This window comes from Neltuma alba, unplaced genomic scaffold, assembly GCF_004799145.2.
Source record: "Neltuma alba isolate B1F8T4 unplaced genomic scaffold, ASM479914v2 tig00010659_pilon, whole genome shotgun sequence".
NCBI lineage: Eukaryota > Viridiplantae > Streptophyta > Magnoliopsida > Fabales > Fabaceae > Neltuma > Neltuma alba.
In genome coordinates this window covers 46,383-164,144 of record NW_021635504.1, presented here as the reverse complement: position 1 = coordinate 164,144, position 117,762 = coordinate 46,383, and the positions used below count along the sequence as shown (strand labels likewise).

General features: G+C 34.5%; 13 protein-coding genes and 1 pseudogene across 16 annotated transcripts; 10 read left to right on the top strand and 4 right to left on the bottom strand.

Moving 5' to 3' along the window:
- The first annotated feature begins 2,525 nt into the window (after positions 1-2,525).
- On the top strand, positions 2,526-5,531 carry LOC114757968 (probable 1-deoxy-D-xylulose-5-phosphate synthase 2, chloroplastic). The gene is made up of 9 exons (XM_028946950.1): positions 2,526-2,756; positions 2,845-3,006; positions 3,107-3,271; positions 3,349-3,499; positions 3,590-3,861; positions 3,957-4,538; positions 4,624-4,905; positions 4,989-5,273; positions 5,382-5,531. Exons 1-9 carry the CDS (start codon positions 2,526-2,528, stop codon positions 5,529-5,531), a joined length of 2,280 nt encoding a protein of 759 aa, XP_028802783.1.
- A 523-nt stretch (positions 5,532-6,054) lies between these two features.
- LOC114757981 (UDP-glycosyltransferase 91A1-like) lies at positions 6,055-7,643 on the bottom strand. Its single transcript, XM_028946965.1, has one exon. It carries the CDS (start codon positions 7,593-7,595, stop codon positions 6,189-6,191), a length of 1,407 nt encoding a protein of 468 aa, XP_028802798.1. The 5' UTR covers positions 7,596-7,643; the 3' UTR covers positions 6,055-6,188.
- A 12,546-nt stretch (positions 7,644-20,189) lies between these two features.
- Positions 20,190-21,618, top strand: LOC114757967 (7-deoxyloganetic acid glucosyltransferase-like; annotated as a pseudogene).
- Positions 21,619-26,222: 4,604 nt separating this feature from the next.
- LOC114757966 (7-deoxyloganetic acid glucosyltransferase) lies at positions 26,223-27,804 on the top strand. The gene is made up of 2 exons (XM_028946949.1): positions 26,223-26,742; positions 26,879-27,804. The coding sequence occupies exons 1-2, from the start codon at positions 26,223-26,225 to the stop codon at positions 27,802-27,804; spliced, it is 1,446 nt and encodes a 481-aa protein (XP_028802782.1).
- Positions 27,805-34,084: 6,280 nt separating this feature from the next.
- Positions 34,085-35,931, top strand: LOC114757971 (7-deoxyloganetic acid glucosyltransferase-like). The gene is made up of 2 exons (XM_028946952.1): positions 34,085-34,791; positions 34,958-35,931. The coding sequence occupies exons 1-2, from the start codon at positions 34,209-34,211 to the stop codon at positions 35,893-35,895; spliced, it is 1,521 nt and encodes a 506-aa protein (XP_028802785.1). The 5' UTR covers positions 34,085-34,208; the 3' UTR covers positions 35,896-35,931.
- Positions 35,932-44,015: 8,084 nt separating this feature from the next.
- Positions 44,016-45,005, bottom strand: LOC114757965 (uncharacterized). Its single transcript, XM_028946948.1, has 2 exons — positions 44,649-45,005; positions 44,016-44,519 (listed from the first exon to the last, which is right to left on the bottom strand). Exons 1-2 carry the CDS (start codon positions 45,003-45,005, stop codon positions 44,016-44,018), a joined length of 861 nt encoding a protein of 286 aa, XP_028802781.1.
- Positions 45,006-54,205: 9,200 nt separating this feature from the next.
- LOC114757962 (7-deoxyloganetic acid glucosyltransferase-like) lies at positions 54,206-56,115 on the top strand. The gene is made up of 2 exons (XM_028946945.1): positions 54,206-54,950; positions 55,037-56,115. Exons 1-2 carry the CDS (start codon positions 54,437-54,439, stop codon positions 55,993-55,995), a joined length of 1,473 nt encoding a protein of 490 aa, XP_028802778.1. The 5' UTR covers positions 54,206-54,436; the 3' UTR covers positions 55,996-56,115.
- Positions 56,116-62,709: 6,594 nt separating this feature from the next.
- Positions 62,710-64,447, top strand: LOC114757982 (7-deoxyloganetic acid glucosyltransferase-like). Its single transcript, XM_028946966.1, has 2 exons — positions 62,710-63,213; positions 63,351-64,447. The coding sequence occupies exons 1-2, from the start codon at positions 62,781-62,783 to the stop codon at positions 64,304-64,306; spliced, it is 1,389 nt and encodes a 462-aa protein (XP_028802799.1). The 5' UTR covers positions 62,710-62,780; the 3' UTR covers positions 64,307-64,447.
- A 3,744-nt stretch (positions 64,448-68,191) lies between these two features.
- LOC114757980 (receptor-like cytosolic serine/threonine-protein kinase RBK1) lies at positions 68,192-72,489 on the top strand. Of its 3 annotated transcripts, none has more exons than XM_028946963.1 (8): positions 68,193-68,410; positions 68,712-69,165; positions 70,795-71,052; positions 71,154-71,305; positions 71,399-71,478; positions 71,562-71,700; positions 71,788-71,937; positions 72,020-72,489. In XM_028946963.1, the coding sequence occupies exons 2-8, from the start codon at positions 68,748-68,750 to the stop codon at positions 72,176-72,178; spliced, it is 1,356 nt and encodes a 451-aa protein (XP_028802796.1). In that variant the 5' UTR covers positions 68,193-68,410; positions 68,712-68,747; the 3' UTR covers positions 72,179-72,489. The 3 variants fall into 3 exon arrangements, with proteins under 3 accessions (XP_028802797.1, XP_028802796.1, XP_028802795.1); XM_028946962.1 differs by having other exon boundaries at positions 68,621-69,165; XM_028946964.1 differs by lacking the exon at positions 70,795-71,052 and having other exon boundaries at positions 68,192-68,410; positions 68,621-69,165.
- An 874-nt stretch (positions 72,490-73,363) lies between these two features.
- On the top strand, positions 73,364-74,758 carry LOC114757979 (uncharacterized). Its single transcript, XM_028946961.1, has one exon. It carries the CDS (start codon positions 73,903-73,905, stop codon positions 74,542-74,544), a length of 642 nt encoding a protein of 213 aa, XP_028802794.1. The 5' UTR covers positions 73,364-73,902; the 3' UTR covers positions 74,545-74,758.
- A 938-nt stretch (positions 74,759-75,696) lies between these two features.
- Positions 75,697-79,668, bottom strand: LOC114757978 (AP2-like ethylene-responsive transcription factor AIL6). Its single transcript, XM_028946960.1, has 9 exons — positions 79,489-79,668; positions 78,876-79,377; positions 78,688-78,770; positions 77,115-77,123; positions 76,902-76,990; positions 76,642-76,715; positions 76,495-76,545; positions 76,312-76,388; positions 75,697-76,219 (listed from the first exon to the last, which is right to left on the bottom strand). The coding sequence occupies exons 1-9, from the start codon at positions 79,628-79,630 to the stop codon at positions 75,762-75,764; spliced, it is 1,485 nt and encodes a 494-aa protein (XP_028802793.1). The 5' UTR covers positions 79,631-79,668; the 3' UTR covers positions 75,697-75,761.
- Positions 79,669-96,103: 16,435 nt separating this feature from the next.
- Positions 96,104-100,648, top strand: LOC114757961 (putative U-box domain-containing protein 50). The gene is given in 9 exon segments (XM_028946944.1): positions 96,104-96,467; positions 96,569-96,681; positions 96,797-96,921; positions 97,024-97,240; positions 97,242-97,472; positions 97,923-98,063; positions 98,905-99,447; positions 99,526-100,209; positions 100,306-100,648. Coding segments are annotated over 9 exon segments (2,421 nt in total). The 5' UTR covers positions 96,104-96,298; the 3' UTR covers positions 100,504-100,648.
- Positions 100,649-103,446: 2,798 nt separating this feature from the next.
- Positions 103,447-108,651, top strand: LOC114757975 (protein ecdysoneless homolog). Of its 2 annotated transcripts, none has more exons than XM_028946957.1 (5): positions 103,447-104,724; positions 105,354-105,692; positions 106,133-106,257; positions 107,358-107,515; positions 107,836-108,651. In XM_028946957.1, the coding sequence occupies exons 1-5, from the start codon at positions 103,565-103,567 to the stop codon at positions 108,013-108,015; spliced, it is 1,962 nt and encodes a 653-aa protein (XP_028802790.1). In that variant the 5' UTR covers positions 103,447-103,564; the 3' UTR covers positions 108,016-108,651. The 2 variants fall into 2 exon arrangements, with proteins under 2 accessions (XP_028802790.1, XP_028802789.1); XM_028946956.1 differs by having other exon boundaries at positions 103,448-104,724; positions 107,833-108,651.
- A 4,354-nt stretch (positions 108,652-113,005) lies between these two features.
- On the bottom strand, positions 113,006-117,225 carry LOC114757964 (protein NETWORKED 2D-like). The gene is made up of 2 exons (XM_028946947.1): positions 117,132-117,225; positions 113,006-116,523 (listed from the first exon to the last, which is right to left on the bottom strand). The coding sequence occupies exons 1-2, from the start codon at positions 117,223-117,225 to the stop codon at positions 113,006-113,008; spliced, it is 3,612 nt and encodes a 1,203-aa protein (XP_028802780.1).
- Between the last annotated feature and the right edge of the window lie 537 nt (positions 117,226-117,762).

The window sequence follows — 117,762 nt, the reverse complement described above, 5'->3', positions numbered from 1 at the left end:
TTTAAGTGATAGGGCAATATTATAAAAATACAAAATTTCAAAATTTCATTTCGATAGAATGAATGATTTGGAATTAATTTTGGAATTATTGAAATTTTAATCGATTTCTCATTTCTAAGTTTCTAGGATTTTTTTTTGAATTTTTGTAATAAAATACAATACTTAACTATTTAAAGTAAATCACATCATTGACAAGAAATGAATCTTATGATATCTTTTTAAAATTCAGTCTAATATATGGGAACTTCCCACTAGATGACCTCATCAAAAAATCTTTTGACAATATCCCCCTTGTAGTTTCATTAGCATGACGCTATTAATTACTGAAGATTTTGTTGGCCCAGTTTCAGAATTTACTTTAATACATGCCACAGAGTTTTTAAAATGGGTCGTTGAACATAAGAATAGGCATTCTGATTATTCTCTTATTCATACTACAAATAAGATCCTATAATTAAGACAAGAAGTAGTATAAGATGTTGGTTAAAAAAATTATGATCCAAAATATAATACATTGTTAAGATAACTAATGTGATTTTTTTTACTTTCGGTCTCTTATTAAATATAAGAAAGAGAGAAGAGAGACAAGAGATAATAAAAGTGTAGCGTTAAAAATAGTTTTATCATTTTTTAGAAGTAAAATAGAAAATTTTTATTATTTTATGATGAATTTAATGACTAAATTTTTATTTTTTGGTATGTAAAAAAAGTTAGTTAGTTTCTTATATTATGGACTGGATGAAGCATAATAATGGCAGCATTGTCATGAAGCATAATTTAAAAAGATTCTTAAATTCTGATTTTTATATTTTTTTTAAAAAAACTACCTTCGACTCTATTTATAAAAAGAAATTATAATTATATTTTAACCCGCAAAAAGTATAACAAGGGTGGTTTGGTTAAAGTTTTTGAATTTTTCGGGAAGTCAACATCTTGGGAATGCTATATTTGCTGGGAAGTACAATTATTCTATTTATTCTATTTTTATTTTTCTAATTATATTTATTCAATTTTTCTGTTTGGCATCACCTCTTCATAATATTAAGTGGATAGTTATAATTTTGCATGCATGCACCTGCATTGAACTCTTTTATTGTATACTTTGAATCTATTTTTGTAACAAATACTTTTATGAGAAATTAGGATAATAAATATGAATTATGAAATGGCATTAAATAGTTCTTTTTATATTTTATTATAAAGAGTAAGTGCACCTCAGTTAATGTGATTAATCTCCATCAAGAGTTACGATGAACCCAAAAAAACAAAAAAAACAAAAGCAACACAGTAACAAATTAATGCCAATATTCACATTTAAGATGTTAAATTTATAACAACTAATTAAGACAATTAATGTAGCTTGTTTCTCATATTAAGTGCAATGCTTGAGTAAGTAATAAAAAAAAAATTAATGACCTGTCATAAATATCTAACAATGCATGTTCTAATTATGATATCTAAAGCATTAAATATACAGAGCGGTTAATTGAATATGCCTCAGTTTCTGAGGTACAGCGAACCTAGTAGTAGTTATTACAGTTAGAAACAGAGCAACCTAAATAAGTAAGAAAGAAGATTAGTGGTTTCTTTTGTTTTTTTCTTTTTTGCTAGGAAAAAGAAGAGTAGTAAAATAATATCAGAAAATTTTATTATTAATCCATAATATTATTAAATTCATTGCAAAATTTTATCTCCAAAATTATATATTCCTTTTTCTTAATTTGCTTTTTGATATCATCATTTAAAAATTCTCCTTGCTTATTAATATTTGTAATTCTTACTAATAACATTGTAAACTTGATTAATATGTTAATTATAATTTCAAGTTCAATTGGAGCTGTCTTTAAAATTTTATATTTAATGAGAAATATCTTGTTTCTTATTAATGTTCAAAGTTTTGTTATTCATTACTAACGTTACATGCTAAAGTATCATATAATTATAATCTCAATCCGAATTGAAGTTCTATATTTAAAAATTATCACATGTTTGATGTCAAGCAAACATCATTTCTTAATAATATTTTTTATTTTTATCATAATTAAAAAAATTTATTAGATGAATTTCAATTCATGATAAAAATGTATAGATATATTTGTATTAGTTTAGTTTATTTCCATCAATTAAAAATTTTCAAAATCTTCTCATTTTCTTTCATTTATAAAAACAAAACGCAAAAAGAAAACATTAACCCTCTGCTCTTTGTATTTAATTTAGAAAACATTAACTCTCCATTCTTTGTACTCCTTCTGTCTTTAAGACAAGGCTTATTTGACTAATTTGATTAGATTAAAAAAGTTAGGTAAGTTAGTTAATTATAAAAAATATAACATGTGTTATCTTCCTTAATATCCTCCCTCTCTCTTTTACTTGATCATGGTTGAAAGAGTATCTATATGAGTAATTTAGAAAAAATTGATAAATATAAGAAATAGGTTTTGTATTTAAAATCAAAATTAACTCAATAATTAGTTACTATATTAATTACTGAAGGAGCATTTAATTTGGGGCATGTACAAGGAGTTATGGACTTGCCATCTTCTGAGGTCCCTCTCGCGTTTAAATACAGAGGAACCGCGGATTCTGCGTCCAATGAAACAGTACAGAATTCTCTGTGCATAGCCCCATTGCAAGCTCTGCCCCTTCCCTCTCCCCCAACCACCATGGCTTTTTGCGGCTCCTTCGTCAACTCAAGCCAGTCGATCCCTCTGAGCCGTAAAAGTCCTCCGGCTCCAATTCATGGTGGCAGAAAGCAGGTTAGCTGGCTAACTGGGCATCACTATTATTGATGAAGCTTCTTCATTTAACAGTGGCTGTTATTATTATTAACTGCAAACGTGCCAGTTCTTTGTGAGGTCTTCTGCGAATAGCTCTGACGAGGAAGACAGGACGATTATAAAGAAAGAGGATGATGGGTGGAAGATTCATTTCTCACAGCAGAAACCGGCAACGCCATTGCTGGACACTATCAACTACCCTGTTCATATGAAGAATCTGTCCACAGAGGTAAACCATTTGCCTAAATCACTGAATACTGATAATCTCTCATCTATTATCTATAACCGGACAAGACTTGATTTTTTTTTTTCCCACATATATATGACAGGATCTGAAGCAACTCGCAGCTGAGTTGAGGGCAGATATCGTACACTCTGTTTCAGAAACTGGAGGGCATCTTAGCGCAAGCCTAGGTGTAGTAGAGCTCGCAGTGGCCCTGCATCATGTTTTTAACACCCCTGATGATAAAATCATATGGGACGTTGGGCACCAGGTTTCTCCATTTCTTCTTCCCTCTTGGTTATATTGTTCTGGTGTTCGTTTCTAAGAGAAGCAGTGAATTATTTGCAGGCGTACCCACACAAAATCCTCACAGGTCGGAGGAACAAGATGAATACCTTAAGGAAAACTTCTGGGTTGGCTGGATTCCCCAAGAGGGACGAAAGTGCTCATGACGCTTTCGGGGCAGGACATAGTTCGACAAGCATATCTGCTGGTCTTGGTGAGACATTCTTAAATCTTATCATAACAAACTGTTTTCGCACAGTAAGAGAAATTCTCAATGATCTGTTTTTGGCTATATATATGGCAGGGATGGCTGTTGGGAGGGATCTTAAGGGAAGGAAGAATAACGTCATTTCAGTGATTGGGGATGGGGCTATGACTGCTGGACAAGCTTATGAAGCCCTGAACAATGCTGGGTTCCTCGATATCAACTTCATCATCATTCTTAATGACAACAAGCAAGTCTCTTTACCAACTGCCACCCTTGACGGCCCTGCAAAACCAGTTGGAGCACTCAGTGGTGCTTTAAGCAAGATCCAAGCCAGCAAGAAATTCCGCAAACTCAGAGAAGCTGCAAAAGTAAGTCCTAGGATGTCAAATGTAAGCCAACTTTGCACCGTTACGTTAAAATTTCGATAGTGTGCGAGATTTGACAGTGACTTCGTCTGGCACAGAGCATCACAAAGAAAATAGGAGGGCAAACACATGAAGTTGCAGCGAAAGTGGATGAGTGTGCAAGAGGGATGGTCAACGCTAATGGGTCAACTTTTTTTGAGGAGCTAGGGGTGTACTATGTCGGGCCCTTGAACGGCCATAAACTGGATGATCTGGTCGACGTTTTGCAGAAAGTGAAAGCCACGCCGACACCAGGTCCTGTTCTGGTACATGTTATCACAGAGAAAGGGAAGGGATATGCCCCAGCAGAAGCAGCGGCTGATAAAATGCATGGTGTTGTTAAGTTTGATCCGAAAACAGGCGAACAGTTCAAACCAAAATCTCCTACACTTTCCTTTACCCAGTACTTCGCTGAATCTTTGATCAAAGAAGCCGACGAAGATGACAAGATAGTGGCTATTCACGCGGCAATGGGTGGTGGAACTGGTTTAAATTATTTTCAGAAAAAATACCCAGATCGCTGCTTTGATGTTGGCATTGCTGAACAACACGCAGTCACATTCGCTGCTGGGTTAGCCACTGAGGGTCTCAAACCATTCTGTGCCATTTATTCAACATTCCTTCAACGAGGATACGATCAGGTGAGCCAAAAACTATCGAACTTCTTCAGTTCAGTGGTCATATAGTAATCTCACAGAGCCATGGCTGATCATTATTACTGTGTAGGTGGTCCATGATGTGGATCTTCAGAAACTACCTGTCCGGTTTGCTATGGACCGAGCCGGATTGGTTGGTGCAGATGGACCGACTCATTGTGGAGCTTTTGATATCACTTACATGGCTTGCCTTCCCAATATGGTGGTAATGGCTCCTTCTGATGAAGCTGAACTGATGCACATGGTTGCAACTGCGGCGGCCATTGATGACCGGCCAAGCTGTTTTAGATTTCCAAGAGGAAATGGTGTTGGAGCTGTTTTGCCTCCCAATAACAAAGGAACCCCACTTGAGGTTAAGCACATTTGTAACTCACAGATCATTATAAGCGATCAAATTATAACCTTTTGTTTGTTTTTTCCTTTGGGGTTACGCAGATCGGGAAGGGAAGAATACTGATAGAAGGAACCAGAGTTGCAATTCTTGGATACGGTGCAATGGTCCAGCAATGTCTGCAAGCTGCAAAACTGCTGGAAACACAAGGTGTATCTGTCACAGTTGTTGATGCGAGGTTTTGCAAGCCTCTTGATACTGATCTGATTAAGCAATTAGTGAAGGAGCATGAAATTCTGCTCACAGTGGAAGAGGGTTCTATAGGAGGCTTTGGGTCTCATGTTTCCCGATACCTGAGCTTGGCCGGCTTTCTAGATGGACCCCTCAAGGTAAATTATAGTATATAGTTCTTCCCGGTATTACTTTGACTTCCTTAATTATGTCACCAAGATTTCTGTCTGGTTTAATATTTCTGTTTTTAAACTTTGGTTGTATAGTGGAGAGCTATGGTGCTTCCTGACAGATATATCGATCATGGATCGCCCCAAGACCAGATTGAGGAAGCTGGTCTTTCATCGAAACACATTGCTGCAACTGTCTTGTCTCTTCTGCAGGGGCCTAAAGAAGCTCCCCTAGTGTTCAAGTAAAAGGCACAAATAACGTATCAATGGCTGATCAAGGAAGTTTAAGTGGGTCCGCCATTGATGCACCTAAAATAAATAACAGAGCAATGACGGAGTGTTTTGCCTCTTATTTTTGTTTTTTTTTTTTTAATGCAAGTGTTTTGCCTCTTTTGTGCATCATTTGAACCGATGCAATTATTAGTTTCATGAAAAATAATAATAAAGTTGCCCTGTTTGGTTAGCATAAACAACAATGTTTAACGAATTTGGTTATCATTAATAGCATTCGATTTGTGATTTGATCTGCTTCTATTAATATCGCAACGTAATATATTCATCCAATAAACAATTTTACGTACATATATTGATAATTACGGATAATATCCATATATACTTATCAGTTATCTAATAAAAACTAGTACTTGTAAGACCGAAAGAATATAAATTAGGTACGTAACGTCTTAAAAAATGAGCTAAATCCTTGTACATGTTAGATTATAAATTGATTGACTCCATAGCTATAAATAAACTGCCAGAAGAATTTGTAAATTAAGATGATATGAAAAGCAATCACAATCTTGATTAATTTAATTTTCAACATTATTGAATCCATGAAGCAAATTATCATGCACAGTACAGTAAAACTCTCCAGCATTATTCTCTAACAAGAAGCGGTCTCCCTCATCGGTTCCTGTGATCTTTGAGATAATCTAATAAAGTATGTAGGTACTGATCCTGCCTTTCTTTGTTTACAAACAAGTCCTTCATCTCTTTTATTTTTTCTCGATAGGCCCTTCCCTTGGGCTCCAGTATCACAAGCCTCAACGAGTTAGCCAACGATTCACTGGTGAACGAGCCGTCGCGCTCGTCCCTTGGAATCGAATATGCCATTTTCTTCTCCTCCAGAAGCCTCGCATTTAACCCTTGATCTGCTAAGAACGTTAAAAGCACAAGCGGTTTCTCCTCCTGAACAGCCTCCACAACCGACGTCCAACCCGAATGAGTCAAGAACCCCCCCACCGAATCATGACTCAAGATCTTCAGCTGTGGAGCCCAACCGGTGCAAACCAGCCCGCGATCTTTCGTTCGCTCTTCGAACCCTTCTGGTAACGTCAAAACCTCCGGGTCAGTGAGTCCCCTCCGGATTCTCAGAACCCAGAAAAATGGCAGCTCCGACTTCTCTAGCCCAAGTGCTATCTCATTCACCTCTTCTTGACTCGGTTTCGCCTCACTCCCGAATGCCACGTACACCACCGTGCCTTTTTGTTTTGCGTCCAACCAGCCTTTGATCCGCCGCCACATTTCGTTGTCGTCGTCGGCCTCGCTTTTCTGGTTGGTGTTGGGAAGTTGACCGACAGGGAAAATCGGTTTCCGGTGGATTTCTTCAAGTAGTTGAAGCCACTCGGGTTCAAATTCCGAACAGCTCCGAATGACCACGATATCGCAGTTTGCAACACTTGCACCGAACCGATACATATCTGAAACGCCGGAGTCGTTGTCGGTGATACCATCTGAGATTTTCATGATCTCAAAGTAACGCCATGCCACGGTGGAAGGAAATGGAACCCAGGAGGGCTTGACGATGTAGTCTTCGGGCTTCGTCCGGATCAAGTCTTGACCCATCAAAGCCGGAGCTGGTCCGAGGAAACCAAGGCACGCTGCATTAAATATACTGAAGTACGCGCTTTTGATGCCGATCTTGGAAGCGATGGATCCAACCCAGTAAGGAACGAAATCGTAGAATATCCAATCGGGTGTGGATGATTCAAGGAAGCGAGTCAACGGTTGTTGCAAAGCGTCGCAGGCTAATTTAAGGTATTGAACTACGTTGTAGGGGACATCAGTGGTGGCTTCTGCGTCTTCTGGGAGATTGTCGACTGGAGGAAGTGGAAGTTCGAGAAAATTGATATTAGCGGACAAATCTGGGGACAGTTTGGGAAGACGAAGGATGTTTCTTGGGGTGGATATGAAGGTGACGAAGTGACCCTTTTGAGCTATGAGCTTAGCAAGGTCAAGGTTGGGGGTGAGGTGGCCGAAGGCCAGCCATGGGAACAGTACTATGTGAAGCTTCTCGTGATGGCTGGACATGGCGAAGAGAACAGTTAGAAATAGTGAAGATGCTATTTAGGTCGACGGCGCCGGTTAAATGGCTACCCTCAGCCTCAATATATTATAGGGAGAATGACATTGAGGTCCCACAGAAGCCAAAATACAGCAAAAAGGTCCCCTGAAATGTCATAATTTTTCTGAAGTCCCAAAGGGACTTAGATGCAATTTTCAGAATCTGTAAATTACTCTCTTGCCCTGCCCTAAGCCATCAGAAACGAAGAAGCAGAATTTCATTTGGGTGAGAGTTCCCACGCAATATGCTTGAGAAAGAAGACATTGGGAAAGAGGGAAGGAGCCATTGACGATGAAATATCCTCTCTATTGCCATTAGTGAACTCCAAAGAGCTTCCATGTGAATCTCCACAAACTTTCAGGTGTGAAACTTTCTTTCCTCTTCTCTCCTACCTTTCTTGACAGATTGTGCTTTTGTTTGGAAATGGGAAATCAAAAAATCGTTTTTGTGTTTTTGGGTTGCTTGTGGGTGGTTTTGGAAATGGGATTCAGAAGTTAATCAATAGAAAAGCTGTGTTTTCGGTTGGTGTGTGTTGTGATTTAAGTTGGGTGTGTAGAATGATAATGGGTGCTCTGTTTTTGGGTTGTTTTTGGGTGGTTTTCCTCTGTTCTGACGTTAGTTTAGTGGCAAAGGAAGAAAAAGATGAAGGTTAGTGAGGGTAGAAACCCTTAGCACGAAATGAGATTGTGTTGTCAATCACGCTGCGATAGTTGTCAAAGCGTGCCGCGACAGTTGTCAATATAGCTCCTTAAGTTGTCAATGACAGTTGCGTGCTTCTTGATGCAGATTTAAGTTATTGATGGCGAGTACGTCTGGAAAACATCCAAAATAAGAAGGTTTATCATTGTGGAAGATGCAAAGAGCCTGGACACACTGCCAAGACATGCAAGAACCCAAATCCCACTTGAGAACATAATGAAATCAGCTATTTTTTGTATATGAATGTGAAGGGAATATTTTGTAAATGGGTGTGAAGGGAATTTTTTATAAATGGATATACACCAATAGTTAGTTTCTCGTAATTACATGCAACCCCTGTGTTTTTTTAGGATGGGTTGTGAAATAGGTGTAGTTTCATGTATATGAAGGTGTAAATGAAAGTTAACTATGAATTGGCATGTTAGATTCTGCTGTCATTTTAGTTGTCATTACTTGCACCCTGTATTGTCATTAGACCTGTTATGACTTGTCAATAGAGCACTGTCACTTGTCAATTAATTTGCTGATGTAAGTTGTCAACAATATGAATTCAAGTTACATAACTTGTTTTAGTAACATATGATATTTTCAATCACTCTGTCATATTATATTTTTGGTTATTTGTCATATATAATCATTATTAATGAAGTGTCAATGGTGGCACACTGACTTGTCGTTGGTGGCAATGTGACTTGTCAATGGTGGCATTGTGACTTGCCAATGGTGGCACACTGACTTGTCGTTGGTGGCACCATGACTTGTCAATGGTGGCACACGGACTTGTCATTGGTGGCAATGTGACTTGTCAATGGTGGCACTGTGACTTGCTAATGGTGGCACACTGACTTGTCGTTTGTGGCACTATGACTTGTCAATGGTGGCACACGGACTTGTCATTGGTGGCAAGATGACTTGTCAATCGTCACACCGTGACTTATCAATGGTGGCACTGTGACTTGCCAATGGAGCACTGTGACTTGTCACTGGTAGCACTGTAACTTGCCAATAGAGCAGAGTGACTTGTTAATTGAACATAACTCTGAGTAACACCTTCTGATTAATTATATTTTAATATAAATATTACTTAACATTATAAATAAATAACACCTTCAGTTGTAAAAATTTTGAATATCAATTGTTAATATCCACATATTCATTTGTTATGAAATTGTTATATCACTTGTCATTAACTCATGTTATATTACTTATTAATATTACATAAATTTGTCGATATCAATAAAGATATAAAACAACAAAAATAAAAATGTGAGTTGTCCCCAAGAAATTGGTATCATAACATCTGATAACAAAGATAATAATATTATAAACATAATTTGATCAGTTTGTTACAAAAGGACCTATTGACCATTAAGCTATTGCGACTCATGGCTCACACCCTTAGCTGATTTCATTATGTTCTTAGGTGGGATTTGGGTTCTTGCATGTCTTGGCAGTGTGTCCAGGCTCTTTGCATATTCCACAATGATAAACCTTCTTATTTTAGATGTTTTCCAGACGTAGTCGCCATCAGTAACTTAAACCTGCATCAACCAGCACGCAACTGTCATTGACAACTTAAGGAGCTACATTGACAAGTGTAGCGACACACATTGACAACAATCGCGGCCTGATTGACAACACAATCCCATTTCGTGCTAAGGGTTTTTACCCTCACTAACCTTCATCTTTTTCTTCCTTTGCCACTAAACTAACATCAGAACAGAGGAAAACCACCCAAAAATAGAACACCCATTATCATTCTACACACCCAACTTAAATCACAACACACACCAACCAAAAACACAGCTTTTCCATTCATTAACTTCTGAATCCTAAACCAAAAACAAAAGCTTTGAAATACCATCAGTAACTTAAACCTGCATCAACCAGCACACAACTGTCATTGACAACTTAAGGGGCTACATTGACAAGTGTAGCGGCACATATTGACAACAATCGCGGCATGATTGACAACATAATCCCATTTCGTGCTAAGGGTTTCTACCCTCACTAACCTTCATCTTTTTCTTCCTTTGCCACTAAACTAACGTCAGAACAGAGGAAAACCACCCAAAAACAACCCAAAAACATAGCACCCATTATCATTCTACACACCCAACTTAAATCACAACACACACCAACCGAAAACACAGCTTTTCTATTGATTAACTTCTGAATCCCCTTTCCAAAACCACCCACAAGCAACCCAAAAACACAAAAATGATTTTTTGATTTCCCATTTCCAAACAAAAGCACAATCTGTCAAGAAAGGTAGGAGAGAAGAAGAAAGAAAGTTTCACACCTGAAAGTTTGTAGAGATTCACATGGAAGCTCTTTGGAGTTCACTAATGGCAATAGAGAGGATATTTCATCATCAATGGCTCCTTCCCTCTTTCCCAATGTCTTCTTTCTCAAGCATATTGCGTGGGAACTCTCACCCAAATGAAATTCTGCTTCTTCGTTTCTGATGGCTTAGGGCAGGGCAAGAGAGTAATTTACAGATTCTGAAAATTGCATCTAAGTCCCTTTGGGACTTCAGAAAAATTATGACATTTCAGGGGACCTTTTTGCTGTATTTTGGCTTCTGTGGGACCTCAATGTCATTCTCCCTATATTATATATGGACATGAAATAGAATAATCAATCACTTTTGGCAGCAAGTAATCTGGGATCCAAGTAGTGGACCACTTATAGGGACTGAATTGCGTGTGTTTTATTATTAAGAATGGGCCTTGATTTATTTACTGGACCCCCGGTGTTGTGAGATAATTTTTTTATTCTATTATAATTCATATTATTAATTTTTAAATATAATTATATTATTTTGTCCTTCATTTATTATTTTCTTATAACATATATTAAACAAAAATAAATTTAAAAAATTATTAAATTTTAAAGTATAATTAATAAGATTTAAGGAGACTTTTCTTGCTTCCAACATATTAAAAGTGGCAAGTATGTGTGTGTATATATAACTTATTTTAAACTATTTTACCAAAGTTAATAAGAGATAGTTAAATTATTGGCATTATTTAAAAAATTAATTCATTCTTATTAGATGCATCATCTTTAAAAATATATTTTCTTTAATACGAAACTTTTTATTCTACTCATTTAAATCGGTAAAAAGAGTAAAATTGAAAGGTCAAACATACTGAAAAGGTGATATATGGACATGAAACCAAAACAATCATCTTTTGTCACTTGCCAAACCTTTGGGTCTAGTGGCGCCAATTCCTTTTTGAGAAGAAAGTGACATGATCAAATTTGTGGTGGGTATCTTTATTGGAAAAAAATGAAGATAATCTGTTGTGAATAAATAATGTTGGATAAAAAGATTCTCGTGCGTTATATTATCGAGAATGGGCATCCATTTCTTTGCACTCCTGGTGTGTGTGTGTAATTCTTTTTATTTGCTGTGTATAGATATCCTCATATCTAAAGGTGTTCACGATAGAATGGAATCGGGACATTCATAAGATTTTTTTAAACTTTTTAATAACAAAATCGTATTGCCATTTTGAATTTAATTTTTTTTACCATAAGTAATTAACTAAAGTCCTATTCACTTCAAAATATAGTTTTAAGTATCCAAATAACATGTAATTGAGTAATAGCTGTGAATATTTGATTTAACTAGTAAAATAATTATGCTATTTTTTAGTTTTAACAAATAGAGATGGATTACTTGACCTTCTTTTTTTTCATATTTCAAATTTTTTTTAAAGTAAATGTTACATGTTGAGGCCATTATCCTTAATTCTAATTAAGTCTAAATATATATTGACAAAAATATATTATCATATTGTATTGATTCGAGTTTGTTTAAATTACATTTTTAAAAGCATTTTTTTAAAACATCAAGGTAGAAAACTTACTTAAGCATGTGACTTTTATTTACTTTTTTAAACTTAATATTTATTTATTTTTGGTATTGTTATAATGGATAAACAAAAATAATTTATAACGAAAATTAATATATATATATATAGAGAGAGACATGAATATATGTCCTCCATCCCGTCTCATCTCCTATGTTACCGGACGAGACAATATAAACAGCCCTTCATATTGATTTTAATTTAAGGTATAACATCTTTGGTAAAAAAAAAAAAGTTAAGAGTACTTTTCTTTTCAATTATTTTTTCATCATAACTTACCCACTTATTATAGTTTTTATAAAAGGTTTTAACTCACAATTTTATGATTAAGATTTATGTGGGGCGTTTACTATGATGGAGTGACGTGACAAATGTTCTGTCATAGGCAGCTTTCTTATCCTATTTATTGAAAACTGCGGGAGATAAAATAAAAAGAAAGGCCAAAAAATAAAATAAAACGATAATATAAAATAAAATAAATTGGTTAAAACATCGGCACCTAATTCCACCAATTGTCCTGATTCCTTTCGTTTCATTGGGTTTCTGACCTCATGGTTGGCATCCTGCACAAAAGAAAGCCTGCGGAAAGATATTTTTATTTTATTATGAGATGATTTGATTGGTATTTCCACAGCGTGCATCACAGGCAAAGCATTGTATAGATTATCATTAAATTATTATTATAGATTCCACAACGTGGCATTATGGGGTTTTATTGATTGGCACTTCCACAGCGTGCATCATCTGGGGTCTTTTATTTTATTTTCATAAGATTTTACTTTTTATTATACAAAAATTTCACTTAAAATAAATTAATCTAAATAAGTACGGATACATAACGGATTAAATTCTTCCTCTTGTGAATGCTTTTTGTTGATGAGCATGACTTGCAGTTATAGATTGCGTTCTCGTGATGGGTTTGTGGCCTGTGGTCTTCCTATACGTCCGCTCGATTAAGGATTTCCTTTCAAGCATCATGGGATAATAATGACAATTAGGTCTCCTCTCATAAGGACTTGTTTGCATTTAAGTTTCTTGGATTGTCAAAGAAATACTGTCTAAATCTTAAGGAACTTCAATGAAATTTAAAGTCAAAGTACAATAACAAAATTGCCCTTCCCCTCTTCTTCTACACCATTCCCCTCCCTCCACCGTGGTTCTTTTTGAAGCCTCTAGTCTATAGATGAATCCTGGGCTCGGATCATGACATCTTTGTGTCATTTGTGCCAATGAATGTTGTGGGGATGATTATAGTGTGTATTGGTTTTCGTTTGGTTGGATTTGAAAGCATATTGAGATTATCTGGGCTTCTCTCTGTGTTGTTGGGAATTTATGGGGTTTTAGAATGTTTCAAGAGCAGTTCTAAATTTCTCTTGGGTGAGCTGAGTCTCGAGGTTTACAGCTGCTCAATTTATACTTATCACAACCCTTACCATTTCGGGGCAGAACGGACAGGTCTGAAAGAGAATTAGGACTGGGAGGGAATAGTTTGGAATTGAGACAGGACGGGATGCGGAATTGGGTTATCCTCTCTTGAGATATTTAAGTTTTTTTAATTACTTAATATGCTTTATTATTTAATTTATAGATATTAAATTATTTATATATATGTGTTTAATAAAAAAAATTGAGGCCCAATTTTCTATTGTGCATTGCGTTATTAGTCGCCTAGCCTCAATATTTACTTTTCAGAAACATTTTTCTGTAAAACGAGACAAAATTCTCCATATATTTATTTCGTACACCGTAAAGACATTTTTAAAATCATAGTTTAGTTTTTATCTTGCTCTTGGCTTTTGGCCTGTTCTTCCTGATCTCATATCCGGAAATATATTGCAAAAGCCTCACTCATCTCATGCTTGCATCGAAGTTCCCTCGCAAGATGGGATTGAAATAATTGCTTCTCTCTCTTTCTTCTTTGAAGCAACGAGGTGGCTATTAGTTTTTTTTTTTTTTTCATTTGTCCTTTTCTTTTGGGCTCTATACACACTGTGCATCAATGAAGGTTTCTTTTTCTTCTACATGTAATATTTTCCTTGTAATTCTTTCTAAGTTATTGGTATAAATGGCTAATGGATCTGGATTTCTTTACCCCTCTAGTTATAATTGATTTGGGGTTCAGCTTGCTATAGGCATGAGTCGATTTGGGGTTTTTCTATTTTCGGCTAATCCCCAAGGAGGCTTTTTTTTTTTTTTTCCTTGTAAGCATTGGCTTCGGCTCTCTCTCTCTCTGTTTTTTTCACGGGACATCTTTGGCAGCAAGATTTGAATTCGCGAGAAGACTGTTTTTATGGAGAACTTCTCATGAGAAACTGCCAAGCAATGTCTGGAGAAGCAAATGGACTCAAGTTTCCCCTTTGTGCGCGCATTGCAATGCTGAGGATGAGGATATTCTGCACATTCTACGTGATTGTAGCTGTGCAAAATCCCACTGGATCAGTTTGGTAAGCCCGAAACATTACTCCAATTTTTTTACAGCTTCTATGCGTGAATGGATTAGTATTAATCTAAGGGGTAACATGACCGATGATAATGAATTGGAATGGGATCTGTTATGGGGAGTCTCTATATGGAAATTCTGGAAGTGGAGAAATGATTCTATGTTTGATGAAAATTTTGTTAAGCCTGCTAATCCTTCAACTGCTATTGAGCATAGTTGGCAAAACTATATCACGGGCTCTGGTAACTTGACAATCTTAAACCAATCGAAATATGCCAAGGAGAAAATTTGGTCCCCGCCTCAACTTGATTGGGTTAAAGTAAATGTGGGTGGAGCAGTGGCAAGAAAGTCGGCTGATGCAGGATGCGGAGGTTTGATTAGGAATCATAATGGAAACTAGATTGTGGGCTTCTCGTGTCAAATTGGGAAGTGCAGTGTGTTGGAAGCTGAGACTTGGGATTTTGGATTTAAAAATGTTGTGCTTGTATGATATGCTGTTAAAGAAGGAAACAAGGGACACGGCAACAATCATGATTATGCAGATACATGATATGCTGAATCAACAATGGAAAGTGGAGCTGAGCTATATACAAAGAAGTGGGAATCAACCTGCGGATTTTCTTGCAAAAAAGGGAATTTCTAAGTCTTCTGTTTATGATGTGTGCCCAGACGTTTTAAGGGCTCATGTGGAGAAAGAGTCTCTAGGATTAGATCCCCACCTGAGTTAGTTTTTGTTTTTAGTTCGGACTCAGCCCTCTTTTGTACAAAAAAAAAAAAGATTTAAATTCATGATATTTTGAGTTATGAGCCGACTTCTTACTAACATCGTAGTTTTTTTTTTTTTAAATACCAAACATGGCTTTAAGAGTATATAAGGATTTATCCATCTTAAAGGAAAATTTTTAGATATTCCTAAAATGCCGCTGTACTCATTGCATAAATAGCTCTGAATCATAAATATAATGTAAACCCACATATGTCTAATAAATTTTTTCTTCTATAAAAAGGAAATCAAATTATATATAAGAAATAAAATCCTCTATCACTATATATACACACACACGCACAGACCCTCTATTCAATGAGCATATATAATTTGAAATCATTATATTATTTAAGGCGAGTGTCAAAAGTAGCTAACTTTTTCTAGTGATATCCATTATTTGTACGCAACAAATCTGAAACACGAAGCATGTCCGATCAGCATTAATCTTCTTGGTTTTATTAAATCCATCCCATATATATCTAGCCTAGATTCTTTCCCAGGCCGACAACATGTCTATAAATATACGCTCATTATACAAACTTCTGTTGTACTTCACCTACAACATATAATAGCCTCTTCTTCTTCTTTTTACACTAAAAACAAAATGACATTCATAACAAAAAGTAGAAATAACAGTAATATTAAAAGAAGATAAATTATGGATGAGGGTGAGGGTTTTTTTGTCAAGTGACGTTGAAGAGAGGGACCACTAGAAGGAGTTGAAGAAATCTCTTTTTCTTTCATCCTTCATTTCCCCTTATTTCCTTCGTCACCTTTCCAATTCTCATCCCCACATTGAAATATTACGATTCTCCAATAAGACTAAAACAATCAACATATACTCTATATAAGAAAAATACTTCAATATTGTCTATTCTCAAATGAAAGAAACAAGCCCCGACCATATACGACTTTATATGACTGTGTATTAATGTTCTTTGAGGGGAAGAAGACATGGATCACATATTTTTTCAAAAAAAAAAACCACAGGAATGAAAAACTTGGCACGGTTTCGGATCTACCGAGTTCCTTTCGGGGAAATCATAGTGGTTATAATATCCTAAATTAATTTTTAGGATTTATGTTTAAAAATAGTAAAAAAATATAAATAATAATATTTTATTATTATAATAAATTAATAATATGTTAATATATATTAAAAAAAAAAGGGGATAACTTTCCACCGAATTCGGCGAAAAGTTGAGCCCTTCACTGAGAAAGAAGACTTTGGGGGGAAGAAAGAAAACTTAATGGAGGAGAAGTTAATATAAAGAGAAAAAATTTGTGAAGGGTGGTTAGAAAAATAAATAATAAAAAAGAGAGGGGACGCAGAAGATGAGGCTATGCAGAGAGAAAGAGAGAGAATAAGAGAAAGAGAGAACAAGAGAGGAGCAGAGAAGTTTTGGCATTTTGAAGAGTAATACAAGTTTTGAAAATAATTTAGGTACATGAAATTACTTATTTTCATCAAACTTTCTTCATAAATATTTCATATATATTTTGCGCTTCCTAATACTAGTATTACTATAGTGTTTAAAGAAAATTTTGAGATCTATATGTAAGATAAGTTTTGAGTTTTGGTAATAGATGACTATAAAAATTTAGAGGTAAATGAGTTGTTAATTTGAATCAGTTTAGTTTTATCCATTTATTGGTTTTTAGTACTTAAATTAATTTTTCTAGTTGGAAAATCTATTATACATGATTTATATTATATTTTTACCGATTAAATTTAAGTTAAATAATTTATTTAGGTTGTTTGACATATTATTGAGATTTTAATTAGTTTAGTTTTATTTATTGGATAACTAGAGGTTTTAAAATAATTATTTTAGCTAAAAAGTTGATTATTTATGGAAATATATATATAGATATATGAGAATTATATCATTAAAATTTTGATTAGATTATTTATTTATAAATATTTAAGGTTTTTTATGGTTCAGTTTTGAGGTTTAAATTTCAAATGAGATTTTAGAATTTAGAACATAATAGTTCCATATTGAAAAATTTTGAAAAATCCTTTTTATTAAGGTAAATAATTTGGAGGTCGTAAATAAATAATTTCACTTGTTAGAAAATTTTGAGTTATTTTTAAAATACTCAATTTTGAGTTATGAGAGTTATGAGAATTTAAAATAAAAATTAAATTAAATTAAAAATTTAACTAACATATATAAGCTTAATTAATTAATTAATTAGCTTATATTAATTTGTGGTTATATTAATTGTGCAGATTAATTATTAGTTGAACAAAAGATTGACCTTGTGGTAATCCTTTTTATTGTTTTGGCGAGAGGTAACCACTTTTCACTTGTTATATGTACTAATATGTTGTTTGTGAATATTTTATTATTTTAAAATAATAATGTGTTATTTGAAATTTGAGTAGATATATTATACCTTTTGAGTTTATGAAATTGTCTTGTGGGATTTTTAGAATTGTGATTGAGAGTTTGGAAAAGATATGTGATTTATATCTTATGATTACACTGAGAAAAGATTAAGACATTTTTGTTATATTGTGAATGATTGATTGTTATTTAATTGAATTTTGGATTGAGTCATATCCTACCACGTGGTCAGGCCGCCATTGGTGTATATTGGTTGGCTTCCTTCGTCCCCCATAGTGAGGAATGACTTTTTGTGGCTTCTTATTCGTCTCCCAGAATGAGGGATAGGCCTACGTGTCTGATTAATCCCCCATAGTGAGGGATAGACTTATGTGACTGTGTGTTAGCCCCCATAATGAGGATTTGGATGATTGAAATTATATTTCTATGGATATATCTATGTTTTTTGAGAATTAATAACTATTCTGCTTGACACCTCATGAGCACGTACGTATTCGTATGTATGATAAGTTAGAAAGTTAGTTACTGAGGCGTTTGTCTCACCCCGTGGTTTTTACTGTCTTCAAGTGATAGTTCCAGTGGTAGCCGATCAGGGAAGGCTTTGGGGGCATAATGTGCTGTTATAGCTTGTATAACCTTATGCTTTGTTCTATGTGCTGATTTGTTATATATTCCTACATATGGCTCATCTATTCTAATGTTGTAAACTAATACTTTTAATTACTACCAGCTGATATGGGAGGACTATTGGAAGGCCAAAGGTCTTTAAGACTTTACGTATACCTTTTTTTAAAAGTATTGACTTTTAACTAATAGGTTTATAACTTGTATTAAAACGATTGTCAGTTGTATGTGTAAAAGTATAAGTTGGGTGTGGATGATGATTTGATGGTTATTCTTGGACTTTGGAAGTCTAAGGCTCAAGTTAACGGTCGATGTTACACATAATATAAGTTTATTTCTTTAACTATGATAGCGATTTTAAAGTTTAATATTTCTTCTTTTATATTATGGTTAATCTATCAAATAAATTGTTTAATTTAATCTAAATGAGTTTCGAAAGAACGGTTGTCATGTTATCCAGAAAGACACAATTTAAAGGGTGTTTGAATAGAATCAAATCATGGTTTGTTTTAAAAAGCACTTTCACTTAACTCAAACACCTTTTTGGTGGAGATAAAAATGATGATTGAGCTGATGGTGAAGAGTTTGACCGTTTTGTTGACCATTTGAAGCACAATCTTCCATGGATAATTAAGTGCAACACAGTATAATGGATTTAATATAATATTACTTCTAATCTTTAATATAAGAATTAGTTTACTAATTTGAATATATTGAAAAAATTTGTTAATTAGTTAGTTATTTATAATAAATAAGTGTTATCTTTCCTAAAACATTCTTACTAATTTCATATGTATTTAATATAACTACCACTTGGTAGAACATTTAACATGTATAACTACCTTAAAAAAATAAATAAATATATGAAACAAGAATATTGAAATTTTATATTTAAGATCAAATTAAATATCAAACTAACTATTACATTGAGTAATGAAGATAGTATCAATAAGATGGGGGGAATCATATTTTGACATCTAATCAGAATAAAAAAAAAAAGGTCCAAGATATCTCATCAAACCCACAACAACAAAAATGTAAACGACACCATACCAGTATCCCTCCACAAGCAATGAATAATACTAGAGTTTTTAAAAAATGTTTTTAAATTGAATAAATATTATTTATGGCATAAAGCAAGTGCACGGGGAAGGAAACGATACAAAGACAGAATCGTGCGTGTCAAAAGAAAACGACGTTGAATGAATGGGCAGAACAAATGTATATAAATGAAGTGAGGTTACAGGTGGGCCATGTGTTTGTACGAACGGGAAGCGAGTACCCAGGCTAGAAAAAGATATTATATGTATATTACCTTCGCCAAACAAAAGCAAAAAAAAGATGATACTGCGTAGGCTTGTGGACTCAGCCCTCCATGAAAGCAAACATTTTGATGCACATCAAGGATATTACTGCCGGCAAGTGGTAATTAATATCCTCTCGTGGGACCAAGTGAAGAAGTAACCACGAGGCGTGGTTGTCCATGAATGCGACATTGAACACTAGTGATAGGATCCCTTGTGTTTCATTATCCTTTGCCTTTTAACAATTCACCAAATATTTCAATCCCACAAGAACTTAGGGAGTGTTTGGATAGAAACCAAACCATGGTTTCAGAAGTGCTTTTACGGATTACGAAGTAAATATGTGGAGGAGGTTACCTCGTTTGACAGAAAAGGGCTTCTGAAACCATGGTTTTGGAGCATCCAAACAGGCCCTTAGTTCATCATCATCATCATCATCATCATCACCACCAGCATATAATCTGAGAAAAGAGACGAAGACAAGATGCAAAGATGGGACCAAAAGATCACAGGCATGGTTCTGAGATTCACGTGCTGATATTTCCGTACCAGCTCAAGGAAATGTCAACCCCATGCTCCAATTGGCAGAGCTTCTGGCAATTTCCGGCGATATCACGTCACCTTTCTCAAACACCCACCATATTCACCGCCGCCTCCTCCATTTCGCCAACGAAGTCGAAGCTCGCTACCCCGCTCTTCACTTTGAGACCTTTCCCGACGGCGTTCCTGATGACCACCCGCGATTCGGCGGCGACATGGATGAATTCTTCAACCGCGTTAAGTTTTACGGAGCACTCAAGCTGAGAGAGCTGTGCTCGGAGCAACCTGGAAAACCTAGGATCACTTGCATAATTGGGGATGGCATGTTCGGAGACATCACCTCCGACATCGGAGACGAGCTCGGCATACCCATAATTCATTTCCGCACCTCCAGTGCTTGCAGCTTCTGGTCTTATTTCTCTGTTCCCAGGCTCCTTCAGAGTAACGAACTTCCCATTAGAGGTGAAGAAGACATGGATCGTATGATAACAAAAATTCCAGGTATGGAAAACTTGATTCGATGTCGGGATCTCCAAGTTTCTTCCGAGGAAATCGTAATGCTCATATTCCTTTAGAGACACTGGTGTTCCAGACCCGCCAAACGCTCCGGGCTAAAGCTCTGATTTTGAAACACATTTGAAGACTTAGAAGGCCCCGTCCTCTCCCAGATACGCCTCCACTTCCCCAAACTCTACAACCTCGGTCCTCTCCACCCACCTGAACTTTAGAAAAGCCTCCAAAATGGTGTCCTCCGAGGAACCATGTTCAACCTCCACAGCAGTCTATGGGAAGTGGATAGAAGCTGCATGACGTGGCTCGACGCTCAGCCACCTAAATCGGTGATATATGTGAGATTCGGAAGCATAACACAATCTCAAGAGATATGCTCATGGAGATATGGTACGGTTTGGTGAACAGAAAGAAGCGGTTCTTGTGGGTGATCCGACCCGACATGGTGACAGAACAAGCCGGAGAGGATCTGCCATTGGACCTTCTGGAAGGGACGAAGGAGAGAGGATATACAGTGGGTTGGGCCCCGCAACAGGAAGTTCTCGCACACAAGGCGGTTGGTGGGTTCATGACACACAGTGGATGGAACTCGACTTTGGAGAGTGTGGTGGCCGGAGTCCCGATGATATGCTGGCCGTTACTTCGGCGACCAACAGATAAACAGCAGGTATGTGAGTGAGGTATGGAAGATAGGGTTAGACATGAAGGACACGTGTGATAGGAAGATTGTGGAGAAAATGGTGAATGATCTCATGGTTGAGAGGAGGGAGGAGTTGAGAAATCGACGGAAGCTATGGCCGCGGCGGCCAAGGCGAGCGTGCGTGAGGGTGGGTCCTCTTGCTCTGATTTTGACGGCTTTATTGAGCATTGAAGTCGATTTGCTCGTCGCTAGGGGAAAAATGAGTTGTATTTGGTCAGGTCAAAATTACTCAAAACATAAAGCTGTCTTTTTTTTATTTGGGCCAAATTCAGACGGATTGGGTCTGTAATACCATTGGACATGCAAGTTCTATTTTTAGTCTGTGTTGAAAGTGGTATTCTCCATTTGTTCCAAAAACATTTTTGGCGTTCTCTGCCTTAAATCAAATTAAGGGTCATGGCCCCTTGTGAAGAAGAATGAAAGAGGATATCTCACAAGTAGAGATGAAAATGGCATTCTCTTGCTGCTCCGCAAACATTCTGCTGAAAATTTTTTAAGGGTCATGACCCCAGTTCATTGAAAAAAAACACATCAAATTTAAAAAATAAAAAAAGGAGAGGAATGGTTTGATGATTTCTTAGATAGAAGGTTTATTGTGACGGTACATGTAGCATGAGTAAGTTGGCTCTTTATGAATAAGGGAAAACCATATTGGAGGTACCTATACTTTTTTTCAATTTCAATTTGATACTATGTGTTTTTTGTTCTTAACTAAATCTTTATTTTCCCTCTATTAACATCATTAATCCTTATGTAGAGACTAAAAATATCAATAGAACAAAGTTATAAGAGTAATGTTGCTAAAAAGATAAAATTAAATGTTTAATTAAAGAGAAAAAAACACATAGGTACCAAATTAAAAATTGAGAGAGAAAGTATAAGTACCTTCAATATAGTTTTCCCTATGAATAATAAATGGGGTTTCATCATCTCTTCTTCTCATTACTGTTCTACAATATCCCTTTCAGTTTGTTCACATGTACTCAGCCGTCTGTACTCCGTACTCCCTCTCCGTGTTCAATTACAATGCAGAATTTTGAAACAGTACTCTGTTTCTATTATAAGATAAATTATGAAATACGAGGAGAATTTAATAATATTTTTTCCAAATGTGCTTCTATATTAAATGTATAAAATAATTTGTTATAAATGGGTATGAAGTAAGGATAGTATACAAAGAAAATAAAATAATTTTAAAACGTTAATTGTTTGATTAAGTTAGTTTAATTAGTATGCGTGAGAAGTTAGAACCCGCGGAAAAAAGAAAGTTGTGGCCAATGAGGGCAAAAAGTGAAGATGGTTATTTACTCGTAAGCGTGATGAACATCGGCATAGGAGAAGGCAGTCAAACTTATAAAGTAAATTAACTTGAGAGAGATGTGTCACAATAAGTAGTAATGGGCATGGGTGAACCTGGAGTATAAGTATTTGAGGGATGTACATTTATGTGTACTGATAACGTATGAGAGATATATGTTACATCACATGAAGATGTAATATAAACTACTATTATCAGTCCTAATTATAAAACCTCGTTTGTAGTCTACAAAGGGGGTCTTATAATTAGTAAATTAGTACTACTTCTGATCCTTAATATAAAAGTTAGATGATTAATTTGAGTAGATTAAAAAAACTAATTAAGTTAGCTATTTGTAATAAATAGATGACTTTTTCTAAAATATCCTTTCTAATCAAGTATATTAGTTAAAATTACTATTATTACAAGGACTATCTTTAAAAAAAATTAAAATGAGACATAAAGTAGATTGGGATATTATATTTATAATCAAAATAAAATTCAAATAAACTTTTATATTGAGAACGAAAGCAGTATTTAATTTAGAGCACCAAGAATGAAGCAATAAGATATGTGATAATCAATTAATCACGGCAGCCTTGTCAAATCCGAGTGGAAGATGCTGTTGGATGAGTCCAAATATTTAATGAGGATATTTACTAAACCAAACATAATGTAAAATAAATTAATATTTAATCTTCTACTTCTATTGTGAAATCTCGTGTTACTCGAATCAGGCAAAACGGGTCTGGCAAGTTGGGCTTATGTGAATTATTATACCGTGGGCTGTCCAGCTCCTACCCGCTCTCCTAGACAATCCTCAGTCCGCCCCATCGTCTCTGGCTATAACCCTTCTTTCGTCTGGCATCATCTCTGGTCTTTCTCCCACCAAGCAATTCTTTCGGGAACTACGGCCACGGCCATCTTCTTCTAGCATCGTCTGTGGTCTTTCCCCCACAAAGCAATTCTTTCGGGAACCACGACCATCTCTGTGATGCATGGATCTTTCAGCATCGTCCCTGGTCCTCCCCCCAACCAAGCGCTCCTCTCCTGCATTGTGAAATATTTAATATGCGACTCTTATTTTCTCCCTGCTCGAAATCTTCAAGCTGCACCCTATCCACAAATATGGATATTTTAGAGTCATACCTGGTCCTCTCCATGCTCGTAGATCTAATTGTGTCACGACTGATGCTATTGAGCTTTCCGATCTTCCAGGAGGAGCTCCATATCTATTGCTGCGACTGTTACATATATCATAACTCAACTTTCAGACAATAAGAAACCTCTAAAAGGTTTGTTATTCTATTTAGAGTGGAAGTTTAGTTCTGAAGGCATTTAGCACAAAGCATTGATGGATTCCATTGTTTATGAAAATTATCTGTTGAATTTCATATGCAGTTACAGAAAGATTTTAAATTTTGGATCAAATTAGTTTTATATTTAGATAGTAAATGGTTTTCATCTTTATCTTTATTTGGGCATTTTGAGCTTATCGCCATGTAGTTTCTATAAATGTATTTGATTTGGTAGCAGATATATCAGTTGCCAATGGAGTTGCAGAAGGAACCATCAGGAACTCCTGCAAGGATCTTTATCCATGTGTTTTGAAAATAATACCAGCTTGGTATGCTAAAGAGGAGGATTTCAAGAATCTTTGCAGCCCTTGAATTGTAGAGCAACACAGTAGCGGCCTAATTTAGATGCCAACGCAGCGTTGTTTTTCTTGGATGTATTGAACTGTTTTACATAAAATGAAAGTGCAATTTTATTTTTTAATCTAATAATTAATATATTGCTATGGCTCTCCAGTTTCCTCCGTTGTGTGTTTTGTCTAGCCGTTAAATTGCGATGAATGCTTACGGCTAATTATTTCCTCCTTAGATGTATAAGATAGACGTCCACAATAATGTCATCCGATTTACTTGCTCAATTATTATTTCATTTACTGAACAGTTATAAGACATTCATTTCATCATATTTTAATTTAAATACCACAACCTCTACTTGACAATGCACTATTGTTAACCTCATTCAGTATTAGGCACGTTCTCCCCTCACTTCAAGTTCTCTCATAACCTTTTAGCTGTTATTTTATATTTGCATCAGCATTAGGTACATTCTCCCCTCACTTCAAGTTCTCTCATAACCTTTTAGTTGTTATTTTATATTTGTATTTACATTCGAACTATTGATTTGAGAATTGATGATTTGAAGTTGAATGAATGATTTCATTTTATATCAAGTTGCTATGCACATTTCCTCACTTGAAGTTCTATCATAACCTTTTATTTATTATTGTGAATTTTGAATTGATAGGAATACACTTCTTCTGCCAGCCTCTTCCCACATGTATCTATTTAGATTTGATTGTTACATATTATAATTCTGGTTGTTGAAATTTGCTTGTCATCCAAAATGTTTAATCTTATTCATTATTAATAAGAATGTGAAAGCAATTTGAATTGAATTTTGACTGGTTGATTTTTACAGATTACGATTCTGGTTGTTGAATTACACTTTTTAAAAAGTTTAATATAATTTTTTATCGTTTAAAAGTAGTGATGTCTATTGAAATAAAAATCTATTAAAAGTACATGAAAATTTTAAATTAAATTTAGGCCATCCAAAATCTTTTTGGATGTACGAATTCCGTATATGAACTAAGGAATGCTACGTTTAATACTTAAAAGCTACAGTTTCGGCTAATGTCAAGAACAGAGTAACCGGAATTCAAATGTCAGGGTATGCCCAGTCCAAACTCCAATGTTATCAAACCAAATCAATTCTCCTTGATTTACTTCATGGTTTGAACTGTAATGATTGCAAATCCGTATTGTTGAAATTGTCCGGAAAATGGGAAGATCTAATCCTGAAACATTTTGGCCTGCCCCCATATTGAATAAGTTATCTTCAATTTCTGTGAGTCATGATGTTCTAGTAGGCTTTGATGGAGGAATTTCTGGAAGCATTAAATAATGTATTGTGGCTGCATATTATGAATTTACAATCAAAACCTTTGATATCAATACATTTATTGTGCCCGCCTCCTCCTGCATGTATCTATCTAGATTTCATTTTTATAGATTATGATTCTGGTTGCCGGGGTTTGGTTGTGGCCGTCATGAATCTCGAAGAAATGAAAACTGAGCTAACTTCTGGCCACTTGGCTCTACACACACACACACACAGATTCAATCGCCTATAATAGTATAATGGAAGGAAAAGGAAATCAAGACAAACTGCAACGCGGATATAATTGACTCGTCTGCGCCGATGAGAGGGGACCAATAAGCAAAGAGCCAAAGACGATCGATGCATTTACACGCGTCCTATTTTAAATTCTCAAACAGTATTTCAATGTTTCCGGTGAACTTATCATTTTCATATATATATATATATATAGAGAGAGAGAGAGAGAGACATCTCAAAACCATTGTTATAGTCACCGAAAAGAAACTGAAAGATAAAGGAGAAGATGATGAGTGTGGAAGATAAGCTTGAATCTGCTGAAACCCGTCCTCCTCATGTGTTGATATTTCCAGCACCAGGGCAAGGACATGTCAACACCATCCTCTCACTGGCGGAGCTTCTGGCACTTTCCGACTTCCAAGTCACCTTTCTCATCACCCCCCACATACACAACCGCCTCCGCCGTTTCGCCGGCGACATCGAGGCTCGTCATCCCAATCTCACCTTCGAAACCTTTGGCCACGGCGTTCTCCAAAACCCAGCACTGTTCGGGCACAACCTGAAGGAATTAGCGGAGCAAACTAAGTCTCAGGGAAAGCTCAAGTTGAGGGAGTTATGCTCGGAACATTCTGGAAAACCCAAGGTCGGTTGCATTATAGTGGATGCCTTACTCGGACAGGTCGACTCCGAGCTCGGAGACGAGCTCGGAATACCCATAATTCATTTCCGTACGGCCAGTGCCTGCAGTTTTTGGGCATATTTTAATGTTCCTAAGCTCCTTCAGTGCAACGAACTTCCAATTAAAGGTACATGCACTCTTCATTTTAAGACATAATTATATTAGATTGAGGAATAAACGTGAAGAAGATAAAGAATGCTTCGAAGTGTTCTTTGAATGGATGTGCAAGAACTTGAATTTATGTTATTGTAATTTGTGTTTAGGGGAAGAAGACATGGATCGCGAAATAACAAGAATCCCAGGTATGGAAAACTTGGTTCGATGTCGGGATCTGCCGGCTCTCTGTCGAGGAGAACGTAAGGGTACTCTTTCTTTGGACACTTTGGTATATCTGGCACTTCATTCGCAGCAAGCAAAAGCTGTGCTTATGAACACATTTGAGGACTTAGAAGGCCCTGTCCTCTCCCAATTACGCCGTCACTTCCCCAGTCTCTACACCCTTGGCCCTCTCCACGTACTCCTCAACTCCAAGAAAGCCTCAAAAACGGCTGCGGCGGCGGCGTCGGGCAGGGAGGAGGAAAAAGACAGAACATGCATGAGGTGGCTCGACGCTCAGCCTCCAAAGTCGGTGATCTACGTGAGCTTTGGTAGCGTGGCTGTCTACACAAGGGCTCAACTCATGGAGATATGGCACGGTTTGATGAACAGCAAGAAGCCGTTCTTGTGGGTGATCCGACACGACTTGGTGGCTGAACCAGACGGAGATCAGGGTCTGCCGGCAGAGCTACAGGAAGGGGCGAACGAGAGAGCGTGTATAGTGGAGTGGGCCCCGCAACAGGAGGTGCTGGAACACGCGGCGGTCGGTGGGTTCATGACACACAGCGGATGGAACTCCACGTTGGAGAGCATGGTGGCCGGAGTTCCGATGATATGTTGGCCTCTTTTTGGTGATCAGCCGACGAATAGCAGATATGTGAGCGAGGTGTGGAAAATAGGGTTAGATATGAAGGACACGTGTGATAGGAAGATTGTGGAGAAGATGGTGAATGATCTGATGGTAGAAAGAAGACAAGAGTTTGAGAAGTCAGCAGAGGCTTTGGCGGCATTGGCCAGGAAGAGTGCCGGTGAAGGAGGCCCATCTTACTCTAATTTCCATCGTTTTATTGAGTATTTGAAGTCCATTTGTTAGGCGAAAATATATTGAAAAAAATGATATAAAAATGCTTATTAAATTTTTAAAAAATAAATAAGTCATGGTGGGTACTCTTGTAATAATTTTGACTACTCTTATAATATCTCGGCATGTCAAAATCACCTATTTTTCATTTTAAAATTCTATTTTTTTGTTATTTTTCCTAATAAAGTTTGTTTTTAATAATAATTTAAGTATTAAATATTCAACTAAAATAAAATAATACTACTTTTAGTCCTAAATATAAGAACTAGTTAACTAATTTAAGGAGATTAAAAAAATAAGATTAGTTATTTGTAATAAATTTGTATTGTCTTTCCTAAAATATCTTTACTAATAGAGTATATTGACTAGAACTATCATTATTAGAAGGATTATCTTAAAAAAATATATAAATATGAGAGACAAAGTGAATTAAAATTTTATATTTAAAATTAAAATAAAAATCAAATAAAACTAAAGGCAGGAGGTAATATAAATTTAATTGATGTCATGATATATAAACTCCAATTTTTGGTTGGCAAAAAAATAAAGTCAAATTTTTGAAGTCACCTCGCTCGGCTCTTTCTGGAACAGCGGGCCGCCAAGGATATATAAATGCATATGATTGACAATTCACCTTGGATCTACATGGAGACTGGTGCGCATTAACATCAATGTGAAAGCAACAGTAGCCAACCCTCCGGCCCTATCTGCCTCTTTCTGGGTCAAACTAGCGTAATAACACTAACTCTCAATTCTAGAAGTTGGGGCGAATTTGGAAAACTCAAAGGGCAGTTGAGAAAAAAAATGACGTGAATTGGAAAAAAAAAATTGTCACACATATTCATCTCGTATGTCTCAAAACTATTTTGAAAAAGCTAATCCAATAAAGAATAGCTTCAATAGACAAAAGTCTATGGGCTTATTTGTTTTCCTATTTGGAAAACAATTTTTTATTTTTAAAATAAAAAATTTGTTTACATGTTAATTTTTCATCAAGCATTTTGTCAAAAAATAGAAATAAATTTTTTTAAAAAAATTCTAAAATATATATTTAATCTTTTAATTTTAAAAAGTATGATTTTGGTCTTTTAACTCTAAAATTATTAACAAAAAAAACTGATGATATTGAAACCTTGAATGTTGAAACATTTTTAAACACCAATTTAATTTTCAAAACAATCATGATAATTACAAAAAGATTATTATTTAAAACTAATAATTTTAGTGTCAAATGATTAAAAATATGCCTCATAGACCAAATTAAAACTTTATATAAAATTAAAAAACTAAATGTATAATTTAGTATTAGAAAAATTCAAAACAACTTTTATATGTTTTATTGGGTTATTTTCCCCCCTTTGTCCCTCATGTTTTTTTACATCAGTTTTTAGTCCCCGCGTCTCTCTTCGTTGTAGTTGCAGTCTCCATTATAAATAATTTAGAAAACAATTGTCTTAAACAAGTTTTTATATTTTTATTCAAATGCAATTTTTTAGAACAATTATGTAAACATATTTTTTCTTATAAAAAATTATTTTAAAAATAATTTTATAACTTGAAAATGTAAAAACAAAAAATAGAAACAAGGACCTATATCACTTAATTATGCACATATTTAAACTTATCTTCGAATCAGGAAAAAATATAAAAAGCTCTTCAAAATTAAGAGCTCAATAATATTCACATACATGGTGTAATCATTACTGTATATATATAAAAGGAAGAGAAAACATGGATGATGGATCGTATAATAAAGAGAAAAATCACTATTCTTCAAGTCCAGTTCTCTAAAGGAATGTAAAGAATTGTAAAATAAAATTATTGATTTTTGTTAAATATTTACAGTGTTCCTGGAATCCTTTTTTTTTTTTTTTTGGGGAAAATGGCACTAAGGTCCCAAGAAAGAATAAATACTGCAAAAAGGTTCCACAAAAAACACAAATAGACTATAGGTCCCAATGGAACTTCATTGCAAAAGAATCAAAAGCCACAATTACCTTTCTGTCCTTAATGATTTAGAAACAAAAAAATGAAAGGAATGACCATTTTTGTGCGTCGTCCTCCAAATACTTTATGAGAAATAAAAAATTTCGGACCAGACAAATGGAGTTTGCATATCATCTTTCCCATCACCATCATTAAAGTCAAAATAACTTCCCTTTTTATCTTCTTGACAGATTTTTGTGTTTGCAACATTCATCTCCTCTTCATCCTGTTGTGTTGATAATTTTAAGTTAGGGTATTTCAGTATCAATCGATAGAATAATGAATAGATATTCTGTTTATGGGTACATTTTGGGTGGCATGTTTTGTTTGTTTGTGATTAAGTTGGAATGAGTGAAAATGATGATGGTTGTTGCCGGTGGAACACCTTTGATACAGAATGAAAAAATGTGTTATCAATGCAGGTCGCGATAATTATCAATATAGTTGTTTAAATTGTTAATGACAACTGTATTGTATAGGTTTATATTAAAAATGGTAAATAAGTATGAAAAGCATCTATTTTTTTTCTTTCATGTGAGGAGAAGTTTGTAAATGATGTAGATGATATATGATATGTTGGGGACTGTGTAAAAACAATAACTATAAAGAAAGGCACAAATTGTGAAGAGTTGAAAACAATAATATCATCATTTGTTGCAAAAGAAAGTAACTCATTTGACATTTTTATTATTTATGTCACTTGTTATTGTAAATGATATGCTTTATATCATAATATTTAAATGTTACAACAAAATATTAGTTAATGAGCATTTGTTGAGTATTGTAGATGCTATTATTGACAATTATGGTGGATGTCTTGGTCAATAATGGTTTGCTTGTTGACAGCACATTTTATATAAAGAAAATTGATAAACAAAATAACATTATTATTTGGTTTTGCATTCATCTATGACCTATTTTCATGTTTAGTTTTTTAAACAAAAAACCAGAATAATTATCAAAATCACATATATTAATAGATAAATTAACAAGTCATAATACTGCTATTAACAACTTAGAGAGTGGATATTAACGATATACATTGAGAATATTGATAACTGTTAATTTCAAACGTGTAATTGTTTTATATTTTACTCAAAATAAAAATACTATATTATATTATAACCATAATGTATTAAATTTATATTACTCGAGTGAAATTTTTTCAAAACTTAAACAAATTCATATTAGCATATAAATTAATAAGTGACAGTATTACTATTAATAGGTTACATTCATACCATTAACAAGTAAGTGTACACACATTAAGAACTGAGATAGAGAATATTAACAATTAAAGATGTTGTTAATTTTAAATGTGCAGTTTAGTTATATAGCAAAATATTATATGATATTATATCAAATTATAATTAAGATGTATTACTAAAACTTATGTTACTTGAATGACATTTTTTGTAAGACTTAAAACATATTCATATGAGCTTATATATTAGTAGGTGATAGTGCCACCATTGAAAACTCACAATGTCACCATTAACAAGTGAGTGTATAATTAACAAAAAGTGATTTCATAATTTTATCTAAGTGATAATTGACTTTTTAGTGTCACATTATAACTCAAATATATACCTGCAAATGAATTGATGATATTATCTCACATTATATCATATCATGCGACTTAAAATCAATTTTTTTTAAATTTATATCAGTAGATAAATTGGCAAGTGATAGTGCCATCAGCAATAAGTGACAAAGGTGTATTGATAATGATATGTGTAGATAATGACAACCGTTTACACATCAAAATGTAACATATCGATTTATAACTAACTTTCATTTATAACTTCATGTAAATGTAATTATACTAATTTCACAACACATCAAAGAAAAAAAAAATACAGGTTGCATGTGCCAATAGCGTACTAACTATTGGTTTGTATTGTCACATTTACAAAAATTCCTATCACATCCAATTACCCCAAAAAAAAAAGTTTCTATAACATGTTTTTAGCCAGTGTTTAGGTTCTTTCATGTCTTGACACTATGTCTAATCTCATTATATCTTCCATTGCATCATCTATTGTTGGTTCTGTATTGTCATTATTTCTCTTCTCTCCTACACACGTATGACAACTTTTTCATTGAGCTTTATTAAATGTTATCCACCATCATCATCTGCAATATCTACAAATATAAACATACATAACTGTTCGAGAATTTCAAAACAAATAAGTTACGTTTTTTTTTTGGCAACAAATGATGATATCATTGTATTTAACTCTTCATAATTTGTGCCTTCCTTTACACTTATAGTTCTTACACTATCTCCAATACATCACATATAATATGCATCATTTACAACTTCCTCCTGCATGAAAGAAACAAAATGTGTGTTTTTCGAACTTATTTACCATCTTTAATATAAAACTGTACAATACAGTTGTTATTAACTGGTCAAGTAGTTATATTGATAGTTATTGTGGTCTGTATTGACAACATATTTTCTCATTCCGTATTACAAGCGTTCTACCTACAACAATCATTATCATTTTCACTCATCCTCACTTAATCACAGACAAACATAGCATGCCACTTATAATATGCCCATAAATAGAGTACCTATTCATTACTCCACCCACCCATACTGAAACCCTAGCTTAAAATTATCAACACAATAGGATGAAGAGGGAGATGAATGTTGTAAACACAAAAATCCGTCAAGAAGATGAAGAGGGAAGCTATTTCGACTTTAATGATGGTAATAAGGAAGATGATTGACAAACTCCATTTCTCTGGCTTGAAATTGTTTTGTTTCTCATGAAGCATTTGGAGGAAGAGACGCAAAAATGGTCATCCCTTTCATTTTTTTCGCTCCTAAATCATTAAGGACAGAAAGGTCATTGTAGCTTTTGATTCTTTGAAATCCCATTAGGACTTATAATCTACTTGTGATTTATGTGGGACCTTTTGGAAGTATTTATTCTTTCTTGGGACTTTAATGTCGTGTTCCTGTTTTTGGGCTGAAACATTGTTCCTCTGATACTTAATTTGTCTATATACATCCGAGATTTTTGGGTATCCCAAAACCGTGGTTTCAGAAGCACTTTTCCGCAAAACGAGATAATCTCCTCCACATATTTACTTCGTAATCCGTAAAAGCACTTCTGAAACCATAGTTTGGTTTCTATCCAAACACACCCTTTAGAAAGATCAATAAGAATTCAATGATTCTTAACAAATATTTGGCAAGAGTAATTAATTAGACAAACACTCCAAGTATTGGAGGAAATAAGAAATTTACCTTTTCTTTATTCAAATTTTTAATAGTTATATCAGTTGGTATAATAACCACCGTTAAAATCATAGTTTTTTTATACTAGTTTCCTAACTGGCGTAAAAAGTGCAAATTTTAACACCGTGCATTTTTACATTGGTTGTCTTTTCTAATGACAAATGTCCATTTTAACCCGCGTAGAGGACTTGTTTTTTTTTTATAAAAAATAATGACTGCTTTTATCTGTGGTCATTACATCACTTGCAATTTCAAATTATATTGCATGACTTTGAAACTGGACTTATTTTCAATTCATGGCAAGTGAGAAGTTTATTAATCTTTCTCACTATATAGCATGCACGGAGTATTTAAAAAATTTATTTTTATTCATAATTCATGTAATAAATACTCATATCACGCACGCGAAACTCTTCTTTTCAGCTTTTCCCCTTCCCTACTTTTCCCTTCTTTTTTTTATTATTATTGGATCAAAACTTTATTTTAAAGGTTCAGATTTAATATTTTATAAGATTCTTATTATGATTTTATATAAAAAAATATATAAATCAATTTAAACTAATTAAGATTTGATAGCAACAGTTTTAACTATTCATTCAGGACAAATAAAATATGCATTTTCTTTTGGTCAAAAAAATAAAATATGTATTTTTATGTGGGCCTACCCAAATTAAATTTGGGAGAATTACAATGAGATTCTAAGAAAAAAATTATAAAATAAGTCTAAGAAATTGTTATTTTTTATTATAAAACTTGTCAAACTGTTTAGGTTGTTATTAGAATATTTTAATAATAATTATTTTTTTTAGACCTCATTGTATGAGGTAATTCTGTCATTGAATTTTAACAATTTAAATTTATTTATGTATTTTAATTAATGTAAAATATTAAATTTAAATTGTTAAATTAAATGAAAAGGGGAGGAAACTAAAAAGGGTGGGAAAAGGAAAAGAAGAGGTTTCTCTCATATAGAGACACACATTACAGTTGTAAATCACGAAGAAGAAGAAGAAAACTGATGGTGCACCGCCCAGTAGGGACCAAACAAGCAGGCACCACAAACGAACAGGCACATGACTTACACGTTATCGACTTGTTTCGACCACATTTTGTACTAAGAAAACTCTTTCAGATTTCCAATTATTAATAATGAAGAAAAAATTTTACTTTTCTATATATGGACACATCTCAAAAGCTGTGTTCATCGATCAGCATAGCGACGGAAGAGAGACGAAGGAGAAAGAAAGTGAAGATGAGAGGAAAAGATAAGCATGAATCTGAAACCCCCCATGTGCTCATATTTCCATTACCAGCGCAAGGACATGTCAATTCCATGCTCCTCCTGGCGGAGCTTCTCGCCATTTCCGACGTCCACGTCACCTTTCTCAACACCCACCACATTCACCACCGTCTACTCCAGTTCGCCGGCAACATCGAAGCTCGACATCCTACTCTTGGCTTCAAGACCTTCGCCGACGGCGTTGCCCAGGACCACCCGCGATTCGGAGGCGACATGAACGAATTCTTCAACCACGTTAAGTTTCAGGGCAGCCTCAAGTTGAGGGAGTTGTGCTCCGACCATTCTGGAAAGCCAAGGATCACTTGCATTATAGCTGATGGCATGTTCGGAGACATATCCTCCGACATCGGAGACGAGCTCGGCATACCCATAATTCATTTCCGTACGGCGAGTGCATGCAGTTTCTGGTCATTTTTTTCTGTCCCTGTGCTCCTTCAAAGCAACGAACTTCCAATTAGAGGTATACATTATAGGCTTACATTTGTGAAATAAATTGAGAAACAAACTGAAAAAGAAACAGAAGAGCGCTTCAAACCGTTGTTAGAATAATAAGGCAGTTTATTGAGAAGATATACAAATGAATAAATTTGAGTAAATATGCATCTTATTGTGATTTATCTGTGAAGGGGAGGAAGACATGGATCGTGTAATAACAAAAATCCCAGGTATGGAAAACTTGATTCGGTGTCGGGATCTTCCAAGTCTTTGTCGAGGAACCCATGATGGCAAATTTTCTCTGGACACCGTGGTATTCCAGACCCATCAATCACTTCGAGCTCAAGCTCTGATTTCTAACACATTTGAAGACTTGGAAGGTTCGGTCCTCTCCCAAATACGGAATCGCTTCCCCAAACTCTACGCCCTCGGTCCTCTCCACGCACACCTCAGTTACAGAAAAGCCTCCAAAACGCCGTCGGAGGAGGAACCGCCTCCTTCCTTCACAAACAGTCTCTACGATGTAGACAGAACATGCATTAGGTGGCTCGACGCTCAGCCCCCAAAGTCGGTGATATACGTGAGCTTTGGCAGCGTGGCTATCATCACGAGGGATCAATTGATGGAGATATGGTACGGTTTGGTGAACAGCAAGAAGCGGTTCTTGTGGGTATTCCGACCCAACTTGGTGGCGGAACAAGAAGCGAAAGATCTGCCGTTGGAGCTTGTGGAAGGGACAAAGCAGAGAGGGTGTACAGTGGGCTGGGCCCCACAACAGGAGGTGCTTGGACATGCGGCGGTCGGCGGGTTCATGACACACAGTGGGTGGAACTCGACGTTGGAGGGGGTGGTGGCCGGCGTTCCGATGCTTTGCTGGCCGAACTTCGGCGACCAACAGATAAACAGCAGATATGTGAGTGAGGTGTGGAAGATGGGGTTAGATATGAAGGACTTGTGTGATAGGAAAGTTGTAGAGAAGATGGTAAACGATCTGATGGAGGAGAGGAGGGAGGAGTTTGAGAAATCGACGCAGGCTATGGCAACCTTAGCCAAAAAGAGCGTGCGTGAAGGTGGTTCCTCGTGCTCCGATTTGGATAGTTTGATTGAGTATTTAAGGTCAATTTGTTAAGGAAAATGGCCATCGTTTTTCTGACGTTGAGGTAAATGAGAAGTCCTGTAAGCTCGGCTTTGTGAGTGAAATATTAGTTTAGACCTCAGTTACTCGGCTCAATTTCTATGCAAAAGGAATCGCGGTCAATAATCTGGGCATCATTTAGCCCAATGCACATGATATTAGTGGGCTCAGTGTCTTTCCCTATCCTGCTTTGTGGTTTGTTGATAAGTCAGATGTGCTTCAAGCCTTTTAATGGAATAACAAAATGAAAAATGCAGTTTTTTACTCCAAGTATTCTCTAATTAGAAACAATTCTGTTTGAGACACTATCAGGTATTAAATATGAGCATCTCTTTCAATAGAAATTCAAACCTTAAGTCACTGCCTTGTTAGGAATTAACTCTTTCTATTAGACCCAATTGCTGTTAGTGTATTTTTATTAATATTTAGCATTTGCACATAATATTTAATTATTTTTAGACATATTTTGGTCTTAGCAAGAATCTGAAACTCATCTTGCCTAAATTTTTATTTAGAAAATCCTTAAAAATAAATAGAGTCTTGTAGTCTGCTTATTATATCAAGTGTACCTCCCTCTTTACCATATTACTCAATTATGCGAGAGAAATGAGTGATTATTATTCTGATGACTCATTGCTCTAGTGGATTATGTGCAGCAAAATGTTATTTTTGTTATATTTATTTATGTTGCCCTTCGAATTTGTACTTGGCACTAATGAAATATAATATTTATGAGTAAATTAAAATTGCCTACCACATCATATGGAAGCTGTCACGATGACGAGATGAAATGGAGTGTACGGATTACAGAAGAGAATGATAAGAAGACCATAGGAGAGGCGTGGTTCCTCCCCGGCTTTGAACCATGCGCTAGGATGTGGGGCAGGATGTCTCCCCTTCTTTTTTTCTTCGCTTTCGTCCACTTCTCATTTCAATTATAAAATTAGATTTTAACAGTTCATATTTTATATTTATAAAATTATAAATAAAATGTTAAAATTTTAAAAATAAATAAATAAAATTAAATAAAACTACTAAATTTTAATCAGTATAATTCAAAATAATAGTAAAAAATGCTTTATAAAATTATTTTCAAAAACATGAAATCTAGACCGCTAAACTTTCAATCTTGATGGTTAAGATGAAAAGTGGATGGAAATGGAGAGAGAGAGAAGTGAAAAGATCTTTTGCCTCTTGGATGTCAGAAAAATAAAAACAAGACCTGGTGCTGGGAAAAGACAAAAAGAGGATTTGCATATTTGTTTTGCTATTTCTGTGACTAAAAATTTCTCTTCTTTTCTTTTCATCCCCAGGGGAAAAGATTATTCAACAAAAATAGTTACTTATTTTTCATACCAAAATATAATTAAATATATAAATCTGAATCCATAATATTTCATTTATTCAAGGTTTATTTTCTTTCTTTTTGATTTATTATGATTCATAGGTCTTTTCAAAGTTGTTGTTAAACTTTTACCAGATTTTAAATTCCAATTTCAAATAACATTAAAAAATTCTTAAAGATTCTCATAACATGCGATTAAGTAGTAATACTATATAGTGATATAAATATTAATAGAACATCTCAATCCCATCCTACATAATGGTATTGTGCTAGAGGAGGAAAAGTTACGAGGGAAAAAATGTCACGAACCAAAATATTCAACAATAACACACCCGAGATCAGGTGCAAGAAGAATCTCCAAATAAAGACTGTTCGCAACCGCTGGAAAATATATGGAAAAATTAGGTGCCAAAACCCTTATTTCAATGAGGTTGCTTATAAGGGTGATATTGCTTTTATTAGTACTCAAGGTATAAATTGACAACCTCCAAGTTGGAAGTATTAACAGAAATAAGGAGATATGCATTCCAAATGGTACCCATCACAACCTGGCTAGGTTAATTAAACTAAATGTTGATGGCTCTGTGAACTAGATAGTGCTGCTGCATATGGTCGGTGGCCTTGTTAAGGATGGCCAAGGCAATTTGGCTAAAAGGATTGAGTAATAGATATCTTGGAATTTGGATACCATCCTAACATATTATTGCAGCTGCCAAAGTCTTACCCCTATCCTTGAAGGAGTTAATCTTTGTTCAGAGGTTAAATACCATAAAGTTAACATCTATATACTATCTCAACTCCGGTCCTTCATATAAGAGTTAGATAAGTAATTTGAAAATATTAAAAAAATTAGTTAAGTTGGTTGATTATAACAAATGTATCTTGACCTTCCTAAACTATCCTATTTAATTATGTGTATGAGAATTATTTCTTAGTAAGAACTCGTTACAATTAATAGAAATATTTTAAATAAAATATTATAGATTTGAAAGATATAATTGATTGAGATATTATATTTATTACTAAATTCAACTTTTAACTGACTTTTATATTAAAGACTGAAAATATTATTATGATTTGATTCGGGCTCTTGGGCTTTAGAAATGAATACCGCTAATGCGATCTCATTTCGGCCCTGTCGAAAAGATTGCTCCGTTTGAAAATTACCAAAGAAAAGGGCAATGGTATTGTAAATTGAATTCCCACATTATTTATCTATGAAAAGTAACATTCCATCCATCACTCTATGAGGAAGGAAATAATAGTATTTCTGATAGGAATGGAATAATAGAAAACCAAACATACTCAAGCAAAGATTCACATTCTTATATTCTCATCCAATATAGACGATTTCAGTATTTCACTAATCGTATTAGTACAAAATACTCAAGCAAAGATGAATTTTTGCTTTTATTTATTGGGTGACGTAGAAATTATAAATTGCTGCAAAGGAAGCAATACCAAAGCCTCATGTTAGTCAACCCAACTAAACCTTGGTTTGGTTCTGGTGTTGGAGTGGCACCAATTAGTTAGATTGGGTCAATTAGTTCCGTGAAATGGAGACATCACACAGTTCTCAAATGACAGATGAAACATGACAAGTGGCATGAGCCAATAAATATGGTCACAAATAACATTGGCCTCCCCTTCTGAAATAAAATGTATGTTTGCGTGTGTGTGTGTGTATAATTAATAGCAAGTTTTACGTACAGTTTACACAAATTAAAAAACAAGTCTTATTTTCCAAATTTTAATTCGAATGAAACTCTCTAATTAAAAATGTCACAAATTATTTCTCTGTAATCAAAGATGGATTGTTCTTAGATAACAGTCTATCCTCATCATTAAACTATCTCATCTGTGCTCTAACCCCACCCCAAAAAAAAAAAACAGAAATCATTTCAGTCCTCATCAAATTGGCGCATACCATGAAAATAATAGAAAAATGCATGAAAGGAGTATTACCCGTTCACAAGAACATGCAAATGTAAGGCCGCCGAATCCAAATCTCTTGAACTAATTGAATTGGTAGAGATATTGTTTCGACGTTTATTATTGTTATCATATTCAAATAGCTGGTATCAGCATAGGGCTAGCTTAGGATAAAAAATTTTTAAAAAATGGTGGCACAGTCCAAATCCAAAATATTCCCGTTTAATATGAAGCATGGGCGGTAATACAGGCTAACTCGCGTATTAGGATTAGGGGTGTGCATGAGACTCAAATACCTAGTGAGCCCGCCCGAGCTTGAGGAAAAATTACCTAGCCTAGCCCCAAAAAAGAATAAGCATCCTTGGGCCGGGCATTTCATGGGCAAGGCCAAGCATCGGGTAGGACATGCTGCTATGCCCATTTGGCCTTGTCCGGATTATATATATATGTTATAATTTATGAAATAATATTAATATATTATATTTCTTTACCCAAAAAAATTATCTCCCTCCTATTTGCAATTTTTCTTTTCCATTTGCCCTATAGCCCAATTTTTTCCTTTCCTTGTTGCCAATTTTTTTCCTAAAAACTCTGCTTGATTATGGAGGATTGGCCACAGGAGTTCTAAATCTTGCTATTGTTTTTTCACTGGTAATTTAATTTATTATTGTCACGTATATGTTAGTTTTCCATTTCAGGAGACCTAATTCTTCTAAAGTAGCAATAGAATCTTGCTTTTAACTTGTTCTTCCTTTACCCAAAAAAAAAACTTGTTCTTTGTGAGCTTTATTGGATATATCCTATTATGTGTTTCTGTTGCAATGTTGGCTGTTTATAAGTTAGTCTTTCCCCCCGTTCTAGGCCATTAACAACATTTCTTTGTTAGAGAATGGAGCTCATACATAAAATATTTGTGTACATTACCAATTTCGAATATTTATACAAGATAGAAAACAATATTGGGATAGAAGATGGGAAAGAAAATTAGGGTTTAATTATCTGAATTATATGTTTTATTTTTTATTTAATTTATATTTAGTTATTTTGTATTAATTTTTTTTTGAACAAGTGAAAGAAGTCTTTTAGTTGCGTGGATTGCTAACTGCATCGTATCACATGATGAGTGTTTGCATATTAAAAGTGGTTAAAAATCTTTCTTGTTTAGTTTCTGATATATTAAATTATAAGATTTTAAGATTTTTTATTTTTCTTTTTACAATTATTTTCACCCTATTTTTATATGGTCTATATTATTCTTGTTAGCCCATTGCTTCAGTTTTAATATCCTTTTGCAATCCTTTATGTAACATTTAATTTTTGTAGCTTAAATGGATGATCAAGCTTCTTTACATTGCCATCCCCAATCCTCAATGAAATATCTCAAGGTGCTTCAACCCCTCTTTAATTTTTTTCCAGATGTTTTATCCTTTTTTCAACTTTGTGGAGATTAATGCAAACTGTTTAAATTTCAAAGTTTTAATTACAATCTTGAGAGTTGTTTTGTTCTAAGTAGATTATGGATGTTATTTATTTGAATATTTGTGAAGACTTGTTTCGAATTATTTCTGGATGATTTCAATGTGTGAAAATATAAAATTATAAAATGTAATTTTTAGTTATGGATGAAATTTTTTCACGTATGATATAGGTAAGCCATCAACATTTGGGTAGCGAAGCCCGTCTTGCTCAGCCCATCCATGCTTAGCCCAAAATGGTTAGAACTTTCACGGGCTGGGCTGGGCAACGGGCTGCAAAATGCAACTCGTTCATACTTCGGGCTGGGCATCGGGTAAGGTTCTTGCCCTACCCAGCCTTGCCCATGTGCACCCCTAGTTAGGATTATTAGGTGGTGTAGGTTGAAAAGACCCAATGTAATGGCATTGGCAGGTTAACTTTTAGTCAACTCTAACCTGCCAACTATTATTTTCTTTTTTTAAAATTTTTTTTCCATTTTAAAAATATTTTTGTTATATAATATAAACAAAATATAATGAAATTTTTATCTTTTCTTTAAATACTTGATTGAAAACCAGTGAAAAAAAAACCGGACCGAACCGGCCGGTTCAACCGGTGAACCGGTGAACCGGCCAGTGGTCCGGTCCGGTTAAAGAAATGAACCGGTCATAAAATGAACTGGCATCAACCCGGTCAAACCGGGATAAACCAGTGCAAACCGGCAAAAACCGGTATAAACCGGTAATGAACCGGTTTGAATGATATTTTTCTATTTATCTTATTTTTTCTTATTCAACTCCTAATATTTCAATCACTATATATTTAAATGAATTTTAATAATAATTTTGGTATTAATAATTATTAATTTTAGTTATTAAGAAATCATAAAGATCAAAATCCTTAATGTTATTGTATTTTGTTTTAATTACAATCAAATTATTGTTGTATTTCCTTACATTTTGTTATTAGTGATTATTAATATTGCTATACTTTGTTATTTTTAATTAAATTTTATCATTTTAATGTGACCGGTTTGATCCCAATCTGACCCCGATCTGACCCATTGACCCTTGAACCACTACCTCAACCGGTTTAGTGTCCGGTCCGGTTTTTTGTTCCTTGTTGAAAACATCAAATAAATGATATAAGTATTTCTTAAAATTTTTTATATAGGATATAAAATATAATAATTAATAAAATTAAAAATATATTAAAAAATAAATACAGGTTACCTCATGGGTTGGCTGGCTAATTCATAGGGGATTGTGAATTTAGCAGTACGAGTTAAAAAGTTTCGTTTACTAGCAGGGTTGGCTTTTAACTAGTCTTAACCCGTCATTTTTTATGGGTTGGCGAGTTGAACCTCTCTACCATGAAGCACCGAGGATAATGAGATATAGGCATTAGGGTTAGGAATACCAATGATATTTCCCAATTTTACCTACATGGGTTTGTCCCAATTCTAAGTAACAATCAATCTCTTATACTAAATGCTTTTTAATAGGTTTTCTTAACCTCAATCATAATCTTTATCTCTTATTCTCAGTCCTTGATGCTAAATGGGACCTTAAAGTCGTTAATTATTAAAGAAGCTACTCAATGAACACCAAATATCAACGAACCTTGTTGGATAAGGCTTCGGGAGATTACTGGCTGATAAAGGGATCTCAAACTTTAAACATACATTTATCCGAATGCAAACTTCATTCCCGATTTCTTTATCACTACATACTGACCTAACCTATACCCCCAAAAGAAAATATGATTACACGTATATTGTGTCTATGTTTCAATAATGGTTATCCAAAATCTGTAATACACATGTTAGCCAAACCAAGCACTTTTTTGTTCTATTCTATTTGAATTTTAGTTTGCAGTGAAAGTGCGGTTAGGTAAATTGGCCTCACTCTTTGGAGTATGCAAATAAACTTCTTATAAGTAAACGCTCAAATCGTAGTATATGGCACTTTTCTGTGTTTTCGTTAATGGATCCAACAAAACCAACCAAAGAAATTTGATTTGATCTTTATTGATGTAACTGCCCATTTTAAAATTTGAAGTTTAATGGTCCATTCATATGTAGTTTAATCTCAAAATGGTAGCTGCTCACGTCAAAAAAAAAAAGAGAGAGAGAGAGAGAACTTGTTCGGATCAATGACAAATCGAACTGAATTCCATAAGAATAATAGTTAGAGTGTGAAATAATTTATTTAGTAATAAAACAAGGTGAAAATCATGGGCGCAAATAAAATTGGCATTTTTATATGATGAAAAATGTATTGGTAAGCAAGGCTTCATATAGACAAACTAATTTTGTATTTAATAAACAATACTCCCTCCGTTCCTTATTATAAGAGACATTTGATGTTTATGGTATGTTCCTATATATAAGAGACATTTAAAAGTTGTCTCTACTTTTTTGTGTTGATTTCTTATTTTACCCATATTTATTATCTCCAACTCGCACTCTCTCTCCCTCCCACTTCTCTTTCTTTTAATATTTTAATTGTTCTCTCTCATGCTCTCTTTCCTTATTAATGAGGGCATTTTTGGAAAACAAATTATACTTTTTACACATTAATTGTTCTTAACTAATTTTAACTATTTTTTTGATCAACGTATTTCGATTATTTGTCTCTTATAATAAAGAACGGAGGGAGTAGTATTCAATTATTCATATATCACGCCCTTTATCGCATTTTTTGAGAGTGCATGTGTCTCATGTTTATAGTATTCAACTATTCATATAACTTTACTAAAAAATCATACACAAAATCTTGGAAATATTTCCGGTTATTTGTCATATGTTGACAAACATTACCTGATATGCAAGGTTTATTGGCTTTGAGCTTTTTTAATTATATATATTTTTGATGATCATGTAATGAAAATAAAGATAGTTAATTAGTTAATTAGTTAATGAAATGTCTCCGCCTTCCTTCTTCTTTTATTTTGCAATCAAAATTAAATGAAAACTTCTTCCCAGCAATTACATATATACAAGTTTTACACAGCCAAATATCATCATCCCCCACTTTGAACCAACAAAAATTAACGATCAAAATTCAAAACGTACAAAAATAATTATTAATCTCATGAGAAAACATCATTAACATGAGCACATCTAATAAATTCTCTATCTGTTTTTTTTCTTTTCTTGCGCCCTTTTCTCCTATGAAATCAACAAAATGTGATGGACGTGTTCAAAATCAAAATCACCTGACGCCAGCAACCCAATTTTCCATTAAACGACAGTGAATGGGGCAGTGACGACATTGGCTACTTCAAGATTTTGACCATTCTAATAACAATATATACACATTTTGAAACAAAACGTCAAACAAGCCGCCTTCAAACGACAATACAGCAAGATAAACCCAACTTAATTCCCCGGATTTTCATGACGTGCCCGGTGATTTCTCTCAAGAAGTCCCTCAAGAATCACTTTCTTCTTGTAAAACTCGGAATCCAAATACAAGTCATTTGAATCTGCATTCAATTTTTTTATTGCGTCGTTTTCATCGGCCCTTCTCATTCGTGGGAACAAATACAACCACGCGGAAGTGCAGAGAATAGCACATAAACGACCCCACACTGCCAGTATAACCAAAGTCACCAGAACAGCTGACAAGCCCAACGCAGAGTCGTATGACTCGCGTCTCCTTGCGTTTCTCGACCGCGCAGCCTTGTTCAAAGTCGTTTGACCCTGCCTTGGAACGGAAGACGACGAATGACTCTGTCGTCGTTTTGAAGCAGGCAAATAGACAGAGTGTGATACGGCTGGGACTGAGCTGCTTTCTTCACGCGCGTCCTCTTTAGGTGAAGCCACGTGAGACAAGCCATTCTCATTTTCTGGGTTTCGCTTTGCTCTTTCCCGTTGCCTTGTCTAAAACCAAAGCACAAGAAAGATCTGAGCTTTCTGGTTTTTTTTTTTTAAAAAAATCTCTTCCATGGTTCTGGTGGCCTAATAATCCTAATTAAGCAGGTATTTGCAAGTGAACAAAATTAAACATACCTGGGGAAGTGTCTGATCGGGTGTGACAGGGACCACCGGAGGTCTCTGACGTGGTGATTGTGGATTGGTTGCTGGAGTTTGAGATTTCATTAGAGGTTTCTGATTGTTTGACCTTGACTTCGACGTCGGCCTGAACAACTTCTTCCACCTCCATTTCTGAGAATGAACTCGATGAGCTCTGCGTTCCTTGTCATCAGGCAAAGAGGCATCCAACGGCACCGTTTTGGAGTCTGACTTCTTTCGAACCCTTCGCCATGAAAACTCAGATTCTCTGATGGAGGTTTCATCGTGGGAAAAAGACCCAAAGCAGCAGAGGAAAAGAGAGGATTTAGGTTTGGATTTATGGGGTTTGGCCATGGAGAAAGAGAGAGACTAGGAATAGAAGAACATGATGACGATGAAGGACTTTGAGAATGGAAATGGATTGCATATATGAGAGCATCATTAAAATAAGAAGAAACAAAAGGGTTTAAGGATCTGATTAATTAATTTATGGAAATAAATATAAAGATATAGTATTGGTTTGATTGAAACAACCATGGTTTGGCAAAAAGACTTGGACTTCGTCTATCAGCCTCCAGTCCTTACACGTTTGCCCCTTCCTCACGTTTCCAACATTCATAAATATAACTCAAGGAGACAAGGATTAATATATTATACTAAGATTAGACTGGCTTCGCTTAGTTACAATACAACAAAATGATTTGTTTTAGTTTGCACAAAAATTAAGATATTAAATATATATTATTAATATTACCTTTTGTTTATTTACAAGAAACAGGTGAAGATTAAATTTTTTATATAATTATCTGATATCCAATACTACTAGGTCTAGGTGATACTCGAACATTGTTAGAGATAGTTTCTAAAAGTATTTTTTGCGTTAATTAGTATGCAAAGCATCATCCACCATGCTATTTTCTAATTGCATCTAATACCCTAATTTTATTGATGGTACGCTCTAATGTTATTTTTTGGTGCTAGATATTTTTAGCTCATTCATTCATGTGCCCCCAACTCTAAATAAGATTAGGATATATTGGATATAAATTGACAATAATATTATGGAGTGTTGGACGCCTGGATGCACTGAAAAAATAGTATTAGTGTGTTAAATGCTTCATAAATAACATTAAAGTAATGGATATTATGAGAAAAAATACTAGGATGTTGAATGTCACTTTACCCTTAATTAATTGTCATTCTTTTCTTTTCTTTTTTTCACGAAAAAGTTTAGGTGAATTGGGTTTTGAAAACTCATCAAGGTTAGTGTGTTAAACTCACATCGACAATAGAATTCAAATTCACAAGCTTGTGACTTATAAGCCGACTCTTTATTTGTAACATCCTAACTTTTTTTATTCCCAAGACTAAAGTAAATTTATTAGTAAATTTTTATTAGCATCAATTTAATAAAAGTTAAAAATATATATATAAATAATTAAAATAATTATAATCATATGTATGCTTGTATATGTCAACTATATATATATATATGAATCGATGAATACAATAACAAATTTGAGAAATCCCACATAGACAAGCTGATAAGAAAATGGGGCTCTGCGAGCCCAAATATAGTGGTAGTGTGGGGAATTAAAAACAAGTTAAATAATTTTTGCACATAACTGAGACAGTCTCAATAAAGTGTATGTACGAATTCATAAGCCATTGGATTGGGATGAAATTTGGTCTGTTAGGACATCTAGCTCATCAATTTCAACAATTGGATGATTGATTAGATCTCTAAGGTAAGATTTATTAGGTATGCATTAAACTCTTTTTTTCAAATTTTGTAGATAACCCTAAGTAGTAAGTTATTCTTTTTGAATTTGTTCACTGTTATATCGAGCCAAAATTTGAAAAATAGACTCAAGACATCCAATACGTTAATTTCAATGATTAGATTAATAATTAAATTTTTGTAGTGAGAATAATTTAACTCATATTAAATCCATTTCTCTTATTTCTTCGAAAATAGAACAGAGGCTATAAATTGAAATTTTTTTCCTAGGTTATGAATCAATTGTAATTGATGATTCTCGTATGATATAATCTATTAATTGAAAGATAATACAAGCTAAAGAAACTTAGGAATAAAATCTAAATCATGGTATTCCTATTCTTACTCCAAACCTTAGAAAAATTGTACAAGCTAGAATTATGAGTAATAATTCAAAAACCTTAAAGAGAGAGTTATGGATTGAAATTTAATATATAGCTTACCTATGAGATACTGTAATAATGTATATTTTTTGTTTGTAAATCTGAAATTTGGTTTGTCGATTCCAAGTTCAGGGTCTTAATTTTTAACTCATAAGTACTTGTTAAACACCAAGTAACGTAAATTCTTACTTGTTTCCCCTATTGATTCCTCTATGAGTAGTTTTTAATTAAATTGAACATTTTAGGATAGATCTTGAATAATATAGAATAGAAAAACTGTCTTGAAATTATGAAAATTTTTTAGAAATTTGGAACATGCCTGGTGGGAGTGATTTGTGAAAAAGGAATTAATTATTAGAACTTTAGGACTGGATAGAAGTCCGATTAATGATTTTTGGATGAAATTACAGAACTGTGGCATATGATGTAGTTTGTGCCAACGAAGTATCCAAGCTATTGTTTTATTTGATTGGATTTTATATGGCAACATGAGTTTTTGGAATGGTATATTTCTGTCTTGATTACTTGAGAATACTATTGTATGGTATGATATAAATTATCTGAAGTGGTTAAACTATGTTTTGAATCTTATGTGATACATGTTCTTATGATACCCGATGACGATTGAGAAATGCCATGGTGATAATTAATTGGTTTAACACTCATGGGAGGTGTTATAATGGAGACTGATATACATATATTACCATGTGGTTTGCCTTCATAGGGCGCATTATGGTTGACTCTTTAGAGAGGGCAGTATCCCTCGAGGGCAACATCTCCGCTAGGAAACTGAGCAGTAAACCCATTAGGGCAGCATCCCTCTTTTCTGGAGGAAGCCATGGCGTGCATGTACTTTGCCGACTTTGGCTAGTCCGCATCACACGTGTGGAAAGCTTATGAGAGTCAACAATCATGTCATTAGGACTCAGCCTATGGGTTCAAGTCGGCAAGTATAAAAAGGATATAAGGCAGGAATTGAATGATTAGTAATGGATAATGAATGATGAGTAAAACATGCACATATGCTGATATTTCCTTTAGCTCATATGTTTGTGATATTTGTTTTCTGTTATGTGATAATAATATGTTAATGATTGTTTAAATTATTAGTCTCACCTGGAGCCTCTGAGGGGTGTTGGTAGGTGAAGTAGGTGGGTATTTTCGTTACTGAGTCAATAGTCTCACTCCATTACTTCTACCATTTTTAGGTAATAGTATAGGAGTCACAATGGGAAAAGAACCGGAGATGTGAGGTCATCTTCATTGGTGATCACCCCTCGAACTTTGGTATATTCAATCATTATTTATTTGCCACCTAGGACATCATTATGCATCTCTTTTTATATTCTCCATGTTAAAACTATTAATATGTCTTTAATTATAAATTTTCTTTTGAAAGCCTTAAGGGCAGTGGATCCATCATCGAATATTTCTGAAGAGTTCTTAGAAATAAGCTAAATTTAGTTTTGTTATATTACTTGTCACATACAAACTGTGTCAATTAGGTTCATGGAAGACTTTTTATAACCATGTTAGGAGTAACCTCCTAATATGGTTATGCGCAACGAGTAGTTATAATTCTTTTATAACCATGATATGTTATACTGTTGGCTGGTTGATAAACTCAATTATTTTTATATATTTTGATATTTTTTATATGGGTTTTGTCAACTTAATTAGTCTTTTTTGCCTTAATTGATTGTTAATTAATTTAACATGTTTTATTTTGAATTATTATTTTATAGGGGCAAAATTGTCATATTTTAGTTTAATTGTGACTAATTGATTTTTAAGGACAATTAATGCTAACTTATTCTTGAATTTTGATTGCAGGTTTTTGAAGATTTAAAAATAAAAAGAGAAAAAAGAAAAGCAAAAAAAATAAATTAAAAAAAAAAGAAAAAAGAATAGTAAAAGGGGAGAGCACTGGTTGTCTTATCTTTTTATATTATGGTTATATGACAAAGAGTAAAGAAATCTGGAACAATTTTAATAACTCACTTTCTTTTATCAACATGGTAATGATGTTGATATTTCTTATTTGTGTTAAGTGTGGCAAACTTCTATATAAAGTGTTACATTATCAATATGACTAACTCTTGTTAGTATTATCATTCATTTCTTATAGATATATAGTAGTTAGTATTCTTTTATTTGTATATTCTATTAAAACATAAGACAAATATTTTTCATTTGGGAAAGTAACATTAATTCCATTTCATTTTATTGAAATTGTGTAACGATTTGTTAATATCTTTTTTTGAAAGAATAAAGTACACCAGACAATTCTCTGATTTATTAATCAAATTAGATAATGTAATCAAACTAAATACTTTTTTGTTGCGTAAAATTATGTAGTTAATATACTCCTCCGGTCCTAATTATAAGACCCAATTGACTTATTTGAGGAGATTAAGGAAGTAAGTTAAGTTGGTTATTTATAATAAATAAGTATTGTCATTCCTAAAATATCCTTGCTAATGGCTAAAACTATCATTATTAGAAGGATTATCTTGGAAAAAAATACATAAATATAAGAGACAAAATGGATTGGGTCTTATAATTAGGACCAAATAAAAAGTCAAATTGGGTCTTATAATAAGGACCGGAGGAGTACAATCTTTATCAGTTTATCGTGACATGAAAATTAGAATAGTTTCAGATGCAAGGTGAACATTAAGTTAATTAATTATTCTTGTAATCCTATTAAGAGTAAAATTGTACTACCTTTAGTCCTTAATATAAGACCATGTTTGACTTTTATTTTGATCCTAAATATAATATCCCAATCTATTTTGTCTCTCATATTTATCCATTTTTTCTAAAATACTCCTTCTAATAATGATAGTTCTAACCAATACACTTGATTAGCAATAATATTTTAGAAAATACAATATCTACTTATTACAAATAACTAACTTAATTTATTTTCTTAATCTCTTCAAATTAGTCAACTAATTCTTATAATTAGGATTAGAGTTAGTAGTACTTTTATATTATGAAAAGGTTTACTTTTTAACGAAACATATAAGTTTAGATGGGAGAAGTTTACTCTGCGCATATTAAAATTTTAGGAGAGATTGACGTAATCCTTGAAATAAAAAAATTGTAATGTAATCTCACTAAGGTCAAAGGAAGGTTATTGGCGTATATATATCAATTGGCAATTTTATTAAGGGGTTAATTTTGAATATTCCCCATGGTCTACGTGCATGCCTTAAGTCTTAAGTTGTCCTTATTTTATTTTTATTTTTCATTGATAAAATATATAGAAGAATCATGTGATGCAAAAAATATATTAATTATATTCTGCAAATTGTTTAAGTATTTCCAAATATCTTCCATCAGATGATTTTTCTTGGACGACAGAATCCAATACTTATACGTAGCAAGAGACACAAAGAATAGACTAAATATGTTTTTAACAAAAAAAGTCAGAGATAATATTAGAAACTAAAACGAAAACATAGGAAGAATGTCTATTTATTGATAACACATATCAAAGAGATATCTAATGCAAATAAATATAAATGATATATTTTAGAAAAATAAAGATATTAACTAATTTTCTTAATATATATTAATTGATATATAAATGAAGTATTTAAATTTTTTGTATGAAAAAAATAATGGAAGGAGGTCCCGCCATTCATAGTATGAGTTTGTGCTTGTTTTTCTCAACCTGAACTGTCATGGGATGACCACATAAAGGCCATGCGTATTACTTATCTATATATTCATGATTAAGCAAACTAAATCCCCTTTTTAAGAAGTTCGCAACCCTCGGACGGACCTCTTACCGCTATCGGGCAACTTGCCTCCACTAACAAAATGCTAAAATTATATATAAATAATTTTTTCCTTGAAAAAAATTACACATGATTTCCTTAGAAATTTTCATTTTTCCCCACCCCCAAAGATATCTTTGAACCCCCATGCATTTATTTTAAAAATATATATTGACTTTAGAAGTCATTTTGCACCATTCCACACTCTAAAAAAAAAAAAAAAACCCAAACAATTGCACAATCACTACCTTATTAATGGTACGTTTGGTTCCATTAAAACCCCCAGCCAAATCATTCCATCAAAAAAGAGAAGGAATGTAAATTATTTTATAACATTTTACTGTTAAGGGTAAAATAATATATTATTATATCTTTTTATTTTTGCTATGTATAGGTAACCCCATGTTAGAAGTAGTTCTATTTGAAGTACTATTAGATACTAAATATGGACACTTATCTCAGCGGGGATTTAAACCTTAGCTTGTCACGTTGTAAAGAACTAATTCTTACCGTTAGAACCAACCTCTGTCGGTTGTAATTATATATATTTTAATTTTTTACTTTTAGTATAAATATCCTTCTATTGTGGATGATTTTATTTGAGATACTGTCAGACATTAAATATTGATATTTTTTCTAACAAAGATTTAAACCGTAGTTTATCACGTTACAAGAGAATAATTTTTTTGGGCTAAGCCCAACTCCACGCCCTTGGTATAATTATGTGGTGTTGATGTTGGTGCAAAACAGGGACTGTACACTTCGAAGTTAGAAGTCGGAAGACCAGTCCCATTACATATTAGCAACAAAGGCCCGGGTGGAATAAAATCAGGCCGACTACTATGAGGCCTAACATCCCTTTGAACAAAGTCAGAACTCTTAATGGGCTGATCCACCAAAACGGCCAAGCTCGCCAAATACTTCTCTAATCCTTAATATAAAACTTATTTAACTAATTTAATTAGATTAAAAAAATTAAATAAATTAGTTAATTATAAGACATGTGACCATTTTTTCTAAAATACCATAATCATTTTTTTAGTACCTCATCTTCCACTCCTACTTGATTATGGTTGAGGGAGTATCCACATGGGTAATTTAAAAAAAATTAATAAATATGAGAAATGCGTCTTATATTTAGGACCAAAACCAACTCAATAATTAGGTCTTATATTAAGAATCGGGAGAGTATATCATTATGGGTCGGTGATTAATAATGTAAGTAGGGAAGTATATGCAATTAAGTACTGTCTCCATTCCTTATTATAAGATCATTTTAACTAAATTATGATATTTAAAAAAAATTAAAATTAGTTAAAAGAAATAAATATGTAGCAAATACAATTTTTTTCAAATATACCCCTACATATAAATGGATAAATGTGAGAGAGTAATAATGAGATAAATGAAGAAAGAAAATGTGTTAGATGCATTAAATTAGGGGTAAGATAGGTAATAATATATTAAATACTCAGCCAAATTCAAAAAAATCTTGCAAAAAGGGATAGATCCATTAAAAAATTAAATCTTATAATAAGAGATGAAAGCAGTAACAAATATGCTGGATTAATTGTTAGGGATGTGACTGGGGAGGTTTAATTTGGGAGGTAGCAGGGAAGGCTTTAACTACAGAGTGGGGATGGCTCAGTCCAAATGCAAATAGGAGCACTCTAATTTTGCTACTTTCCCATCTACTCTTTTTCATTATTGCTTTCATGCGTCTGCCTCGTTTTTAGGATGACGCCAATTATGGGGGTGTTTGGATAGAAACCAAACCATGGTTTCAGAAGTGTTTTTACGGATTACGAAGTAAATATGTGGAAGAGATTATCTCGTTTTGCGGAAAAGTGCTTCTGAAACCATGGTTTTGGGTTTCCCAAACACCCCCTATAACTTCCTACTTACGAGTTACGAGCCCTAGCACTTTTTTTTTTTTTAAGTACAAGATTCCTCCTGATACTTTTAAGTATAAGATTTCTTTATATATTTACTTTATATACCGTAAAAATATTTTTAAAATTATAATTTAAGATTTACTCAAACACCTCCTTAATTTATTTTAAAAAAATATTTAAAAAAAGTACTAATAGAGATATTTAAAGTCTGAACGTTCAAGAGATGCTGCCCAACACGAAACGGATAGCTACATAGAGCAAGCTACAGTTTGACATGGTGGGCCCATCAAACCACGCCTCACTTATAATACCCAATAACTAGTACTTTTTGCCAACACCTCAGTCTTTGTTTGCTTGGAAGGTTTTTAGAGATAGAGGAGAAGAAATTGTGTTTGGTTCAAAAAAATAAAGAAAAAGGGAGGGAAAAAATATTATCTTTTAGTGTTCTCCTCTCCTCCTTTTGCTCCTCTCCAAATTTAGAATTTTTTTGGAAGGAAAAAAATATTATCTCTTATCCTAATTAAATTACCCATGGTAGTTTTTGAATTTTCAAGGTTCTTCTTTCTAGTAAAAACTTTTTTTATTCTTTGCCTCTTTTTTTTTCAATCTCTGCTATTCTTTTATGGATTTTTTTTACTCCTCAAAGATTTTTTTTTTACATATTTTCTTTCGCTGATTTTCTTATCTTCCACGCTCTTTACCATTAATCTTTCCCATTTTTCCCCTTACCTAATCTCTCACCTCATTCATCTTATCATTATTATCAGGATTTTATTCATTTATTCTGTATAAAACTATTTTTTATTGGTTTATATGAGTTAAAGTCACTGAGATCTATTAAAATGATATTATCAATCACCAAATTTATTAATGTGTGTGTTTATATATACCTATTCTAATTTAATTTCATTTTTTTATACAAAACTTTGTGTATTACTCCCTCCGTTCCTTATTATAAGAGACATTTGATGCTTATGACATGTTCCTATATATAAGAGACACTTACAAGTTGTCTCTACTTTTTTGTGTTGATTTACTATTTTACCCATATTTATTATCTCCAACTCACACTCTCTCTCCCTCCCACTTCTCTTTCTTTTAATAATTTAATTGTTCTCTCTCATGCTCTCTCTCCTTATTAATGAGGGCATTTTTGAAAAAAAAAATTATACTTTTTACACATTAATTGTTCTTAACTAATTTTAACTGTTTTTTTATCAACGTACTTCGATTATTTGTCTCTTATAATAAAGAACGGAGGGAGTATCTAATTAAGTATGTGAAATTGTGCACATTATATAATTAAGGATGGAAAAATTTAAAACTTGTAGCATAAATTTATTTATAATTTATATAATATATATGCTAAATATTATAATATATTTTTATGATTGACACTTATTTTAATATATGATTATTTATAATCTATTTGTTATGTTTCAAGATACCTGGTTTCTTTTTTTATATTCACAAATTAAAAAATAATAATTATGATATAAATATCGTAATAAAATAATAAAGAAGTTTAAATAAAAAGATACATATATATTTGTTAACTTAAAATTAACTTCCCTCCATTCTCCTCTTAAACTAAATAAAAAATCTCCCCTGCACTTTCTTTTCTTCTTATCAAATAAAACTCATTACCTCCCTCCCCCTCCTCTCTCTCTCCTTAATTTACCTCCCTCCTCCTCCTATCTATTGAACCAAACAAAGCCTAAGTTTATAGCTATGGATATTTTAATTTTCTTTATTTATTTCACATATAAGTAAGTCCTTACCCCGCTCATGATGACGACGTGTGACCGCTTCCAACCCCATTATTTTTTGTCGTCACCTGGCCAACCTCTGTTTCCCACAATGCTTGTATCGGCTTTGCGCGCCGGCAACCAAACTAGAGAAAATTAAATCTGGGGAAGAATAAGGAACGTAATTAGAGATGACGAGAGGAGAATATCAGTGTGAAACGGAAACCCATGTTTTGATGTTTCCATTGCCTGCTCAAGGTCACGTCAACTGTATGCTTCAACTGGCGGAGCTTCTGGTTCTCTCCGACGTCCATGTCACCTTTCTCAACACAGAGCACGTCCACCACCGCCTCCTTCGTTTCGCCGATGTCCCTTCTCGTTTAGCAGCCTATCCCACTCTCCACTTTGAGACTTTCTCCGACGGACTTCCCTCCGACGACCCCCGACACGGAGACAATTTAGGCGAACATATCAAACAGGTGAATTTGACCGCTCTGCCTCAGTTGAGGGAGATATGCATGGAAGATTCTGGAAAGCCTAGGTTCAGCTGTATCGTTGGAGATGGCATCTTTGGACGCCTCACCTACGAACTAGGACAAGAACTCGGGATTCCGGTAGTTTATTTCCGTACCGTTAGTGCTTGCAGTTTTTGGGCTTATTTTTGCGCTCCGAGGCTACTTGAATGCAACGAACTTCCTATTCGAGGTATGTATTCCTTCTGTTCCGGATTTAGTCAGATTCAGAAGTGAACTTTTTGAATGATCTGATATTAACAAGGGGTAAGATTGAAGGTGAAGACGACATGGATCGCATGATAACCAGTATCCCTGGTATGGAAAACTTGGTTCGATGTCGGGATCTCCCCAGTTTCTTTCGAGGAACACATAACGGTAACCTTCCTCTAGAACCTGTGGTGTTCGAGACCCATCAATCGCTGCGAGGACAAGCTCTGATTTTAAACACATTTGAAGACTTAGAAGGCCCGGTCCTCTCCAAGATTCGCCTTCACTTTCCCAGACTCTACGCCCTCGGCCCTCTCCACGCACACCTTACCTCCAGAAAAGCCGCCAAAACGATGTCGTCGGAGGAGAAACCGGCAGCTTCCTTCATCAGCAGTCTCTGGGAAGTGGATAGAAGCTGCATGACGTGGCTCGACGCTCAGCCACCTAAATCGGTGATATATGTGAGCTTCGGAAGCATAACCACAATCTCGAGAGATATGCTCATGGAGATATGGTACGGTTTAGTGAACAGCAAGAAACGGTTCTTGTGGGTGATCCGACCCGACATGGTGGCAGAACAAGACGGGAAGGATCTGCCATTGGAGCTTGTGGAAGGGACGAAGGAGAGAGGGTGCATGGTGGGTTGGGCCCCACAACAGGATGTTCTTGCACACGCGGCGATTGGTGGGTTCATGACACACAGTGGATGGAACTCGACGTTGGAGGGCGTGGTAGCCAGCGTTCCGATGATATGCTGGCCATACTTTGCAGACCAGCAGATAAACAGCAGATATGTGAGTGAGGTGTGGAAGATAGGGTTAGATATGAAGGACACGTGTGATAGGAAAGTTGTGGAGAAGATGGTAAATGATGTGATGGAGGAGAGGAGGGAGGAGTTTGAGAAATCAACGCAAGCTATGGCCAACTTGGCCAAAACGAGTGTACGAGAAGGTGGATCTTCCTACTCTGATTTTGACCGTTTGGTTGAGTTCTTGAAATTACTTGGTACTCGGCAAAAGCAAAGTTGACGGCGGAGAATCTTTCTTGTTTCCTTCTTCGGCCATGGATGGACTTTCATGGCCGATTCTTCTTCCACTTTGTGAAGTTATCACTTCATACTACCCTGATTATGATTTATAATTTATAATTTATAAATAAATTGTTATAATTAAGGTCAAAAATAGTATTTATTACGATTCTTAGTGGCGTAGGCCTAGAACCTAATAGTAGTTGCGATGCTTTAATTGTTTGTAGGACTTTGTGTATAAATGAATAAATAATGTGTGTGACCCCAAAGTAGCTAATGAAAGTTTTAGAATTAAACACCCTATGCCAGCCAAACTGAGAACGTTTACAATAAATTCAAGGTGACATCAATTGGCGCCTAATGACTCTAATATAATTGATTCTAATAAGGGGATATTTATTATAACTAAGCTTAGGAAAAAAAGTCACATCATTTAGTAGCAATTATAAAACTGTTACAGAAAATACAATTAGTAAAGTCATACTCGTCTTTTCCTTCCCTGCGTTCTCACGGGCAAAACTTTAATTAATATGTGAGGAATTCAAAAAAATAAAAGTTAGTGGGGACAAAATCTGGGCATTTAATATAAATATTAACATTTCCTTAAAATATATTTTTAAATGTTTAATAAATTACTATATAAAGAAAAAATTTGATGAAAACTGAAAACTAAATAATTGGATTGAGATCCTGCTTATACGAACAAATAACACTCTTTTACATTAGGGAACCATACGAATCGATCCTGCTTATCAGGACAAGAGAAAGAATTTGATAATATTTTGATTACAGATTAGATTATTTAAAATTCTTGAGGTGAAAAAACAAAGATTATTTAAGATGCGTAATTAACATAAATGGTGCCTCTTTCATTAATGTAATTAAGGGCGGGGAGATGCAATAATTCTGGCTTAATTTGCAGCTATAGGGGTGAGGATTTTTTTAATAATTTCACCAAAAAGAAAATTTTATGCATTACTGAGCATACGAGTACGTGACAAGGCCAAAGTCATATACGAACAATTCATACAACAACAAAAAAGTCATATACTAAATTGGTTGAGACAGTTATTTAAGAATGAGTGGGTCAAACTAGGAATTAACTTAGAGTCAAACAATCATATTAGAATGATACAATGTAATTAAAAATAACAAAATACAGTAACATTAATAATCACTAATAATAAATACAAAGAAATACAACAATAGTTTAATTATAATAATAACAAAATATAACAACATTAAAAATTTTGATTTTTACAATTCCTTAATAATTAAAATTAATAATTATTGATACTAGAATCATAATTAAAATTCATTCAAAATTATAGTGATCAAGATATTAGCAGTTGAATGAGAAAAAATAGAATCAATAGCGATATAATCAGAACTAGTTCACACTGATTTTCATTACCCCTAGTTTGATACCGATTCAATTTTTAGCCAATTCAACATGCAAACCAGACTACTGGCCAGTTTGTTAGTTTAACCGATTAAACTAACCAATTCAGTCTGTCTTTTTTCCTTGTGGACAACAAAAAGTTACATCAATGATGAAACAAATTTAACATTTATGATGAAGAAAAAACAGAATAAAATATTATAAATATGGGAATGAAATGGAAGAAACATGGAACCAGAGAAGCAAAGATGTTTAGGAGGATATGTGCGTTTAATTTGTGTGTGTGAACATGAAATTTTACATCGACTTACACTTCGATTAGCCAAAGGGCTACCATTATATGATAGTTATGATATTTTAGTTATTCGATAATTTGACTCTTTTTCCCCCTGCCAATTAAAGTAAGTTGGCGCGAGTTGAGTCGGAAGACGCATATGCATATCGTCAAACCATTTTTTTTTCCCCGTCAGATGCGTGTCTTCAAAGGATACATGGAAATTAAGTAAAATAAGAAAAAGAAAAGAAAGTAATCCCAATTTAAGAATAAAAATTAAACACGAAAGAATATGTTGTTACTTTTCCTAAGAGACAAATTATAAGGGCCAAAATATTATTTAAGAATCTGTAAAATATTTTATTTTCTTAGAAAATTCATGTTTATAATCAATATAATATTTATTTTTAAATAAATATGTTTTACAGATTTATTTTAAAATCTTAGCCTTGTTTGGTTCTATTTTATTTTTTTTACGTTTTTTAAAAACAAATTTTAAGTAGTAAGTTTTTTAGAGAAAAAAATTAAAAATTTATACTGCTGTTGAAGGACTGTAAAAATTACGGATTTCCATCCTCTTTCTTTCCCTCCAGGGTCATCTTTTTTTCTTCACAACCATTAGATCAAACTCCAATAGTCCAGATTTAATATTTTATAACATTTTATAAAAATAAATATTATTATAAAAATAGGTAAATAAATTTAAACTGTTAAAATATAATATGAACAGTTCATTGCTACAAACTGTTAAAATAAAACAATTTTTTTTTGAATTTTTTTATTACAGTTGTGAACTATTCAGACTATATTTTAACAGTTTAAATTTATTTATTTATTTTTTAATAATATTATTTTTATAAAATGTTAAATTTAGATTATTGGAATTTTGTTTTAGTAGTTGCGTAGAGAAAAAAAAGATGGTGAAAGAAAAGAGAACGGGAAGGACAGAGGAGAGAATCCAAATGTGAAAATTACTTTGCCGACCAGCAGATAAACAGTAGGCATGTGAGTGAGGTGTGGAAGATAGGGTTAGATGGGAAGGACACGTGTGATAGGAACATTGTGGAGAAGATGGTGAATGATCTCATGGTGGAAAGAAGGCAAGAGTTTGAAAAATCGACACAGGCTTTGGCCGCTTTAGCCAAAACGAGGATACGAAAAGGTGGTTCTTCCTACTCTGATTTTGACCGTTTTGTTGGTTTCTTGAAGTCACTTAGCTGTCCTCGAAATTGACAGTTCTCATTGCGCGCGATGCCATGGAGATTTCTCCTTCCTGCAATATAATCCCGCTTCCTCCTGGGTGGGCCCCAATATTTCTTCTAATTCTTTGATAATCTCCTATGGGTTGGGACCCAACAATTAAAGTATTGTCATCCATTAGTTTGCAGTGTTCCCTTGCTATCAAAGTCACAGCAGATGATTTTAGGAGTATAAGTAACATCTTGGTTATACTACCTACCTCCAATTTTTAATATGAAAACTAAATAATTAATTTAAAAATTTTAAAAAAAATAGCTAATTGAGTCAGTTATAAAAAAAAAGTGTTGATTTACTTAAATTAACATTATTATAATCATATCTATATTAAAACTACACTTGAGTGAAAAATACTTTATAAATAATAAATATTTGTTTTAGAACACGTTATAAATTTAGGTGAGATATGGATATTTATTGAAAACCGCCGACAGACTCTCACATTTAGGATTAGAGGAAATATTATATATACTTACAAAAAAATAATTTTTTATGATCTTTTTGCATATTGTCTATCTTATCAATCAAGCACTTAACGCTGTGCAACAAACTACGTACTATATCGATAATTTCTAATCTTCATAAATTTCTTGTAAGAACTATTTTTTAGTAAGATTCTTCTAACAAAATTAAATACGAAGACTTCCGAGAATTCGACTCAACTATCATGGGCGGCGCTCTCATTAATATTGTGTATAAGCCCGATATTTCTCTGATAATTGGTGTGTAGAATAGAAGTAAAAACCGCTGGTCTCGTCCGTCTAGTTTAACTCAAGGGGGTCCAGTTCAGCTCAATTCGGTTCAAATAAACAATATGATAAAAGTGGATCAGACTGGATCAAACTAGCTGGTTTGGCTGAATTGGGTTCAAAACTAACAGGTCAGACTACTAAGTGATACATTTAAAAAACTTTGTCTAATTTAGAATGTTGTTTTTTTTATTGTTATTTAATATTGTTAGAAAGTTTTATGGACCTATAATTAAGTCTCAATATTTTGGGATAATTTCTATATGATTATAGGTTTTTTTTATTATGCTAATTGTGTTTATTAATATAAAATATTGATTCCACAAAGAAAAATTGAAAAATAAAGGAAAATTAAGGTTCTGGACCAATCCAAAGAGTTCGGTGGACCAAGTCCAATGCAACTTGAACTTAGGTCACTGTTGGACTGGACTAGACTGGACCATAGACTGCCAGATCTAACTTGACTAAAAGTTAAACTAGAGTTTGAGTTGGATTTTAGTACGATGGAGTCTATCTATTGTGCAACCCTAGCGCAAAATATGGCCTTTGATGCCTCGCTTTCTAATGCTTCAATATATTTTTCATTTCTTTTTTTTACTTGATTATTATATTCCATATAAAAAGAGCAATATTTTGATATTTTCACAATCATGAAATGGCATTTTTTAAATTTTATATATTTTTTTTAAAAATAAAATTGTACGATTTTAGATCATTATTTGTCGTCTAAGAAAAATGGCCTTCAATAATAGCATAAATGGTTAAAAATGCTCCTTCTTTTTTTACCACTTTAAAAACGTTTCTTCAGATGCTTCCTTGCAAGTGTTTTATTGTTCTCTTTTTTTTGGATACAGAGTGTGTTATTGATCTCTAGATACAGAGCTGAGAGAACACCGACGCTGGATTCCGTCCATTGATCTATGCCTTAATTGGAACTTCTATATATGATTTTTTTTGTCAAATATATTATGAAATTATTAGAGTCTTTTTATTAATTTTATTTTTTTTAATAAGATAGCAAATTATATTATACTCCTCTGATACTTATATGGGACCCAATTATTAAGTTGATTTTGATCATAAATATAAACTCATTTCTCATATTTATCAATTGTCTCTAATTACCTATATGGATACTTCCTCAACTATAATTAAGTAGAAGAGGGATATGGGATATTAAGAAAGATGATTATGTGTTTTTTAGAAAAAATATGTCACATTTTTTATAATTAACTAACTTACCTAACTTTCTTAATCTAATCAAATAGTTAAATGAGTTTTATAATAAGTATCGGAGGAGTATGAAAAAAGAAAACACATAAGGACTAGTATATATATTGGAAAGGAGAATACATTACGCGCCTACTAGTATTTCCTTTTGTCCCCATTATAAGGCATCTCTTAGAAGTAATTTTCGGACTTAAATTTGAGTCACCAAAACAGCCACATTGATTACTTTTTTCCCCTCATTTTACTCTTGGTGCTAGTTGAAGTTTAGAAATTGGAATAATTAAATCACACCCTTTAAACAGGACAAAATTGAAAATTTTATTAATTTGGAATAATTTAATGACTTAACTGTTATTCTTACCCTATGCTTAGTATAAAGAAATTGGAAGAGTCAGCTGGGGAAATGAGAAAAAATTAATAAGCTTGACTTTAAAAATTGAAAAAAAATAGAATTATATCTTTCATGTTATTTTATAAGCTCACTTTTTCAATTTTTTAAATGCAACTCATTAAAAATTTTTATGCTTTCCATTTCCTTGGTTGGAAATAGCTAGAATAAGAATAAATGAGTAGAAAATTAACAAGATAATAGTAATAACTATTTAGACTACCATTATAATTGAGAAAATCCTAAAAAATACTTTTAAAATTTTAAAATCTCAAATAAAAAATAACTATGAAAACATGTTGTTATTTTTTTTTAAATATTGTCAATTATTATTAAAGTGTAGTAAATAAGATTGATATAAAATTTTAAAATCTAAAGATTTTTTTTAAAAAAATTCTAGCCGGTTAATTAATCTGGCGGCCGCTAGTAGGCGCGCCCCATTCACATAAATGAAGGGACATTTATAAGTTAATTATGTTGAGTTATGAAAGGACACTCTAATCATGTTTGGCCTGGTTATAATTTCTTGTTTCATATGTGCTCTTTATTATTTTGAAAGGTATTTGGGTAAAATCTACATATTTTAAAAGTACTTTTATATATAACGAAATAAATATATAAAAAAATTATTTCGTTTTACGAAAAATATTTTTTAAAACCTTATTTGCGTTGCTAAACACTCCATTTACTCCAAGAAAATTCTTAGGGCCCAGGCTGAGCAAATAACCCAGAGTTAGATTTTCATTAAAAAATGTTTACATTCAGTGTCACGGATTTCTTTGAACATAGGATTCTCTTCATATGATTATAGGTATTAAAAAATACCGATTTCCTTATTTCTGTCAATGTCTGAATGACAGTACGGTGACGCGGGCCAATTTGTCAATCACATGCACATCTCGAAAGCCTCAGAGAAACACATCCAAGATCCAGGAGTCACATGGGGCGGGCGAATTGTTTGACCACGTTGGTTAGAGCTTCATAGCAAAATCAAGCTGAGAACCCCATGCTTTGGAACATCCTAGAAAACCATTAATTCAGGTTCAGTTCCGAGAAAATGACATATTGCTACTCGTCTTCGGATTCTTGATACAAAACATATTTGATTAATTTAATTAGATTAAAAAAATTAGATAAGTTAGTTAACTATAAAAAATATAAGATATTTTTTCTAAAATATTATAATCATCTTTTTAATATCTTCTCTCTCTTTTTTATGATTATAGTTGAGAAAGTATTTATAAAAATAATTAAAAAAATTAATAAATATGATAAATAAATTTTATATTAAAACATAAAATAACTCGATAATTATATCCTATATTTTACATCGAAGGAGTATATATCTAATTCCCGCCGGCGACATCGGAGACAGAGGAGAAGAAACCAAATAGTGACGGACATGGGAGGAGAAGATCAACAATACCGTGAAAGTGAAACCCATGTTTTGATCCTTCCTTGTCCAGCTCAGGGTCACGTGACCTGTATGCTTCAACTCGCCGAGCTTCTGGCTCTCTCCCACATCCATGTCACCTTTCTCAACACAGAACACATCCACCACCGTCTCCTCCGTTTCGCCGACCTCCCTTCTCGTTTCGCCTCCCATCCCACTCTCCACTTTGAGACTTTCTCCGACGGCCTTCCCGCCGACGACCCCCGACGAGGAGATAACCTAGTAGAACACATCAAACAGGTGAATTTGCACGCCAAACCTCAGTTGAGGCAGATATGCTTGGAACCTTCTGGGAAACCCAGGTTCAGTTGTATTATCGGAGATGGCATCTTTGGACGCCTCACCAACGAACTGGGAGAAGAGCTTGGGATACCTGTCGTTTATTTTCGCACTTGCAGTGCTTGCTGCTTTTGGGCTTATTTTTCTGCTCCTAGGCTATTTGACTGCAATGAACTCCCCATTCAAGGTATACATTTTATCTAATCTTTCTAGTCTTCGTTTTTTCCCCTTTCTTTTGATGAGCATAATGTTCAATACAAACCTGACAATACCTTTACCTCTCCAAATTAAAAGATTTCAAGTTAACACTGTGTGAGATTTAAGGGGAAGAAGACTTGGATCGAATAATAACGAAGATCCCGGGAATGGAAAACTTGATTCGATGTCGAGATCTCCCAAGTTTCTTTAGAAGAACCCATAACGGCCAAGTTTATTTAGAATCTGTGCTGTTGGAGACCCAGCAATCGCTGCGAGCACAAGCTCTGATATTGAACACATTTGAAGACTTAGAAGGAGCGGTCCTCTCTCAGATGCGACTTCACTTCCCCAAACTCTACACCCTCGGCCCTCTCCACGCACACCTCAAATCCAGAAAGGCCTCCAAAACGGCGCCGTCAAAGGAACCGCCTCCTAATTCCATCATCACCAATAACAGTCTCTGGGAAGTAGATAGAAGTTGCATGGAGTGGCTCGACGCTCAGCCACCTAAATCGGTGATTTATGTGAGCTTCGGAAGCATAACCAGAGTCTCAAGAGATGATCTCCTGGAGATATGGCACGGTTTGGTGAACAGCAAGAAGCGGTTCCTGTGGGTGATCCGGCCCGACATGGTGATCGAAAAGGAAGGAAATGATCTGCCAGACGACCTAACGGAAGGGACGAAGGAGAGAGGCTGCATGGTGGGGTGGGCCCCGCAAAAGGAGGTGCTTGAACACGTGGCAGTTGGTGGGTTCATGACACACAGCGGATGGAACTCAACGTTGGAGAGTGCGGTGGCTGGAGTTCCGATGATATGCTGGCCTTACTTTGCCGACCAGCAGATAAACAGTAGGTATGTGAGTGAGGTGTGGAAGATAGGGTTAGATATGAAGGACGTGTGTGATAGGAAGGTGGTGGAGAAGATGGTGAATGATCTGATGGCTGATAGGAGGGAGGAGTTTGAGAAGTCGACGGAAACTGTGGCGGCGGTGGCCAAGGCGAGCGTGAGCGAAGGTGGATCCTCGTACTCTGAGTTTGACCGTTTTGTTCAGTTCTTGAAGTCATTGAGTTCTGGGAAATGAAGTTTTGTCTTTTTCATTGGAAAATTGGAGTTTTGTCGGCTCATTGGAGATTGGACTTTCCTAATTTCTTTGCTCCTTTTTCGTTCTGGGCTTAGCCCAAGGAAGAAGTGGATTGTTTTGTTTGTTCTTGACGAGTACAAATATAATCTTTGGCCCAAAAATAAAAGAGTTCATATCCAATTGATGCGTGATTCTTCTACTTCTGGATCCATACATAACGTATCTTTGTGGATTTGATTACTGGCAATTTTTCTGTATCATACTTTTTCGGGGGTATTTGGCAACCTCCAAACCATGGTTTCAGAAACATTTTTTTTCGTAAAACGAGGCAAATTCCTCCACATATTTACTTTGTAAACTGTAAAAGCACTTCTGAAATCATGGTTTGGTTTCTATCCAAACACCCCCTTCACCTTAGTAGTGTGCGTGTCTGTGTGATGAAATCAAGTTTTTCAAACGAGACAGAAGAAATCAGTTTATCAAGTTAGATAGTGAATATGGAATTGATGGGCGGAGCCAATTATTACTTTGAATTATTATTACTCCTCCGGTCCTTAATATAGGATCCATTTAACTAATTTGATTATATTAAGGAAGTTAGGTAAGTTAGTTAATTATGATATAAGTGACACATTTTTCCTAAAACACCATAATCATCTTTCTTAATACCTCCTGTCCCTCTTCTACTTGGTTATGGTTGAGGGAGTATTCATAGGAGTAATTTAGAGAAAATTGATAAATATGAGAAATAGGTCTTATATTTAGAACCAAAACCAACTCAAGAATTGGATTCTATATTAAGGACCGAAGGAGTATTATGAAGTAGTGCAGACTATGCACTTTTTCTTTTGGCCAGAGTATAGACTTAAAATATCACCTTTCAACAATATTGTTGCCATTTATTTGATAATAACCTTCAAAACAATGCAACGAGGAAAGAGTAGTTTAAGGCTATGTTTAGATGGAGGAAAAAAAGTGAGAAAATAACAGGAGATAATGAATACTGGGAAGGAAAACTTCCAAAAAAAGTATAAAAAAAATTACTATTTTGAAAAGTTTTTCCTTCTAGTAATTTTTTTCTCATCTAAACAAAGGATGAAGTGCCCTGTGAGTTTGACACGTAAATTTAAAATAGAGCCAAGGAAAAGAAAAGGCATGACATGACCATCCATATGATAATGCTGCATAAGCTTCCCAAATAAAAAAGCATGTGTTAATTATATAATGTGATCGATAAGCATTGCTTAGTATTATGATTAGTGGATGCTAAGCTCACTGAGGGCGAAACAAAACCATTATATGCCTTTTGAGAAACTGATGAACTAACCCACATTGGTATTATCCCCTAATTAAACAATATTAACATATCTTCTCCATAGTCCTCACCTTCTCAATCCAGCCCGGTATTAAGTAGATGCCCCACCTTGAATTTTCACAACCAAATGTGGAATTCAATTAAAATTAAAATAAATAAATTTATAGAAACAGTAAGTGGAGTTAATATGTACATATTTAAGACTATAATAATCGTTGTTGGGTCAGCTTCAAAACTGCCCGTTTATATTTCCGGTGCCTTGTGAGATAGAGTAGGTCTTGGAACTTTTATGGTCATGTTCCTCATTTGGGTAGCTCAATACTTTAATGGAGTTATTAGAATTCAGTTAGGCACCTTTTTCTAGCTGAAGTGTGACCCGGTGAGGTTGGTGAGATTTTGGATTAAACACACGAAATATATATATATAGTTTTTATTAATTAATATAGCTAAAGAATAAATAAGATAAGCAGGTTTGGTTCACCAGCTTAACCATGTGTGTCCCCCTAGTTAATTAAACACAAGTAACCACTTCAGTTTTTGAAACTTGGTCATCAGTGTGGTCACAGTGAGAGTCATCCATATTATTATATGCTGGTTTTTTATTCAAGACTCGGATGTCCCATAGCTCCATAGTCCCAGAATCTTCTTATTTATATTAATCTCGTAAATTTTAAAAAAAGAATATCAAAATTTTGATGAAATGGTAAAGCAAAAATAAATGAAACACGTGGAGGTCCTCCTGTATGGACCAGGGACATTAAAAAACCTAAACTCTTTGGTGGTCTGCTCACGGCATTATATATATATATATATATATATATATATATATATTTATATCAAGTATGACTAGTCACTTTCTCTCTTTTCCCAAAACACGAAATAAATAATATGCTTTTCTTGAGACTAAAAACAAGTATGAATTTTTGTTAATATGATTCAGTTTTCATGGTTGCAGGCGGTCAATATTAATAAGTTTTCAGAGTTCGAGAAGATATACCATTGAAAGAAACAAATGAAGAAGGTCAACCATTTCTCATTTTGTAATTTGTTCTTTTTTATAATTTTTTGGGACAAAAATTTGAGGTAAAGTTTTAGCTAACCCAAGTATACTAATTTGGTATTTGGTTTTTAAAATATAAAATTTTAATTCACTTTGTCTCACATTTTTTCTTAAAATGTCCCTATTAATTAAAAGAAGATCCCATCAAAAGGAGTTGCAATACACATGATTATAGAAGATAATTTATAAAGATTAATACACATCTGTGATAAAAAACTAACTCAATTAATTTTTTTAATATTTTTAAATTAGTTATCTCACTCTTATAAAAAGAATATATTAGGTCAAGTGAACCTACAACAGACCTCGAGGCGTTTATGAAGTTGCCCTTGGATCTAAGATGCCTTTCCAAATGCTAGGACTGAGAATTGAACCCCCTCCTTTTTTGATACATATATAACTCTATCCTTTTTAGTGAGAGGGTACAGTTCTTAATGTTAAATCCACCAACAATACATTGTTTTCTTTTCTTTTATTTGAACCAATGACGTGCTTTTTTTTTCACCGACTAAAACCTCTAAGGATTAACTGTATGTATTATCATCAATTAATGGAAACAAATATTAAACAATTTTTTGTATGTATTCAAATTCAAAGGAGATATAATCTGCAAGAGAAAATTAACTCACAACTTTGATTTACAAAGTGTGACACACTCCTAATCCATTTCATTCTTCAGGCAAAGCCCAAAAAAAGGAAAAAACTCCCATCCGTTTATCATTATGTGCGTTTGAAAATTCGTTAATTCAGTCAAAACCACGTTTTCACCAAAAACGACAGGGGAATATATAGTTTTATCTGATAAATGGCAAAATCACTTTCCAACGTGTTGTCCAGTATTTTATATAAGTGTATTTTTTAAATTAAATGAACCGAGTATTTTACCGTTGAGTCCAACCAAAAAAAAAAAACCATTCTTGGGTGATATTGATGTTAATTAATTGATTTTATTAATTAAATTACATGTATTGTACTGTCATTAGATTCCCTACAATGAAAGCAACTCAACATTTACAGAATTTTACTTGCTTAGACACTTTTTTATGAAATGTGAATTAATATTAGTACAATTATCAATGAATAACTGCGGTTTTTCTCCTGGCTGGCCTATGATGATAGATAATCCCAAGGAAAGTTTCCTACTTTCAGGTTGATAGGAATTTACATAATTTTTGGTATTTGAGATAAAATTAGAAGGGGAAAAAAACAAAGCAGGCTCATGGCCATATGAGCTTTTGTGCGTTAGTTGCGCCAAAAGTCACGACCAAATATCCAAAATCGGAGATTGCGTCAGCATTCACTTTCATTTTCCGCTCTCTCTGTTTCTATTTAAAAAAATTTTCCCATTTGTTTTCACCTTTTCAGAGCTCAGAGTTTGGGTCTCAGGCAACGTTTCTCCAAAGTTAGAAAATAATAAAAAGTAAAACAGAAGAGAAACTGAGGTTATAAATATAGCATTTATTCCAATCATCCCCATGCTGGTTTTCGCTTACTCTTCTTCTTAGGACAACTAACTCTGAGGCTTTCTTCTCCCTTAGCTCCTCTGTTTTCCGTTTACACAATTTCAATCCATCTCTTTTTCTCACATGTCATTAACTAAACTTCAACTTCCATACTTCTGGAAATTCAGATCCTTGTTTTAGAATATAGTTTTATTTCTTTCAGCACGAGCTGGTTGAGTTTTGAATCTTAGAATAAACCCTCCATGAGGGTAGCACCCTGTTTAAGGTAAGCTTCTTTTACGTGCAAGTTATTGTTTTCTGTTTTCATTACAGGGCATGAGCCCAAGAACAGGGGAAAAAAACAAATTCATTTTCTTTCTTTCATTCTTTCACAAACTTCAACATTAAATTGCTTTTTCGCTCTTCCCCTTTTCAAAACTTTTCCTGGCTTCGCATCGCACAAGCAGATAAGATATAAAGTTTCCAACTTTTGTAGGTCCGCGTCTGTATCCTGTGTTTCCCCCGCTTCTATGGAACGAGGAAGGGCATGTGTGTGTATTGAAATGTGATTTTCATTGGTTATACAGAGAAGGTATAGAAGAGAAAGTAATCAAAACCCAGAAATGGACTCATTAGAGAAGCAGAGAGAGTTTGCCGGCGACGATCAGGAGTCGCCGAGAGGTATACTGGAAATCCCTGTTTCAGGCACAGAATCTGATCACAGCGGAAGCAGCAGCATCTACAGCTCAAGCTCGCCGGAGAAGTCGTCGGAGGCGGAGAGAGTGAACGTGAGGGAAGGGTTGGGACAGCCATGGAAGGCGATGATGGAGTCGTTCAAGAAGAAGTCAGCGCAGAGAATATCGGCCATTTCATTACTTACAGCAAGCTACGAGATGTCAAGGAAAAGCTTGAGGAAGAGGAGAATGGAACGGATTCGAAGCGCAGAAGAGGGAATCAATCTGGGAGCCATACCCACAAAGCCTTCATGGAGGAACTTCGATTACGCAGAGCTACAAGCAGCAACCGACGATTTCAATCCAGGTAACAACTACCATAACCTTTTTTCTCTTCTGGTATGGCTTGTTTCTGCAACAAACAGCGAACGTCGATAAATTTTCTATGGCCAAGAAAAACAAAGAAATCATCATCATCTTCTTCTTCTTCGTCCTTTTTGTTTTTCCCAAGTTAATTGAATGATTAAGGGTTTCTCATAGGTGGTTATCCGCAGTCACGAGCCTAGTTCGGTCAAAAAGGCTGGCCCCTCTGCTCCCTATTCGAAAAGCTAGGTCTTCCCATCGTATCTCCTTCGAGTCAATCCAGCCACACCATATAAAGTAGAGATAGTACTTCATAGAACGGAATCATAAACAATAATTTTCAGAAAGAAGACACCTTAAATTATTTATGATTATGTTACAAATGAAAATATTAATAATGCTCTGTCTCCCCTTAATCGTTATTCCCACATACAAACACATTTGTGTAGTTGTATTATTACCTGATCGATTTTGTTGACTTGTTTATTGAAAGAAGGCTGCCATAGAAGATTCAACGTTTACCAATTTGTTTGTCAAAAAACTGTTGTTGTTTGCAATCTGTGCTGAAATTTCGAACTCTCACTCATGTTTGGCGCTCACTTGAATGAACATTATATGGTGAAGTTTTCTTAATCTTGTGTGATAAACACAGGCACGTCTTGGGTTCTTTTATGGAAAGAGTTTGCACGACACTAGAGGGATTTCCACGAGTTATGTATATTTCAAGTATTGCATTTGATTAGTGACCAAAAAGGAAAAAAGCATGGCGTATAATCATATAATCGAAGAGCTAACGAAGCCACAAAAAGTAGACCTTTTAAGCATATATACATGTGTGTGTATACATATATCCAAATACACGCAGATGATATTTTAGTTTCAAATATAGATTTAAATATAAGATTTTTAGTTCTAAAGATACATTATCTCTACAGAAGTCGTAACCCAACCTCTTGGGATGCATGTGCCGTGATCTTGTTGCCTTATCGTTGCTCTAATGATCTCATCAACGGTGTCAAAAGGATTGTGCGCTCTAATCCTTTTACAAGTATTCTTTTCGTTTTTGTTACTGGATCTAGGGTTAGGTAATTTAGTTAGTAGCTGTGTAGTTTTCAAAACACAGGATGCAAGATTTTTTATTTGAATCTTTCAACCCAGAGTTAATCAATTCGTTGAACCATGGACCTAATAAAGTTTGACTATGAAAAAGCCAAATCATAAACTACTCCTACAGGATAAAGAAACCCGGGCATCAAGGCCATCTTTTTAAAGTTTGGGACGCTATTAGTCAATACGTTATTTCAGTTAGCGAAGACTTCAGTTTCCAAAGCCGCTCACGACAAATATGGTGGGACCTTAAGGAAGCTCCCAACCGTCAAATTAATTCTATCTTCATACCAGAACAATAAAACCAAAACCGGAAGACCCACTAAATGTGAGTGTCAGGGTGAACTCCCTGCCTTGACCTTGAGGAACATATTCCTAACCCACTAATAATCCTCTATTTCTTTTTTTAAAAAAAGGAGGAAAATTTGACATTATGTTCAACTCTAAAAATAATTACCCAATACTATATTTTGGTCTTAGAGAAACTCCACCTGTTAATATGGACACCGCTTTTGTGCTTTGTTAGAGAACCTGATTGGACAAGGTGGGCATGCTGAAGTCTACAGAGGACGTTTACCGGATGGTCAACTCGTGGCAGTGAAGAGGCTAATGAAGAAAGAGAAAGAAAATGAGGACAGGGCGGGTGACTACTTATCAGAGCTAGGCATTATTGCCCACATAAACCACCCAAATGCTGTGCGTTTGATAGGATTTGGGGTCAACAATGGTCTCTACTTTGTCTTGCAATTAGCCCCACATGGCAGCCTTTCTTCTCTGCTATTTGGTTCTCTCTCGACCTCTTCCTCCTTCTTCTACAAATGCTTTTCCACGTTAGTGTAGGCTCAACATTTTCTTTCACCAGGTCTCTGATTTTCCACATTTCAGGTTCTGAATGCTTGGAGTGGAAGACAAGGTTCAAGGTAGCTATTGGTGTGGCACAGGGCTTGCAATACCTGCATCATGATTGCCAAAGAAGAATTATTCACAGAGACATCAAGGCCTCCAACATATTACTAAACGAAAATTACGAAGCTGAGGTACCTCGGTAGTAGATTCTGCTTGAATATAGTATTAGATTCTCTCCAATCATACGGGCCGAGGGAAATGATTCCTTGTGTTATAAACTGTAGATTTCAGATTTTGGACTCGCGAAATGGCTGCCAGAGAAGTGGACTCACCATGTTGTCTTCCCAATAGAAGGCACATTCGGGTCAGTATTGTTAGCTTCAGGTTTTCTACATCTTATTACCACTGTCAACTCATTTATGACGCACTGGATCCATCCATCTTCAGGTATTTGGCTCCAGAGTATTTTATGCATGGAATTGTGGATGAAAAGACTGATGTGTTCGCCTTTGGGGTTTTGCTGCTGGAACTCATTACAGGTCGTCGAGCAGTTGATTCATGCAGCAAGCAAAGTTTGGTCCTCTGGGTAAGACCTCATTGTACCTGTATCCAAGATTTCAATCTTTGTTTTAGTGAATTTCTCATGTTAATATGAGATACTCAACATGACCAGGCAAAACCACGACTAGAAGCACACAATGTGAAGGAATTAGTAGACCCACGATTAGAAGAAGCTTATGATTCCATTGAATTGAAGAGGACCATGCTTACTGCTTCCATGTGTCTCCACCATTCATCTTCCCACCGTCCATACATGAAACAGGTAAAGAAAAGAAAACCCTTTCTCCTGCAACATGGTTCATTTTTGTATTTGCATGCTGAACCGGCGCCTTTGGAAAGTATAGGTTGTGCAGCTGCTGAAGGGTGAAGAGGGACTCGTTGATGTTAAGCAGAAGTCAGTACCGACAAGATCCATCTTGTTAGATGCCAGCGACCTCGAAGAATATACTTGCTCTACTTACTTGAACGATCTCAATCGTCATAGGCAACTAGTCATGGAGTGATCATGCCTAATCGCTGTGCTCTCTTTGATGAGGGGTTTCCTGTTATGTTCTTGTTTATGCAAAAAATCCTTGGCATGATCTTGGTAACGCATTGTGTAGAACAGCCAATGTCACTCGCTTCAGTCTCAATTGAAGCTTTCGAGTTTTCCAATGAAGCTTGAAATTTGGAGTGAACTTGTAACAAGCAGTAATCAAGAAGTATGGTTTTTATCAGCACAAGGCACAGAGTGACCTGAGAGAAGCTATTTCGGCCCCAGAAAAAAGGCCCATTGTACATCCCCAGAGAGTGTTTGTACCTTTTATATTCTGGAGTCGGCAGTGCGCCAGTGCCAATTTAAACATAGTCCATTCGCTCTTAATATCTATCTTTCAAAAGACCTGCATCTAAATATATCTATCTTTGGCAATTATGCAAACGTGGACAACATTGTGTATAAAGTAACTTTCTTTTTTTCATGTGGAGAGATCTCTCAATTCCGCAAAATCTTCCCCTCATATTAGGGGTGTTCACGGGACGGATCGGGACCGGGACAGGGACAGGCCCGTCCCGGTTCCGTCCCGATGAACAGTAACGGGACAGATTTTCTGTCCCGTGTCCCGGCCCGTCCCGGGGTTGTCCCGGTCCCGGTCGGGACGGGACGGATCCGGGACGTCCCGAAATATATTTTTTTTAATTTTTTTAAATTTTTTAAAAAAAAATCTGATTTTTTTAATTATATTTTTTTGAGCTTAAATCTTATAAAAACATCTTTTTTATTTGTTTGGGCACTCTTAAACAAAAGCTCAAAATATTACATATAATAGTTATTAAAAACTCTAAACAAAAGCTTTAAACACAATAAAAACTTGCTAAAAAATCTAATCATCAATAATCTCAAATCATTAACAAATATAAAAACTCTAAATAAATATATCCATAGTTCTATACAATAGTCTCAAATCTTAAAAAAATATGAAAAAAATGATATTATATAAAAGTTAAAAAAATTAAATTTTTTTTTTTTAAAAAAAGGGACCGGGACGGGACGACCCCGTCCCGTGTCCCGTCCCGTCCCGGTCCCTTTTTTGTCCCGTCCCGGTTTGTCCCGTCCCGAAAAATTTCGGGACGGATCCGTCCCGTCCCAATAAGACCGGGACCGGAACGGGCCGACCGGGACGGGCCGGCTTTGAACACCCCTACCTCATATAAATAATTAAGTGATATTTGAATTTTGATACAATAGATAAAACGATGGTATGCAGAAGCTATTATTAAACAGCTTGATACTAATTGTCATGATTTTACAAGAAATTAATAATGAATCTCGGCATAAAAACGAATCCTCATTTAAAACTTCTTTGAACAAGTACTCAGTATTCAGCGGTGATGGAGGAGCCTCAATCCAATTAATGTATATTACCATGTAACATCGTAGTCATTCTCAATATGGAAACTTTGGACTTCGGAGCCTTAACATTCAACCGCAAAATGAAAAAATCTCCAGGGCGTCGTTTTTTGTTCATAAATGGCCTGTGAATAGTAATAACCCAGGGGTGTTCTTGGCCCAGCCCAACCTTGTACAGGCAATGGGACCAGCAGTTTTATAATCTTATAAATATACAAATAATGGGAGAAATAGAGACTAATATTATCAATATAGAGATACCTCTCGTCCCAAATGCGAAGAAAATCCCCCACGACGGCAGTTTAAGCTATATCCGGCATTGACAAGGCAACGACACTGATGGCCAAAGAGTTGATTGTTCAACTGGCCTTTCTAATCCTAACTTTGTCAATTCTTTACGTTGTGCACAATCTTCGCAAGCAGCCGGGTCAACTCAGGGCTCGAAGCAGGGACCGAGATAACCACCAATCGAACCGCCATTTGGTCCAGGGATCTCGCCTTCTGGCTCGAGCCAGATCCAACTCCCATGGACCGCGATCAATGGCCCATGCCAAAAGCGCTCTGATAGAAGCCGACCAAGCTCTTTCTCTCTCACCCAGGGACCCTGCAGCTCACATCCTTAAAGCTCTCGCTCTCGATCTCATGGGTCACCACGCCGCCGCGCTCAGGTCGATGGACTCCGCTCTGTCTGTGCCCCACGTGAAGTCGCTATCGGCGGCCGAGCGCGAAGACGCACTCGTAAAGAGGGCGGAGTTGAAATTGGCAGTGAATCAACGTCGGCGAGTTGACTCGGCGTTGGAGGATCTGGATGAGGCGGTGAGGCTGAGCCGGGGGAGCAACACGACAGCGTTCTGTTTACTAGGGGAGTGTTACGAGTGGAAGGGGATGAAAGAGAAGGCCAAGGAAGCGTTCCAGAGAGCCATTGAAATTGACCCTGATTCAGTGAAGGCTCGTAGTGGGCTGGATCGATTAGGCCCATAATAATTTAAAGCCCCTTTTTAAGGGAAGCCCAAGATCCCAAACCGATCTTTTTCTGGGCCTTTCAACCCAATGCCATTTTGCTAGTGGATGATTTGTACTTGCTTTTCCCCAAAATCCCAAACAATTGTAGAATGGTAGTGATGATAAGCAGCATTAAAAATTTGGTGGATAAATGTCCATCCCTTTTTGCTGATCAATGGTCACCTTTAATTAACCAAAGACGCAACGTCTGGGATTATCACGCAAGTCTCACACACTAGAGGTCCCCGGCTCGGCTCAGACATTTGTATTTTGCAGCATTTTGGTTTTCTTTTTATCAATGAAGATTGAACTTAGCGTCTCAAAAGGCAAAATGAGAAATTTGTAACCGGATAAAAAAGGGCAAAATGAGAAATAAAACAAATTGAAATTTTATATTTAGAAACAAATTAAATCTATCTCTAACACAAATAGTATGACGTCATTTGTGTAATACTCTTCCGATTTTTAATATAGGATCTAATTCTTGAATTGGTTTTAGTCCTAAATATAAGATTTATTTTTCATATTTATCAATTTTCTCTAAATTAACCCTATAGATACTTTCCCGATCATAATCAAATAGACAAAGAAAAGAGGGTATTAAAAAAGATGATTATGATATTTTAAAAAAATATATTACTTTTCTTATAATTAACTAACTTACCTAATTTTTTTAATTTAATCAAATTAGTTAAATAGATCTTATATTAAGGACTGGAAAGTACTACAATTTAACGCGTCGAAGAAAACTCTAGTTTCCGAAATGAACATAACGCCGAAAGCAATAATAGATCTTAGTCAATAATATTTTGATTCATGCCTCTGGTTTTACCGAAATTTTGAAGCTACCATGCTTTTACGTGTAGGACCGACAAGTTATCCAGAAAGATGAGAAGAAGTCAAATTGGGAACATAAGAAAAATATAAAGCAGCATTTATAAATTCTTGCACTACTCAATTTATCTTTCAAAAGTCACTTACATGATCCAACTTCCTACATGTAAACCGGAACCCTAGCATTTACCAGCACCAAAACCTACCTTACTTTTCTTTCTTCCCAGTTAAGGTATTATATATTCTCGATGGGGGTCAGCTGAACTGTAAGAGATAAAAACCTATCATAGCCTCTGATTTGTTAGCGGAAGACAAAATAACGAAGTAACGAAGATAAACTAACTAGTTTGCTAATCAAATAATCAACATGGCTGATGAGGCCACAGAAAAAACTCAGCAGCAGAAGCCGGCAGCGCAGTCATCGGAGCCGCCGCAACAGACGCAGTCACAGATACGGTTGAATCCACAGTACCAGAGCTGCTAGTAGGATAAAACTGGTGCAACAGATTGTGGTGGTAATGTGCTGCTGCAGAATCATAGGGAATACCACAAGGGATAGAAGAAGCAAGTGCAGGTTGAATGGGTGTGAAACTGATGGTTCCAGCGTTGGCATTAATCGCGTTTGGATATTGGGGTTGCTGGATATTGTGTTCTGATTCTGGGGAATGTTTTGCGCGTTTGGCTGATCCACCAACTGGCAGAGTACTCTTCATAATCGCTTCCACATCATATCTGCTCATCTCGAAGTTCGTCACAGCGCCCGCACCTCTGAATTTAATGGCAGCAATATCGTATGCCTCTGCGGCTTCCTCTTCAGTCGCTGTCACAACGTGTTTTTTGGTATATGCACATCAGAATATTATTTATCTTTTTCGTAATTGCATTCTATATTCTTAGTTGTATATTACTCACCAAATGTTCCAAGGTACAGATCCTTGTTTCCTGCAACACGACCGATTCTTGCTTGCCAGCGACCTTGCTGATGATGCCTGCAAAAGCAAAAAGTGATCGGATAAACAAGACATAAGGATTGGAGGTACTATGAACAACGATAAGTTTTGATGATACTATGAATTATTTGTGTACTTTCGATACCTTGTTACGCCCCTGTATATAGAAGCTCCTCTAGAAAAACCGCTACTTTTCCTGCATATATATGAATGGGACGTAAAGTTTATCAGTTTGCTACTGTGCTGAAGAATAACACCCACAGCGGGAATTGTTCAGCACAAAGGCGTTTACCTTCTCAGTGAAGCAATAAACTCTTGCTTTGTCACATGTTTCATCTCCTCCAATTCCTTTGTGTAATTCGAAACCTGAGAAAATTTGAGGGAACAAGTGCCGCTAAGTTCTACCGTCCAAGCCCACACCAGATTTGTGTTGTCATTATATTATATGGATATAGTTCACCAGATATAAACTCCCTTGTGAAGAAGAAGCTATTAACTAAAGATAGAAGGATTTAAGAACTTGAAAGTAACGACAATGGAAGAGAGCATTACAGGAAAGTTAGTGGTAGCAGTCGGACCCCAATACTTTAGAGCTGCCAAATCATAAGCCCTCGCAGCCTTGTCTTCTTTGTCATACCCACCTGATAGCCATCAAGATTCATTAGTTAATTGCAAGTCCATCTCACCACGTAAAGTTTTTTTTTTTTAATCAATAATGGGCTGAGAACGAATCTGGAATAAAATTAACCATAAAATATTTCATACCCAGGTACACTGTAGGAATCACAACAAGTGCCGCAAGCCACGTTCCATGCAAAAGGAAAAGGCAAGAGGAGATATATCAGCTTATGAGATGGTCAAAATAATCAACCAGAAATTACTATTTTTAATCTAAAAAAAGAAAAGTTCCATCCATGCCATATATAGTGCCTGCGCAAAAGCGCCTTTAGTTTTCATCCATTTTGTTTCTTTCTCTCTTTTGCCCCACAAGTCGTAGCTTCATAGTGCTGACGTGTCTTCTGAGATAGATACGTTTATTACCCCCCCACCCTCTGAAAGACCCATCAATGTCCAAATATAGTACCAAAATGAGCAATAGAACTTAGAGCTCCACCCAAAAAAATTAATTTCCTAATAATCATGCCACTAACTAACTCATCATAGTCAAAGAAATAGCGAATTGCCTTCCTTCAGAGAGACTAAAGAAAAATATCAGACAAAAACGCCTCTTTTTCCCTTTCCCTCCTTTTTGAAAAAGTGAGACCACATGAAAACACTTTTTATGTTAGTTGAGTCTGCAACACAAGATCTAAGAGACCCGTGAGTCCGTGAGTATGTCTCAGAATGAAGAGGACATTATGAGATTCGCCTCTGTCAACGAGCTTTCAGCTAACAGTGGCGACGTAAGTACAGTTTTCAAAACAGTTGCTATGGTCAAACCCAGCTTTCCTCTGCCCAGCGAAAGCAAAAAAGCAAAAGCAAAAGCAAAAGCTAAGTCTCAAGAAACTCATCAGAAAGATGTGTATATATTATAGATCGACGACACAGTATTCAGGCTATGTAGGTGATTTGATCATAGATGTCTGTACCGTCTGATTCGAAGCCATGGATTGGGAGAGAGAGATCCCGAGATGATAGTCCCAATCCAAAACAAGCACAGAGATAATAATAAAAGCTAAACCCACGTGGCCAAAATGGCGGCACATTGGATCAAATCAACTTGAATGAAGTTGCAGAACTATAAAATTACAAGTACACGTATTTTACATCAGTCAATCATCGAAAAAGGCTGTTTAAAAAAGAAAACTCAGGTGTCCTATCCCCCTCTTCAGTCTTTACAACTATCAATGAGTTTTTTTTTTTTTCTAAATTCATGCAAAAACCCCTTTGCAGTTTCCAGCTTACAGATTATTTTTTTCCCCGCACCAGTTGGTTCCAAATTTCTTCTCCCTTCCTCCTATATTATTCACTCAAGTCTTCTTAAAACTCAAGTCGTGCGTTTAATCTTATTATCATCATTTTTTCCCTTATCACATCCACAAGCAACCCAAATGGTGTACAAAACACGCACTTGGGGTCCCGTGCAGATGAAACAAAAGAGAAAAGAATTTTTTTTCCCCCTCTATCTTTAAAATTTTTGGCGAGAGCATTTTTCTCTGCAAAAATAATGGGGAAAGGTAAGTGATGCTCCTTAATCAACAGACAAGGGACGCAATAATCGACGTTTCAGAAACAGGCAGAAGATATTGCGATGAGTTTCCAATGCTCATGGACGTCAGGCATCGCTTCGCTACACAACAAAACTTTTAGAGAGAGAGAGAGAGAGAGAGAGATGAACCTTGACGTCCTTTCCTGGCTTGACCCTCTCTTCTGCAACTGTTATCCCATAGATGCGCTTCATATCTTCCCGTCCATCGGTGTCTGCATCCTCAAAAGAAAAGGGAATTAGTATAAAGAGTATACTTTGACGTTTGAACCAAAGTGATGATGAAAATGAGACAATCGGAATCAGGAATTTAATAGGACCTTGTAACGCCTCTGTAGATTGAAGTTCGCTGACCAAAAGTATCGGCTACTTTCTTTGAGCTATCTGAGTCCACCGGAACAATGGCTTTCTCACGACTTTGTGAGACGCCGAGGGACAAAGCACCCGTGGCGCAGCCGGAGAACGCCACGTCGTTCCCGGACGACTCGATCGCGAACTCCCCACAAGGAGCATGATGAGCAGTCTTGGCGATGGAAGCTGAGTCTTCCACCTCGGAGCCGGAGTTCGCAGAGAAGGCTTGAAACCCGGCGATCGCTTTCAGATCTTGCGGGTCGCTGAAGTAGCCGGCGCCGCCGCCTCCCTGCTCGTATATCTGCGTCAGTGACGAATCTTGCGTCTCCGTTTGGCTATCGGAGTAGCCCAGAAAATCTTCCAGCTTCGGCGCCCCGTCGTTGTGATTTTGTGGGCCCGCCAAGCTCTCTCCGCTTCGATTTTGCTCTACTTGGCAGTAGTAATCTGCTTGCGACCTGAGATTCGCCCAACCTGTACAGAAACCAAATCAAACCAAACCCAGAACAATATTTTCTGGTCAGCACTAGAAATAAACACAGAAGGAAGAAAAGCCGAGAAATTTTTCACGTGGCGTTACGTTACCATTGCCATAGAAATTATCGACAAAGTAGTGAGAGGGATGGTTAGCAGAGAGGTTGTCGTATTGAACGAACTGAGAATCGGAGGACCTCAGCATTTCCATCGGCGACAACGAAAATGACAGCCAGTTCGTAGCGCGAGCCATATTATGTTCCCTTGGTTGAAGCCTTACTAATGTTCTTCTTCTTCGGTTGCCCTGAGAGAGAACAGAAGAAGCTATCTAGAATCACATTTTTAAAAACAAATCTTTTGGAGGAAACAAACAAAGTTTGCAATAAAGTGCAGTTGCGCAGTAAAAGCCCAAAACTGAAAATCACCTCTGAGCTAAGGCGTTACTGAAAGCTACTCCGCCAGGTGGTCGAGACAGAGAAAAGCACGATGCTTGGAGACGATGACGGGCTGAGAATCGGTTTCAAAAAGCATTGGGATTGGGACTTGATGGGGAAGAGGATGTACAAGAACTCGCATGCAAGTTAAGCATTGAAGGAGATTTAATGCCTCCAGTCAAAAGAAGGAGATAAGAGAGAAGGAGAAGGGTGGAGAGAATGAAGAAGCGACGAAGTGGAGTGTTTATAAGAGAGAAAGACGAGCGGTTTCAGCAGCCAACCGGCGTGAAACAAGAGCGATGAGCTATTGAGCTTTTACACTGGTTCCGAAAGAAAGAGAAAGAGAGAGAGTTTGGGAAATAAATGAAAATGAAATAATTAAAAAAGGAAAATAGGGAGATGTGGCTTTTTGGACCTGAGCGAAAGAAAATTTGTCTGACCGAGTATGGTCCACCGGAGCGGAAAATGGAGGCACTGTTAGGAATCGTTTCAGTTTCTTTTTTCCCCCTTGCCAGAATGGCCTCTCTAGATTCTCATTTTGATCTTCTTTTCTTTTTTTTTCTTGAAAAAGAAAAGGAATGGCTTCTATCTGTGTTATTTTCATAAAATAAAAAATAAAAATATATGAAGAATTTTAAAGCACATTTGGTACACTTGTCGTCCATGCACATTTCTTATTTCTTTACTTGCGGTCCGGTTCAGTGGGATCCGGGTTGTGGTTTACTCCGACCCAACATTCACAGTTTGGATGTGGTTTACTCCGACCCAACATTCACCAAATTTGAATTTCCTGCTTATGGTATTTTTTTCCCAAAATATAAATCTCGCATATTTATTTATAGTTTATAGTCAAATCTACTTCACGGTCTTAATGTTTTGTATGATTTTATAGTCCCGGCGATATGTGTTTATTTTTTGTAGGTCAATTATCGGTTGCCTATTTCACAGAAGATTGGAAAATATGCAACGAAATTTTGTGACCAAAAAAAAAAAAGGTTAAGATATTCAAATACATCCCCTTTTGACTTTGTGATCAAAATAAATGCTGCTGCTGATCAGTTAAATTGGTCACTGACCAGCGACCACAACTTGCCAGTGCAAAATCAGACTCCTTAATTTTTACCATCACATCAAGAAATAAATTCCCATAAAATACTATCATATAAGACTACTTCTAGAATCTTTTCATATTTCATAATAAAAAACTATTTTTCCATCAATAATTAAAAAAATAAACTCTTGAGAAAGTTGGTAGGATTTCAAACAATTCCTTTCATGCAATTAGCCTTCAATTTGTTGGCCAAAAAAAAAAAAAGCCTTCAATTTATTATTAGGAGCGTTATCTTTGACTTGCTTTAAAAACAAAAACAAGTTCACGATTTATTGGGAGGAGAGAGAGTAATTAATATAATGACATAAATGACTTTAATTAAGAATAGTTTTTAATTAGAATCTTCCCATAATTAAAAAAATACAATGAAGGTTATTGATTAATTTTTTTTATAAAAAAAAGTGTTTGGATTAATCGAAAAGTCCTTTTAAAAAGCACTTTTTATAAATTGAAACAAATTTTTTTATATACTTATTTTGTATATTATAAAAATATTTTTAAAATTATAATTTTGTTTGTACCTAAACACTTTTAAACAAAATATCATATGGATACCAAACGGTGAGTTTGCATATCTTGCCAACATTTCCTTGAGTTCCTTTTTTTGTTCCCGCCAACTTTGCCGGAATTCTTTTAATCTTATTTATTTTACAAGCCACTCTTAACATACTGCACCGAAATAAAGAAAAATTTTAAATTTTATTAAAAAAATTTTAAATTTTAAATTTTTTTTAATTTTACTTAAATTTAATATGCACACTTTCTTAAAAAAAAAAAAGAAGAGCAATCTATAGAATAATAAATGAAAGCTAAAATACATTCATATAAAAATTTTAATAATATGACTCATAAATAAGGTGAAAGCCATTAGTTGGTAAAAACATTTATAAAAACAAAAAAAAACATTATCTTCAACCTATAAACATCACCGAAGGAGTAGATACAAACACTCCCTTTGGATCCCTATTATATATATAGATAGCATTTCTAGCTACCTCGCCCAAACTAAAAAAATGGGGTCAGTTCATTAATCATTAACTTGAACTAAAACAAATTATGATTTTACTCATGTTTAAATAGACTTTTTTTTTTTTGCATCACATGAGTCTGAATAAGACCGATGTTGGGAAATTTAATTAACAGCTAAGTTACATCCAGTATTCTAAAATATTTTCTCAGATGCTAAAATATTTTGTGGTGTATCCAGTACTTTAAAGCATTTTTTTATGCATCCGATATCTTGAAATATTTTTTTAAGTGTGTCCAAGACCTAAAAGTATTTTTTAGTGTATTCAGCACCAAGACAAAAAAAATTCTAAGATACTAGATGTACCTGAAAAATATTTTAGGATATTAGATGTATCTCAAAAAATACCTCAGTTGCTTTATTCACTTTAGCCCTTTAATTAATATCTCATCAGATGACTTGTAAAGTCATAACAACCGTCAATCTCTTCTAAGTATAAGGAGGAGCATGATTATGGGCATATATTGGGACTTTTGAGTTTGTAAGTGCTGCGGTTGGGTTTTAATGGTTTAAGGGAGTGTTTGAATGCCCTTAAAATCACTTTTCAGAAGCACTTTTTTGTAAATCGAGACAATTTCCTCTACATATTTGCTTCGTATACTGTAAAAACACTTTTGAAACCATGGTTTTGATTTTATCTAAACACCCCTTTAATAAAGGTTTGGCTAGATACATGCATCGGCATCATATTATATTGAATATTGAAGTAAGAGCCTGCAGGCTGCTCAAGAGCCAACGTCTCTCGGTGAACAATCTAAGAAGGACCGTGGCTTAGGGTCAGTAAAAGTAAAATCAAAACCATCTAACTGATAGTTGACAGTTTGGATTAAGTGAATTAAGAGATCACTATTAGCAAAGATTAAATAAAGAAACAATGGAGGAGAGAGAGAGAGAGAGAGAGAGAGAGAGTGGTGGACCAGAGAGCGGGAATACGGGAAGCAGAGAACTGTGAAAGGGGCTATGTAAAAGACACGAGCTTAGGTAGAGCACATAATATGCGTAATGGATGGATGTGTCACTTTTTAAGGTTAAATTTGAATGAATTGAGGAAACATGCCTTCACTATACACTGCCGTTGAATACGCATTGTTCTCTGCATTCTACTGCTCCCTCACCCCCCCCCCTTTAATTAATTAATTAGCATCCTATCCTTCTTTAATTTCTCCTTTCATTATACCCACCACATATTCTTAATTCATTTAAATATGTGGGTTTTAAGTTTTAACCCTTTTGTTTCATTCACTCTCTTATTTTATTCGCATATGAAAGCTGGAGTTTTGCATATTTTATAACCCTCATCGCTCATGTTTGAATCTGAAGCAAGCAACTAACCGGAATGATACTATACTAGGAAGGACTCCTATACAATATAAGTAATTTTCTTGACCAAATATAATTCAATTTGATAATATTGATAATATCTAATATTTATTTTTCTCTTTTGCCCTTCTACATGTATACAGCTAAACTTTATAAGTGATTATTCATTTTGCAATAATATTGACTTCTATCACAGGCACACATAGCATATCAAAAGCTTCACAACTGCTTGACCTATTTAATTGGGGGGGGGGATAAGTTTATTAGTAACAAATGACAACTTGTTCATATTTAATTTAATTGTGATTTTATTTCTTGGTCAAGTCAACCTACATTTTATGAAGATTATTATAAGTATCTTAGTGCATAAACAACCGTGGTTTGTGGGGGGCGTATCAAGATACTGTCACTATAGAATTTATTACTCCATTTACTATTATAAAATAATTTTTTTAAAAAGTTCCAGGATTCAATTAATAAGGCATTCAAGGGCAAAAAAAAAAAGGGCATTATGTATCATGTCAAGAATAATTAATATTTTTACTTCAAAAATGCCCCTTACAAATAAATAATTTACTGATTTTTATAAACAACACTAGATATATGCGCAACAACTTATTTTTCCAAGAAACGGGCTTTTGATTTCAAATTAATTTCCTCGATTTTTTGGGGCGCGGGAAGAGTGGAAATTTAAAACAGAAACTCGTGCATGAACAAATAACTGGGTATCTCAAATATTAATTATTATCATTAATACCCAAAGAGACTGTCAAGATTTGGAAGTTAGAATCTTTTGCCAATTTCTTTCTCTCGAAGAGAAAGCAATAAATCAATCTGTCTTTGAACTTTTATAAAAGTGATGTTGTGACACACTGTGTTTCCTGCGCTAGCTAATACTACTACCATCTTCTGCTTATTTACAAGTCACTTGAAACTCAAACCTGTAAACAAAAAGATATGTTAAATTGATCATTTTTTTCACAGTTATCGTTATTAAGCAAAGAGTGTTAAAAATATATTTTATATTTCCTTTTATCTATTTAATTACTTTATTCTTCTATGCATTTATTAAGTTAATGAGGGTAAAATTAAAAAAAGTTCATTAATTATCCTACAAGTGACTTATATATAAAAATATAGTAGTACATTTTTAACTAATTAGTAGTATAATACTACATTATATATAAAATTGATGTTGTTAATAATATTTTTCTTTTGGCCAACGATGTTGTTAATAATATATATCTTATTGAATGGCCGTTTCTTAATTCATTTTTTAATTAATGTTAATAAAATGTTTTCAACAATATCTTATTAATTTTTACACGTCTTTAAGTTTCACCACTTCTACAATATCTAAGTATGAATCATCAGGTCTCCACAACTCTACAATGAACCATTTCAAATTAATATATATAATTCAGAAATATGGTTAAAATGTAATCAAAAAATATTCATGCTAATGAAAACCATTCACTGCATGAAATATGAGTCTAAAAAATTATCCTTTTTTTTTTTGCCAGATATGAAATGGAGACGAAGGGGCACTGGTTTGGATTCTAAGTTATAAGTACTTATAAATATATTTTATGTAAGTCAAGATAAAACTTTTTTAACATATTTATTTTATATTTTGTAAATTATTATTAAAAAGTCATTTATAAACCATTACAAATCAGCCATATGTGAAAAGTAGAACCCAGAAAACACGTCCATGAGTCCTAGTATTACAAAAAAATAGACTTTAGGCGACGACTTTCAGCGGCGACAAGAAAAGTCGCCGCTGATTTGTCGCCGCTGAAAGTATAATATAATAATATATATTTTATTTTACAATATTAATAAACAAATTGCCGAAAATGGACCTTCAGCGGCGACTTTTTTTGTCGCCGCCGAAAGTGGATCTTCAGCGGCGACTTTTTTTGTCGCCGCTGAAAGTATAATATAATAATATATATTTTATTTTACAATATTAATAAACAAATTCAATCTGGCTCAGCGGCAAGAAGGTTGGACACAAAGGGAGGCGGTCACGAGTTCGAACCTGGAAGAAGACACATTTAAGGTGAAAATATTTAGACGATGACGTGGCGAGGAGGAGTGACGTGGCAATGACGTGGAGGTGGCTAGTGATGATGTGGCGGTCGGCGGTGATGACGTGGCCGCCGATGGCGATGACGTGGAGGTCGACGGTGATGACGTGGCGGCCGGAGACGATGACGTGGCACCGGCGGTGATGACGTGGCATTGGTAGAACCAATTCTTCTTAGGCATTACTTTCAGCGGCGACAAAAAAGTTGTCGCAGAAAACACTTTCGGCGGCGACATTTGTCGCCGCTGAAAAGTCTTTCCGCGGCGACAATAGTGTCGCTGCCGAAAGGCTTTTCTGCGGTGAATTTTTTGTTGCCGCTAAAAGGCTTTTCAGCAGCGACAAATGTCGCCGCCGAAAGTGTTTTCGGTGGCGACATTTGTCGCCGCTAAAACTTCTAAAAGTTGCCGCTGAAAGTATCTTTTAACGGCGACCTTTTTAGTCGCCACTAAAAGTTTTCAGCCACGGCTGCTACGGCAACGACTTTTTAGCGGCGACTTGTCGCCGCAAAAAACTTTCGGCGGCGACTTTTGTCGCCGCGGAAAGTCAATTTTTTTGTAGTGTAGACAGTGATTGTGGCCTGAGATGCGGCTTCTTGTTTGTGTTTGTTGATGCGGACTCCTCAAAACTTACATGGCAGCTTCTTTCAACACACACACATACACACACATTGCTAAGCTGTCATTGCTTTTAAATTGCTAGTTTAATTTTGTGGCCCATGTCTAATTAATCACAAAATTAAACTAAGTTGGCTTAATATTTGATAGTCCCTCGCATGCCCACATCACGAGTTTGTTAAATAAATCACTGCTTCCGGGAGCAGCAATTGACATGGCCCCACCAGGAGGTGGTATAGAACAGTAGAACCAATTCTGATATATAACACTCCATGCACACACTCATCTTATCTTATTTACAGGAAATTTCAAGCATGTTTTACATAAACTAAGACAGATCTTAAACTACATCAGTTGAAATATAATAAATTTTTAACTTCATCTTTATTCAATATATATAACTTTTAAAAAATATATAATTATCTACACTATAGCAAATAAATGATAGAATAATATATCTATACTAAAATTTTAATCAGTTGAGTGATAACTAATAAAAAGGATTAAAAATGTTATTTTTCTAACTTATAAATAGAATAAAAAAACTATATGTATTTACAATCTTATATTTGAATATTAATGTAACATGTCACAACTGTGATGTGAGGGTAAGATTAAGATGGAAATTTTTTTAGGTCACGCTGTTAATATATTCTTCTTACCATACCATGAAATATTCAAAGTATGGGTCGATCTCATTATGATTCTATTCATTAATTTTAAAAAATAGTAAAAAAGAAACGTCGTCAAAGCCTACTACGATCCTCTCCTTACCCTACGAAGAATGACCATATAAAATATATGTGAGTCGTCATATTCCCAGCGACGTATACTTGCCTTTGTCTTCTTAATTCTCTAGCATCACGTATATAAATATCATTGACAATAATTTACACGTCAAGCGCATATATATATATATATATATATATATATTCCAATTAAACACGAGCGCGTACATACGCGATTAATAATGAATAAAATCACATATAGTGTAAGCCCACCATTTCTTCTGATCTAGCTGTTCATTAGCTTTGCGCATTATATTTTAATTAAACCTTATTCACACAACAACCTCCAAGTTGAAACACGGCCGATTGATACTCTCACTCTCTCTCTCTCTCTGTATATATACACACATTTTACTTTTGGTGCTTAATACAATACTCAATTAACTAATTTATGAAAATTAAGGAAGTTACCAAATTATTTTAAACTATTTATATTTATTGTTTTACTCCAAATTAATTGGCCTTATTTATAAATTGATATATAATATAATGATCCGCATAGATATTTTAGAGATATCATATAAAATATGCTACAATTAAGTGATTTAGTAACTTATTTTAGAGATATCATATAAAATATGCTACAATTAAGTGATTTAGTAACTTTATTAGCATTTTCAAATTGGTTAATTGAGTTTTATATTAAACACGAGATAATATACGACTTCTGGTTCTTAATATAAGAGTTAGTTTGACTTTTAATTTGATTCTAACTATAATATCCTAATATATTTTGTTTATCATATTTATCTATTTTTTTCAAGGTAGTTCTTATAATAATTTCGCATATTAAAGGTTTCATTAAATAGTAGTTCTAGCCAATATACGTGATTAGTAAAGTTATTTTATGGAAGACAATATCTATTTATTACAAGTAACTAACTTAACAAATTTTTTTAATCTAATCAAATTAGCCGATTAGTTTTTATAATAAGGATATTACCTAACATAACTTTGCTTGCTCCTGTTGAAGTTTGAACCTTTAGACACCTTTGAAACCGGCAGGTGAGGAGCACGTGGTTTGCCCTACAGACAAAGGGAATGTGAAAGTGCCAACTTGCCTCCGCCAGACATCGATCTTTCTTTATGAAAAGAATCAAGAGGCTTAAGTATATAGACTTTAGGGGCATGCCTCCTCATTAGGCACACATAAACTATTACTTGTGCCTCCATATATTATTTTACTGTCGTTTTAAGAAGCAAGTTGATGCCAAAACCCTCAGGGGTACACGTGGCGTTCTTTATATTCGTTTAAATTAAAGGCCTCTGGGATTAAAATTATTGGACGGTGCATGGTGGTGACACTGGCTTCTCATTAACGTTCTCATCTTCATCTCTCCCTCCCTTTTTTTTAAAATAATTTTGGCTTTGGGTGTGTAAATTAAAAGGTTAAAGCGACAAAAGAGAGAGTAATCAGGGGCTTTGACCATTGACCGGAGGGGGCACGTGCATTCAGAGAGGCAGCAACGGTGATTTCGGCGACGCACGTGCATCCCCTTTGTCTCGACATGCACTATTATAATGATGTCTTTAAATGTTGGCTTCCACTTTGTAATTTTTTTAATGTTTCCATGCTTTAACTGTGGTCGACATTTACCTGTACCCCTCCTAGTTTAATAATCCCACTGTTCATTTGGAAACAAACCCCATACCCCAATATAAAATTGGTGGTGCGATCAGTAAAAATATGACTCATGTTGAATAATATAAATATAAATAATTTTCAAATTATTTTTACTAGTTTAAAAATGAAAAAAAAACATTTAAAGTAGGGAAAATTGTTTTTTTTGTTCACTTGTTCAAATAAATCCAGCACGCATCAATGTTGCGTTGGATTTTGTAGAGACTTCGGGGTTTTTGAAAACCCCAAAAAGCATCTTAAAAAAGTGCTTATACACAAGTCAGGACAAAAATTTTCTTATATATTTACTTCAAAATTCATAAAATCATTTTTAGAAAGCTAATGCAAACACCAACAATCAATAATTTTTTTGGATTAAGGTGTTAATTTGTCCTGAAAGTTTTCATTTAGAAGTGCTAGACACCCAAAAGTTTTTTTTAAGAACAAATTTGTCTTAAAAATTAAAAAAATAATATTGATTATTAAAATAGTGATGTTGAATATTAACAATTTGATGGTCAGTTCAAATATTTCAATAAATTTATTAATAATTAGATAAAATGATATGTTAAATAAAAAGCGTCAACAAGCTAACAAGTCAAGATGGTTAGTAACTGTGAAGCCCAACAAACAACAAGAACATGCCCAAAATTTAAGAAACAAAGAGAGAATAGCCCAAAGCAAATTCCTCGTATTGCACGAATTAACCCAACTCCATGATGACTCCACAAAAAGCTCCAAACATTTTGGGCTGAGGATCGTATAAAGACATCGGGCTCATTTTAAATACAAGCCTCTTATTCGGCCCAATGCGAGTTCAATCAGCTTTCAGCTGAATTATTTGAATTTCATTTCCCAGCTCCCGGAAGTTGGCCCACGATCAGCTCTGCAAAATGAAAACAAGGAGACATTATATTTTGTTTCTTTCTTTCTTTACTTTTTTTTTTTCGAGTAAGACATTCTATTTTCTTTTGAAAAAAAAGTATAGAAGGGCTTAATGAAGGGTTATTTTCTTACAACGTGATAAATTAACATTTGAATCTCTGCAAGAAGAAGTACCTGCATTTAGTATCTAATAATATTTTGAATATGATTACTTCTAATAGAAAGAAATCTATGCATAGGAATCACACGAGAAATTTTTGTACCACTCTATTCCTTTTTTTTCTTTTTGATAAACTGTACCACTCTATTCCTATTTATAACTTACTTGTGAAAAAAAAAGGAGTAATTAATGAGTTTTTCTAATTCTATCCATGTTGACTTAATAAATGCAGAGAAATATAAAATAGATTGGTTGAAGAAAATATAAAATATATTTTTAATACCCCTTTCTTTAATGTGGGCAAATATTGAAAAAATTATCATTTAATGTATTTTTTGGTTTACAAGCTTAAGGTATAAATGACCGATAAATAGAAGTAGATGGGTGTATAGGTTCCTTACTTCGTTACCTGTTAATAATAATGTCGATATAAAAATTATTCATAATTCTCAAATCTCATATACTAAACTGGTTAAGATAATAGTCTAATGATTAATTAGTTAAATCAAAATCAACTTAAAATCAAATCAGTCATATTAAAATAATATAATTTAATTAAAAATAACCAAATATAACAATATGAATAATTACTACTAACAAAATACAATGAAATATAACAATAATTTGATTATAACAATAACAAAATATAACAATATTGAGAATTTTACTCTTTATGATTTATCAATGACTAAAATTAATAATAATTGAAATCAAAATATTATTAAAATTCATAGTAACTGAGATATTAGAAATTGAATGATAAAAATAAGACCAATATCGATATAATTATCCAAATCGATTTATTACTGGTTCACACTAATTTTTACTAATTTATCCCAGTTTGACTGGTTCTATATAGGTTTAGTTCCTAATCAATTCACCACTTAAACCAAATTGGACCACTAGGGAACCGGCCTGTTTGATTTGGTTTCTTCTCCTTTTTTTTTGTTGTTGTTACTACTACTTATTAATTAATGACTTAATGAATATGTATTTTTATTGTTTAAAAAAAGTCATGCATTATATGAAGCATGAGGTCTCCAGCAGGCTTGTTTAGTTTTTGGTTTTAAAAACAGATAAACACAATTTTTTTTTGGTAATTTTCTTTTTTATTGATTGTTTTAAAAACAAGAAGTAACAAGTTTTTAAAACTAAAAAGCCAAAATAATTTTTACATGTTTTCTTATTTTTATTTTTGTGTTTTTTATTTTTTGTTTTGAAAAATTTTGAGTCACTAGGAACGACAATTATCATCTGTAAAGGGTAATTTTTTATGGGTTTCTTTTTGGTCAAATGTGATTTTTAAAAATTATTATCCAAACAAATTTTTTTGTTTTAAAAACTTATTCTAAGAAATAATTTTATAAAATTGTTTTGAGAATAAGAAAACAAAGGGAAAAAAAACAAACAGGCCCCTAGAAACGTATTATCAAAAAAAGGAGGGAAAAAAATAGGCATGGCTTCATCCACATATAAAATATTATATATACACGCACACAATTTCTGATATTTAATATAAGAACAAGATATTTAATTTTTAAATATTAAAAAAATAATTAAATCAGTTATTTATAATAAATATGTATTGTTTTTATTAAAATATCTTTATTACATATCCACTAAAACAATTCTTTTAATCATCATATAGATCACTTGGTAACAAAATAGATAAATATAAAAAACAAAATATATTAAAATCTCATATTTAAAGTTAAATTAAATATTTAACTAATTTTTATACTAAGAATAAAAAATAATAGTGTGCGTATATATATAGACATGTAGCTGATGGATGGTGATGTGATGGTGATGGTTATTTTTTTTGTTTGACCAGCAGGTGATGTGATGATTAGATATACTGAAAGCAGTTGATAAATAATTTAAGTTGATTGTTGGTCCCGAAATGAAAAAACAAACTACTCTTAAGTGTTTATCCATATGGTTGGCCAAAAAACAAAGTGTTTATTCATATGAGATTAATGTTTGACCAACATATTTGTCATTTTATTATTCTGAATTTCTTAAATCCTTCAGGAAGTGGAAGGAAGAAAAATAAAAGAAGTTATCACACACACACACACATGCGAGATCTATTGTTTTCTCTAATTTATAAAGGTAACTAAAGTATTTTAGGAAATTTGTATTAGGTAGATAAAGGGAAAAAAGCATTTTTGGCCGAAGAAAATTACCACGCCTGATGGTTATTGCAATAGGTTCTGGCAACTTATGGATTTAAATTTACAAGTAAATTTGGTTGGAAACCTGGAATATATTGTCTGATCACTTTCAATAATAAAATTATTATCTTGGTTAATTAAAAAACTACTATGATTTCACTAAACTAGTTAATTAGAATTATGTTGATTGTTTACTTTATAATGTTATATATATCGATGTAAATAGTACAAGATTTAATAAGTTAAATTAAAGTATTCATGGAATTTCGTACAATGACACATCAAGCAATCTAAAAAGGCTCTTTTATTACTGAACAATGACTCAGAAGTTTCATTCACCCCGTAGATGTTACGCTGCTGGCATTTTTTTTCCTTGATTGTATTTTGTTTGTAAGAAGCTAAGCTCCAATCTTCATCAGAGCCTTCCGATAAAATAAAGAGAGCTTGTAACTCATCAAACGTTCCTACACATAGTTCACAGTCGAATATAAAGCCTAATTATCAAAATAGAAATACAAACCTTCGTGTGTGTGAATATTATGTTTTAGATTTTTATTTGACGTTTTCATGGAAGAAAAACTGAATAATTTTTTTTTTGAAGAAAAAAATTAAACGAAAAACCTTATTTCTTGCTTTTTCTTGGGTGCAAGAAAGCAAAAGTCTAAAGAACAACAGAAAAACCCCACTGTAATTAATCAACGGAGCCAACACGACTATATCCTCAGTCGTAACAAATAAAGTCATCATTCACGTGGCGATAGATCAAGTACAAAGAGCTACTTCCTTGTAACTTAATTTTTTGAATTCTCTGTTATAAGGGGGGTCTACATTTAGTTTTTTTTTTTTTTGACCGGAGGTCTACATTTAGTATTTAAAGATACCTCAAATAAGATTGTCTTTACTTTCTAATAAAAGAATACATGTAAATGGTAACAAAAGTCATAATTCTCTCTATTTCTAAATATAATATACTACCTCTGGTTCTTAATATAAGATCTTGTTTGACTTTTATTTTTGTTCTAAATATAAGACCTCAATCTATTTTGTCTCTCATACTTATTTATTTTTTTTAAAATAGTTCTTCTAATAATAATAGTTCTAACTAATAAACTTGATTAGTAAAGATAACACTTATTTATTACAAATAATTAATTTAACTTCTTTCTTTAATCTATTCAAATTAATCAACTAGCTCTTATATTTAGGACTGAAGGTAGTATAATTTTTCTAGCTTATGTGCCTTTTTACAACATATAGTTTTATATTAAGGAATGAAAGGAGCATAAATATTTAAAGTAGGTTTAAACATGATTGTAACGACTTTTTTTTTTTAAAAAAAAAAATCTGGCCAAATGACTGTGAAGATTACACTTAATTGTCAACACATGCATTAGCTTCTCTATAAGTATCAACACGATTAAGAGAAGTGACGAATTATTTATATAATCTTTTCTGATATTCTTTTATTAAGTTTGACAAAAGGATGATTCTTGAGATATTCCCTCAAAAATTTGACTCAAGAGTTTTAATAGCATTAATATAATAAACAATTTGGTTTTCGCGTAACCTTGCACGTTGCATCCAACAAAACTAGAGCCCTCGATTATACCCATGAACGAAATCCTCCCATGTCATTCATCCTCATTTCTTTCCATGTTTTTTTTTTTTTAATCGTTGGATTGATCAATCAGCTTAGAACTGTTATGCATGATTGATTAAGTATTTTAATTTAGGACTAAATAGGTCAAGTTATTCATATTTATTAAGTCAAGTTCGTAAATAAATTTACAACTGTACATACATATTTTAACGATTAGTAATGGCAAAATAACAAGTATCTATATTTTAATGAATTTATAAGTGTAGATAAGCGTTTTAACCGCTAACAATAGTTAAATAACGAGTGTTCATATTAATATTTATAAATCTTAATTTAAATTATCAAAGCTGATTTAAAAATTTGTGAGTGTTCATGAATAAATTAACTGCTGCATATACATTTTAACTACTGATAATAGTAAGATAACAAGTGTGATTGGACAACTTGACCTGTTAGATATAAGTAATTTGACTTAAGTTTTATCTTTTAACTTAATAGTATTGAAAAATATTTAAATATTTTTTAACTTAAATGGTCAAATTAATTAGATAAATTTAATGGACAAAATTAAAATTCAACCATCGAATTGAAATCAAATAAAATGAAGACGCCAGAATAAAATCATGTGTAAAGAATGGGGAAAAAATAAACATGTCATCGGAGGGTTCTTTCACAGAAAAGCTACGTTTTTTTGACTAAATAAAAGAACAAATTTTAATTCAACGGATAAACTATTGAAATAATAAAGGGGAAAATAACAGGAGAGGTCCCCAAACCATGCATTTCGAAGTTAGATATTACTGATAAATTTACAAGTAACTGTCCTTAAATTTATAAGTGACAATGCGTGCACATATATTATCTCCTGTTTTTAATATAAGAGATAGATAATTAATTTAATAATATTAAAAAAATTTAATTAAATTAGTTATTTGTCACAAGTACTTTTCTGATCCTAAATATAGGACTCTTTTTATAATGTAATTTACACTACAAAAAAAGTCCTATATTTAGGACCCCAAGAGCATATATTAGTCTCCCTAAACTAATCATTTTCAATCATTTGTATTGGATTGGATGATTGGAATTATGCCCTTACAATCATTAGGAATATTTTAGGGAAAGATAGGAGATAGAGTCGACTGGAATTTTATATTTAGAATCAAATTCAACTTTTATCTAGTTTCTATATTAAGCATCTATATATATATTGCCAGCGCCTAGATTTCATTCCTTAAATTTACGCCTAACCTCTCATAAATTTATTAGTGACTTTCCACGGACTACTTTCTACATTTGGTGCAAAATCACTTATTTTTAATTGCAAATAAAAACCATAGTTGCTTCATGGCATTTTAATAATTAAAGACCCACAATTGTCATTAATATATATTACCTCCGGTTCTAATTATAATAGCTAGTTGACTAATTTGAGGAGATTAAAGAAGTAAGTTGAGTTAGTTATTTGTCCTAAATAGGTGTTGTCTTTTTTAAAATATCCTTGCCAATCAAATGTATTGATTAGAACTATCATTGTTAGAAAGACTATTTTGGAAAAAAAAAGTATAAATACGAGAGATAAAGTGGATTGGAGTCTTATATTTAAGACCAAAATAAAAGTCAAACAGGATCTTATATTAAGAATCAGAGGTAGTATATCTTTACAAATTTTGGAATTGTCATTTTTCCATCATACGCTATTGAATATACAAATCGCAGGAGAACCAGACTGGTTTTGCCCTGTTCCATTCATGATAACACAAAAGGAAAAGTCCATATGGATCCCGCTTTTCTCCTTTGCCCCTTCCCTGCCTTTCTTTGCCTGAAAGGACACCGTTTTGGTGTAGAGATGGTAAGGTGGCCTTTTTTTTTTTTTGTCAAAAATATTTTTCAGTACCATTTATCATTTTGAATTATTTTTTCAGTATCACTTAGGATTTTAATATAATTTTTGGTCTAGACAGTATCCTAAAATATTTTTCTGTAAAACCCAGTATTTAGCTTCCAGTTTACTGAAGTTTTTTTAATACAATATGGTAGCCTAAAATATTTTTTTAGCACCACCCAATATTCGAAAATAATATTTGACCTACTTAGAGTCCTAAAATATTTTTTTTATCGCATCCATTATCTGGCTTCTAAGCACATTTAAGTATTTTTTTTAGTAGCACCCAATATTCTTAATTACTTTTTAGTGTACCCAGTATACTAAATTATTTTTTGAGTGGCACTTAATTTCTTGAAATAATTTTTGGCACAATATTTTTAGGGCATTGAATGTACCAAAAATTAAGTTAGGATATTGGGTGTTACTGAAAAATATTTCATGTGTCGAAAGCCAAATATTGGGTGTTATAAAAAAAAAAATTTTCAGCCTCTGACTGTACTAAACATTATTTTAGGATAATGGGTGATGCTGAAAAATATTTCAGTGTGCTAGAAGTCACATGCTACTACTTGGGGTTATGGAAAACTATTTTTGGGCTTTGACTACACCAAAAATAATGTTAGAATATTGGGTGATACTAAAAAAATATTTCAAGATAATAAGTGGTATAAAAAAAATACTTGATGATGCTGAATGCTTATTTTTAAAAAAATAGTGCCACCTCACCATTTCTACAGTAAAACGGTGTAGTTTTAAGGAAAGAGGGCAACGGAGAGATGGAGCAGAGGAGAGCGGCAGAGGGAAAAGGATAGAAAGGGAGTGGCGGATGAGAAGGGGCAAAGGGGAGCAGCCGGGCGCAACTGTGCAAGTCAAGATGGGGCCGTCCTCTTCATCATCTTCTCTTATTTAAAAAAAATTCAAATTATTAGTAATAAGAAAGATCCTATATTCTATGTAAAATACAATACATATCAAATCCTTGCGAAAATCACAACTTTGAAAATGATGATACACCGATCCTTTATTTCTCCCCAATTCTTTCACACTATGTAGCCTAATAATAATACCTCACGGCCATATCATCAACAACCTCTCGTCCTTTTTGTTCTCTCGCTGATAGGAGTCTTGCCGGACTTCTTGCTTCGTCTTCTTCCTGATTCAGCGGCCAAACGTGAGAACTGGGGAAGCTTGGAGCAATCAAATTATGGATGCCACCGCCCAAACAGGGAAAATATATGTCGCTGTGAGTAATGATCTTCAAGATGGAATCAAAACCTTGAATTGGGCTCTCAATAAATGGAAATCTTATCCTATTTCCATTGTTATTCTCTACGTGAGTCACAATACTTCCAAGGATCATGTTACTACCCCTTGTAAGTTTCTCCCCAGAAATTTTCTTGTAAAAATCTGTTGTCTTCTCGAGATTGTCCTTCAAATCAACTTGGTTTCTCTTAGTTCTGGGATTCTTTTGCAGTTGGCAAACTCCCAGCAAGATCTGTGAACGATGAGATGCTACCAGCTCTCAGGAAACAAGAGCAAGAGAAAATCGACAAACTTCTTTCCAAGTACATATCTTTCTGTGGGAAGGTTTGTAAATTTTTGTTGCTTTAGTATAAGCGTTTCTCAATCGGATTCGATGATGAATTGATAATAATTTTACATGTTTCCCTCTTCTTCTTCCGTTTCTGCGTATTAATTACAGGTGCCAGCTGAAATACTTGAAGTCGACAAATTTGACGAACCTATTCAAAAACGTGTAGTAGACATGATTATTGGTCTAGAAATAACCAAACTCGTCATTGGATTTTCAGTGATGAAGCCCTCCTGGTATTTCATTTTTCCTCTTGCTTTTTTCTTTCCCTCCGAGAGAAAAGTCTAACCAGGATTTTCTAAATGCTCTCTTTCTCTGTTCTTGTGATATATATATAGGAAATCACGAGGTGCCATAAGCGGATTGTTCTATATTCATCAGCATAAGCCTGAATTCTGTGAACTGTTCATTTTATGCGGAGGGAAACAAGTATTCATGAGAGGACAGAGCGATGAGAAGACCATGGAGGACGATAATGGGGTTGTGGTTGCCAGAATGAGAGACAAGATAACATTCAAAGATTGGTTAGATAAACTGTTGCCGAGAGAACCATTTGGATTCCCCAGACTATCGGGGATCAGCAAATTCTTCATCAGCAAGTATGGAATCCCCAGGTTCACAGAACCAGTGGGAATTCTATCTCCAAGAGATTGAAACTTATTTCCAGGATTTGTTGTCTTCTCACACGAATGATGAACAATTGAGCCTTGAGCATCAAGACAGTGACATCTCGCGGATTAGTGGAGTTGAGCCAGATGATGTCAGGGAACAGAACAATTCTAATATGGTATGTCAGAAACAATGGTCTCTCAGATATTTTATCGAACATGTGGCCGTCGAGGCGTCATTTTTCCTCTATAAAGCTATCTGCTTTGTTTTGTTTCACTTTGTATCTTCCAAGGAGTAGTTAGATGATGGCTTATACTTTATTATTTACACAGGATATTGAGAATAAAGGGGTTTGTGTGTGAAAGTTTGAAACAACCATCTGGTTTCAATGATTTTGCCTTTATATTTCTTCTGATTTCCAGTTTGACTCTGTTGCCATTTGATTTTCCTATGGGACCCATTAAGAATTGGGCACTGAAGAAGATCCAGATTATATGGATGCTGTTCTTTTTTTCCCCCCTTATGGAGATTCTTACCAATCAAAAGGAGATAAAAGGGCATCTTCAAACTAACATTTTTGTTCATGAATCTAATTAATACAAAATCAAAACTTGCTTTCTGTTGGCAGAGAGGAGCGGAAAGAATTGAGACGTTGAAAAGAAAACTGGAGGAGGCACATAAGATGATCCAGCTGAAGAGGAAAGAAGCTAAGGATCAAAGTGATAGACATGCAAAAGCTGAATGGGCTATTTGTTTATGCAACGCTCGGGTAATTTTTTCTAAGCTTGTGTTTGTAATCTCCTCCCCATCTATTTCTTTTTTCCCTTTAATAAACCCTTAAACCATTCTATCTTACTCTTTTGGCTCTTCATATTTTAACGAGAATAATTTATTTTATATGTTTATTAATTAGCAATATATATGTTTAGCATGTTTGTGTATGATATAAATATAATATTAAAACATCAAATAGTTTTGTATTTTTTTGACAGGATCAAATGAAAAGTGCACAAAAATAGTTAAACCAAATAATATTAACCCAAGTATTTGATCGTTATAATTATCCGCTTATGCTAATTAAAGTATTAATATTGGACCTAAATATTGGATAACTCCATTATCATAATTCTTTTTTTTATTTTAAAGTTACCCATAAAATTTAAACCATGGAACTTGCTTAAAATTTGTCAGGTATATTTTGCCCCCACCAAATTATCATTCACAGCTAAAAGTATATTTTAGTTAAACTTTGAATTATTCTAAATCAATTCTGAATGATGCTTAATAATTTTGATTTTTTTTCCTGCTTATTAACCAATACTGATGTCTGGTGATTCCGTGATTCAAACACTAAAATCAAAGAATAAAGTGAACTTTTGACAAAGTGATGCGGAAAAGATTCCGATCCGTGTGCCGTGTGCGTTTTGGTCGGGAGCGTGTTTCTTGCTTTCTTTTTGCTACTATGGACGGCGGAGAAGTTGGGGCGAATGTGGAGGCACAGAGTTGCCTCTATATGCTTCTCTTTAATTTGATAACCTATCCCTCAAATTCATCCTCATTGGAAGATTCTGATCCAATCATCATCACTCAGCATGCCGTGCATTTTGCAGGCTCAAGAACTTGAAGGCAAAATCAAGGAAGAGATCAACATGAAGGAGGAGTTAGCAAAAGAATTGGAAGCAGAAAAGGAAACCATATACGAAACCAGACGTGATATTGAAGAAAGCAGAAAGAGGTTAAGCTCACTGTTGGAGCTTCAATTGGAGCTCTCAAACAAGCTTCAGATCTCCACACAGGCAAGGTCACAAGCTGAAATTCAATTGGAGAATGCGGCGAATACCAGGTCGGAGATGGTGGCCGAGATCGACGAGCTTAGGAGACAAAGAGACGTGCTTTACAGAAGGATCGAGTTTTGCAAAGAAAAGGACGCCATCGGAATGGCGGCGAGGCTGACGGAACCCAGTTTGCATTTTAGAGAGTACACGGTCGACGAGATCAGGTTGGCCACCGACGACTTCTCCGACCGCCTCATGCTGAAGTCCGGTGGTGCCGACTGGACCAACGTTTATAGAGGAAAGATCAACCATTCCACCGTAGCCATCAAGATCCCCCCTTCCAATCATGCCTTGTCACCCCAAGAATTCCAAGCTCAGGTGAATTTTTCACAATAAAGAATCAACTATAAATATATTTGGCGTCAATAGCTCAGAACTCATACTTAATGTTATCAGGTGAGACTTCTTGGGGCTATTCGGCATCCTCACGTGCTGGCGATGGTGGGATTTTGCAGTGAACTAAAATGCATAGTTTTGGAATATATGAATAATGGCAGCTTGAGGGACATGCTATTTTCCAGGAGAAGAAACCGAGCCTTACCATGGCAAGACCGAATCAGGATAGCCGCCGAAGTTTGTTCGGGCTTGGGCTTTCTTCATTCGGCCCAGCCCAAACCCTTCATCCATGGGCACCTGACGCCTTCCAGCATCCTTCTCGATCGCAACCTCGTTGCCAAGATCAAAGGTTTTGGGTCCAACGAAGGCAACCCACAATCTGATGTAAGGGCCTTTGGAGTTTTGATCATGCATTTGCTGACGGGAAGAAACTGGGTGGGCCTGGTTGAGGAGGAGATGAAGATGGGAGAATCTTTGATGAAGGTTTTGGATGAGACTGCTGGGCCCTGGCAGTTGAATGTGGCCCAAAAGCTAGCAGACTTAGCCTTGAAGTGCATGGGCTTTCCTAATGGGCCTAAGCCCAAGGAAGGGCTAAGCATCGGAAATGTAATGCTGGAACTAAATGAGATCAGAAGAGAGGCTAATGACGAAGGTGCTAGAGGAGACACAACAAGATTTAGCGGAGGTGTAGATAAAGAAGAGCTTATGGATGTGCCCAACGTGTTTCTTTGTCCCATACTTCAGGTAAATGTGTTCTTGTTGTGGATTTCTGTTGTCAAATATATGTAATATTTTGTATAATTAATTAATTAATGCGGGGAGTTACGTGGGATGATGCAGGAGGTGATGAAGAATCCACACGTGGCAGCGGATGGGTTTTCATATGAATTAGAAGCAATAGAAGAGTGGGTGGGTTCAGGGCATGAGAGATCGCCAATGACAAACGCAAGGCTGCCTCACTTGTTCTTTACCCCTAATCACTCCCTTCGTTCCCTAATTCTGGACTGGCAAACCAAAAGATCTTCTCATTTTAAATAATTAGTGCTCCGCTTTGTTCATTATGTACAGAGTTCAATTGAGGCTTATTTAAGAGAGAATCATAAGGTTTGAGAGATCCTGTTGACCCATTAATTTTCACCACAGAAGGAATCCAATACACGTGAACCAAATTAAGGGGAAGTAATAGCAACATGGGCAATCGTCCCAACAGAAATTCAAAGTTGTAAGATATTGGCTCCTTTTACTGCGCTCGATTTCATTTGTTCAATGAAAACATTTTGATAACTCTAAATGATTAACAGGCTAGCTATGTCAAAGGTGATCCCAAACACAGCTTTTATATGTAAATTCCGTATTATTTCTTATTCTTAATATAAGATTTTATTTGAATTTAATGTTAAATATAAAATTCTCATCCATTTTGTTTCTTATATTTATCTTTTTTTTTCAAAGTGTCTTTATAATGGTCACACATGCTAAGTGTTCTATTAAATAATAATTTTAATTAATATACATGATTAGCAATAATACCACATCTGGTTCTCAATATAAAAGTTAGTTGACTAATTTGAGTAAATTAAGAAAGTTTGTTAAGTTAGTTTTTTGTAATAAATAAGTATTGTCTTTCTAGAACACCCTTACTAATCATGTGAATTAGTTAGAATTATCATTTGATAGAATTTTTAACATGTATAATTGCTACAAGGGCTACTTTAAAAAAATAGATAAATATGAAAGATAAAACGGATTAAGGTCTTATATTTGTTTAGTTTTTATATTAGTGATCGGAGGTAGTATCTGAGAAAAGACAATACATATTCGTTATAATTATATTAAGAACCGAAAGTAGCATAGTTTATACAATAATTTTTGAATTGATTTCTAAAGTAAATTCACATTTTCGGAAGTAAAATCGTTTGTGGGTATAAATTCTGGAATGCTTTGTCTGTCACGGGGGTGATGAGGAATACTCATACCTGTCATGATTCGTGCTTGGCAGTGACTTTGAAACGCAAAAACGGGACCGTAGAGCTGTAGAGTAGATTTGGGGGTATTTGGATGACTAAGAAAAAACACTTTTAAAAAATAATTTTACGCAAGTGAAAGCAAATCGAAACAAAACTTTTGAAAATAATGATCGAAAAATAACAAATGAACTTTATAAACTAAAATCGTCTGTTGAATTTAAGAAATCCTAATTTAGTCTCAAGAGACTAATTTGATATTTATAAGTATGTTGAATTAACCATATTGTTCTTTATTTTATTTATTGTTTTTAAAATACAAAAATCCCCACTGGCCGGCCGGTCACCGGAACTCTGGTGACCGACCAACAATTGGTCACCTGAGCTCCGGCAGTCAGAAACAATTTTTTAAAATTTTTTACAACTTTAGTATAACAGTTAATAACTTTTGCAACGCTATTAACAACTTAGTATATCATTAACAACATGTTTTCTGAAAAATTCAAAAAGCTCCGGCGACTGGAAATATTTTGAAAATTTTACAACTTCAGTATAACAATTAACAATTTTTGTAACGCTATTAACAATTTTCGTATAACAGTTAATAACAAATTTTTTTGGAAAATTCAACAATTAGTCACTGGAGCTTTGGCGGGCAGAAACAATTTTTTTTAAAATTTTTATAATTTCAATATAACGGTTAACAACTTTTGTAATATTATTAACAACAGGTTTTTTAAGAAATTCAAAAAGTAGCATTTTTATAACTTCAATAATGCCGTTAACAAGTTCCATAACTCTATTAAAAATTTCAGTATAGCATTTAACAACATGTTTTCTTAAAAATAAAAAAAAAGCATTTTTACAACTTTAGCAACTACTTTTTTTTGGTTGAAATTTTTACAACTTTAGTATAACGGTTAATAATTTTTATAATGTTATTAATAACTTTAATATAGCAGTTAACAACAAGTTTTCTGAAAAATTCAAAAAGTAACATTTTTACAACTTTAGTAATATCGTTAACAAGTTCCGTAACTCTATTAACAACTTCGGTATAGCATTTAACAATAGGTTTCTTTAAAAATTTAAAAAAATGGCATTTTTATAACTTTAACAACTACTTTTTTTTAAAATTTTTTTTTACAACTTTAGTATGACGATTGATAACTTTTATAAACGCTATTAACAACTTTAATATAGTAGTTAATAACAGGTTTTTCAGGAAATTCAAAAAATAGCATTTTTACAACTTTAATAATGCTATTAACAAACTCAAAAACTTATTGTTAACCGCTATACTGAAATTATTAATAGCGTTATAAAAGTTGTTAACCGTTATATTGAAGTTGTAAAAAATTTTAAAAAAATTGTTTTTGGCCGTCGGAGCTCCAACAACCAATTGTTGAATTTTCCGAAGAACCTGTTATTAACTACTATACTGAAATTGTTAATAGCGTTACAAAAGTTGTTAACTGTTATATTGAAATTGTAAAAATTTTCAAAAAAATTATTTCCAACCACTGGAACTTATTGAATTTTTCAGAAAACCTATTGTTAACTGCTATACTAAAATTATTAATAACATTACAAAAGTTGTAAACCGTTATACTGAAGTTGTAAAAATTTTCAAAAAAATTGTTTTCGACTGCTGGAGCTCTAGTGACTAATTATCGGTTGGTCGCCGAAGCTCTGGTGACTGCTGCCACCGGAACTCTGCGACCGACCGATCAGTAGGAACTTTGGTATTTTAAAAATAATAAATAAAATGAAGGACAATAATCATTTTAGTAAACTTGTAAATATCAAATTAGTCTCTTAAAACTAAATTAGAATTTCTCAAATTGCCATTTTTCCGTCTTTTTTTTCCGAAACTTTTGGCATGTACTACTTTGCATACTGTCCTGTTCTGTGCCCAGTGCCAACCTATCATCAACTATTTTCTACGAGTTTCTATACAAGTCCTTCGGCTACAAGCCAAAGGTCCATTGACACCTTTGCCCTCCTTGCTTCTTTTCCCTCCCTAATATCGCGCATCATGCATTCCTGAAATGCCCAACTGCAACGGCAACGAATAACGAAAATTCAGTGAAAAAGCAGAGGCCGTAGTCGTGACAACCGCAAGAGTCGAAACCATGGCGGCGGCGGCAGCTGATGAGTCGTCATCGTTTTGTTCATCCTCTATCTTCTCCCAGAAAAGCACCAGGCTTCCTGATGACACCGTCTTCTACGCCATTTTTCCCGACTTCGTACTCGACCCCACTACTCCCAACGACCTCTCCTCTCTACAATCCCTCCACCTTCAAATCATTCAATTTCTTTCCCCCTTCACCACCGATTACATCTGGCAGCATGAGCCCTTCACCCTCACCCCCTCTTCAACCCCCAGGTCTTCTTGTGTCTGCTCCTCTGACCTCCCTCACCTCCACGGCAAGGTTCGTTTCGGCGACAACCTCGAGGACGAGTGGTTCACCGTCTTCCTTCTCTTCCAAATCTGTCTTCACTTTCCCTCGCTCTCCATCAGAGTCTGGGACACTGACGGCGAGTTCTTGCTCATCGAAGCAGCATTCCATCTCCCTCGTTGGGTTAACCCAGACAATAGCCTGAATCGCGTCTTCCTTCGCCAAGGTGACCTTCATATAGTTCCGCGTAATCGGCTTTCAAGCCCGAGTTTAGCTGATTCGTTGAAATTTTTGGTCGGCTGTGGAGTCGAATCGAGGGCGTCAGAGTCGGTTCAGAGGGCGGTTAAAAAAAAGATTTCAGATTACCCGGATAGAGCTAGGAGGAATATGCATAGGGTTAGGGTCAGGGTTCCGGTTTCAGTCGCCCAAGTTTTGAAGCAGGAGCCTTGCATGATTTCGCTTGCTGTGGAGGGCTTTTATGACAGGGATATTGATACCATGAAGTTTGCGGCGACCATGGAGAAATTCTTGGGCAGAGGGAAAGACGAAGAATTGGTATGTGTTTCTGTGAAGATGTCTAGGGCAATGTATGCACAATTAGTGCAGCAAACGTTTCAAGCGCCAAAATGTTATCCAATGCCGAGCAGGAGCGACTTGTCAGTGTACATGGAAGCAGAGTTGGGCATGAAAATAGCTTGTGGGCTTGAGATGATGTATCAGCAGCGCAAGCGTGATGGAGTAGAAGGGAGAGGGAGCACGTGGGAGGCATTTAAACAGGCTTTGGAGAGGAGTGGTTATTTCCAAGGGCTGCTACCAGGTTCCAAAGAGTATCAGAGGTTAATGCAAAATGCTGAGGAGTATTATAGAAGCAGTTCTGTGTACTCCAGAGTCAGGTATGTTTTCTGTATTGACATTTACCAGCACCACTGAAGTAGCCTACGTCAGGATTAATTTAAAAAAAAAAAAATCCATTGTGTCTGAAGAAAGCTGTCAATTCAAATAGGTTTTCCAGACTTATGACGTGGTATTAGTATTTGATGGGAAGGAGGGTCTGGGGTATCCGTATCATAGACTTTTCGAATTTTGGTAATTCAATTTTGGGAATGATAAATTTGGGTTGTTGTTCGACAACATTTTGGGCTATGGATTATAGAATTTGGATTCTCTTTTGAAATTCTTGCCATTTGTCACAATTCTAATTTATAGTCATTGAATTGACCCGAGTTGTCATTATCTTACTTTTTTTCCCTGAAGTAGAGGGAAGCCATATGTATTTCTTTCCCATTTGGTTTGAATTGCAAATCCATAAAAAAAGATCAATCTAAACCATTAGATTGATCTTATGATTAGAAATTAGAATTGAGATAGATCGATGGAATTCTGAAGTGAGAGAATCCACATATGTGGGTCAGGAACTCAAATTTCGCTCCCTCCCCGGGAATATGTTTTCTGCTTTTAGTTCTCGAGTTAATCTTGGTTTCTTATTTTGTCATTACTTTACTAATGTGAAAATTTGTTGCAGTGACTTGCTGAGTGCTCCTGTGAGACGCATTGATGAAATCCTTGCTTTACCACATTCAGTGGATGATTTTAAGGATCAGGAGGTCCCTCCATCTGATGATGATTCATGGCTCTATGGTGGAGAGGAAGAGTTGAACTCTGTTCTTCTTGAAAGACAAAAGGAGATGGAACTTTATGACCTAAAACATAAGAAGAAAGGGAAGGGGAAAGAGCAGCAAGAGGAGGGTCTATCATCTGGTTCTAATGCTAGAGAGTTTAATCCTGCTGATATAACAAATACTATGCAGGCTTTTGTCCACAAAGTGTCAAGCTACAAAGGAGCTGAAGCTCCTGAAAGCATGTTAGTTATACTATAATTTTTTTTTTTAAACATATTTGATATGCATTCTGTACACATAGTATTGGCATCTTTTTCAGGTTAGGTTTGGGTTATGGTATGAGATTATCATTAATGAGGTTCAGCCAAAGATATTGAGTGTGTTCCATATGCATTGTTTCATGGAGGTCTGAGTACAGGGACTAATAATCTAAGGCCTATAAGCTTCCATTTTTCTCTCTTTCCTTTTTCCCTGGGTATTTAAATTTGGAAACACTCGTGCCATTTGTTATGCAGTGTTGATTACTCATAATTCCGCATGCCTTATGATTTTTCCAGGTTATTTCATGATATCTACAAATCAAGGCTGTGCTCAACTTGATATTTTGGAATTTTGGATATTTTTAAGAGTACTTGCTGTATGATGATCACTCCTTAATTTTATATTCTCTCGTCCTTTTAAGGAATAAGGAAGTGGACCTGGATGTGGACCAATTCATTAAGGACATGGAATCAGTAATGAAGCACCAAGGAGTTAAAGATGATGACAGTGATGTTGAAGAGGGCTCCTCATCTGAAGTGGACTTCGGTAACATCTGTGTTATTGAAACAAATTATCTTCTCTTGTTTTGTTTTAATTTGATATTTGTTACAACCATTTTCCTGCAAAGAACATGTATTGCTCCAATGGATCATGTATTGCACTTTACATGATTTATCATAGGCATGCATAGTTGCACATACATTTTGGTTCACAGCTTCACTTAAGTTTCAACTTTCTTCTAGCGATCTGTTTTATGCAAATGTTCCAGCTCCTTTTCGGTTTAGGAGGAAGGGCAGCTCTAGAAGTCACAGATTGTTTTCTGCCTTCATGAACAAGCATGAGCAGCTGCCTTAGCATGTGATCTTTTGCTGCTGCTGCTTCATAATACTTTTTTTTTTTTTTTAATAATTTTTAAAAATTTTTTTTTCCCCTCTTGAGGAATGATTCAAACAATACCCCAAGGAAAAAACCTACTACCACATAAGGTTCAAGCCTTTTGATGGAGCACTTGAGTAATAAATAAAGATACAGTCAAAAGAATGAATCTCAAATATTGTTATGCCTCAAACTGTGAAAATAATTACTAAAAGTAAATGCCACAATTCATTATTATTTTTCTCTCTTCATTCAGGCATGATATCTAGACTGTTCTAACGTGTGAATAAGAACTTACAATTGTGCTATCTTGAGCTTATTTACGTGAATGCTTTGAGCGGCATTCAATGTATTTAATCAAGTAGTGAAAGTTGATATGTAGTTGTTGCAGTTAAATAAAAATAAGTAATTAAAATTGAGGCTTGTAGCTTAAAAAGTGCATGATGTTTATGGATGGAGGAGCTTATTATTGCATAAAATATAAACTTCTTGCTCCTTTTCTAAAAACTTATCTGTTTGTGCCAGTCAAGTTTTCTTTTGCTCAGGTAATTTACGCATATAAGATGTTTCTAATTGTTTGTGAATTATGTTATTAGCAGAACAAAATTCACTGACTATAAAACTAGCATTTCTGTTTTAGCATGCAGATAACCAAAAAGGATAATGATTTCTTTCCAGGAAATTAATCAAATATATGAACAATCGATGGTGCATGTCTACCCCTGCTATATCTCTTAAGGTTTCTTATGGTTTTGTGAATAATTGTGTAGATGATTCTGATGAGAGCGATATGGCTGAACCTGACAATGAAGATGGTGGAGATACATTCATGCAGTCCTATTCTGATGCAATGAGTGAAGAGCTGAAGGCAACCACTCTGGGAAGAAGTTTTGTTCGTGCTAATGAACAAATTCCCAAGAAGGATGAGGTATTTTGCTTGTGTTTGCATGTAGGAAAAACTATTCAATTTCTTATGACATAAATATTACCTGGCCTCACGAAGCCAATTCAAAAGTTAAGCAGTGAAAGATAAGCAGGTTTGCCGTGAACTATGACTCAAATTTGGCTCTTGATTTGGTGCCCAAGAGGACAAGTTTTTTTGACCATTTTCCCTTATTCACGTCTGATGAGGGGGCAATGTGCACATTCACATGAGAATTTGGCTTTTATTTTGTTCAGCAAAGTCTCATAGCTGTTAGAAGGCTGAATGCTGTTGCATGAATGATTTTCTTTGTAATTCTCCAGCAGGGAACATCGAATACCGTGGAAAATATGGATGAAGATTTTTCTCCAGTTGATGTGGATCTGAATTTGGTAAAAAGCTTTCTGGATTCCTTTTCTTCCCAACAAGGACTCCCAGGCCCTGCATCGAATTTACTTGGCCTCATGGGGGTGCAGTTCCCACAAGATGACAACAAGGGGAAATGAAATTACTTGAATAATTTAGTCCAAGATTTTGGGGATGCTTCAACAATACAATCTAGATAGCATGTTTCATCATCTTGTTTCTCAAGCTCTTACCATGCAGGCAGGGATCTGCTTGATTGATTCTATAGAGAAAATCCCAGCCGTGATGTAGAACAATGATACTGGTTTTAATTCCTTGAGTAAAGAAGCGTGTTATGACAGAATTTGCTTTTGCAAAAAGCAAGGCAATCATTTGCTGCAGTGTTGATCTTAGCTATATTATGGAAAAAAGGCAATACAGTCATCTGCTGGAATTTGATCTGACCTATTTGATAACAGCAAACTTTGTCGCCAGTTTACCCGCATATTCATACTCTCCAAGTACACTCACTAGTCCCCACGCGGGGGATTTGAAGTGCTGTTGCGGTGTACTGTTGGTATGTTTTATTGTCAGTTAAGATGTGGTTGGTTGCTGTGAAGTTCGTATTCTTCATTGTCAGCCGCCTGCGGTTGATCATGCCTGTGAGATGTACAATTTTGATGTCAGAAAGACAATGTAGAAGCTTATTATATTGAGGTTCTTTTATTGTAAAACATCATGTATTTCATTGTTTTCTTTTTAAAATCAGTAAGAAGTTTAATTGCAATTTTAGGTCAGACGCTTCACAAAAGCCATGACATTGTGACCTGTACCCTGCGTTTGGATGAGAAAAAAAATGGAAGGAAAAATTAGGAAAAAGAGACAATTAAAAGAGAGAGCAGGGGAAAGAATTGATTTTCTTCTGTCTGGATAGCAAGCAACGGAAGACATAATGCAAGGAAAATGACTGAGAAAATAAATTAGGGGAAATTATTATAAGGTCTCAAATAATTATAATAAAGTTCTAATGACAAATGAGTTGCTTGTATTTGTTGTCATCCAATGTATTAAAATTTGTCATTACAAGTAAGATTTTTTTTATTGATGACATTCTTTCCTTGAAATCTCAAGATGGTTCTAATAAGTTGTGGGAGTCCCTTTCCCTCTCAGCCTACCTTTGAAAGGAAGTTACATAAGCTTGTTGTGCCTAATATTTGAATTTTTATAACTTCAGTGATTTTATGTCAAAAGCTTGTAGAGGTTGAAAAAAATTAATGTTTTGTCCCTTTAATTAAAGTTGTGATAGCTCAATTAACTACTAAATTTGCTTATTTAGATATTCACAAAAAAAATTGTCTTTCCTAATTAAATTTTTCATAGAAAATATATTGATATATTCTCTATCAAAATATGACATCTCCAATTCAAAGATGAACAATTGTTAAGCAAACAATTAATTAGGGGTGTGCATGAAATACAAATACCCACTGAGTTTACCCGAGTCCGAAGAAAAATTGCCTAGCCCAGCCAGAAAAAAAAGAGCCCGAAAAAGAATGGGCATCTTTGGGCTAGGCATTTCATGGGCAGGGCTGGGTATTGTGCAAGACATGCTGCCCTGCCCATTTGACCATGCCCGGATTATATATATTATAATTTATGAAATAATATTAATATATTAGATTTCTTTACTAAAAAAAAAATTATCTCCCTCTTCTTTGCAATTTAATTTATTATTATTACATGTCTATTAGTTTTCCATTTTAGGGGATCTAATTCTTCTAAAGAAGCAGTAGTATCTTGCTTTTAACTTGTTCTTCGTGGCTTTATTGGGTATATTCTATTGTGTGTTGCTGTTGTAATGTTGGCTATTTATAAGTCAATCTTCCCCTCTATGCCATTAACAACTTTTTTTGTTAGAGAATGGAGTTCATACATTATGTATCTGTATAAATCAACAATTTTGAATATTTAAACAAGATAGAAAACAAGATTGGGGTAGGAGCATGGAAAGAAAATTGGGGTTTAATTATCTGAATTACATGTTTTATTTTTATTTAGTTATTTTGTATTAATTTTTTATGAACAAGTCATATGATGGAAAGAAGTCTTTTAGTTGTATGGACTGTTAACTGCATTGTATTGCATAATAAGTATTTACATATTAAAAGTGGTTATATTAAATTATTATAAGATTATAAGATTTTTTATTTTTCTTTTTACAATTATGTTCACCCTATTTTTATATGGTCTATGTTATTCTTGTTAGCCCATTGCTTCAATTTTAATATCCTTTTGTAATCCTTTAGGTAACATTTAATTTTTACCACTTGAATGGATAATCAAGCTTCTATTATATCGCCATCCCCGGCTCCCAATGGAATATCTCAATATGCTTCAACCCCTCATCAATTTTTTTTAGATATTTTATTCTTTTCTCAACTTTTTGGAGTTGATGCAAACCGTTTGAATTTCAAGACTTTAATTACAATCTTGAGAGTTGTTTTGTTCTAAATGAATTATGAATATTATTTATTTGGATATTCGCTACGACTTGTTTTGAATTATTTCTAGATAACTTCAATGTGTGAAAATTTAAAATTATGAAATGTAATTTTCAGGTATGGATGAAAGTTTTTTTGCATGCGATATCGGTAGGTCATCACCATTTGGGTAGTAAAGCCTGCCCTACCCAGCCCAAAATGATTAGGGCTTCTATGGGTAGGGTCGGGCAGCGGGCTGCAAAATGCAGCCCGTTCATACTTCAGGCTGGGCATTGGGCAAAGGTCCTATCCTGCCCAGTCCTGCCTATGTGCACCCCTACAATTAATAAGAAAAATAATCCATAACAACTTTACTATTAAATTCAGTTTTAAAAAAAATTTCACAATCAGTAGCAATCATTGAGTGCCCTTATTTAATTGATGTTAAATTTTAGAGGAGGTGCTGAAATGCAAAATATCATTATATATTAAAAAATTAAAATCTTCCAGCGGGTTGTGGCCCAGGGTTCCCTTCTCCCTGCTATTGAAGATTAACATTGTGATTATATATTTATAATTTCAACAAGTTATGAATACAAAAAACTAAAAAGCTTATGTAATCAAAATCTTTTAATTAAATTAGAACAACCAGATTTTAAATTTAAAAATAAGTTTCCAATGCTAACCCCAAAAATTAGTGACAAAGTCTGCTAAAATAGAATTAGAAAACTGTATATACATTATACTCCTTCGGTCCTTATTATAAGACCCAATTTGACTTTTTATTTGATCCTAATTATAAGACCCAATCCATTTTGTCTCTTATATTTATGCATTTTTTTTCCAAGATAATCCTTCTAATAATGATAGTTTTAGCCAATATACTTAATTAGCGAGAATATTTTAGTAATGACAACACTTATTTATTATAAATAACCAACTTAACTTACTTCCTTAATCTCCTCAAATAAGTCAATTGGGTTTTATAATTAGGACCGGAGGAGTACATCTTTAAATTTAAATACCATTTATCATGCTAAAAAGGAACTTATATTTAATACTCTCTCCATTCCTTATTATAAGAGAAATTTGATGTTTATGATATGTTCCTATATATAAGAAATACTTAAAAGTTGTCTCTAATTTTTTGTGTTGATTTTCTATTTTATTCATATTTATTGTCTCCAACTCACACTCTCCCTCCCTCCCACTTTTCTTTCTTTTAATAATTTAATTGTTCTCTCTCATGCTCTCTCTTCTTATTAATGAGGGCATTTTTAGAAAAAAATACTTTTTATACACTGATTGTTTTTAACTAATTTTAACTGTTTTTTTTATTAACGTAATTTGGTTATTCATCTCTTATAACAAAGAACGGAGGGAGTATTAATTAAAATAAGTTCAAATATTGAGCTTCTCTAAAATAAAAATCACTATAAATATACAAAAAAATATCCAAGAAAGTTTGTAACATTTTTATAAATTACAATTTTATAAAAATTTACGTGAGTTTTTAATTATATATTTATAGTTTATTATTTTTCCATGGCACATCTTATAATCTCAGAATTAGAAAGATTCGTGACTAAATTTATAATTAAGTTTTTAAAAAATATTCCTTAAATAGTCTTATTTTCCTAGATGCAGCGAAAGTCTCCTATGATTGATGATTACTATTAAACTTGATATTTTAGTTATTTGTTGAGCAAGCATGTGATTCCCGTGCAGCAATCATATGCACACTCACCCAAAAAAAAATAATCCCTCACATCATTTAAGTTCAAATCATTCCAAATTAGCAGCATGTTGATGAAACTAAAAATGCATATCGGACTGCAAAGTGATTCCACAGACAAATTACGCACATAAAAAACTCTCCAAACACAACAGCGGATTAATGACATGCATATCAGCGGAATTGAAGTTCAAGTTTGTAGAATTACATGGAATAATAAATAACACATTAGGACTAACAAATTAATGATTATTTTCCTACACATTCATAAATATTTCTGGGTAAACCACATTTCGAGTTGTCCCCTTGCTGGCACTATTTGAAAGTCTCTGATTATTGATGATTACTATTAAACTTGATATTTTAGTTAATACAACAAAAAAATTTTAAAATAAGAGGAGAAATCTCATTTACCTTAGCTATGGGTTTTAATGTCAATGAGAATCTAGTTACTTTTTTATTATATATTTTCTCTTATTTATCTAAATATGAGAAAAAAAACATTTTCTCCTAATTTTTTTTTTCTCTTTTCATTTTCTCTCTTCCCATCTCTTCCCATTTACCCCTCATCCATACGAGAAATGAAATTTTTTGTGAAGAATTATGTCAATTATTTTCTCATGTCTACTAGAGATGGGCCCCAAAAACCACGCATGTAAAACAGAATCAATATAAAAATCTGAGGCACTTCCCCGAAATGTTATTGTTTTATTGTGAAAAAGGAATTTAAATTATATGCGTTCCAAAATTGTACAAATACATGTAATATTGCAAGCTGAGGCTACATTCAACCGTACTCCTGCGGACTTGTAAACAAGCTACAATCCATATCTTTCCTTTTTGGAAAGGACTGTTTGAAACACTATCTAATGAAACCAACAAAAATTTCGCATGAGATCCAGAAAGAACAAAGACTGAAGAGACGCAACAACATATTTACAAATATTGTCCTTTAATGGCAGCACGGTACTTCCTATGCATTCCAGGGCTAATGCCAGAGAAGATTGAATGTTTTTGTTTCTTTGGTTTAACCCCAAAGATAAATGCTCCCAGAGGAACCTGAGAATGAGAACGATTACCACTCCCACTACTATCTGAATGTCTTATCTCTGTGTTTCGTTGTTTCTTTGAGCTTGTGAGGCCAAATTGTTCACCCATCTTTGCAAGAACCTTCTCAACTTCAGATTGCAGACCTGATACATGATCTAGGCCTGCTTGAAGTTCATCAGCAACCTTGTTGTTCTCTTGTTTCATGTTCAAAACCTCACCTTGGAACTTGGCAGCTTGATAGCTGGTAAACTTGAAGTCGTAGTCTTCTGCACTGGCTTTCAAGGCCTTTGTTATCTCTTCCTGGATTTCACACAAGGATGAGGATCTACGTTGAAGTTCTTCTTTCAACGATGCACCCTTCTCCAACCAAACTGATAATTCAGTTTGGATCTCCACAAGATGCTTGAAAATTGGCCGTGCCTCTGATTTCATAGATTGTCTGACGCTCTCTGATTTCCCACTTTCCTCAAGTTTTGTTACATCTGATTGCAAATCTTTTATAGTGGTCTCAAATCTCTGTATCTCAGTGAAAGTAGTGCTGAATTTCAACCAGAAACCCAAGTTCTCCTCCAGAATTTCATCAATGCTCCTACGGAACTTCTCTTCTATAGCTGAAGTAGAGTCAGGCTGGTGAACTTTCAATATTTCCATATCATAATCATCTTCTTCTTCTTTCTTTACAGGCTCTTCTGTTGCTCTTAACTCTTTCAAGTCCTTATTTCCTTCAAAACTTCTCTCCATGAGGCCTAGCTTCTGACGCAAGAGTTTAATCTCTTCATCTTTCAAGGCATTGGAAGACTTCAGTTCTTTCAGCTTCAAGGATGTATCAAAGAGTATTTCTTGATTTTGCTTCTCTAACTCACTGAGAGTCTTCTTCACATCTTTGTAATTCCTGAGAATATTCGTATATTCTGTTAAGAGAAGTTTCTCCTTGTCCTTCATTCCATCCATAAACAACTGCCGCCAATTAGGTCCATCGTCTTTTGCTGTTGCCTGCTTCTGGGAATGAACTTCATGGGCATTTTCAGTCTCTGATGTAGACTGGGTTGCATTCTTTTCCTGCTGGTCTCTAGAACTCTCAGAATAACTATTTGCCTCCTCACTTTCCTTGTGTTGGCTGAGATCCTGATCTCCCGTGGCGATGCTTGATGCAGATCTTGCTGGTGAATTATTGCCAGGACTTGGAGTCTTTTCTTGTTCTTTGGGTTTCATTTGTGTTAATGAAATGAAATTTGTTATATGTGATTTAAAAACATTAAATCTAGATTGGCCTCCTGTTGATGACGCCTCTTCCTTTTCAGATGATTCCGTAACCTTATGCTCATTATCTGACCTTGTTTCATTTTGAAGTGAGTCTGTGACCTTCATTTCATTATCCACCGATCCTGTGACATTAGTTTCTCGATCTTTCCCCAAGCTTATTTCATCAATTTTGTTGTCTTTCTGCACATTATCATCTGCAAAATCAGCGGCACCAATCTTGTTATCTTTCTGCACATCATTATCCTCCAGACCGGCGACCTTAGGCTTCTTATCTGACTCTAAATCATTTATTGAGAGGTTTTCCTGGTTCAGTGCATCTGGTCTTTGCACTTCATGTCCTGGTACAGCTTCAACTAATGGTTCCCTTTCTCTCTTTGATAAATCTGGTATCTTAGCCCTCTCATCTGGCTTCACAATTGAAACCTCATCTTGCCTTTGAACTTCATGTTCTGGTACAGCTTCACCTAATGCTTCACTTTCTCTCTTTGATAAATCTGGGATCTTAGCCCTCTCATCTGGCTTCACAATTGGACACTCATCTTGCCTTTGAACTTCATGTTCTGGTACAGCTTCACCTAATGCTTCACTTTCTCTGTTTGATAAATCTGGGATCTTAGCCCTCTCATCTGGCTTCACATTTGGAACCTCATGTTGCCTTTGAACTTCATGTTTTGATACAGCTTCACTTGATGGTTCACTTTCTCTCTTCGTTGGGATCTTATCCCTCTCATCTGGCTTCACAGTTGGACCCTCATCTTGTCTTTGAACTTCATGATTTGATATAGCTTCACCTGAAGGTTCACTTTCTCTCTTTGACAAATCCGGGATCTCATCCCTCTTATCTGGCTTCGCAATTGGGACCTCCTCAGAAAGATGATCAAGATCACAAAGCGCTTCAGTAAAATGGGTTTGAAGATCTGTATTCTGGGTTTCAACCATTTCGTTGAGATCCTGTATGACTTGCATTTTTTCATCCATTTCTCTCAGCTTGGCTGTCAAATCATTTTTCTCATCAATAAGACTGGACCTATCATCTTCTAGATACACAATCTGGGACTGAAGTTCATCGGTTTCTGCTCTTAATCTTGTTACTAGAGCATCCTGGGAGGAAATCGAAGTTTCTAAGCTTATCACTTTGTTCACAAGCTCATCAATCTTCTCAGCCATTTCTGACACACTGATAGATCCAGAAGAGCCAGCTGCAATTTGTTCTTTAATTCGATTCTGCAATAGCTGCAACTCTTGTCTCTGTTGATTCATTTTTTCAATATCTTGATCCAAATCCTTGGCCATTTGTTTCACATTTTTCCCTGTCTTCGGCTCTGGCCTGCTAACCTGATCATAATGTAACTTGTGCATGAGAGACTCCAACTTCTCCCTGACCGCCTTTACCCTTTTGTTCTCAATTTTGGTTTCATCAAATGATCTTTCTTGTTTCACACGCAAACGAGTCAATGTCTCTTGGCAAGTTTTAAGAGCTGCTTCTGTCATCAAACGACGAGCTACATCATCTTCAATCACCATACCTTCACCAAACTCATCATGCAAAAGGGAAACTCTCTCTTGCAATCTTTTGATTTCCTCCTCCGTATCCCAATACTTTTGAATGGCATTATCATATGTGCTCTTCACAAACTCTTTCACAGTTTGTAGCGTCAGAATCTGCTTCTGGAGCTTGTCAATTTCTTCAAGTGCCTCCTTTTTGCTCAATCCAGATTTGATAGGTTCTTTTGGAGCACCTGCTTTAGACACTACCTTCTTATTGGTACAAAAATTTTTTGTGGCTGACGTGATGACTGTTTTTAAATCTTTTCGTGGAGGTTTTGGAACCTTTGGAGCAGCATTACTAGGTTTGAACCCTTCTGGTGCTTTTCTGGAAGCTTTGGGTGAACCATCCTCATCATCTTCATCCATAAACGGCACTTGCTCTGGACAGATGGAAGCAATGGTGTTGTTTGCGTTTTGTAACTCTTTTGATATGTGATCATATCGCTCGGCTAAAGCTCGGTAAGCCCGGTATGATTCTTCCACAAAATTAATTAGCTCGGGCCTCCCTTTGTAATACATTTCTGCTCTCTTGGCAAAGGAATCTCCATCTTCCTGCAAGAGTTTCATAACAGCTTCCACTTTCTCCTGGAAATCTGCAGTTTTGGGTAGGTACTCTCAGTTTTCACAGGAACATAGGATATTAAAAAATTAATTGTTAAACATAAGTTGGCATTTCAGTTCTAAGCTTCCAATTAAAATTAAAATAACATGTGAACTCAGATTGATACGCTGGGTGAATGAATGCCTATCATTACATCATGTTTGGTCCTCTGACATAACAGGAAATGATTTATTAACCTAAAGGCCTGACCATAGAATTTTGGCCACATTCAAGCAATGCTTCAATCTCACAATATACATTGCTTATTGAATGTCAAAAAAAAGGCAAGTTAAGCAATACTTTACCTGACCATTCTATTGCACATAAACAAAATTTATGGTTTTAAAAAAGTGAATCACTACGCATCCAAAGCTTATTGAATGTCGAAAAAAAGGCAAGTTAAGCCAGGAAGCACAAATATTGACATGAATATAAGACATGAGATGACGTGCATGGAACACAAAGCCAATCGCCATTCTCTTTCTTTAAGCTAAAGAAAAATCCAATGTTGAGTTTGCACAAGAGAATGCATGATACAGATAATAAACCAGATAAAAGCTCCTCATTGGCCGGACAAATCAGAAGGAAGAGACGGGGGACCTATAAGGTGTTGCTCCATCCATTTTGATTGCTTTGTTCTAATGTGGCTCGCCCACCACCACGAATACGCATTGCTAGCCGCTCTCTGCAACATAATGATCTCTTCTTCTTCTTGGTCCTTTTTAATGTAGTTGTTGATGATGACGAGACGTTATAGAGACGGAGAACAAATACATGCAAACCCAGTTACTCCTGTTAGGTCTCTCTCTCACATTCTGGGGAAAGAAGGGAGAGAAGGGGTTGGATTTCATGAGAGGAGCAATAGAGTAATGGGAAAGAAAAGAAAAACCAAATAGAAAAAGGAAAAGTGGGAAAGGATTGAATGGAACAAGAGAGAGAAAATGAAAATGTGAAAGTGAGAACGTAGTGCTAATAATGGGGTGATGGAGGGGAGCAAAACTCGCCCCAAATTTATTGGCAGAGCCTTCCCTTTCTGAATCTTCCATTCTTCCCATTTCCTATGACTTTCCCGGCAAATTTCAGAAATTGCATCTCTTGCTCAACTCAACAATGGTTTAAAATATAAATTTATTCTGAAAGTTTTCACTCAAGATTGTTGAACATCGGAAAGTATTTTTTAGAGCAAATTTGTTTTATAGTTTAAAATTAGGGGGAATTTCACTGTAGGACC

Bases quoted from the DNA above. Each gene is read 5' to 3' on its own strand.
- LOC114757968 (XM_028946950.1), top strand. From the start codon at position 2,526: ATGGACTTGCCATCTTCTGAGGTCCCTCTCGCGTTTAAATACAGAGGA. The intron at 3,862-3,956 runs GTAAGTCCTAGG...CGTCTGGCACAG, and splicing joins AACTCAGAGAAGCTGCAAAA to AGCATCACAAAGAAAATAGG. The intron at 4,906-4,988 runs GTTAAGCACATT...GGGGTTACGCAG, and splicing joins ACAAAGGAACCCCACTTGAG to ATCGGGAAGGGAAGAATACT.
- LOC114757981 (XM_028946965.1), bottom strand. From the start codon at position 7,595: ATGTCCAGCCATCACGAGAAGCTTCACATAGTACTGTTCCCATGGCTG.
- LOC114757966 (XM_028946949.1), top strand. From the start codon at position 26,223: ATGATGAGTGTGGAAGATAAGCTTGAATCTGCTGAAACCCGTCCTCCT. The intron at 26,743-26,878 runs GTACATGCACTC...ATTTGTGTTTAG, and splicing joins CAACGAACTTCCAATTAAAG to GGGAAGAAGACATGGATCGC.
- LOC114757971 (XM_028946952.1), top strand. From the start codon at position 34,209: ATGGACACATCTCAAAAGCTGTGTTCATCGATCAGCATAGCGACGGAA. The intron at 34,792-34,957 runs GTATACATTATA...TTATCTGTGAAG, and splicing joins CAACGAACTTCCAATTAGAG to GGGAGGAAGACATGGATCGT.
- LOC114757965 (XM_028946948.1), bottom strand. From the start codon at position 45,005: ATGGCCAAACCCCATAAATCCAAACCTAAATCCTCTCTTTTCCTCTGC. The intron at 44,520-44,648 runs GTATGTTTAATT...CTTTGGTTTTAG, and splicing joins CCGATCAGACACTTCCCCAG to ACAAGGCAACGGGAAAGAGC.
- LOC114757962 (XM_028946945.1), top strand. From the start codon at position 54,437: ATGACGAGAGGAGAATATCAGTGTGAAACGGAAACCCATGTTTTGATG. The intron at 54,951-55,036 runs GTATGTATTCCT...GTAAGATTGAAG, and splicing joins CAACGAACTTCCTATTCGAG to GTGAAGACGACATGGATCGC.
- LOC114757982 (XM_028946966.1), top strand. From the start codon at position 62,781: ATGCTTCAACTCGCCGAGCTTCTGGCTCTCTCCCACATCCATGTCACC. The intron at 63,214-63,350 runs GTATACATTTTA...GTGAGATTTAAG, and splicing joins CAATGAACTCCCCATTCAAG to GGGAAGAAGACTTGGATCGA.
- LOC114757980 (XM_028946963.1), top strand. From the start codon at position 68,748: ATGGACTCATTAGAGAAGCAGAGAGAGTTTGCCGGCGACGATCAGGAG. The intron at 69,166-70,794 runs GTAACAACTACC...GTGCTTTGTTAG, and splicing joins AACCGACGATTTCAATCCAG to AGAACCTGATTGGACAAGGT. The intron at 71,306-71,398 runs GTACCTCGGTAG...TATAAACTGTAG, and splicing joins ACGAAAATTACGAAGCTGAG to ATTTCAGATTTTGGACTCGC.
- LOC114757979 (XM_028946961.1), top strand. From the start codon at position 73,903: ATGGCCAAAGAGTTGATTGTTCAACTGGCCTTTCTAATCCTAACTTTG.
- LOC114757978 (XM_028946960.1), bottom strand. From the start codon at position 79,630: ATGGCTCGCGCTACGAACTGGCTGTCATTTTCGTTGTCGCCGATGGAA. The intron at 76,716-76,901 runs GTAATGCTCTCT...AAATTTTCTCAG, and splicing joins CTGCTACCACTAACTTTCCT to GTTTCGAATTACACAAAGGA. The intron at 76,546-76,641 runs GTAAACGCCTTT...ATATATATGCAG, and splicing joins TTTATTGCTTCACTGAGAAG to GAAAAGTAGCGGTTTTTCTA.
- LOC114757975 (XM_028946956.1), top strand. From the start codon at position 103,565: ATGGCGGCGGCGGCAGCTGATGAGTCGTCATCGTTTTGTTCATCCTCT. The intron at 105,693-106,132 runs GTTAGTTATACT...CGTCCTTTTAAG, and splicing joins GCTGAAGCTCCTGAAAGCAT to GAATAAGGAAGTGGACCTGG. The intron at 106,258-107,357 runs GTAACATCTGTG...ATAATTGTGTAG, and splicing joins CTCATCTGAAGTGGACTTCG to ATGATTCTGATGAGAGCGAT.
- LOC114757964 (XM_028946947.1), bottom strand. From the start codon at position 117,225: ATGTTGCAGAGAGCGGCTAGCAATGCGTATTCGTGGTGGTGGGCGAGC. The intron at 116,524-117,131 runs GTCCCCCGTCTC...CCAAAACTGCAG, and splicing joins GATGGAGCAACACCTTATAG to ATTTCCAGGAGAAAGTGGAA.